The 143,254-nt window shown below is 51.5% G+C and overlaps 2 protein-coding genes across 6 annotated transcripts; one reads left to right on the top strand and one right to left on the bottom strand.

The window, feature by feature from the left end:
- Positions 1-78,874: 78,874 nt before the first annotated feature.
- On the top strand, positions 78,875-96,113 carry NAGK (N-acetylglucosamine kinase). 4 transcript variants are annotated; one of them, XM_073343028.1, is made up of 10 exons: positions 78,875-78,948; positions 87,589-87,673; positions 88,635-88,733; positions 89,181-89,322; positions 90,288-90,398; positions 91,720-91,832; positions 93,284-93,371; positions 94,263-94,360; positions 94,518-94,596; positions 95,687-95,958. In XM_073343028.1, the coding sequence occupies exons 1-10, from the start codon at positions 78,920-78,922 to the stop codon at positions 95,872-95,874; spliced, it is 1,032 nt and encodes a 343-aa protein (XP_073199129.1). In that variant the 5' UTR covers positions 78,875-78,919; the 3' UTR covers positions 95,875-95,958. The 4 variants fall into 4 exon arrangements, with proteins under 4 accessions (XP_073199129.1, XP_073199128.1, XP_073199130.1 ...); XM_073343027.1 differs by lacking the exon at positions 94,263-94,360 and having other exon boundaries at positions 95,687-96,113; XM_073343029.1 differs by lacking the exons at positions 78,875-78,948; positions 94,263-94,360 and adding an exon at positions 79,020-79,097 and having other exon boundaries at positions 95,687-96,113.
- A 9,240-nt stretch (positions 96,114-105,353) lies between these two features.
- Positions 105,354-126,612, bottom strand: PAIP2B (poly(A) binding protein interacting protein 2B). Of its 2 annotated transcripts, none has more exons than XM_073343031.1 (4): positions 125,405-126,612; positions 120,106-120,260; positions 109,032-109,208; positions 105,354-108,189 (listed from the first exon to the last, which is right to left on the bottom strand). In XM_073343031.1, the coding sequence occupies exons 2-4, from the start codon at positions 120,250-120,252 to the stop codon at positions 108,130-108,132; spliced, it is 384 nt and encodes a 127-aa protein (XP_073199132.1). In that variant the 5' UTR covers positions 120,253-120,260; positions 125,405-126,612; the 3' UTR covers positions 105,354-108,129. The 2 variants fall into 2 exon arrangements, with proteins under 2 accessions (XP_073199132.1, XP_073199133.1); XM_073343032.1 differs by having other exon boundaries at positions 105,354-108,415; positions 125,405-126,604.
- Between the last annotated feature and the right edge of the window lie 16,642 nt (positions 126,613-143,254).

Here is a 143,254-nt window from a genome sequence, read left to right as displayed (position 1 = left end):
CAACCCTGATATTCTATGATTCTAGGAGGGCTGATTTAGGCTACAGTGCAGCAAAACACATATGCGTGCGCTTGACCCTAAGCCAGGGAGCCAGGCCATTGCAGCCATGGGTTCCGGGCCTCGCTGGATCAGGGCCTTTGCCAACAAACGAATTCAGAACAGCCCATTTGATATTTGTTCTATGTCAGTGAACGCTCACAGCCAGGCAGAGTTCAGTCCAGGACCAGGTTTAAAGAAGCCCCCGGCTCTGCCATGTGGATAAAGGCTAGTGAAGGTAGCCGGGATCTCGCTGGCCCACATGATCCCAAAGCTGGGGAGCAGTTCGGACCTGGGGGTCTGGTTCAACCCACTGCAATCATGGGGCAGCTGCCAATTTCCCATTGGAATGTCATTTCGCACTTCCACCCTTCCCCCAAAATACAGAGCCAGGGTTCTTCCTCTGTAAAGATCAGGGGCGGTGCTCTTTTGGGGCCCAATCCTGCCTCCCCTCGATTGTCAAGCCATGCCTCTCTGTGGGCCGCATCCTGGCACCCTTACTCACACTGAGTAGTATCTTACTCCTCAAGGAATCAATCAGTGGGACTCTGAGGAGCAAGTGACCACGCTGTGCCAGGAGAGGGTGGCATGCTGGGACACTTCGTCAGTAATTGACCTTACTGATTTACACACAAAACACAGAAGCAGCTTTGGCACCTGCTTCAACGAGCTTAAATAAGGGGTCCGCCAAATCTAAACAGCTCACCCCAAGCCAGGCCCCTCACTCACTAGGGCACTGGAGCAGACGGCAGCTAGCCAGTTAGGGGCTCTGGGAATCACCCCAATCCCCCCCAGAACAATGATGGCATCCCAGCTGCTGGGTTTCCCAGGGCCACGTCGCCTTGTGTCCATGACGGCCGCGACTCGCTTGGCCAAGGGGCCGATACGAAATGCCAGCCATAGCACCACGCAACCTGATTGCTTAATAAAATCTGGGTGTCGGAGGCTAACGAGGGACACTCCACGGCCAAGGTTTCCTTCTCCCTCACCCACTTCTTCCAACAGCGCTGGAGGGTCAAGCCAGGGCCCCCTGGAGATCTGCACTGCAGTAATATACGGGACCCCCCCCACACACACAGCGCTTCCTCTGGATCTGATCCCCATTGCATGCCGCAGCCCGATGCCTCTACAGCCTCAGGCTGGATTCACTGGGGGGCTGCACCACGTAGGAGGCTCCAAGCAGCAAAGGCCAGTTTGCAGAGCAGCAGGGATCTAGCCCTCACTCCCTGCATTGTAGTGAGCTAGATTATCCCCAGTTCAGCACCTGCAGCCGCAGCCTCCCTTACGTCATCACTGAAAGCGTGCCAGGGTTACAACAAGGGCCTGGCCAGAAATTGGACATCCCAGCCCGGGGGAAAATCCACATTTTTGTAAAAGAAATTTCATCTTGACACAGGACGAACCATCCAACACGCCACGTTTCGCACCAGAAAATCTCCACTCGGGGTGAACCCAAACGGAACTTTGTAGCTGCCTGCCCCCGGCTCTCGTCAATTTCACGTGCTGCCAGCCCCCGCTGGCATAGCCCCTGCAGCTGGGGGGAGAATCAGAGGGGAGTGCCCAGGCTATCTGTATCTCCAGCTCCAGAACTGGGGGTGGACTGAGAGCCAGGGAGGCAGAGAGGCAAGGCACTCAGGCTCAGCAGCCCCCTGGGGAAGGTGTGTCCCATGAAATTGACAAGATCCTGCCAGGCAGGCAGCCAGGGAGCTGTCGTTTCGGTTTTCCGTTCCAGAAAAATCCAAAATTTGGGGCAAAACTGTCATTTTCTCCAGGGAAATGTCCATTTTGCAAAAGGCGTTTTTCATTGGAAAATCATTGCGCTGAAAAATTCCCGACCAGTTCTGCATAGGAGGCTGCACATTGAAGCACGAGCCCAAGGGCAGTGCAGAGAAAGTGTCCCCTTCTGCTCCCCCATCTAGTCCAGGGGAGATGTAGTTTGTGATTGCTTCACAGCAGCAAACCAATGACTTCACCTCTGCACGAGCCAGTTCGCCAAGGCCCCGTCCATTTCCCTACCCCTTTCCACTCACTCACCTGCTCCAAGGGGGGAGTAACAAACAAGCAGTAACCACTTACCAATCTGTGCCCAGAACCCAGGCCAAAGCAGCCCAAACAAGAGCACTGGAAGCAGGGGAGGGGGAGTTTCTTCACCTTCTTATGTCCCAGTGCAGTTGAAGGAACAATTAAGCCCTTAAAGGGAAAGAGCTAAAAATCATTTTAAAACCAGGAAAGTCTAAAGGGTTGCATGTCATATACATGCAAGATTCAGATGTGTTCAGACACATGGATGTGCAAGGTTGAAATCTGAAAATCTGCAGCTAGCAAGGGCTAATACTAGAATTGGTTGGCACGTTTTGAACAGAAAGCTTTGTGCTCTAAAAAGGCCTTCCCCCCACCCCACCCCACCAGCATGATGTTTTCTGCAAAAAAAATATTGTCAATGTTAGGAACTTTTCCATTTTTTTTGCAAAACAATTTAATCAACATTTTAATCAAAGCCATTATTGAAATTTCTACTTTGCTGAAAAGGGAAAAGGGAAAGGTCCCACCTAGGGTTTGAAAGGTGGATAAAACGTCTCGGTGAAAAAGTTGCAAAACGTGAACGAAACAAAAACGTTGATGCTTTGTAGTGGGACGTTTTCCCCCCGGTTTTCGTTACCGTTGCTGCTCAATGCGAAGAAGAAGCGAGACTGTTAAAAATTATTTTTAAAGACTCCAAAGAGGCTGTAGGGCTGAATATATAATAAGAAGCTGGCAAGGTTTACACACATATTTGAACTGAGATTAGGGATGCATATAGTAATAAAATGAAAGAAGTTAACATGAAAAGTGTCATCAGCAAATGCAAGTGTTAATTAGAAACAAAACCAGGGAAAAGTCAAATATTTTTTAAAATAGAGAAATAAAGGCAAGGGTTACAGTTATCTGGCAAACAAATAGGGTAGGGTTACACACACAAAGTAATAATAATCTTGCACGCAGACATGTAGGTAAGGGACTTTAATCTCCACTTATGACCATGCAAAACTTTAACACGTGAATAGCCCCGTCGACTTGCAGAAAGAACAGGTCAGGAGATGTATTTTGACCCTGCAAAAAAAATGTTGATGAGGAAAATAAAACCTGGTTTGTTTTATTTGAAATTTTTCTTCTAAAGTTTCCAGGTTTTCAGCAAAACCCCCCACTTTTGCAGGGGAGGGTTGGTCATTGGTTTTTTCTCAAGAGAAACCTGAGAAATTTCATCAAAGCTGGGCGTTTCCTGTGGGAACGTCTGTTTTGACAGCAGTGTAAATGGTCATCAACCAGTAGCAAGCAGTTCTACATGCCGAGGTAAAGTTAAACACGTGTGTGTGTGTAGGGGCGGGGCTGAATTCACGCACAGGGTGTGTTTATTCTGCAATCACAGGGTGCGATGCCAGCTTCCATAGACATCCCAGAGCTCACTCATGTACATCAGAAGTAAAGCTGCGTCCGGGCCTATTTCCACACGGGCTGTCCGAGCCCGCCTGGAGCCCTGGGTAATTAATCAGGTGGCTAGTCTGCACTGAAGCCCAAAGTGTCCTAGCTTCACTGCTCCTGGAACCTGAGCTAGTTAGATGAAAGCTAGCTCGGTATGTCCGCAGACGTCTCCATGGTGAGTAGCCCCGTTGCAATCAATGGGACCAACTCGTGAGCGTAAGGATTAGCGCGATCCAGCTTTAGCCTGTACGCTGTATCCTGGTTCCCCCTCCCTGCATCTGTCCTGGCCTTTCAGGCCCCAGCCCTGCAATCAGCTGGCCTGTGCCGAATCCGTCTCTCCTTCCAACCCACCTCTGCCGTGTTGTCGACAAAGCACTAGGCGGTGGGTCAGCAGCTGGTGCGCCCTTCTCATTGCTACCTTGTTGCCCCTGACAGTGCGTTGCATCCATCTGTTATCTTTTGTCTCCTGGTTAGACTGTGAGCTCTCTGGGGCAGGGCTGTTGTTTGATTGCCTGTGAGTACAATTGCCTGTGAGTCCTAGTACAATGGGGCCCCGATCCCTGGGCCCTACTGCTGTACAAACAGCACGGCTCCACCTCTGCCTGTAGGCCAGAGATGTGCTGACCGGACAGGGCACCAGTGTGCCCATGTCTAAAACAGGGATAATGGTGCTGATGTATCTTTGGATGGTGCTTTGAGATCCTCCAGATAATGCAATAGGATTAGGGTGACCAGACAGCAAGTGTGAACAAGTGGGACAGAGGGTGGGGGGTAATAGGAGCCTATATAAGAAAAAGACCCAAAAATCGGGACTGGCCCTATACAATCGGGACATCTGGTCACCCTAAATAGGATAGCGGCGTGGTGGGCTTTTTATCCTGATGGCGCCCCATGATTATGCATGGCTGATATGGAACCTGAATCCCTGGGATAGGCAGTTTTCCCTTCCTCATCAGGTTGTTTGCAAGAGTGAATATTGTGCCATTTAGCCGCCTGAGCGAGGGGGGCTGCTCATCGGCTCTGTCTTTGGGTGTGCAGTGTAGTTACACCTATGGCAGTGCCAGGATATTCGAGAGACAAAGCGGGGGAGGAAATAGCTGTTATGGACCAGATTGTGGTGGTGAGATAGATGAGCTTTGGAGCCACACGGAGCTCTTCCTCAGCTCTGGGGATGGCACTCCTGCAAATGCAAGGTGGGACGGATGATTTAGTATAAGTAGTTAGCACATAGTGTAAGGAACTGTGGTTTATTACAACCATCTGTAACTCACGAACCCCCTCTTCTTGTCCTGTGACTGCCAAGGTGTTCACAGGCCACTTTCCCTTGAATGGTCCCTTACGATATGTGCTCACCACATATGCTAAACCATCTGTCCCACCTTGCATTTTACTGTGACATGCTTAGTACCTGCCCCAGAGCAGAAGAAGAGCTCTGTGTGGCTCGAAAGCTTGTCTCTCTCATCAGCAGACGTTAGTCCAGGAAAAGATATTACCTCGCCCCCCTTGCCTCTCTTTCATTGGGTGACGGTTTCCAACCGAAGGCAGTAAATCCCAGGGAAGGTTGGCCCACACCCACCCATGCATCTCTGGCTCCAGGGAATGTCACACGTGATGTCACACGTGACAGTCATCTCACAGACATTTCCTAGGTGGCAGCCCTTCTGGAGACTGGTCCCAGGCAATGTTCCCTCTAATTTTTGACAGGCCGTGAGCGCAAAAAATTTCTTCTGTGCAAATTTTTGTGTGGGCAATGTTTCACTGTGTGTGCGGGGTTTCGGATATGTGAGCGTGTGCACACACGCACAGCTTAGAGGGAACAGGGGTCCCAGGACTCGGGGTGCAACCAGGCCGCTGCACCTCTTAAAGGGTCTGTGCTCTTCCACGGGGACAAAGGAGTCCCCATAAAGGAACAAAATTCTTCACTGTGGGCCAGGTTCCCTGCAGCTTCTTGCACAGATGGAGGAAACAACTCACCAGGCCCCTGCTGCGTTGCTGAAGCCCAAAGCTTAGTCTCAGAGCCCACAGGAGCACTTTAACCCCTTCCTGCCTGGTGGCAGGCTCTGCCCCGGCCCTTCTCCATTCAGCGCACTGCTCTCGGTCCCATGGGAGACACTGGATTTTTCAGGGTGGGTCTGCTCTCTCTCTCTCAATCTGTGAAGTGGATTGATTTAGTGCTGCTGTCAGGCGCCATCTTGACAGCTCTGAGACGAATGGCCTTGATTTCGCCACAGCGCATGCCCAATGGCCTGAACCCTGGCCTAGAGGGACTACCACTAGTCACCAAATAGGAGTTCACCCTTGGTGACCCATTCATGCCTTGCCCTCTCTGCTGCCCCTGCCAGTGAAAGGGCCAGAAAGTGACAGTTGTGAGGGTGGTTTCTGGTGATATGGACACACATGCTGAAATCCTGACTCCATTGCAGTCAGTGGTAAAACTCCCATGGCCCACAGGAATTGGACTGGTACCCACGTAACTCAGAAGAACATAAGAATGCCAGACGGGGTCAGACCAATGGTCCATTAGCCCAGTACCTTGTCTTCTGACAGTGGCTGGTGCCAGATTCTTCAGAGGGAATGAACAGAACAGGGCAATCGTTGAGTGATCCATCCCCTGTCATCCAGTTCCAGTTTCCGGCATTCGGAGGTTTAGAGACAGCCAGAGCATAAGGTTGCATCCTGATCACCTTGGCTAATAGCCATTGATGGACCTATCATCCATGAACTTATCTAGTTCTTTTTTGAACCCAGTTATGCTATTGACCTTCACAACCTCCTCTGGCAAGGAGTTCCACAGGTTGACTGTTGTGTAAAGAAATAGTTCCTTTTTTTTTTTGGTTATAAACCTCCTGCCTATTAATGTCATTGGGTGACCCCTGGTTCTTATGTTATGTGAAGGGGTAAATTACACTTCCATATTCTCCACACCAGGCACGATTTTATAGCCCTCTAGCATCTCCTCCCTTAGTTGCCTCTTTTCCAAGCTGAACAGTCCCAGTCTTTGTATGGAAGCTGGGCCAGATCCTTCATTATTTTTTTTTTTTGCCCTTCTCTGAACCTTTTCCAATTCTAATACATCTTTTTGAGATGGGGCGACCAGATCTGCACACAGTAGTCAAGATGTGGGCGTACCATGGATTTATATAGTGGCATTATGGTATTTTCTGTCTTATTCTCTATCCCTCTCCTAATGGCTCCTAACATTCTGTTCACTTTTTTGACTGCCGCTGCCCACTGAGCAGATGTTTCCAGAGCACTGTCCATGAAGATGCCAAGATCTCTCTCTTGAGTGGTAACAGCTAAGTTAGACCCCATCATTTTGTATACGTAGTTGGGATTATGTTTTCACTTCACATATAAGGAAATTTTCGACTCCTTGTACATATATTGCTCTATCTGAATCAGTGTCTTTCCATCCACTGGGCCAGTGTTCTCAGGTACACCAGGAGTAAATCCAGAGTCACCCCAGTGGAGTTAATGGAAATATCATCAGTTGAGGCTGGAAAGTGGCCTACAGATGATTCACCTCATTCATACCAAGGAACTCCTTCAGGAGTAGCTACTGCAACAAACACATGGTCTAAAATCCTGGCCCTGCTGAAGTCAATAGTAGCAAAATTCCCCTTGGCTTCTGTGGCACCAGACTTCACCCTACAGGCGTGAAGAATAGTTGGATCATAATTGTTCAGCTCTAGTAATCCACTCTTTTCTTCATCCCAAAATAAGGTGTTGGCAGGGTGGTCCAGTGAGTAGGGCACTCGTTTGGGCATTCTGAGAGCGGGGTTCTAATCCTGTTTCTACCACTTATCTGCTGTATGACCTGGGTAAGTCACTTGGCCTCTGCTTCTCCATTCATGACCTAGGGAGAATAATGAAAGCACCTTTGTAAGTGAGATTGTTGGCTCTCCAAGGAAGGAGCAGTGTCTGCTCCTGCATTCACGCAGGCAGGCCCCAATCCTGACAGATCCTAGACAGATGGAAAGGAGGATGTGTGATTGTTGTTACTGAAGCTGTGTGAAGGCTTCCCAGTGAATGATATATTCAAACACAGCAGGGGTTGTATGCTGCCGCCACAGATATCATCAAGAGCTGTTGCATGTGTAGACAAATTTCACCCTATGGATTGTACACATGCTAGTCTCTGAAAGTGTCCTTTGACTGGTCACCTAAGTGAGTGGTGTTGGTTCTCTCCTGATTGAATGACATCAGATCTTCGTGCCCATTCTTATGTGTCCGGTTAAACTATTATTGCACCAATAAAGTCAGTGGGAGTTTTGCATTTGGGGCCAGGGGCATGTGCATGTTTGAAAGAGCTTTTCAGAAATGCTAGGTGAGCACTCCCGAGAGAGACCTCAGGGATCATTCATTCCCTAGTCTCCAAGGAGATTTCGCTTTCTGCCAGTCTTCTTGAGAAAAACCTGTGTTCCCTCAAATATTCACCAAAAAAAGAGGGCTCAAATACTGAAGAAAAAAATGAGCAGGATTTAGGCACAAAAAGCTGACCAAAGCTTTGATTTTGGCTGTATGGGCCCAAGTCAATCCACCCATCCATCCATCCAACCATCCATCGTTTTCTATTCATCCATCCAACCAACCAACCAAAGTTCCATTTATCTCACTGTGCAGCGGCCGTCAAAAAAGTGAATAGAATGTTGGGAATCATTAGGAAAGGGATAGAGAATAAGACAGAAAATATCATCTTGCCCCTATATAAATCTATAGTACACCCCACCTTGAATATTACAGGTAGATCTGGTCGCCCCATCTCAAAAAAGATATATTGGAATTGGAAAAGGTTCAGAAAAGGGCAACAAAAATGATTAGGGGTATGGAACGGCTGCTGTATGAAAGAGACTAAGACTGGGACTTTTCACCTTGGAAAAGAGATGACTAAGGGGGGATATGATTGAGGTCTATAAAATCATGACTGGTGTGGAGAAAGTAAATAAGGAAGTGTTATTTACTCCCCATAACACAAGAACTAGGGGTCACTCACTGAAATGAATAGACAGCAGGTTTACAACAAACAAAAGGAAGTACTTTTTCATACAACGCACGGTCAACCTCTGGAGCTCCTTGCCAGAGGATGTTGTGAAGGGCAAGACTATAACAGGGTTAAAAAAAGAACTAGATAAGTTAATGGAGGATAGATCCATCAATGGCTATTAGCTGGGATGGGCAGGGATGGTGTCCCTAGCCTCTGTTTGCCAGAAGCTGGGAACAGGTGACAGGAGATGCATCACTTGATGATTACCACTTCTGTTCATTCCCTTTGGGGCACCTGGCATTGGCCACTGTTGGAAGACAGGATAACGGGCTAGATGGAAATTTGGTCTGACCCGCTTTGGCCGTTCTTATATGTTCTCATCCATACATCCATCCACTGTTTTCTATCCATCCGTCCATCCAACCAACCAACCGTCCATTGTTTCATATCAAGCCAGCCACCCAACCTTCCATCTGTCTCCATCCATCCATCCATGCATGCATTGTTTTCTATCCATGCTTGCATCCATCCATCCAACCAACCAACCTCCCATCGATCCAGGCACTTACCACCAAGAACAGGCTTAGGAGTTTTTTCACTTTTTTCTAACTGAATCTGTGAGAATGAGGATGCTATTGTGGAAAAGCCTGGAATCAAGAGGTGGGATGGCTCTGATCTTAGACTTGATCGTCCTCCTGAAACGTCTGAGCTGCAAAGAACTGTCTCACTGACGTTCCGAAACTCTGAGCTGATATGTCTGCTCAGGGCTGCCAACTGTTGCCCTGAACTCATTGAAGTAGCTAGAGTGAGACTGTAAGCGCCCACCCCATCCTACGGCAGGGACTCTCCTAGAAGAGAGAGGCATTTCTCAGGGGGCTCTCCCAGTGAGTGGCAGTTTAAATAAACAAATCCATCAGTAAACTCCTCTCTCATTGCACCAAATGACTGCCTGACAGGAGGGCTAAATCCAACGAGGGTGGACCGCATGGACTTCAGGAATGAATTTGATCAATCACATGAGTGAGGCACCTTCTGTGCAACTTCACAAAATGTGGAAGGTTCAGTCTAAGCAGCACCCTGTCTGCCTTGTGCTAAAACATAGGCTCGCTGCCCCAGGAAGCCAATGAAGGAGGCAGAGAATGGTTGCACTCAATTTTGCAGTGACAGAGCAGTCTGGCTGCAGCGCTCTGGATGCTCAGTGTTGTGGATCTGAGACAATGGTAGAAAAGGGAATTGAAACCATGCTGAGAAGTGAATAAAGATTTCAGGAAGGGCAGGGTGACGAAAGGGAATTTCATGGGTGAGGTGGTGGTAGAGGAGGGGACACTTAGATGTGGAAGTGATAGCAGGAGACTGAAAGTTCAGAAGCCAAGAATGGCTCCAAGATTTCTGGCTTTGCAAGTCAAATCAGAGAGGCAGGGAGGCTGGAAAACAGGGGATCAGAGAGCAAATAAAGTGAGCTTCAGTGGGTCAGAGCAGATGGAAAGAGACCAGAGGGAGAGTCAAGGGAGACACTGAGCTGGCTGTCACCTATGTGACTGCAGGAAGGAAGATACATGGAGAAGAAAAGAAGGTCAGGGATGGAGCTCTGAGGTGTCCACAGTAGGAGAGACAAGGGGAAGATAAAAATCTTCCACCAAGAACAGACCTAGTAGTATATTTCACTATTTCAAGCTATGACAGCCTTCTCTGCAGCTCCTGCCACTGGGAACAGACTGACTCCCTTGTTCATTTCAAATCTCAGCTGAAAGCCCTTGATTTCTCTTCCCCTCTGCTGGTATTTCAGTCGACAAAGGGACCTGAGATACAGCCTGTGTGAATGATGCTCTAAAAAGAAAGCAGTACTGGATTGTAGTCCTTGTTAAGCCCTTTCCATGTGGGGCTGGCCCCTCCAGCCTCTGGACTGCTCTGTTCTTCTTTCCCATTGGAAACACAGGTAGGAGGATGCCTGCAGATGAAAGGGAAGCTATAGAGAGGATTTAAACAAACATTTCATGCACCATGAGTTTCCCACGTCTTTGGAATAAAGCTGCAGCCTTTCATTCTCGGCCCGGAGGCAGTGGCATGTTCTAAGACATTGCTTCTCCATCACAGGAGTCTCTCTGCCGACAGGAATTGTCTTTGTTATCCCAAATGGCTTCTTATGCCTGTTTAGCTTTGCTGATTCGTGGAGCGGCTGCACCTAGTGGTTAGAGCAGGGCATTGGGAGTCAGGAATCCTGGGTTCCAATTCCAGCCCTGCCATTTACCTACTCTGGACCTCTGTGCAGAAGATCCATGCCCGGTGCACCGAGTATGCCAAGTGTGATTTAAAGACCATGTGCCGGCACTCTGTGACCTCAGGCAAGTCTGTAACCTTGCGGGGTGTCAGTTTACCCCTCCTGCCAATGGGGTTACAAGTGTCTTGAACTTCACTGCTCCCTTCAGCAGCACACCAGGGATACTAGAGTGATAGCTGGAATAGATCTCAGTTCCGGCTTCAAAAGACAGGTCCCCTATTACTTGAGCTAGTGGAGACCCACCACTGGCAGTACAGCACCTATGACACACAGTTAAGACATTCTGAGGCCATCCAGCAGAGGGCAGTGTTAACATGCAACTCAGCCAGTTCGTTACAATATTTACCTACCTCACGCGGGTGTTATTGTACATGAGCTTAGGCCCTGATTTAGGAGAGCATTTAAGTGTGTGCTTAAGTCTCAGTGAGTTCAAGTGCCATAAGCACAGATCTAAGTGCTGTCCTGAATAGAGATGCTGGTTGCTGTCATGAATCAGGGACTCCGTTTGCCAAGTGCTTGGAGATCCTCAGCTGGCAGCCACGAGAGCAGCACAAAATCTCTTGAAGCATGGATTTTTATGGGCAATGGGGGAGCTGGATCAGGAAGTTCAAGCCACAGTCTTGCATTGTGGGATTTGCTAAGCACCAAAGAGAACAAAGCAAAGTACCAAGACTAGAAAAGGGGTTGTGGGGAGGATATCAACAGAGAAATCAGCACAAAGAGTGGGTTTAATCGGTTTAGTGGGTGAAAGCAAGCAAACCCGTTTGCTCAGGAGGTTCAAGGCAAGTCACTTTCCCTCACAGTGCGCCAAATCGGTAATGAAGTGATGGGGAAATCAAAGCCAAGTGTGAACTTCTCTAGAACAACAGCACATTTCCATCTAAAGGTCTCCCATGCCAATAATTCCCCCCTCCCTGATTCAGCCCAACAAGGCTGAAAAGTTTTTCTCTGTATCTCACTGGGGACTTGGCTTCTAGCATTCGCACTCCTGGAGAACCCAAGTATGAGTAATGTGGCAATTCCATCAGAGAAAGGCTAACACGGTCATGCTTTCCCTTCCCGCCACCCCCCTTTTCCATTCAAGATCTTTATGTATTTGATGGATCTTTTTCCTCTTCTTCTTGTTGAATCCCCCTCCCGCTCAAGTTAAGCCCAGTGCTGGGATTTCAGGAAATGTTCGTCGCATGTCACAGGTAGCATGTTGTGCTCTGGCCCAAGGGGCAGTTTGTAGGGTTATGAGGGGTAGAGCAGGGTTTTGCCGTATGCAAATGTGTGTGTGTGTGTGTGTGTGTTCGCACACCCATCCGTCCGTGCGTCCTCTGCTAGCTGGAATCAGAACTTCACAACTGTGCGTCAGAGGCCTGTACAGTCAGCCGCCCAGGAACTGGATTGATTTCAGAGCAGCAGGGTCTCAATCCTACCCCAGCTGTTTCTGTAAAGTTCCCAGTGGCTTTGGTGAACAGCATCACAACAACCATGACGCGCTAAGAGACCACAGATTTGTTACATTATTTCGGAGCCCAAAATGGCCCAAGCTTTGAATCCAGAGTCGAACTTCCCCAACATTTGGGGTCCTTTGTGTCTGGGGTTCTGGGTTGGGTCCGGTTCTAAATGCCATCAAATTAACCGTCAAATGAGTCTCTGAAGCCTGCTATGGCCCTTAACATGCAAAGATAACGATCCCCAAAGGCAATAAAACACCTCGTGTACCTCACCCCACATCCAGCATGTGTGCGCACGCATACGTACCACCACACACCACACACACACACCCCAGGTACCACACACCACACACACACACACACACCCCAGGTACCACACACACCACACACACACACACACACCCCAGGTACCACACACCACACACCACACACACACACACCACGTACCACACACCACACACACACACACACACACCCCAGGTACCACACCCCACATCCAGCATGTGTGCGCACGCATACGTACCACCACACACCACACACACACCCCAGGTACCACACACACCACACACACACACACACCCCAGGTACCACACACACCCACACACACACACACACCCCAGGTACCACACACACCCACACACACACACACACCCCAGGTACCACACACACCACACACACACACATCCCACCACACACACACACACACACACACACACCAGGTACCACACACCACATCCATCACACATCCCACCACACACACACACACACACACCCCAGGTACCACACCCCACACACACACACACACCCCAGGTACCACACCCCACACACACACACACACAAACACACACCCCAGGTACCACACACCACATCCAGCATGTGTGCGCACGCATACGTACCACCACACACCACACACACACACCCCAGGTACCACACACACCACACACACACACACACCCCAGGTACCACACACACCCACACACACACACACACCCCAGGTACCACACACACCCACACACACACACACACCCCAGGTACCACACACACCACACACACACACATCCCACCACACACACACACACACACACACACACCAGGTACCACACACCACATCCATCACACATCCCACCACACACACACACACACACACCCCAGGTACCACACCCCACACACACACACACACCCCAGGTACCACACCCCACACACACACACACACAAACACACACCCCAGGTACCACACACCACATCCAGCATGTGTGCGCACGCATACGTACCACCACACACCACACACACACACCCCAGGTACCACACACACCACACACACACACACACACACCAGGTACCACACACCACAGACCACACACACACACACCACGTACCACACACCACACACACACACATCCCACCACACACACACCCCAGGTACCACACACACACACAAACACACACCCCAGGTACCACACACACACACACACACACACCAGGTACCACACACACCACACACACACACACACACACAAACACACACCCCATGTACCACACACCACATCCAGCATGTGTGCGCACGCATACGTACCACCACACACCACACACACACACCCCAGGTACCACACACCACACACCACACACACACACACCACGTACCACACACCACATCCATCACACATCCCACCACACACACACACACACCATGTACCTCACCCCACATCCAGCATGTGTGCGCACGCACACACACGTACCACCACACACCACACACACACACCCCAAGTACCAACACACACCCCATCCAGCATGCGCGTGTATGCACACCCCACAGGTACCACCACACAACACATCCAGCACACACCCCCCCTCCATGCGCCACCCCTCACATCCAGTGCGAGTACGTGCCCTCACCCCGCCCACAGGTACCACTGCACACCACGGCCAGCAGCCACACATGCACACCCAAAAACCTATCACTGCACACCACACACACACTCCCTAGACCACATACCACAGCCAGCTCAGACACGCACAGGTATGAGATACCACACACCAAATCCAGCACGCCCACGTCCCCCACGCGCCACACACCAAATCCAGCACGCCCACGTCCCCCCACGCGTCACACACCAAATCCAGCACGCCCACGTCCCCCACGTGTCACACACCAAATCCAGCACGCCCACGTCCCCCCACGCGTCACACACCAAATCCAGCACGCCCACGTCCCCCCACGCGTCACACACCAAATCCAGCACGCCCACGTCCCCCCACGCGTCACACACCAAATCCAGCACGCCCACGTCCCCCCACGCGTCACACACCAAATCCAGCACGCCCACGTCCCCCCACGCGTCACACACCAAATCCAGCACGCCCACGTCCCCCCACGCGTCACACACCAAATCCAGCACGCCCACGTCCCCCCACGCGTCACACACCAAATCCAGCACGCCCACGTCCCCCCACGCGTCACACACCAAATCCAGCACGCCCACGTCCCCCACGCGTCACACACCAAATCCAGCACGCCCACGTCCCCCACGCGTCACACACCAAATCCAGCACGCCCACGTCCCCCCACGCGTCACACACCAAATCCAGCACGCCCACGTCCCCCCACGCGTCACACACCAAATCCAGCACGCCCACGTCCCCCACGCGTCACACACCAAATCCAGCACGCCCACGTCCCCCCACGCGTCACACACCAAATCCAGCACGCCCACGTCCCCCCACGCGTCACACACCAAATCCAGCACGCCCACGTCCCCCCACGCGTCACACACCAAATCCAGCACGCCCACGTCCCCCCACGCGTCACACACCAAATCCAGCACGCCCACGTCCCCCCACGCGTCACACACCAAATCCAGCACGCCCACGTCCCCCACGCGTCACACACCAAATCCAGCACGCCCACGTCCCCCACGCGTCACACACCAAATCCAGCACGCCCACGTCCCCCACGCGTCACACACCAAATCCAGCACGCCCACGTCCCCCCACGCGTCACACACCAAATCCAGCACGCCCACGTCCCCCCACGCGTCACACACCAAATCCAGCACGCCCACGTCCCCCACGCGTCACACACCAAATCCAGCACGCCCACGTCCCCCACGCGTCACACACCAAATCCAGCACGCCCACGTCCCCCACGCGTCACACACCAAATCCAGCACGCCCACGTCCCCCCACGCGTCACACACCAAATCCAGCACGCCCACGTCCCCCCACGCGTCACACACCAAATCCAGCACGCCCACGTCCCCCACGCGTCACACACCAAATCCAGCACGCCCACGTCCCCCACGCGTCACACACCAAATCCAGCACGCCCACGTCCCCCCACGCGTCACACACCAAATCCAGCACGCCCACGTCCCCCCACGCGTCACACACCAAATCCAGCACGCCCACGTCCCCCCACGCGTCACACACCAAATCCAGCACGCCCACGTCCCCCCACGCGTCACACACCAAATCCAGCACGCCCACGTCCCCCCACGCGTCACACACCAAATCCAGCACGCCCACGTCCCCCACGCGTCACACACCAAATCCAGCACGCCCACGTCCCCCCACGCGTCACACACCAAATCCAGCACGCCCACGTCCCCCACGCGTCACACACCAAATCCAGCACGCCCACGTCCCCCCACGCGTCACACACCAAATCCAGCACGCCCACGTCCCCCCACGCGTCACACACCAAATCCAGCACGCCCACGTCCCCCACGCGTCACACACCAAATCCAGCACGCCCACGTCCCCCACGCGTCACACACCAAATCCAGCACGCCCACGTCCCCCCACGCGTCACACACCAAATCCAGCACGCCCACGTCCCCCCACGCGTCACACACCAAATCCAGCACGCCCACGTCCCCCACGCGTCACACACCAAATCCAGCACGCCCACGTCCCCCACGCGTCACACACCAAATCCAGCACGCCCACGTCCCCCACGCGTCACACACCAAATCCAGCACGCCCACGTCCCCCACGCGTCACACACCAAATCCAGCACGCCCACGTCCCCCACGCGTCACACACCAAATCCAGCACGCCCACGTCCCCCACGCGTCACACACCAAATCCAGCACGCCCACGTCCCCCACGCGTCACACACCAAATCCAGCACGCCCACGTCCCCCCACGCGTCACACACCAAATCCAGCACGCCCACGTCCCCCCACGCGTCACACACCAAATCCAGCACGCCCACGTCCCCCACGCGTCACACACCAAATCCAGCACGCCCACGTCCCCCCACGCGTCACACACCAAATCCAGCACGCCCACGTCCCCCCACGCGTCACACACCAAATCCAGCACGCCCACGTCCCCCCACGCGTCACACACCAAATCCAGCACGCCCACGTCCCCCCACGCGTCACACACCAAATCCAGCACGCCCACGTCCCCCCACGTGTCACACACCAAATCCAGCACGCCCACGTCCCCCCACGTGTCACACACCAAATCCAGCACGCCCACGTCCCCCACGTGTCACACACCAAATCCAGCACGCCCACGTCCCCCACGTGTCACACACCAAATCCAGCACGCCCACGTCCCCCCACGTGTCACACACCAAATCCAGCACGCCCACGTCCCCCCATGTGTCACACACCAAATCCAGCACGCCCACGTCCCCCCATGTGTCACACACCAAATCCAGTGTGCGTTCAGACACAGCATGTACCACCACATCTGGAACACGCACACACTCAAAAAAGAACTAGAGAAGTTCATGGAGGATCGGTCCATCCATGGCTATTAGCCAGGCTGGGCAGGGATGGTGTCCCCAGCCTCTGTCTGCCAGAAGCTGGGAATGGGCGACAGGGGATGGATCACTTGACGATTCCCTGTTCTGCTCGTTCCCTCTGGGGCACCTGGCCTTGGCCACAGTCGGCAGACAGGACACTGGGCTAGATGGACCCTTGGTCTGACCCCGTCTGGCCGTTCTCATGTTCTTAACACATGCAGTGTCTCTTGTACACATCCCATACCCCACCCTCCTTATGTACCACACACACGCTGTGTGTGCGCTCACCAACAAACCCAGCCCCCATAGTCACATCAACCCACACGTGCACCCAAACACAGGGGCACCTACCCCCATGCCCCACCCCCTGCTCGTAAACACCCCTCCCCCCCCCCACACACACAACTCACCGTCAACTTGGAGGAGGCCAAGAGCAAACTTCTGTGGCCATCCCAGAAAATGTGCAGAGCGCGGCCGGGGCTGCAATTCTTTATGCATCCCTGCTCTAACATGGCCTGACAGGCCAGTTCATTTGGTACCTCACACATAAGTGATCTGAACTGCCTGCTATTTTAGTTGATGATAATTTGCTCTGTGTTTGGCTATGGTTCACGGTCCGGTCAGCCTTGCCTGATACTATATTCCCGTTTGTTCCAGTAAAGGTTTTCCTGTCAGCTCCTCTTAAGCTTGATGTGCTTTCTGAACTGTGAATGCACCGCAGTCTGGGACTGGAACAATGTGAGCTTGCTGCCTTTTGCCAGGATTGCACTTGCTAGCACTAGGATGTGGACGGGAGGACCAGAAGGGACGGGGGAATACTTCCCCCGCCCCCTCTTCCCACCGTGCCATCTCCTAGCGGGGGGAAGAGAAAGCATCTGTGGAAAGGAAGCAATGCAATGGAGAGATTCTGTCCTATCAGGGTGATCCTGATCTCAATGCACTGGTGTAAATCCAGAGTAACCCACTGCCATGCAGATCAATACACGCCCAGTAAAATCAACACCACATCCATGGTTTTCCGTCCTGGCGCACGTCCACTCACCCCAAACTGGTTGCAAAATGAGACTTCTTTGGCAGGCCCATCGCATTCGAAGGAGCAAGGATCTCCCAAGACATGAAGATCTAAATAACATCCCAAGCTTTCAACTCAAAGCCAGAAAACCTTGGGGGCTCGTGGCGCGAGAGCTCGAAGATGCGGGGTTTCCCCCAGAAGATCAGTGGCAAGCCAGGCGGAAGGATGATAGCATCCCGAACAAACACCGAACCAAGGACGCAGCAGAAGAGGCCAGTGGCTTTTCATTCCCATAGGAAATGTGGCCCACTTTGAATAGGAGCTGCACATCAGTGTGCCCTTGTTGCCAAGAAGGCCAATGGCATTTTGGGATGTATAAGTAGGGGCATAGCGAGCAGATCGAGGGACGTGATCGTTCCCCTCTATTCGACATTGGTGAGGCCTCATCTGGAGTACTGTGTCCAGTTTTGGGCCCCACACTTCAAGAAGGATGTGGATAAATTGGAGAGAGTCCAGCGAAGGGCAACAAAAATGATTAGGGGACTGGAACACATGACTTATGAGGAGAGGCTGAGGGAGCTGGGATTGTTTAGCCTGCAGAAGAGAAGAATGAGGGGGGATTTGATAGCTGCTTTCAACTACCTGAAAGGGGGTTCCAAAGAGGATGGCTCTAGACTGTTCTCAATGGTAGCAGATGACAGAACGAGGAGTAATGGTCTCAAGTTGCAGTGGGGGAGGTTTAGATTGGATATTAGGAAAAACTTTTTCACTAAGAGGGTGGTGAAACACTGGAATGCGTTACCTAGGGAGGTGGTAGAATCTCCTTCCTTAGAGGTTTTTAAGGTCAGGCTTGACAAAGCCCTGGCTGGGATGATTTAACTGGGAATTGGTCCTGCTTCGAGCAGGGGGTTGGACTAGATGACCTTCTGGGGTCCCTTCCAACCCTGATATTCTATGATTCTATGATTCTATGATCACATAGCAGACACGCCTTCCTCCTCCGCCAATGGGGACCAAGGCACAGTCCTAGACGTGGCGGAGGAAATGGACTTCGTGCTTGGGAACACCTCACCAACCAGCGTCCCAAATGATTCCATCCTAATGGTAGCTCTGCCGTCCACTCTGCTCTACCTGAAGGAGCCAAATGGATCACCAGTCTAGACTTGGCCAGCTAAGGTTGTTTTTAAGCCACATGAAAGAAGAAGACCACTGCAGTTACTCCAGATTGACACCAGTTCACCATCTGGCCCGAAATCTTTCCTCCACATCCCCGGGTTACAGGAAACCTCCACATTTGATTGTTTCAGTGAACTGACTAACCCAAAGGGCAGAATGGAGTAACATCACTCGCTCCTGGTCCCTTCCAGTCACTCACCTCAAGGGGGCTTAATGAACATGAACAAACAAAGCCCCTTAGCGAGCAGGCAGGGTACATTTTAAAGAGGAAGCGACTTGACCAAGGTTACACCGAGTTAGTGGCAGAGGCAAGGAGAGAACTGAGGAGGCCTGGCTGTCAGTTCTCTGCCCTAACCACTAGAGCCCCACTTCCCTTCCACAGCCAGGAATAAACCCAGCCACCCAGTCTCCTCTGCTCTAATCACGATCCCCCAAGCTTTACTTTAGAGCTGGGACCAGAACCCAGGCAGAAGTCCTAAGACCCGGTTTTCTGCTTTAACCACTAAGCATTACTCCTCTTCCAGAGCCGGGAACAGAACCCATGAGTCCTGACCGCCAGTCCCCTCTTCTAGTCCACTGCATCACGCTCCTGCTGCATCATTTACTTTAAAAATACCCTTTCCTTGTTCCACTTTCACCTTCCCTGTCCTTGGGCGGCCACGCTTGCCCAGCATCCCAGAATGCACTAGTCGGGCCGTGTCGCTACCCAGAACCCCCGCTGGAGTGTGGCGCTGGGCCAGGCACATCCCTCCCCGGGGCAGTGCTTTGCAGCATGGCCTTTATCCCCGCCGATCCCAAGGAGCAGAGAATAACTGCTTTAGAAAATCAGACACAGCCCGACCATGTAGCCCCCAAACACCTGCCTCCCACCTGGCTCCCATCCCGCAGGCTGGCTCGGGGATGCATTAGGGGGTGGCCTCCAGAGAGCAAGGCTGCACTGTGTGGCTGTGGGAGAAGGAACCTGATTACAGCTGAAGCCAGTGACCCTGCAACAGCCGCCCTCACCCCTTGGAAAGGAGAGCGTTCAGCCACTGCACCGCTGGAGCAGTGCAGGCCCATCACAAGTTCCTTTCCCACCCCACCGCAGCATGGTGTGCTGGGAGCAGCTAATGCAGGGCGGGTGAGATGCAGCCCCGCTGCCTCCCTCGCTCCCCTGGGAGCCCGGGATTCCCAGAATCCCAGGGCCATTAAGAAGCTGAGGCACGGTGCTCATGCCGCTGGTACCTTTTGGCACAGCTTGCGTGGGAGGGGCAGGCCACTGCGAGGCCGGCACCCTGGTGGCTCCCATCCTGGCCTTGAGCTGGGGTGGCAGGGATTTCGAAGGGGCTGAACGGATTCCATCTCGCAGCGCTTGGCCTTTAGTCTCCTCCTGGTGTCGAGAGTAGAAAGCAGCTTTCCGAACTTTAGCTAGCAGCCTGGACGTGCTGGATTCCCAGCATCTTCCTGGTGAGTGACAACCCCAAACTTGAGAGCAACAGCACAGACAGACCCTCCCACAACCTGGGCTAAATGACACTCTCTAATAGCTGCAGGACATATAGGGTCCATGACACATAGTGAAGCAGTTTGACTTCCATCCTGCAGAGGGCAGTGAGACGCACACCCCAGCAAGGTCCTTACACTTGTCTAAGAGGTATATTTCAAATGGCATCCGGCTCCGTGGGACTGAGTTAGCTTCATGCTTGTCTGAGCCTGTAGGTTGAGTCCTGGCACTGATGTAGGTGAAGTAATACCCCATATTAAGCCCCCTCTGCCCCTCTGCTTGGCTTTGAAAACATTCAGCTGCAGTCTGGGGTGGGTGTATGTTAAAGGCCCCATGGCACTCCCTGTAAAGAGCAGGGGCTAACCCTGCCCTCTAGGAGCTACACGATGGGGCTGAGAATTAAGATCTTGTCTACACACAGAGAGTCGCACTGTTTCTACAAATGGTGGGAAAATAAACTAGCGCTGGCCTCTGTCTGGACGCTCTACCTTCGGCCCGAGCGTGGGTTCTTTCAGGTTAGCTGAATTAGGATCAAGAGCCGACTAAGCAGAAATCAGAGCATCCACCCAGGCAATTCCACTCGTTTAACTAGGCCGGGTGGGTCAGGCATGTGTGTGGACGAGGCCTGGGAGTTTGGAGCGCAACGCCCAACTCTGCCCCAGGCGCACTGCAAACCTCGGGCAAGTCACCGAACCGGGCCATGCCTCAGTTTCCCTGTCTAGGAAACAGGGATTAGCCTGCCCCAGGGGCTTGCTTGTAACATGAGAGTCCGCGCTGAGTGCGGGGCAGCGTGCAGCACACCAGGGAGCCGTGCCGGCCCCGAAGCCGATTAGGGCGGGATGGTGGCTCTGAAGTACCCCCACAAGTACAGAATCTGCTACCGGTCCCTTCTGCCCCAGCCGAGCACTGCGGGCCTGTGCATTGGGACGGTGGGGAGGAGCCACGGCTCTGCCCACTTCCAGCCCTTGCATATACCAAACCCACCCCCTGCAGCATCCAGACCCGCTCCATTGCTGGCTTCCTCTCCGCTCAGCACCTCCCAGGCACCGGCGTGCGCACGGGGTGTCCCAGGCACACCCGAATCAGGGCCGCCCCAAGCGCGGAAAAAAAGGGCAGCCGGACTGCTGGAGATGGGGGGGCAGGGGAGTCCGGGGTAGGGGGGCCCCGGCCTGGCCTCTTTTCTCTGCCCCCGCTTGCCCCTGCGGGGGCAGAAGCTTGGTGGGGCTGCGCGCCCCGGGCTTGGTCCTCCTGCTCCACGGCTGCCAGCAGCCAAGCCCCAGCCTCGTCCCCCAGCGCCCCGCGGACTCGCCCCTCCTCCGCTCCCTGCCCCCTGCCCACGGTGTGCCGGGCAGAGAGAGGGGGACGTGGAGAAGAGGCGGGGGCAGGGCCTTGGGAAAGGGGGTGGAATCGGGGTGTACCCCCTCCAGCCCCCTGCTGTGGACCACTCAGGGAAGGGGGCTGGGAGCACCCCCACGACCCCAGCCCACCTCCGCTGCCCTAACTCCTGCACCCCCCAACCCCAGCCCTGACCCCTGCACCCCTGCACACACCCTGCCCTGACTCCTGCACCCCCCTCACACACACCCAGACCTCTGCCCTGACTCCTGCACCCCCTCACACACCCCAGCTCTGACTCCTGCACCCCCAAACCCCAGCCCTGACTCCTGCACCCCCCACGACTCCAGCCCTGACTCCTGCACCTCTACACATACCCAGCCCCCCCACCCATTGTCCTGACTCCTGTACCCCCCACACATACACAGCTCCCCCTCCATACCCCATGCCCTGACTCCTGCACCCCCCCCCACATCCCCACCCCACCCTGAGCACCAAACGGGGAGCTCCTGCGCCCTCCCGCCCACATATTCACCTGCACCCCTCTCACCAAGTGGGAGCTGCCCCAGGTAATCACTCCACACCCCAACCTCCTGCCCCAACCCTGAGCCCCCTCCCTCATTCTAGCTCCTGGCCAGACCCTACACCCCAACCCCCAACCTGCTCCTGCACCCTAAATCCCTTCCAGACCCTGCATCCCCACCCTCAGCTCAGTGCAGCGAGAGACAAAGAGAATGGGCTAAAACCAGGGAGAAGGTAGGTACCTGCTCTATGTGGACAGGAGTGGGGGGGAGATCCTGTTTACCCCCTCCCCAGCCCTGCTGCACTTGCAGTTTACCCCAGCCCCTCCCTTGCTCCAAGGACCAACCCTAGCTCCCGCCCCGCTGTGCTTTTGCCTCCCAGCCCCTGCCTTGCTCCAGTCAGCAGGGACTAATCCTCCCCCCACGCTCCACTGTGCTCCTCTTGCCCCTGGCCCCTGCCTCACTCCAGCTGGTGACCAATCCCCCCCATACCCCACTGTGCTCTTGCCCCTGGCCCCTGCCCTGCTCCAGCTGGGGACCAATCCTTCCCCCTGTCACCACCATGCCCAGCTGTTAGGGTGGATAAAAATCAATGACTTTAAAAAAAAAAATATCGGATTTTTTAAATTTAAATTGGATTTTTAAGGAAAAAACATATCTAAAGATAGTTTTAATTAAGATACATTATATCTCATCATGGAATAGGGATTATACATTCTAATTCTATAGTATGAGACAATATATTCATGTAATGTTGAAGAAAAGTTTTGTCAATGAGTTCCAAAGTTCATAGATTAGGGACCCAATCTTATGGGGTCCAGGGGCTTCTGTATAGATTACTGAGGTTAATCTTTCTATCTACCCCATGGGACTCAGTGCTGAGTCTAGAAGATACCACCAGAAATGCTTAGTTTTGCAGTTGTATTATGTTGTATTATGCAATAAGCGCCAAATTGCGTAATCTAGATGTTGTAGAAATGTCTGGACAGCCCACGTTCGCTCGCAGCATGCGTCACCCCCTACTGCGGCACAGTATTACCATTGGTCCTCCCCTCCCCCCCTCGACTACTATTCTAGAAAATTCTTTGACCTATATAAGCAGCCGCGTCAGGCGTGCCCACCGCAGTGTCTACAGTGTTTGCAATCTTTGTCCCGTGTACTCTGCTGAAATAGCAGAACAAGCCCGTGGCTTTACGTTTTAATTCAATTGTCTGATACCCCCTTTTAATTATGAAATATGGATCGGTTCGTTGTTAAGATAAGAAAAGGAGCAGACCAACTGAATGATAATGAACGTGCTGATCGTAGTGCAAATACCTCGGACTCCTGGGTTAAGAACTTACATGAAGAGAATACCGCCACCAGTTCCAGTGCTGCACTAAACTGAGTAATGACCACCAGAAACAGACTTTGCCTCTTAGTTCAGGTCAGTGTAGCTCCTCTTCAAAGCCATCAAACATTCCATCTGATGGCCCGGTCTGAGATATTCCAAAAAATAGATTAGAACGCCAGTCTCAATTATCTAGAGGTCCTTATCAGCCTAGATTGAGCATGTTTCCTAGAAGTAAAATAGGGTATAAACAAAGAAGTTTTCAATCTGACTGGTAAGAAAAGTCTAGGTGGTTAGAATATAGCCCATCAAAGGACGCAGCATTTTGCTTTTATTGCCATTTCGTCTCCTCTAATGATGCAGCAAACAAAGGTCACGCTGATCCAGCATTTATTGATAAGGGATTCAGAAACTGGCGTAGGGCTAACAAATGTTTTAAAAACAACCAACTGTCAAAATCTCATGTGTTGAGATGTTCTTCATGGTCAAGTTTTAATGAAGGGAAACCTATTGATGTATCGTTGGATGAGGGCAAGCAGGCTTATCTGTCTAAACAAGAAGAACGGTGCCATAACCGAAGTGTAATGGAGCGACTGACTGACATTGTTCTGTGTTTGGTGAAAGGTGGAAGACCATTCAGGGGTCACAATGAAAAAGCTGACAGTTTTGAGAAAGGTTTATTTCTAAATCTTGTCAATATGCTCCAAAAATATGGTCCCGTAATGGCAAAGCACGTGCAACAATCTCCTCGAAACGCTACCTCTCTGAGTAATCGCATCCAAAATGATTGAATTGTGGGATTCTGTCTTCTCTAAATGGAAAAAATGGTCTCAATAATTGCCGACAACACTCCTGACTGTGGACACCATGAGCAGATGTCTATAGTGGTGCGGTATTTGGACAATGAAAAACATAGTCCGGCTGAACATTTTGTGTTTGTTCAGAGACTATTAACAGTTGATGCTCAGTCTATCTTTGACCAGTTAAATGACATCCTTGGCGTTCTTAAAATTGACGGGTCATCAGTGATGTCTGTCTGTTTTGATGGCGCATCTACTATGTCTGGATGTACTGCGGGAGTTCAAATGAAATGTAAAGAAAGGAACAGTGACATACTCGATGTACACTGCTATGCGCATTGTTTGAACCGCGTCCTAGAAGATGCATGCATTGCAAGTAAACAAAACAGAACTGTCTTTGATTTTTTTTGTGTTATTCAGACTCTTTATGCCTTCATGGAGGGGAGTCCTGTGTGACATGCAGTAATGGAGAAGATTTCACAGGAAGTAGGATCCCAGTTGAAGACTTTGAAGTCCCTGTCAAACACAAGATGGGCATGCAGAGCAGAAGCAGTGGCTACTGTAAAACAAAACTACTCCATTATTTTACAAGCTTTACAAGAGATTTTTGAAACAACTGGCCTTGCTGACGCTAAAATAAAAGCCAGGGGCCTTATCCATTAACTAAATTCATTCAAGTTCATCTTTGCCTTTCACATGGTGCACCCTATTCTCCAGATGGTGCAAGACTCTTCAAGCTCCAGATCTCAACTTACTGCAATGACAGGAGTGAAAAGCTTGTGTAACTCTTTGGCTGCAATGAGAAGTGGCCCAGAATATTTTCAAACTATTTTCAATGACAGTGTGAAAATGTATGTAGAGAATGATATATCGACTCCTCCAGTTAAGAAGAGAAAAATGTCCACTCGTACTGATGACATGTTTGAGTGCCGGCATCACTTTGATACAAAATAGGAGCAGGAGAGAATAACTTCATTTTCCCCACTCCTAGACTCAACGATTACCAGCACTGACCAGCGATTTGAACAGGAGACTTGTAAAATTGTGACTGCAATGGGAAAACTGCCGAGCTTAGACATTGGCAGGGACGATATGAGAATCATTGCCAACAAATTTAAAGTGTCCTTGGATGAGTTGGAAGCTGAAGTCGGATTGCTTCGGGGTTATGACGGATATGTTCCTAAAGGTAGCATTACGAACACCACCAGAGAGTGGCTTGATTGGCTAACGGAATAGGATTGGTCTTCCATGTTCCAGGCCTTTTACAAATCTATTCAATGCTTTGCAGTTTTACCTGTTACAAGCTGTTCATGTGAAAGAGCCTTTTCAAAACTGCACATGTAAAAAACAAACTAAGAAGTACAATGTCCCAACAGTGCCTCGACTCACTGATGATTTTGTACATTGAACAAAAATTGGCTTCGTCAGTTAATTACAATGATGTGATTGAGGAATTTAAGTCCATAACACCTGATGAGCAACGTCTCATTCTCTAGGACAGAAAGATGAAGAAACCTTAATCTGTATTGGTCAGTTTGGGTTAGCTCATTATCTGGTTAAAGATAAAGATCATGAAAATTGACTATATCTTTGTATACGCCTGGTTATCACTACAGCAAAAATTTGGTATTTTGTGTCTCATTTTTTAAGTTTATATTTTTTAAGTAAAGTTTAGTTGTTAATTTAAAAAAACATTAAGTTTAGTCAAGTTTTAGTTTCTTTACTTTGTTTGATGAATAAAAATAATGTCCTTTATGATGGAGTATTCAATAAATGTTCGCCTTTAAAAAAAATAAATAAATAAAATTCCCTGGGTGCACACCCTAATGCCATGTGCTGTGCACACCTGCCTGTCTCTGATTAGCTCTGCACCACTGCTGAGCTTTAGTACACTCCTGGCTCCCTTTCCCTGGCTCCCCTCGCACCCCCTCCTCTTCCTCTCTTTTCATTATCACTGATATTATCTCCCTTTTTCTTGTTAGACTCATTGTTTCCTATCCCTGGGTCATTAGCTTCCATTTCGCCAACACCGGGTTGCACAAACCACTTATCTGCCCATGTTCTCTGTTTGTTCAGCCCTCCTGCCTTCTCCTGTGTGTCGACTGCCCTCTAGTTTTCCACATCATGTCGCTAACGAGTGTTTTGTGCAAAGCCGGCTGCACCATGCCCAGGGCTCGCCGCCCACCCCCATCTGCCCCCCGGCTGAATGCTGCCTGGGTCAGAGGCCCACGTGGAGCTCTCGGAGGTGGGTCATGTGGGCTGCTGCTGAGAGAAAATGGTCAGTGGATCTAAATATCCTCAGCTCCAAAACATTGTCATGCACTCCATAAATTCCATTGCTGGGCAACAACAGACCTAGCACGCCTCTGGTTCACAGAGTCACCAATGTCAAAGCCAGAAGGGATCATTATGATCGTCCATTCTGACCGCCTGCATTACGCAAGTCAAAGGTGTCCAACCAGCGATTCCTGCCTCAAGCCCATACCTTGTGGGTGAGCTAGAGCTGCTAGATGATACTTTTCTAAGGAAATCCAATGTTGATTTGATGACAGAGGAGACTCCACCACAGACCAAGGTAAATTGTACTGGTGAAATATCCTCACTGTTAAAAATGTGAACATTTTTCCTAGACTGAATTTGTCTCGCTTCAATATCCAGCCATTGGATATTCTGCCTTTTGCTAAATTAAAGAGCCTTCTTCCATTTAAAATCATCTCCCCATACAGGTATTTATAGACAGGAAGCAAGTCACCCCTTAAACTTCTCTTGGGTAACCTAAACAGATCGGCTCTTTTGTCTCTCACCGTAAAGCAAGTTTTCCAGGTCCCAAATCATTCTTGGAGCCCTTTGCTGAATCCCTTCCAATTTTTCAACAAAAACCCACCATGTGCTCTGCAAATTCCTCCCATCTCTTCTCATTACAGAAACACTCCCAAGACCAAGCAGAAGCTTCACAGCAGCAGGGCAAGAACTCAGATCCTCCTGTTCTAAAAGCCACTTGCGTCAAAGGAGAATCGCCATGGTTAATTAGCTGTATAAGGCTCATGACATACAGCTGAGCCTTTTCTGATTCCATCCAGTAGAGGGCAGTGGTATAGGCTTACAGAATTAGGCATTCTCTTCTGTGAATGATGTGTTCAAAGAGCATCACCACCAAAGATTGCTCTGGGGTCAGGGAGGGAGTCATTCTGCCCTCTAGACAGCTGTCGGGAGGACTCACGTGAGCTGGGAATGACCCCTTCCGGGTGCAGTATAGACGAACCCTCAATGGAGCTGGGCAAAGGAAAATGCAGGAGGAAGATCAGGAGCTCCTTGCCAGGGAGAGGTGCTGGTGTATAGAATATGTAAGGGAAGCCGTTGGGACATTTCACACTTGATGGGACAGAGCCCTGGAGAATGGACTGTGGGGAAAACCCTGGCCCCTCAAGGGCAAACTAGGTCTGTGGTATGAAGATCTGTTCCAGTTCTCACTTCTGTGAAAGGCCCTAGGGAGCAGGCACCTTCCCCCATCCTGCTCAGACATGCTCCGCTCACTGCGTTTAGTCCAGACTCGCTCCCTTGCCTGGGCTTTCACTATTACAGAAATTAACAATGAGACAATATAAAGTCCAGCTCAGGTCTGATCTCCAGACAGGGCTGCTCCTAAGGGCTCCTCCTTCAAGGCTGCTCAGCCCACACCCTAGATCCTGTCTCCCTAGACAGCCCCTTCCACCTCCCTTATATTCAGGAGAGGTAACAAGCCGCCTACCTCAATGAGAGCAGAACTCCTTAGCCCTTTCCCCACAGGATCAGCACCTGCTAAGGTAACCCACTGGTCAGCGTGTGTTACACAACCCCCTCTGTGCCTGATCCCAAGAAGATGTGAGTCTGTTATAGAGCCCAGCTACATCATCTGGCTTTTTAGTTCAAATCACAGAGATTGATGCTTTTAGGTCTGGAGATCCCTGGTATCAGCCCTCACACACACAGACTCTGCCAGCCTGGTACCTCCCTCTACCTAGCGACTCTCCTGTCTACAAGAAGGAGAACTGCTTCTGTTGGAGGGACTGGCCCAGTGGTCACTGCCTGAGCTCTTGATCCCCACTGGTTTCCCAGAGCTCAGTCCCTTCGATTCCCTACAGATGCCTCAGGGAGACCTGACCCTCTAGACCATATGTCAGGGTTAGCACTGGTTTTCTCCCTCACTGTGCAGCTCAGCCCTGTGCTGTGAGGTCAGCACCCAACAAACTGACCTGGATGCCAGATTAGTTCTGTTTGACCCCAGATTAGGTTTGGTTTGGTTTTTAACTGGAAACTGGAAAACAAAGGATTGTGAGCAGTTTACACACACTCATGCTCTGCGCGCCAAACTCTGTCTTCGGCTGCTCCTGGTTTACACCCACGTCACGCTGTCATTGTGGTTGGGAATGACTCTACATCTGCATGGGAATGACAGAGTAAAATCCGGCCCCATGTGTGGATAGTATAACCCACTGTGCCTGTCGAGAGCTCTCTCTTTAAGGGATCTCTTGGGAGGGGGTAGGAATGAGTTGTGTCTGGGTCATTGTTGCTAGGCAGACACACCATTAGCACTCCACACCCAGAAATTTCTGGATTTTGGAATAGGGTGTGAAGAATTTGGACATGGAGGGCAAGTAGTCAGGGCAGCTGCTTTACAAAAGGCTGGAAGAAGCCGAGCTCGGGAGTGGAAAGCTGCCTGTTTTGTCTTGACTCTGGAGCATTTTGCAGCAGGGTTGGTTTTTTGTTTTAAATCTATTTACTTAACTGAGCGGTTGGTTAATTGGTCAGCTGACTGGCTGACTGAGTGATGTCAGCAGAGGAGGAGGAAGAGCCTGCCTGGATTCCAGGTGAACATTTCTACAAGTGGAGAGAAGATGTTGCTTTTGACTGTATCGATTTGGTGATCAAAGACTCTGAGACTCAGGTGAACTCAGCCGAAGCTCTTGGGAACTATTACGTTTCTTCTCACTGCCTTTCTGTGGGCACTGGCCTGTTTAGACTGAATTTGTTTTCTTTCTTTATGTTTAACTGTGAAGATAATGTCTGGTTTCAGAGGAGCAGCCGTGTCAGTCTGTATCCGCAAAAAGAACACGAGGACTTGTGGCACCTTAGAGACTAACGAAAGCTTAGGCTCAAATAAATTTGTTAGTCTCTAAGCTGCCACAAGTCCTCCTGGTTTTTTTTGAAGATAATGTCTGTGGCTTATGAATTAGCCTTGTTATGTTGTAAAAATTAAGTTGTGGTTGTTACTATTATTATTTATTATGTTTTTATCATAAGAGTTTATAAAGTTGGTATTTAAGAATTGAGTTCATTCCTTTTGGTTTTTTGGAACTTGAACGTGGGAAGGTTGACCCTGTGCGATCCTTGCTGCAAATCCTCAGGGACTGAATTCTAGGTCTCTGTTCTCTGGGTGTTGGGTTTTTAGGCACCGAAGACAGGCAATGAAGTGAACTCTAGCCCGCGACAGGTTACAATAGCACTGAGCCATTCAGCTTTCAGACAATGCTCATTCTAACTACTTTTTCCTATTGTTTCCCCACACACACCCCTCATAGGAAGAACAAAGGTAAAGCTACAGGACTGGTGACAGGGATGGTGTCCCTAGCCTCTGTTTGCCAGAAGCTGGGAACGGGCGACAGGGGATGGATCACTTGATGATTCCCTGTTCTGTTCATTCCCTCTGGGGCACCTGGCATTGGCCACTGTTGGAAGACAGGACACTGGGCTATATGGACCTTTAGTCTGACCCAGTCTGGCCGTTCTTATATTGACAGACTTCTGCCCTCGTATAAGTGAGCAAAATTCCTACTCAAATCAGTGGTGGGTGTGTGCATGAAGCGAAGGCACCATAAAATTTGCAGCCTGGTTCCCTGGTGATATTTAGTCCCCTTTGTGGCTCAATACAACCTGATGCATGGCACACTGTGGTCTGAATTCACGCAGAAGAAAAATGTGGGTGTTGTCTGAGTGAGTGAAGCCCCAGAGTGATAAGCTGGGTTGGTAGCTAAAATGAAGGGTTAGATAGCAGGACTCCTGGGTTCTATTTCTGGCCCTGCCTCAGTTTCTCCTCTCTAAAATGAGGACAGTAATACTTACCCATCTCCCAAGGGTGAGCATTGAGATTTGATTCACTATAATCTGCAAAGTGCCTTGCATGGAAGGTGCTAGGGCTGGATAACGAGTGTGAGCCCCAAGAGGTTGCCTTTAACAAACATGAAAGAAGGCAATTCTGGGGAGGAGACAAGAAGCCTGTTGTTGATGGTGGTACGATAAAGTGGAGATTATTTACAGCATCTCCAAAGAGCCCTCAGCATGCAACCATCTGACCTAAATGGATTCCCATGTGTGGTTTTTAGGATCATTCAGTACATTAATAATGCACAAACCCCTGGCTGCAATAGCATTTACCATGAACCTTTTCAGAAACTTTACTCTCAGAGAGAAGGGGGAAATCACACACACAAACACAAACACCCACACACAGAGAGCACAAAGAAAGCCAAAGCAAATCTCCTGTCTGCATGAGCAATTGCATTGCACAAAACAAAGCAACATGTAAGAGCAGGTTGGACAAACACCTGTCAAGGATGGTCTAGATAATCCTTAGTCCTGCCAGGATTGCAGGGGACAGGACTAGATGACCTCTCGAGCGCCCTTCCAGTCCTGTGATTCTATGATCTCACTCTTCAGTGAGCTACTCCATTCTCGGGGGGCTGGTAAATTAAACACACCACACTAAACTATTGGCATCAACTCTTGACATCCCAAAGTGAAAGGAAGAATCATAGAATCGTAGGACAGGAAGGGACCTCGAGAGGTCTTCTAGCCCAGTCCCCTGCACTCAAGGCAGGACGAAGGATCATAGAATCATAGAATATCAGGGTTGGAAGGGACCTCAGGAGGTCATCTAGTCCCACCCCCTGCTCAAAGCAGGACCAACATCAACTAAATCATCCCAGCCAGGGCTTTGTCAAGCTGGGCCTTAAAAACTTCAAAGGAAGGAGATTCCACCACCTCCCTAGGTAACGCATTCCAGTGCTTCACCACCTTCCTAGTGAAATAGTTTTTCCTAATATCCAACCTAGACCTCCCCCACGGCAACTTGAGACCATTGCTCCTTGTTCTATCATCTGCTACCACTGAGAACAGCTGAGCTCCATCCTCTTTGAAACCCCCTTTCAGGTAGTTGAAAGCAGCTATCAAATCCCCCCTCACTCTTCTCTTCTGCAGACTAAATAATCCCAGTTCCCTCAGCCTCTCCTCGTAAGTCATGTGCCCCAGCCCCCTGATCATTTTCATTGCTCTCTGCTGGACACTCTCCAATTTGTCCACATCCCTTCTGTAGTGGGGGGGCCAAAACTGGACACAATGCTCCAGGTGTGGCCTTACCAGTGCCGAATAGAGGGGAATAATCAGTTCCCTCGATCTTCTGGCAATGCTCCTACTAATACTGCCCAATATGCCATTAGTGCATGGTAGGCTAGCTAGTGCAGGGTAGATTTACACCCCAGCCTGTCGCGAACTAAATATTTGCATAGACAAACCGTTAGAAATATTGGGGATGTCAAGTCAGGGCTTCCCTGGTTTTGCTGGAAGTCTCAGGTGTGGACTGGCTGATCTCTCACATGTGCGTTGGAGGAGCCAGGGGGTTCTGATCTTTCACACAGACAGTTTTTCTCCCAGATGTTTATTCAGGCTTTTGAATTAAATAGGTGCTAACAAGGAAACTGGCAGTGTAAGTCACAAACCTTTCCCTCTCTGCTTTTGCCAGATTTCCCTGTTAGAATCCTCCAGTGGCCCACAGACAGCTGGACAGGACGAACAAGGCAGAGCTGACTTTCAAATGTAAAACACAAGGAGAAAACTTTGTGCATCAGGAAGAAGCAAAGAAGGGGACAGACACATTTTCCTCCCTTTGCAGGTCACCTTAAAGGGCAAAGTGGAAAGATACAAGGCTTGCTTCAGCCATCGTCCCAAAGGAACAGGAACATAAAAGCTCCTTGGCCAACCCAGCCATCTGCTCCAGATTCGTTCTTAAAGGATCACATCCCCCGGCCCTCCGGGAAACAACTGCCTGAGGCTTATGCCTCTCCCCTCCCCCAGGATGCCTGAGAGGGGGCGGGGGTCACCTCAGCGACTAATCCCTCTTAACACCTAGCTTAGCTGTCCAAGAGAGGGGCTTTAATTCCACTCCTACCATCATGTGGTTTTAATTCCACTCCTACCATCACTTGGTCCCCTGCCCCATAAAAGAACGTAACTAGCCATGTTTAAACCCTGCTCATACTGCTGGATAGTCTAACACAACCCACTGTACTAGATGGGAGTGAAGTCGGTGGCCAGCAGGCCGTGATGAATGGGACACACCTCTAGGAAGACCCCTGCCCTGTCGATGTGCCCGCCGGTGTCCGCAGAACTAGGACCTGCCTCTCTGCTGATTTGCTGTAGCAAAGGGAAGGAGCCCTGTCCAGTACCAACTCAGTCACAGCGACACGCGCTCTCCCTCCACCGCAAAGCACCGACGGACCTGGCCTCTGATCAATACACACTCCGCAGCTACACAGCACTGCTGCCAGTTTCCAGCAGCCCAAACCCTGAAACAAAGAATCCAGGGCTCAAGGCGCTAGCCGCTGCCCGGGGAAGAGCAGGCCCAGGGCAAAACCCAGGATCGCACCAGACTGAAGTAGAATCCTTTACTTGGAATCGGGAGCCTGGCAAACTGTGGCCAGCAAGTCCAGGCAGGAATGGCCGTGTGATCAATGCGACGTAGAAGATTAGAGATATTTTTTTTTACTCCATGTTACAAAATGCCAAGAAGTTTATGCAGGCTCTTAGCATCGTCCCCCAGGGATAGTGAAAGTAAAAGGCACAGGGCCTTTCTTGTTCCGTGTTTGTACAGCACCGAGCACAGTGCTGGGGTGCTGGCCCATGACCGGGGCGTCGAGGGGCTATCACAACACAAATAGAGAATAATGAAAGAAGAAAACCTGTGCTTGTGTCCTTAAGAGAAAAGAGCCGCCAGTAACAGCCTTCTTCAATGGCTCTGGGCCATTGCACAACAGACAAAGGGGATAAATGCCGTTTGAACAGGCTTGGAAAGCATACGAAGTGGCTGGTCCGCAGGGGGGATAACAGCCTACTACTGCTCACATGGTAGACATTGGGACTGTGGCGATGATGGACCTGAGTTTTATACCGTGCTTCTCATTGCAAGATCTCAAAGGAGGGCGGTATCATGATCCCCGTTTCACAGAAGGGGAAACTGAAGCACAGAGCGGCTAAGTGACTTGCCTAAGGCCCCCCTCCCCAGCAAGCCAAGTGGGTGGATGCTGAAGAAGAGAGGAAGGAATAGTCCATCTATCCAGGCAGCTCTATTTGAAATCCCCTTTGTAGGGGAAAGAGGAAAAAGAAAAGGAGGATGGGGAAGGCCAGCAATACCCTACGAACCCAGCTCCTTTGCAGCTCTGGCCATTCGGGGCAGCCTGCCCCACTCCCCCTCCTGTCAAAGCTCCTGTTACTCACACAGCTGAGCCGAGGACTTCCCTTACCCATGACCCTGCGCTCTCCACCCCACAGCCCCCTGCCTCACGGTTGTTATTTAACCTTTGAGGTCCATGGAGGAATCACAGCTCTCTGGAGACGTAAGGCCATTTCCAGCCAGATACGTGCCTTATTCTCCGCTCTGCTCAAACCCCGCTGGGTCCTGCTCTGTGCTTAGCTGGCAGAAGAGCAGCCTAAGTTTATTAACTCATTTTCAAGTCTGGCCTCGGGCAGGCTAGCAAACAGGCAAGCTACATAGGCCGGGCTGGCTCCTCCGCCTGTGAGCCAATGGAACAAGGTGGTGGCAAGACCCTGCGCTAATTACCATCCTGCCAGGCTGGGAGCGGGGCCTTGGGCCAGCCTCTGCCATGTGTCGCACTTCGGTTAGCAATTGTTTCCCCTCTTCGTGCTGCAAGAGGGAAAGGATCCACTCGAGACTGGACAGAGAGGAGCCAAGGCCCAGCCCAGAGCAGGGCTCCGGTCACACTCTGGCTCCAGGCTCTCAACGCAGGGCAGGTGTTTTGAAGGACTCACCTTCCCCACTGCCCTCAGATTGTCACCGCAGCCTGGGGAGTAGGGGGGGCTGCGTGCGTTGCTCCAGGGCAGCAAAAGGCACTTGCTCCCTCCCAGGACCAGCTGGAGTGTTATGCCCCCTCCTGTGGGGAACTGGGTGGCCACGGGGACCTCCAGGGGACGTCCACACAGTGTTGGAAACCCAGCTCTGTAGGACCCGGGCTTGTGGACTTGGCATTTCCGAGCATCCGCGCTGCATTGTAAGCGTGGGTTTACAATCGTTGGACCCAGGTCTCACAGCTGGGCTAAGGCAGCCATGCTGCCCAGCGCATACCTGACTCCGGTCTGCAGCCTGAATTGTGTCCATACTGCAGAATGGCAGGGCCTGGACCCGAGCTGCAGCAGGCTCTGACATCCCCCCACCCCTCCCAGGGAAGGGGCTCTTGGCCTCAAACTTGAGTTGGAGCCCAGGTTTAGTGTGCAGTGTGGACGTATCCCAGGCCTGAGAAACAGAGTTCCAGGCTATGGGAAAGCGCCAGAACCTAGCAGTTTGCAGCCCAACACAGGCCATGGCTCTGCACCAGCTTCCCAGTCAATACAGAGTCTGGATCAAGGTCTTTTTGCCTATGTAGGCCTCTGACTATAAAACTTGAGCACTCGCAGTCTTTAAGGCTCACACACCCCTGGGAGGCGGGGCACGGTTACCGCCCCATTGTACAGATGGGGAAGAGAGGCACAGAGAGACTAAGTGATTTGCCCAAGATCACCCAGGGAGTCTGTGGCAGAGCAAGGAATTCAACCTGCACCTCCAGAGCCCCAGGCTAGCACTCTAACCAATGGGCCCTCCTTCTCCTCACAGAGGTGGAAGGCTCTGTCTCCCATTGCCATCACTGCGCCACCTGACCTGCAGGGAAAATTGGTTTTGAACACGGCAGTACCATGCAGGTTACTGGGAGAAGGTCTGGCAGGTAAGACTGATACATTCATAGGTTCCAAGGCCAGACGGGACCATTGTGATCATGTAGTCTGACGTCCTGCATAACTCAGGCCAGTGATCTGCCCCACAATAATCCCTAGAGCAGAGCTTTTCAAAAAACATCCCCTCTTGATTTGACAATTGCTGGTGATGGCGAATCCACCATGACCCTGGATAAATTGTTCCGGTGATTAATTGGCCTCATTGTTAAAAATGCACGCCTTATTCCCAGTCTGAATTTGTCTAGCCTCAACATCCAGCCACTGGATCGTGTTAGACTTTTGTCTGCTAGACTGAAGACGTTATCAAATATTTGTTCCCCATGTAGGTCCTTATAGACTGTAATTGAGACACTCCTTAACCTTCTCTTTGCTAAGTTAAATAGATGGAGCTCCTTGAGTCTATAAGGCAGTTTGCTGATCCTTTAGTCATTCTTGTGGCTCTTCTCTGAACCCACTCCAATTTATGCACATCCTTCTTGAATTGTGGGCACCAGAACTAGACGCAGCATTCCAGCCGCGGTCGCACCAGTGCCAAATATAGAAATAAAATCACCTCTCTGCTCCTACCCGAGAGTCCCCTATTCATGCATCCAAGGATCGCATTAGCCCTTTTGATCACAGCGTCGCACTGGGAGCTCATGTTCAGCTGATTATCCGACAGGATGCCAACATCTTTTTTCAGAGTCCCAGGACAGAGTCCCCTGTAAGCACGGCTTTGGAGCGAAGACCGGAGCTGGAGCACAGAGCAGTGGAGCTGCAGGTTTTTGCCTGGAGCTGGAGCGGAGCCAGAGCACAGCTCCAAAGCCCTACCTGTAAGTCCCTGTAAGCATGGCCTACGTGCTCTGTTCCCAGATGTAGACAGTTACAGTTAGCCATGTTCAAACCTGTATCATTTGCTTGTGCGCAGTTTACCAAGCAATCCAGATTGCTCTGTATCAGTGACCTGTCTTTATTTCCCCCTCCCCCAATTTTTGTGTCATCCACAAACTGCATTAGTGATGATTTTAGGGTTTTCTCCAGGGCATTGATAAAAATGTTAAATAGCATAAGGTCAAGTAAAAATCCTGGCAGGACCCCACCTGAAACACCCCTTTACAATAACATTTTGTGACCTATGTTAGCCAGCTTTTAATCCGTTTAATGGTGCCATGTTAATTTTATATCATTCTAGTTTTTTAATAACTTTTTAAATTTGGGACCAAATTAAATGCCTTATAGAAGTCTAAGTATATTATGTCAACATTGTTACCTTTATCAGCCAAACTTGTCATTTAATCTAAAAAGGATATCAAATTAGTTTGACAGGATTTTCCATTTTCCATAAGCCCAAATTGATTGGCACTAATTATATTACTTTCTTTTAATTCTTTATAATCCAGTCCTGTATCAGCTGCTCCATTATCCTGTTCAGGATCTATGTCAAGCTGACAGGCCTATAATTGTCTGGGTCATCCTGTTTCCCCTTTTTAAATATTGGCACAACAGTAGCTTTCATCCAGTCTTCTGGAACTTCCCCAGTGCTCCAAGATGTATTGAAAATCAACATTAATGGTCCAGCAAGCTCCTCAGCCAGTTCTTTTGAAGCTCTTGGATCCAAGTTATTTGGACCTGCTGATTTGAAAATGTGTAACTTTAGTAGCTGCTGTTTAACATCCTTCTGAGATACTAGTGGCACAGAAAGTGTTATCACATTATATGACAACATCATCTGGTTTCTTTGCAAATACAGAACAGAAATATTTATTGAACACTTTTGCATTGTTACTGGTAACTCTTACTGTCTCCATCTAGTATGGTCCTGTCAGGTCCCAAGGACCTGTCTGCGTTGAACAGCCATTAGGGATCCCAGGGCACTTTCTTCAGGTTTAGGGTTCCCATGTGCCCTTCTCCCCAATTGCATGCCATGCTAATTGCCCTCCACCCTTCCCCTCACCCCAACCAGAGGTGGCTGCATCTCAGTGGGGCTGCAGCTGTATAATTTGTGGGGAATAAGTGTAAATCCTGGTATGTGACCTTGGGCATGTCACAGCCCGGCTCTGTGCCTCCATTTCCCCTGCTGTAGAAGGGGGACAGTGATCCCGCTCTCCTTTGAAAAGCGCTTTGAGATCGACCAATGAAGAGGTAGGTGGTATTATTAACTATTATCATTAAAAGATCCTTCATTAACTCCTCCTATTAATCATGAATACAATGTGGTCATGTGCAGTACTCAAGATAGCTTTAATTCCATGGACCAAGCTCTGCCTTGAACAGCAAAAAAAATTTTTTTTAAAAAATCAACCCCTGAACCGCCCTACAATAATTTTGATTACACATGCACAGATCACTTTTTAAGGAACCATGTCCTGAGAAGTTTAGCCGTAGCAAGGAATACATTTCCCCCCTGCCAGCATGGCTCTGTTAGTGGCCTCACTCCTGCAAAGTGACTCCATGGTGCTAATCCCCCTGGTCGCTGCTTCAAGCCTTTCATTCTCCCTTTCTAACCACCCCATTCCCCCTCCCTTGTAGCAAAAAGCTCCCCATTTGAGTTCCTTGGGAAAGAAGGAGGCTCTGTCAATGCTGTGCATGTGACTCCAGCATGCCTCTGCTAAGTGTGAGCGCCGGGTGTTGCTCCTAATGGAATGCGACCAGGGCTTGGGCGCCGCATGGGGCATTGGAGGGAGGTCAGGGAAGAGCAACAGGAACGATCCAGGGACTGACTTGCAAGGGAAAATGAGACGGCAGCCCCACTCCTTCAATGAGCTCCTGCTTGGGCTGGGCCCTGCAGGGAACCCCTTTGACCTTCAGTGGGGTCTGCATGGGCGCAGGGCTCCACCCACCCACAGCTCGTTACAGAAACAAGGCCCGGCTCTGTCTAGCTGAGGGAATGACCGCTATGGGGAGACCTGTGACACAGCTGGCTGCATGGATCTGATGGGGGTAAGCACCAAGGAGAGGGAGGGATTCTCTAGCCTCATAAAAGAGGGTACAGCAGGGATCGATGGGATGGGAAAGGCCTGTGGCAGCGTTAGGCACCTACAGCCCCTGGGACAAACACCGCCGCTGGGAAAGGAGAAGACCGAGGCTCAGTCTCCGTGGGGAGAATCACTGATGGAGAGATGTAATATGATTGCAAGACATCCAGGGACCCGAAGAGTCCGTGTCCCAAAATGCATATTGATTCATGACACCACACAACCTGTGGGTGTAATAAATCTGGCACGGCTCTCCCCGGTGTTGGGGAGCCGTAGAATTTGGGCGTAGAGCCAGTTAAAATGTTTCAACCCATTTTTTTTTTGCTGTCAACACGTGCGATTTCACCTAACTCCAAGTCCTTCGGCAAAACTTTCGATCCCTTGCGGGAAAGTTGACATTTCCGGCTGGGCTTGGAAACTTTCCATTGGACAGGAACATTCTAACTGTTCCAGAAGGACAGGCAGGGCAGAAAAGGTGGGGGAGTTGCACTGTATGTAAGGAAGCAGTATGACTGCTCACAGCTCCGGTATGAAACTGCAGAAAAACCTGAGAGTCTCTGGATTAAGTTTAGAAGCGTGAGCAACAAGGGTGATGTCGTGGTGGGAGTCTGCTATAGACCACCGGACCAGGGGGATGAGGTGGACGAGGCTTTCTTCCGGCAACTCATGGAAGTTACTAGATCGCAGGCCCTGGTTCTCATGGGAGACTTCAATCACCCTGATATCTGCTGGGAGAGCAATACAGCGGTACACAGAAGTTTTTGGAAAGTGTAGGGGACAATTTCCTGGTGCAAGTGCTGGAGGAACCAACTAGGGGCAGAGCTCTTCTTGACCTGCTGCTCACAAACCGGGAAGAATTGGTAGGGGAAGCAAAAATGGATGGAAACCTGGGGGGCAGTGACCATGAGATGGCCAAGTTCAGGATCCTGACACAGGGAAGAAAGGAGAGCAGCAGAATACAGACCCTAGACTTCAGAAAAGCAGACTTTGACAAACTCGGGATCTGATGGGCAGGATCCCCTGGGAGAATAACATGATGGGGAAAGGAGTCCAGGAGAGCTGGCTGTATTTTAAAGAATCCTTATTGAGGTTACAGGGACAAACCATCCCAATGTGTAGAAAGAATAATAAATTTGGCAGACGACCAGCTTGGCTTAACAGTGAAATCCTTGCTGATCTTAAATACAAAAGAGAAGCTTACAAGAAGTGGAAGATTGGACAAATGACCAGGGAAGAGTATAAAAATATTGCTCAGACATGCAGGAGTGAAATCAGGCAGGCCAAATCACACCTGGAGTTGCAGCTAGCAAGAGATGTTCAGAGTAACAAGAAGGGTTTCTTCAGGTATGTTAGCAACAAGAAGAAAGTCAAGGAAAGTGTGGACCCCTTACTGAATGAGGGAGGCAACCCAGTGACAGAGGATGTGGAAAAAGCTAATGTACTCAATGCTTTTTTTGCCTCTGTCTTCACGAACAAGGTCAGCTCCCAGACTGCTGCACTGGGCAGCACAGCATGGGGAGGAGGTGACCCGCCCTCTGTGAAGGAAGAAGTGATTTGGGACTATTTAGAAAAGCTGGACGAGCACAAGTCCATGGGGCCGGATTCGCTGCATCCGAGAGTGCTAAAGGAGTTGGCGGATGTGATTGCAGAGCCCTTGGCCATTAACTTTGAAAACTCATGGCGATCGGGGGAGGTCCCAGATGATTGGAAAAAGGCTAATGTAGTGCCCATCTTTAAAAAAGGGAAGGAGGAGGATCCTGGTAACTACAGGCCAGTCAGCCTCACCTCAGTCCCTGGAAAAATCATGGAGCAGGTCCTCAAGAAATCAATTCTGAAGCACTTAGAGGAGAGGAAAGTGATCAGGAACAGCCAGCATGGATTCACCAAGGGAAGGTCATGCCTGACTAATCTAATTGCCTTCTATGACGAGATAACTGGCTCTGTGGATGAGGGGAGAGCAGTGGACGTGTTATTCCTTGACTTTAGCAAAGCTTTTGATACGGTCTTCCACAGTATTCTTGCCAGTAAGTTAAAGAAGTATGGGCTGGATGAATGGACTATAAAGTGGATAGAAAGCTGGCTAGATTGTTGGGCTCAACGGGTAGTGATCAATGGCTCCATGTCTAGCTGGCAGCCAGTATCAAGCGGAGTGCCCCAAGGGTCAGTCCTGGGGCCAGTTTTGTTCAATATCTTCATAAATGATCTGGAGGATGGCATGGACTGCACCCCCCAGCAAGTTTGCAGATGACACTAAACTGGGAGGAGTGGTAGATACGCTGGAGGATAGGGATAGGATACAGAGGGACCTAGACAAATTAGAGGATTGGGCCAAAAGAAATCTGATGAGGTTCAACAAGGACAAGTGCAGAGTCCTGCACATAGGACGGAAGAATCCCATGCACCGCTACAGACTAGGGACCGAAAGGCTCGGCAGCAGTTCTGCAAAAAAGGACGTAGGGGTCACAGTGGACGAGAAGCTGGATATGAGTCAACAGTGCGCCCTTGTTGCCAAGAAGGCTAGCCGCATTTTGGGATGTATAAGTAGGGGCATAGCGAGCAGATCGAGAAACGTGATCGTTCCCCTCTATTCGACACTGGTGAGGCCTCATCTGGAGTACTGTGTCCAGTTTTGGGCCCCACACTACAAGAAGGATGTGGAAAAATTAGAAAGCGTCCAGGGGAGGGCAACAAAAATGATTAGGGGACTGGAACACATGACTTATGAGGAGAGGCTGAGGGAACTGGGATTGTTTAGTCTTGTTTAGATTGTTTAGCAGAAGAGAAGAATGAGGGGGGATTTGATAGCTGCTTTCAACTACCTGAAGGGGGGTTCCAAAGAGAATCATAGAATATCAGGGTTGGAAGGGACCCCAGAAGGTCATCTAGTCCAACCCCCTGCTCAAAGCAGGACCAATTCCCAGTTAAATCATCCCAGCCAGGGCTTTGTCAAGCCTGACCTTAAAAACCTCTAAGGAAGGAGATTCTACCACCTCCCTAGGTAACGCATTCCAGTGTTTCACCACCCTCTTAGTGAAAAAGTTTTTCCTAATATCCAATCTAAACCTCCCCCACTGCAACTTGAGACCATTACTCCTCGTTCTGTCATCTGCTACCATTGAGAACAGTCTAGAGCCATCCTCTTTGGAACCCCCTTTAAGGTAGTTGAAAGCAGCTATCAAATCCCCCCTCATTCTTCTCTTCTGCAGGCTAAACAATCCCAGCTCCCTCAGCCTCTCCTCATAACTCATGTGTTCCAGTCCCCTAATCATTTTTGTTGCCCTTCGCTGGACTCTCTCCAATTTATCCACATCCTTCTTGAAGTGTGGGGCCCAAAACTGGACACAGTACTCCAGATGAGGCCTCACCAATGTCGAATAGAGGGGAACGATCACGTCCCTCGATCTGCTCGCTATGCCCCTACTTATACAGCCCAAAATGCCATTGGCCTTCTTGGCAACAAGGGCACACTGCTGACTCATATCCAGCTTCTCGTCCACTGTCACCCCTAGGTCCTTTTCCGCAGAACTGCTGCCTAGCCATTCGGTCCCTAGTCTGTAGCTGTGCATTGGGTTCTTCCGTCCTAAGTGCAGGACCCTGCACTTATCCTTATTGAACCTCATCAGATTTCTTTTGGCCCAATCCTCCAATTTGTCTAGGTCTTTCTGTATCCTATCCCTCCCCTCCAGCGTATCTACCACTCCTCCCAGTTTAGTATCATCCGCAAATTTGCTGAGAGTGCAATCCACACCATCCTCCAGATCATTTATGAAGATATTGAACAAAACCGGCCCCAGGACCGACCCTTGGGGTACTCCACTTGATACCGGCTGCCAACTAGACATGGAGCCATTGATCACTACCCGTTGAGCCCGACAATCTAGCCAGCTTTCTACCCACCTTGTAGTGCATTCATCCAGCCCATACTTCCTTAACTTGCTGACAAGAATACTGTGGGAGACCGTGTCAAAAGCTTTGCTAAAGTCAAGAAACAATACATCCACTGCTTTCCCTTCATCCACAGAACCAGTAATCTCATCATAAAAGGCAATTAGATTAGTCAGGCATGACCTTCCCTTGGTGAATCCATGCTGGCTGTTCCTGATCACTTTCCTTTCATGCAAGTGCTTCAGGATTGATTCTTTGAGGACCTGCTCCATGATTTTTCCAGGGACTGAGGTGAGGCTGACTGGCCTGTAGTTCCCAGGATCCTCCCTCTTCCCTTTTTTAAAGATTGGCACTACATTAGCCTTTTTCCAGTCATCCGGGACTTCCCCGGTTCGCCACGAGTTTTCAAAGATAATGGCCAATGGCTCTGCAATCACAGCCGCCAATTCCTTCAGAGGATGGATCTAGACTGTTCTCAGTGGTAGCAGATGACAGAACGAGGAGTAATGGTTCTCAAGTTGCAGTGGGGGAGGTTTAGGTTAGATATTAGGAAAATCTTTTTTATTAGGAGGGTGGTGAAACACTGGAATGGGTTCCCTAGGGTGGTGGTAGAATCTCCTTCCTTTGAGGTTTTTAAGGTCAGGCTTGACAAAGCCCTGGCTGGGATGATTTAGTTGGGGATTGGTCCTGCTTTGAGCAGGGGGTTGGACTAGATGACCTCCTGAGGTCCCTTCCAACCCTGATATTCCATGATTCTATGATTTCCACCATTCCCGTGTTTGTCGTAAAATTGAATTTTTCTCTCCAAACATTGCAAAGGAAACTGTTCAGTTCAAACCCTGTTGCACCAATAAAAATGCAGCTTCCAACCAGCCTGGACTGCAAGACATAATTCTCTATGGCCTGCATTTTCAAAAGTGAGCTGGGGTGATTCCAGTTTTGGGGGCCCCACCTAAGACACTATGAAAGGCCGGGTGGTTCAGATGATGCTGAGAAACTGTCCTCTGAAAATCAAGTGGGGCTCTTATGAACTGAGATACCCAAAATCACTAGTCGCTTTGGAAAATGTCACCCTATGTGCTTTGAGATCATCAAGCAGAAGGGATCATTATTTATTTGTGCTGCTTAGCCCTCTTGTCCATGGGGCAGAGAGACCTCGCTATACCGTGATATTTGCAAAGGGACAGGCTTTGCCTCTGGCACAATCTGTCACCGCTCTGCATAAGCTCTCCCTCCCGCAGCCAGTTACTTAGCTTTCTTGACACCCCAGCTAACCATTCAGGGATCCCCACCCACGCTGTCAGCCAAAGAACCAAGTCTGGCTTGACTGATGAAAGCTTCCCATCTAGCGCACAGATGCTTCCCCCTCACATTCCCCAACGAGCCACACAAGTCATGTTCTGTATCTATTCTTCTCATCCAAGCAGACAAGAGACCACAAAGCAAAGGTCAATGGCTTGTGCCTCTGAGCACTAAACGTGACGGGGAGAGAAGCAGATGATTCTGATGCACAGTTAACCTTTCAGCTCAGTCCCTACCTGCCCCTTCCCCCTACCCGCCCCCCTCACCCGCCACTGTCCACTCTGTGCTCCCCACACCATGCACCAAACACCGCTCCAGAATAGGGTTGCCAATTTCGGTTGAACATATTCCTGGAGGGTTCATCAAGTGACAGACTTCAGGACAATTCTGGAGTGTTAGCAGCCCTATGCCCAGCAGGGAATGAGGATTTGTGACCTCACCAATGATACAGAGAGAGAAATTTGGGGTTTGAAGAACATTTTTCTCTCCTGTTTTCCAGGGAGATTCAGTTTGTAAGTGTGTTCAGTGTTTTGAGGGCAGGGAAACCCAGGGACAGGGTTGGCAGGATCCTCAGATGTCCCCACCTGCCTGGGATTTTCCTTGGGTGGGAAATGTGGACACTTCACTGTACCTTTCTGTTCCGAGTCATCGCACAACACTGGAATATCGAGATTTTACACAGAGTCAAAATACAGAGCGGTTCTTTTGCCAAATGAAAAAGTCCATGCAGTGGAAAGGTCTAAATAGAAAAAGTTGACATGTTTCATACAAATGATATGACTTGACACCTCACAACATTCTTCCTTTCGACTACCCCAACAGGAAAATTTTAACGAAGTTACTTGGCAGTTTCCCAGGGCAAATTTCAATGCTGGCAAAACCATGTTTTCTAAGACAACTTTTCATGCAAAACATTTCAGTGAGGATGGATTAAATATATAAAATACCACCAAAGGCACACAAAAAAACCCTTACATTTAAGCCTGGTCTACATTTAAAAGTTACATCGCTTAGGGCAGGGTGTGAGAGCCGTAATTTTGCTGACCTAACTTCCAGTGTAGATGCAACTATGAAGAATGCTTTCGTCAGCCTAGCTACTGCTGCTTGGGGAGGTGGATTACATTAAGGCAATAGAAAAACTCCTTCTGTTGCTGTAGAAAGTATCTACCCTATGGTGATCCAGCTGCATAACTACAGTGCCATAGCACCCATAGTGTAGACAAGCCCAAACTGAAATGAATTCCTCTAACTAGACCACAACTCCCTTCTCCTTTTTATGCCCTGCAGGGTTTCCCCATCATGCCTTGCTCTTAAAGAGGTACTCACGCCTTAGAGTTCCCCCAGCTTTCATCTTTGCAGAATCCCTGAAAAGGGACAAGATAGGAAAATTACCATAATATTGGCCAATGTTTTGATGCGGGGGGGAGGGGAACAGTGATTACTTTGCAGTGTAATCAGGAGGAAAACTCGTGCTCAAAGGGAACCCTGCATGAGCCTTTATTTTCTATTCTTCTCTATTCAGTTCTGTTATTTTAGGCACCTACCACCACAGTAGCTGATGAGGTTCTTGAAGCCTCATCAGGGGAAATGCTTTCCTCTCCAAATGTCAGTGGGTTGACATAGCTAGAACCAGGATTAGAACCCTAATCTCCTCGCTCCCAGTTGTACGTCTGGTCCAGTGGATCCCAGCACATCCCAGAGAAGTACCTCCCTACCAAAACGAACATAAGGACAGGTCTCTACTTCATGGGGCAGGGCCTAATTGGATGATGTTTGCAAAGTGCCATGGCCAAGATTTTAAAGATCAGGTTTCTAAAATTAGGCTCATAAACCAATATTTAGGCACCTAAATGAGTAGCTGGGTTTTCAAAGGTGCTAAGTACCCAGAAGCTCCCATTGACTTCACTGGTGTGTGTCCAGCACTTTTCAAAACTAGACCATTAATGAATGTGCCTAAATATGGGTTTCAGAGTAGAGCTGTGAGACTAACCCATTTGTCCATTTGCTGGCTGCACCAAAAAATAGTAACAGTAAAAAAAATCGCTGCAGGTCAACCTGAAATGAACATTTTTCAAATTTTTTGGCAAACTGAAAAAATGGGGAAAAATTGTTTTGGGCTGAATGTAACATTTCATTTCTCATTGGAGGGTTTTTTAAACCCTTTTTTGAAACGAAAAGTAATTTTGATTCAAAAAATCAAAATATTTGGGGACTTTTTTAAGGGTGGCTTTTTTCCTGACTGAAACAATTCAGTGAATTCGATTCATGAAATGTTTCAGTCAACCCAAATCTGCATTTTCAGACGAAAAAGTTTTGGCTGAAAAAATTTCTATTTGGGAGGCAAATTGTGGCCCTCCCAAAGTAGGAGGCATTTGAAACCCAACTCCCCATCCCAATCTAGATCCAAATTTTCCATATTACAAACCCCAAGAATTAAAAAGGCCTAAGTCAGGCTTCCCAAAAATCAAAAGATCGCCTTAAAAATCATGGTATTTTAAAAAGCATAAAGGTGAGGTTCTTTTTATTTGCCGTCGGGGCTTTTGAGTCTCTAGGTGTCCCATTTCTCAGCTTCTTTCTGCAACCAGGAGGGCTAAAAACCTTTTTAAACAAAAGCTGAGATTTTCACATAACAATGTGACTCCAGGAGCTGGAGCTTTAAAAGAAAGATCAACTATCTCGAGCTTGTGATAAAATCATGAGAGTTGGCAACAATTAATTTTGAAATTGACTCCTTAGGTTTAATAATGGGCCACACCAATCCCTCCCGCCCCCGCTCCCTGGAGTTCTGAACACCCTGAGCAAGTTTGGATCCTGGGATGAATTTTATGGCTTGGGTGCATCCCTCAGAAAACTTCCAGTTTCCCAAAATGTCCCGTTTCATTAACACTTTGGCACCAAGCTGTGTGGCTTAGCATGTCCTGCTGAAGCTGGAGTTGAGTTTGTAAGAGTGAGTGCATCTGTGTGCGTGTGTGAGTGATTGTATTTCACTGTGTGTGCCTGGGTGTCTGTGTGCGTGCGGGTTTGTCAGTGTAGCACCGAGTGTGCGTGTGTGACTGATTCCCTGTATGTGTCGGTACCTGTGTGTATCTGTGCGGCAGTGCGTGCTCACATGTGATTGTGTCTCTGTCACACACACGTGCAGGGACAGTGTGCCAGAGTGCATTTGAATGAGCATATCTAGACAGGCTAAATGTGTGTGGCTCTGCATGTGTGAGCATATCCATGGGGCTGTATGCACGACACCAGCTCTGATGCACTAACCACAATAAACTGTTGTTAGTGATCCTTAGTGGTATGCCAGAAGGATTCGAGCAGCCCAAAGCAGATGAGGCTGGTTGGAAAATCATTCCCAGAGAGTAGTTACCAGGGGTTCACAGTCATGCTGGAAGGGCATAATGAGTGGGGTTCCACAGGGATCAGTTCTGGGTCTGGTTCTGTTCAATATTTTCATCAATGATTTAGATAATGGCATAGAATACTCACTTATAAAGTTTGCGGGTGATACCGAGCTGGGAGGGGTTGCAAGCACTTTCATAGAATCATAGAATATCAGGGTTGGAAGGGACCTCAGGAGGTCATCTAGTCCAACCCCCTGCTCAAAGCAGTACCAATCTCCGATTTTTGCCCTAGATCCCTAAATGGCCCCCTCAAGGATTGAACTCACAACCCTGGGTTTAGCAGGCCAAAGCTCAAACCACTGAGCTATCCCTCCCCCCTAGGATAGGATTAAAAATCAAAATGATCTGGACAAACTGGAGAAATGGTCTTAAGTAAATAGGATGAAATTCAATAAGGACAAATGCAAAGTACTCCACTTAGGAAGGAACAATCAGTTGCACAGATACACAATGGGAAATGACTGCCTAGGAAGGAGTACTGCGGAAAAGGATCTGGGGGTCACAGTGGATCACAAGCTAATTATGAGTCAACGGTGTAACACGGTTGCAAGAAAAGTAAACAGGTATTAGCAGGAGTGTTGTAAGCAAGACATGAGAAGCAATTCTTCCGCTCTACTGCACACTGATTAGGCCTTCACTGGAGTACTGTGTCCAGTTCTGGGCGCCACATTTCAGGAAAGATGTGGAGAAAGTCCAGAGAAGAGCAACAAAAATGATGAAAGGTCTAGAAAACATGACCGAGGAAGATTGAAAAAATGGGTTTGTTTAGTCTGGAAAAGAGAAGAGTGAGAGGTGATATGATAACAGTTTTCAAGTACATAAAAGGTGGTTACAAGGAGGAGAGAGAAAAATTGTTTTTCTTAACCTCTGAGGATAGGACAAGAAGCAATGGGCTTGAATTGCAGCAAAGACGGTTTAGGTTGGACATTAGGAAAAACTTCCTAACTGTCAGGGTGGTTAAGCACTGGAATAAATTGCCCAGTGAGGTTGGGAATCTCCCTCATTGGAGATTTTTAAGAGAGGTTGGACAATCACCTGTCAGGGATGGTCTAGGTAATACTTAGTCCTGCCATGAGTACAGGAGACTGGACTAGATGACCTCTCGAGGTCCCTTCCAGTCTTACCATTCTATGAAGACCACTGAGGTGACCAGAAACCCTTTATGAACATTAACTGCACTAACAAGTGAGCTCCTGCTGCCCGGGGTTACATAGGACAGCCGCTTCCTCCTCAGACCACCACTGCCTCCCGGGGACGCTCCAAACTGACAGCACCCGAGGCCATTGAAATAATCTGTGAGAACTGAGACTGGCTAGGCAGTGCGGGGGTAGGGGGCGGGATGGGATCCTAGCACCCACACACCGCTCCAAAGCCCACTGAAGCCAGTAGAAGGGTTCCCATTGACTCCCGTCATCTCTGGCCAAGGCTATTAGTGCTGCCCTAGCAGGACCCAATGAGATAGATTTTTTTTTTTGGGTGAATAAGGGACATTTCCTGTTCATTGCTCAACCTCAGCCAAATAACAAACAGATCCAGGGCCCCACTCTGCCCCTATGGATGTTCGGCTGCCAGGGTCAATTGGAACAGGTCTGAGTCCCTGCAAATAGCAACTGATGAACCTCCGGGTTCTGTTCCCAGCTCTGACACAAGCGCGCCCTGTGTGATCTTGGGCAAGTGACTTAGCTGCTCTGTGCCTCAGTTTCCCCACCTGTAACATGGGGATAATGGCCCTCCCTCTCAGGGGGGTGGGCAAGGATAAATACATCAAAGAGTGTGAAAGGCTCAGATCCTACAGTCATGGGGGCCAGATAATACCATAGATCGGTAGAAGGGTCTCTTACATTCCAACCTGTCACCTAATGAGATCCCAACGCTGGCTTCCCTCAAACTTTTCATGCTCAGCTTGCCCCTGTCTACACCTTTGTTCTGCCCAAGGCAAGTGCCCAAACCATCCCTTTCAGTTCCATTCTGCGCCCGCTTTCCTTGATGCCCCCATGCCCGGAACCCCCACACTTCAAGCCTCTCTGCCTTCAAACATGCTTCTCCCGTGATCCCCTTACCACCAAAAAATGCTTCATACATCTCATTTCCTCCCCGATCCTGGGCCCCCATCCATGAATATGGTTTTATTTCTCTACTTTGCACTAGATTCTGCAAGGTGCTGAATGCCTCCAGGAGCTGCTGTGGGTAGAGCTTGGTGCATAACTGATTTTTCTCTCTGCTGGCCATTCCAAACATTCAGAAAAAAATTATTTTGGAGCCAAACCAGAACAAAATTTTTGGCAAATCAAACAGTTTAAAAAAAGCATTTTGGGTCAAACAAAACATTTCATTCAATCCCAAATTCAGAGATTCTAGGCTAGAAGGGTAATCATGTAATGCTGATCATCTATCTGACCTCCTGCATAACACAGGCCAGAGAGCGCCACCCCACTGTGAAAAAAACCTTTCCAGTTTGATTTTGAACCCTTTTTTAAACTCTTTTTTTAATGAAAGGCAACTTCAAAACAAAAAGTAATGGTTTTATTTAAAAAAATAATATATTTTCAGTTTTTCAGATTTTATTTAGGGTTTTTTTCTGACCCCCAAAATTTGGAGAACATAAGAACAGCCATACTGAGTCAGACCAATGGTCCATCTAACCCAGTATCATGTCTTCCAACAGTGGCCAATGCCAGGTGCCCCAGAGGGAATGAACAGAACAGGGAATCATCAAGTGATCCATTCTCTGTCGCCCATTCCCAGCTTCTGGCAAACAAAGGCTAGGGACACCATCCCTGCCCATCCTGGCTAATAGCCATTGATGGATCTATCCTCCATGAATTTATCTAGTTCTTTTTTGAGCCCTGTTATAGCTTTGGCCTTCACAACATCCTCTGACAAGGAGTTCCAGAGGTTGACCGTGCGTTGTATGAAAAAGTACTTCCTTTTGTTTGTTGTAAACCTGCTGTCTATTCATTTCAGTGAGTGACCCCTAGTTCTTGTGTTAGGGGGAGTAAATAACACTTCCTTATTTACTTTCTCCACACCAGTCATGATTTTATAGACCTCAGTCATCTCCCCCGTTATTCGTCTCTTTTCCAAGCTGAAAAGTCCCAGTCTTATTAATCTCTCCTCATACAGAAGCCATTCCATACCGCTAATCATTTTGTTGCCCTTTTCTGAACCTTTTCCAATTCCAATATATCTTTTTTGAGATGGGGCAACCACATCTGCAGGCAGCATTCAAGATGTGGGCGTACCATGGATTTATATAGAGGCAACATGATATTTTCTGTCTTCTTATCTCTCCCTTTCTTGATGATGCCCAACATTCTCTTAGCTCTTTTGACGGCCGCTGCCCACTGAGAGGGTGTTTTCAGAGAGCGAGCCACACTGACTCCATGAAAACGACACACATTTGCAGAATGTTTCGGTTTTGCCAAAAAAAAAAAAAAAAAAAGTTTTCAGTTGAAAAATGGTAGGTTTCAGAGGAACAGCCGTGTTAGTCTGTATTCGCAAAAAGAAAAGGAGTACTTGTGGCACCTTAGAGACTAACCAATTTATTTGAGCATGAGCTTTCGTGAGCTACAGCTCACTTCATCAGATGTTTACCGTGGAAACTGCAGCAGACTTTATATACACACAGAAATTTCTGTGTGTATATAAAGTCTGCTGCAGTTTCCACGGTAAACATCTGATGAAGTGAGCTGTAGCTCACGAAAGCTCATGCTCAAATAAATTGGTTAGTCTCTAAGGTGCCACAAGTACTCCTTTTCTTTTTTCAGTTGAAAAATGTGTCTCAGCTCCAGGATCCCGCCCTAGAGTCCTGGCCCTCTCCTTTTTCTCTACAGCACTGAGCATTTGCTGAATCATCAAACACCACATTTCTGTAGCATCGCTGAAGGATCCTGAAGTGCTTTATTAGCTGGAGGGGAGGCCCAGCTAAGTGCTGCAGAGAGGGAGCCACTTCTGGGGATGCCGTTCACTTGGTCAGATTGGACAGCAAATGACAAAGAAAGGTCACCACCATTCTCCGGGTGAATTCTGGACTATCCGTGGAGGGGGGAGGGATAGCTCAGTGGTTTGAACATTGGCTTGCTAAACCCAGGGTTGTGAGCTCAATCCTTGAGGGGGCCATTTAGGGATCTGGGGCAAAAATTCAGGATTAGTCCTGCTTTGATGACCTCCTAAAGTCCCTTCCAGCCCTGATATTCTATGATAATAGTGCAAAGCTGCCCTAGGCTGTTTGACACACTGCAACTGTTCAGGGCTTCACACCACCCCGCTGCCCACTTGGATCAGTAAAGAGATCACAATTCACAAGGAGCAAACTGAGCTGCATTTCCACATTCCTGGAAGCTCACCAGCCCAGTGCTTTTCAAGGGCACTCTCTTTTCCCGTGTTGGCAGGCACAAGGTTTTTACTCAAGCTGAAGAGTGAGGAGGAGATGGGCTGCCGCTGCATGCGAGCAGGGGTGAAAACCTGTGGGATTGCTGCCTACTGGGGCATTTCTGCTCAGCATTCAGGGCCAGTCTTAGGCCAGGCCTGACAACGGCAGGATCAGACCCCATAGAGCCTTTCTTAACTAAGCCACGGAGAAGCCCCGTTCCCTGATCCTCAAGACCCCGAGCCTCGGTAGCATGGGTCAATTCAGGTCAGAGATAAGCCCGCCGGGCAGGTTTGGATCTGCAGTTCAGGGCTGCTCAGAGCTGGGATTCCAGGCCCGATCCGCCCTGAACTCTTCTCCGCATATTCCACCACTCTGGTGCAAGGTCCATTCCCCTCAGGCACCTTCTCTGAAAACCTTCCAACGTCTTATCCCAGAAACACAGCAACGGAGGAGACCTGCTCCCTCCCAAGATAGCCAGATCCAGATCTGAGTCCAGTCACAAACATCCCAGAGTCTGGCCCTGGTTCTGATCCAGGATCTGGTGCCTGCTAGTCCATCTCCACCACACATCCAGACAATACAGGATTGTCCCCCTCGGTCTGGTACATTCTCCTTCCCTCGCCCTGTTCAAACCCGCAGCCCTTCAGCCAAAAAGCAGGCCAGCGCCTTTCCATTGCCGGCTGACGCCGTCCTTAATGGGGTCCTGCGCCTTGCTGTGAACCTCTTGCTTCCCTAGTGGGGAGTCAATTCCATCTCCGCGCCCACCTTCAAAAACCCAACCTGACCCTCCACCTCCGAACAAGCCAGTCTCTCAGGACAGCAGATTCCCCTGCAGGTTGGGCTGATCCAGATGCTCAGAAATTTCCATCCCCACAAGAAGAACTGTTTATATTTGCACTAGAATCTATTGTACAGTAAAACCAAATCAAATCTCACAGTCGACATGGGCCTGCACGCCCCCTTCCATTCCTGATTTATTTTATCATCAACACGTGCCATAAGCAGGGCCTGCCTTCTATGCTGATCAAATCGTTCTGCCCCTAGCATCCTTGTTATCCCACCAGCCAGCGGGATTCGGGCCGCCACCTCCCTGGGCTGGGTAGTGCCAATCGCAACGTCCCAGCAACACAGCGTCGGGCGAATCCCCCTGGAATTATCCAAGAAAGTCTTTCCCTCTTCTTCGGCATTTTGGCTTCCTCTTTGTTCATGAAATGGCGACTTTCTCAAGCAGTGGAATTACCCAAGAACAATGGCCTAAGACGATCAAAATTGATCGATCTGAGGGGTGGGAGTCGAGCTTGTGTTATTTCTGAATGTAAATTATTTGCTTCCTGAGGTTTGGTGCCAACAGGCATAGGATCTATTACCAGTCTCTATGTCTGTATTATCTGCATCTGTCTGTCGATCTACCTTCAGCATCTTAGTTCGGCTACAATTCTTTACAATATTATCGCTTGTACAACAGCATCTTTGGGGATGGGAGACACGAACTTTAATTACTAATCCCCAGCAACACACTGCCACTATTTTAAGAAAGTGGATCCCCAGTGTTATCCTTCACTAGCGGGCAGTGAACCCCATGTCTCAGGGGTGCTGCAGAGGGGACAGGAAGGGAGTGGGGAATCTATTTTCCCATGGAAATCGAATTGATTTCTTCTATCCACAGCTAGGGGAAGAGGCAGTCCTATGGCAAACAAACTTCTACCACAGGCAAGTGCTGGATTTGGTTCCGGAAAAATATGCCAAAGTGTAAGGATGGCAGCTCGTGTGACCTGAAATTGGGGTGGGAAGTCCATTCGGGTGAGTGAATGGGATGGGGCTTGAAGATCTTTCCCCAAGAAAAGCCATTTGAAAATACTCAACACCTTGCATGAATCAATCCATCCCAAAGGTTTGCTATTCAGGAGTATCCTCTGAGCCCTAGAATTAAGACAGCTTTGGCAGGGATGGGGTAGGAAAATCCAGAGACGGGATGATTCCCCTGAACGCCCCCTCCAGAACAACCTGTTTGGTAAATGCCATGTTCCAGAAAACTCCCTTCTCCCCGTGCTGTGGGTGATACAGAGTCTGTAATGGAAATAGCATCCTCCTGCCCTGCCCTGTCTATGAGACGATATTGGGGCTCCATAACTGTCCCCCACTTCAACTGCCCACAAGAACCAACAGACAGACAAGCACTCACCCTGAGCAGCTCCCAGCCCCGCTCGGCGTTGCCCTGCGAGCTCCTCTGAAACTTTGCCACAACTTCAGACAAAGGCAGAAGTTCCTTCTAGTCACCCCCTCCCACCCGCACCCCGCCCCATCCAACTGCTCAGGCTAAACCGGACAGACATGCTGGTGCCAGATTGCTCAGCGAGTTAATGAGGTGATGCGCTCTGGCGACTGTACTCCCCACCAGACACACACACACTCCCTCGAAAGAGGTTGCGGACTTAACCCTTCACACGCTGTTTCTTTCCTGTGCAACAGCAGGCTATCATACGTAGAATGGCGGAAGTGAAAAATAGCATGGCAATGGCTGATAGATAGATAGATCTGACAGATGACTGTTGCCTATGGCAGTGGCTCTCAACCTTTCCAGACAACTGTACCCCTTTCAGAAGTCTGATTTGTCTTGCGCATCCCCAAATTTCACCTCACTTAAAACCTACTTGCTTACAAAATCAGACATAAAAACACAAAAGTGTCCCAGCCCACTAGTCCTGACTTTCTCGTTTTTACCATATCATTATAAAATAAATCAGTTTAAGCAAGTCATTGTCTATATGAACTTTTAGTTTGTACGGACTTTGCTAGTGCTTTTTAAGTAGCTGGTTGTAAAACTAGACAAATATCTAGGTGAGTTGATGCAGCCCCTGGAAGACCTCTGCTCTGCGTACCCCCAGGGGATGCGTACCCCTGGTTGAGAACCACTGGTCTATGGGATATTCAAGTCTCCGTTTGTATCCTCAGTTGGGGAAACTTATTCTAGTGCAGGGATGCTCCATGGGGTGTTATTAACCAATAAAATCCACTAACACCCTTTCCCCTTCTACGATCCACTGATCAGTGTGATTGGAATCCTTGTCTTTTACAGCCTGAAATCCAGAAGGAAGGTTTCCATCTCTCCCAGGATTTCCCCCCACAACTTTTTATTAAATTTTCTAGAGGAAAAAAATCTACTGAAGAGGTAAGGAAATTGCATCCTGAAGAGGGTAAAATCTGGGACCAAATCCAGTGATGTCAATGTAAATCTGGAGTAACTGCACTGAAACCAGTGGTGGCCTCTGTAAACTACATTAAGCAAACAGCCTAATGGTCTGAACAGTAGACTAGAAACCAGGAACTTCTGAGTTCAATCCCTGTTTCCCTCACCGAATCGACTCACTGTGTGACCTTTGTCAAGTTGCTTCCCTGCTTTGTGCCTCGGTTTCCCCATCTGCCAAATGGGGATAACAAAATTTCCCGGCTGAACCATCTAAGCCTTGTAAAGGACATTGAAGCTGGTGGGCGATTTCCACACCATGACACCGGGACAGCTGCACTGAAATTGGTAAAGTTATTGCAGGTCTACAAGCTCTAACCAAGAGCAAGTCCCAGCTGGGATGGGGCAAAGCAGTGACATGAGCCTATTTAGGAAACCCAGCTGTCTGGCAAATAGCTATCTGCAGCCCCCAGGACCACAGTGCCTCCCAGTCATTGAAGTATTTATCCTCACCACACCCCTGTGGGGCAGAGCCCTGCTATTATCCCCATTGTACTGAGGGGAAACTGAGGTACAAACACCTGAAGGGCCTGGCCCACGGTCACCAAGGGAGGATACGGCAGAGCAGGGACTGGACACCAGGTCTCTCATGTCCTCATCGCCGGACCATCCTCCTCTCGCAGCAAGGATGACGGCGTCCACCCTCTAGGTCTGGGCAGCTCCTTCTTTGCTCTGGGGAGCTGAGTGCCACTGACCCTCCTGTCAGACCCTCCTCACCTCTCAAGCTCCCTAGTCCTCCTGCACAGCTCCCCTCCACCCCAGCCCCCTGCCTCTCCCTGCCTATCTGCCTCCTCACTGTGGTCTGCCCCAGATCCCCATGCCCTCCGCTCACCCGCCTCCTTCCAGCTTTTCCAGGCATGTCAGACCCAGAGCCAGGGGCGGGGGGGTGCAGGTTGCGGGGGCGGGGGAGGGGTGCAGGAAATGGGAACATGGAGGAGAGTAGGAGCTGCTCCAGGCTAGAAGTCCACCCCGCTGTGGCCAGTCCTCCCACAGCGGCACCCCAATCTCCGGTTCTTTGTTCCATCTCCAGCTTCTCTCCTCTTGTGCTCTACCCCCTGGGGCCGCATCATTCCTTTCACCACAGTGATCCCACCAGTGCTCTCCGCCTCCCTTCCTGCCACCCCTTCACAAAGGGTTGACCACCCAGGGGTGAAATCCACCTGCACGCACCCAGCTGGCAGGCCCCCAACGCCCGCTTTGGAGGGCTGACGTGGGTCTCAGGTCAGGGGTTGGTCTAGCACCGGCCTCAGGTGTAGCGATGAATGCCAGCCCTGGCTCGGGCTCCTGCCTCCTGCCTCGGCCATGTTAAGCAGAGATGGAACCGAGCGCCCCATCCATCTGCCCCCAAAGCCCATGAGCACTCCAACCCAGTGCGATGGTTCTGGCCCCGAATAGGGATCCAGATCCAAACTTGCCTGGCTTTGGGGGTATTTGGATCTGGCCTCCATCTCTCAGTCTGTCATCCTCCCCCATTCCCCGTCCTCGCTCAGACACCATCTCCTCCGCATTCCCTCCCATCTCGTATCCCACCTCCCTCGCCTGCCGTTCATGGTCTTGGAACAGAGGGTTAGGTCCCTGAATACCCCGTGAGGGCAGAATCCTGCCAGCTGAGTGGGCGCAGGACCATGGTTGTTAGAGCTGGAGCGGGTGGTGGTAAAAGAGACAGAAGGATTTGGGCTCAGACGGGCAGGCACATCTCTAAACTCATACCAGCTGTGGTGGCGACATATTGACAGCTCTCCCTACACCGCGGGACTCTGTCCTGGGGGCCCCTGAGAACTGGCCCTGGGTCTGTCCTGCAGCCAGAGGGCGAGGCAGTAAAGAGAGGAAAGTCTCCTGTATATACCGGAGATCACTGGGGAACTGCTCAGGGTCGTTGTCACGGGCAAAGCTCCCACCCCCATTTTATCACAATGCTTAACTCACTTTGCTGCTGAACACTCCAGGTATGACATCTGCAGTTAGGTGAGCTGCTGGTACAATGCACTGGCAGGGGATCTGTCGGATCCCCCTCTAGCAGCTTGTACATCACAGGACAACAGCCTACTACTGGCGCAGGTTCATGGAGTTGCTCCTTTCACTCAAGCTGTGGCGGTCAGGCCTGCAGTTCCCCAGTTCAAACCCCGCTGATGACCCAGGTGGGGGCAGGTTGGTCATTATCCTGGAATGCCCCATGTGCCAGGCAGGTCCATATAGAACAAAAATCATTTCTCCTTTCTGGGCATCACTGTTCCCAGCGACACTCAGCCACGGTGCCTGCTTTGAGCTCTCAGGAGGAAAAAACTGGACACAGGTGCAAAGTATTTATATCATTAATTAGTACAGGTATTATTGACGAGCTGCAGACAGGACCTCGACCCCAGATCTCCTGAGCGCTTTCAGTGGCTCCCTCTTTCTGTGCAGCAGCACCCCACCCAGCCAGCGCTCACTCCCGCTAGCAAGGAGGCCGAGCCAGAAGGGTGTGATGGAGATGAGTCTAAGCCGGGAGGCCATCTCCAGAGAACCAAGCTGTGACATGGGCCCTGCTGGCACTCTGGGAGAGAAGCCACCTGCCTCTGATTCCCTGGGAGATGGGAGCTCTGTGCCTCTCCCTGAGGAAACTGATGCCCTTCTCGATGTATGTGATAGCGCCCAGAGACCATGGGGATGGGCACCTTAGAAGCATATATAATGATGACGGGCTCAATCCTCTAGTCCTTATCAGGCAAAATCTCTAGGCACTGTGAGCAGGAGCAGCTCACGCAGGCTCCTTGGGGATCCCGGGGCTGCAGCAGGGAGCTGGGCTAAAACCAGAGGCCAAGTGTCTGCCCTGGATGGCATTGGGGTAACTCCAATGATGTCAGAGGAGTCACTCTGGATTTATACCACTGTGGCTGAGAGCAGCTTCTGGCCCCGAGCGCCCATCAGGGTGGAGAAGGTAAATGAATCCATTGGGTAGGGGGCTGAGGGCCTGTCTCGTGGTTGTGCGTCTGCACACACAACTGTGCGTGGGTTTGTGTCTATGTTTGTAGGGTTTTTGTCCATGCAACTGAGCGGGGAAGGGGGGGGGTGTTTCTGAGACTGTGTGTGTGTGTGTCTTTGTGGACCTGAGAATGTCCATGTGTCTGAGTGTCTCTGCATTTTGGGGACCCCGCGTCTCTTGGTGGCTCTCTGTGTGTTTATGCACCTTGTTTGTGACGATGGGTGTTGTGGGGTTGTGTGTTCGTGAGTGTGGCCATGTCAGCATATGTGTGAATACTGATATGTCTGTGCCTTTGTGTGTACACACAGTGCTGACCGGCTTACCCTGACCCTCTGTCCAATTCCCTTCCCATTCATCAGCAGGAAGTACGCTGAGTGCCTTGATAAGCTGTGAGCCTAGACTCCTGTGTGTCTGTCTACGGCCCTTCCAAACATGGCCCTCATGCTGATGGCCCACACCATCTGCCTTAGATGGAACAGCTACCTAGTTCTCCAGCTACCCACCCCATACATCTCCATCTCTCTCTCCAGCCGTCTTCATCCATCCTCTCCAACCCATCCATCCATCCCCAACTCTCACCAGCCAGCCAGCCCCATATCGCCTTCTCTCCCCATAGCAACCCATCTAGCTATAATCTCCATCCTCACCCCCGGCTGTAAGATCTCTGGGACTGTCTTTTTTGTTCTGCGTTTGTACAGGGCCTAGCGCCCTGCGGGCCTGGACGATGGGGGCTCCTGGACACTACAAATAATAACAGTAATTATCTGTCCTTCCATCCAACATCTCCAGACGTACCCCCTCCCCCCTCCTCTCTTTTCCAAGCGATGACCAAAATGCCACTGCAGAGCCTGGAGCGAAGAGGGCCGCTGCGGTGCCGAGTGCATCATCTCTCCCCTCCTTCCCCACCCGGGCGGCGAGCTCGGCCTTATTGCCGTTGACTAGGTGGTTTCATGCTAAAACCCCTCGGCATGCTCAGCCATTAAGTTGTCACAGGCATTTAAAGGGCTGATTGAAGTGTTTGTCCTGCAGGAGAGACGCAGCTGTAACCGGAATTCGCCGTCTGTCACTCTTGGGACAAAGCGGCGGATGGGAGCTGACAGGAAGCTAATAATGTTTAAAGCCAACACTATATTTTCATTTACATTCATTAGCAATGCCCTAATGGAAGGAAAATTGATACTCACGTAGCCAGGGATGGAATTAAAACCGTTCGAGAAAGCCCACTTTGCAGTGCAGGGAGGCGGGTTTGGGAAGGCAGAGCTCATGCCAGGAACATGTCTGGCCACGAGGAAAGCCATGTGCTATTTCGCAGTCTCGGATCTTGGGACCTTGATGCCATGGTGATGGGCTCCAGCACAGATTAGGCTTGGTCTAAAGCCCAGGTCAGATTTTCTCTTCTTTGGGGGTGGGGTTCCAACGTCCTGATCGGGAGCTGAGAGGGGAGAAAGTTATCTCCTCACACGCCCATCATTGTGGTATCTCTCCCTCCTCCAAGCTACTTCAGATTCTCAGGTTGGTGTGCACTTGTACAGGAGAGGAACACAGAGGGGGAAAGATCAGGCAAAGGGATGAGGGTAGTGTTGGGTTCTGAGTGCTGCGAGGTCCGTGGTCTTGTAGTTCTTGTGGCAGAGAGTTCCACTGTCTAGGCGCAGCACCCCTGGAAGTGTTCACCCTGCACTCATGAGTCTCAACCTCTTTGTATGAGTCAGCAGTGTGCTCTTGTTGCCAAGAAGGCCAATGGCATTTTGGGATGTATAAGTAGGGGCATTGCCAGCAGATCGAGGGACGTGATCGTCCCCCTCTATTCGACACTGGTGAGGCCTCATCTGGAGTACTGTGTCCAGTTTTGGGCCCCACACTTCAAGAAGGATGTGGATAAATTGGAGAGAGTCCAGCGAAGGGCAACAAAAATGATTAGGGGACTGGAACACATGAGTTATGAGGAGAGGCTGAGGGAACTGGGATTGTTTAGCCTGCAGAAGAGAAGAATGAGGGGGGATTTGATAGCTGCTTTCAACTACCTGAAAGGGGGTTCCAAAGAGGATGGCTCTAAACTGTTCTCAATGGTAGCAGATGACAGAACGAGGAGTAATGGTCTCAAGTTGCAGTGGGGGAGGTTTAGATTGGATATTAGGAAAAACTTTTTCACTAAGAGGGTGGTGAAACACTGGAATGCGTTACCTAGGGAGGTGGTAGAATCTCCTTCCTTAGAGGTTTTTAAGGTCAGGCTTGACAAAGCCCTGGCTGGGATGATTTAACTGGGAATTGGTCCTGCTTCGAGCAGGGGGTTGGACTAGATGACCTTCTGGGGTCCATTCCAACCCTGATATTCTATGATTCTATGTATCAGCGTCACTGTCCTGGTGGAAGGCAGCTGCCATGGGAGGTCACAGCAGCAGAAGGAAAGAGACATCCAGCTGGCCATCTGGGGTCTGACCAGAGGGAGCAAAGCCTTTGGGGCCATCCCAGCAGGCAGTCGGGGTTTGTCCAGTGCAGCCCGTACAGCAGCCCAGCCACAGAGGAAGGACGTGGCACGTTTTTCAGCAGAGAGGCCTTCTCGGTCTGGGTGAGACCAGGAGACACACCGGGCACGGGGTCTCGAGGAGAGAGAGCGCAGTGTGGGTGATTGGGGCTGTAACAGCCGCCCTCCCGAATGTCACTCACAGAGAGCACCCCCTGAGGACAGGCTGAAGGAGGGCGTCAATATTATTCTTAAAGGAGCAGTACACAGAAAACCCCCGTCTGGTGCCAGCACAGAGGATCGAAGCTGGAGAATCAGAAAACCCTGCCCAGCTGTGCCTCTGACTTGCTGACCTCCGACCCGTCACTGCCCTCCCCTGGGAAATCGGGGTGGTGAGAGACTCACCTGTCTTGCTGGGACTAACCCAGCCACGCTTGCAAAGAGGGTTGGGTCTGCACCTGCAGGAGGCCAGGGGATCGCTAGGACAGAAGCACTGCATCCGCTGAGCACCCCAACGGCGGAGCAGCCGTGAGGCAAGCACCCCAGCATTCACCGCCAGGGCCCCAGTTCAAATCCAGCCCCTGGCGCTGGGCAGAACAGGGATTCTCCCTCTGGGTCTTCAACCCTGCAGCTGGATGCTTGCAGTCGGCAGTGGGTGCAGCACCCTTTGGAGGCACTAGCAGGCGCTTGGGGAAGGGGGCAGGAGAGGATGAGTGGGGTGGAGCTGTTGCCTCCAACAGGGAATCCAGCTGGACCAGTCTAGCTCCTCTCTGCCTCCACCACCCTCCTCTTTCCCCGTCCTTTATCAACAAAACCCCTTGGCCCTGTGTCAAGGTTTCTTCCCCACTCTGAAATCTAGGGTACAGATGTTGGGACCTGCATGAAAAACCCCCTAAGCTTATTTTTACCAGCTTAGGTTAAAACTTCCCCAAGGTACAAACTATTTTACCTTTTGCCCCTGGACTTTATCGCTGCCACCACCAAGCGTCTAACAAATATATAACAGGGAAAGAGCCCGCTTGGAAACGTCTTTCCCCTCAAAATCCTCCCAAACCCTACACCCCCTTTCCTGGGGAAGTCTTGATAAAAATCCTCACCAATTTGCATAGGTGAACACAGACCCAAACCCTTGGATCTTAAGAACAATGAAAAAGCAATCAGGTTCTTAAAAGAAGAATTTTAATAGAAGAAAAAGTAAAAGAATCACCTCTGTAAAATCAGGATGGTAAATAGCTGACAGAGTAATCAGATTCAAAACACAGAGAATCCCTCTAAGCAAAATCTTAAGTTACAAAAAGACACAAAAACAGGAATATCCATTCCATTCAGCACAACTTATTTTATCAGCCATTTAAACAAAACAGAATCTAACACATATCTAACGAGATTGCTTATTAACCCTTTACAGGAGTTCTGACCTGCATTCCTGCTCTGGTCCCTGCAAAAACAACCCACAGACAGAGAGAACCCTTTGTCCCCCCGCAGCTTTGAAAGTATCTTGTCTCCTCATTGGTCATTTTGGTCAGGTGCCAGCGAGGTTATCTTTAGCTTCTTAACCCTTTACAGGTGAAAGGGTTTTTTCCTCTGGCCAGGAGGGATTTAAAGGTGGTTAGCCTTCCCTTTATATTTATGACACCCTGCCTTGGCCTGACTAATGCAACCGACTCATTGCAGGCCTCCTTGCTCCGACCTCCACTTCCCCAGCCGCTCAGCTCCAAACTCCCCTGCTATCCCACCCTAGGGCTGGGCTCGGCGTCATCCTCCACATGATTCAAGCTTCTCATCCCCCTGTGCATGGCTCCTGCCCAGGATCATGTCCCCCTCCAGTGGCTGTAACAGCCTGCTACCGCTGTGGAGCTCAGGGAGTTGCTCCTGCAGCAGGGTCAGGACTGGAGCTGCAGAGAGCAGAACCCAAGTCCAAAGCTCAGGAAGTGTCTAGCTCCGGGATTTTGTTTCCACTTGTTACGGCAGCAGGGCCAGCCATGTGATTCAGACTCATCATCTGTTTGACAGAAGGGGAAACCGAGACACAGAGCAGGGAAGTGACTTGCCCAAGGTCAGCCAGTGGAAAAGCAGCAGAGCCAGGATCAGAACCCAGATCTCCTGAGTCTTAGCCCAGCGTGCTGTCCACCAGATGCTTCGGTGCTCTCTGAAATCTAGACACTGTCCTCCTCAAAACGGGGCTTAAATGGGAGACCAGTGAGGCCTTTTCCTTGGGCTGGGGCCTTGCCCAGGGCCAGTCCCAGCCTTAGCACCCACAGCCGCTTCTGTCTGTGTTGGTGTCTGGGGGCCTGCCTCTTTCTGTCCCTCGTGTGGCCACCCCAGCCCCAGCACGTGAGCCCACGGCCTTGGGCAAGTTCTCCCCTGCTCCTGAGGCTATGCCTCTTCCCCACTCTGTGTGGAGTCCTGAGCTAGCCCGATAGCCACCAACGCTTGTGCCCCTTTGCTGGCTGCACGTGAAATGAGTTTGCAGGGTCTCAGCCTGCTCCCTAGCCAGACGGGTTCCCTCGTCGCAGAAACCACCAGTACGAGAGGCGCAGCACCAGAAACCCAGCACTCCAATCTCCGGGACGGCCGATCCGGCCTGGCGTGGATTCACCTCCGCCGGCAGCATGCCAGGGGTTTATGGTGGGTATCGTCCTTGCTCTGTTTAGATAAAAACAAACTCCTGGGTGCGCCTCCCATCGTTCATTGGCCCTCGCTTGGAAGCCGGCCTGCGGGGAGCTATTGCCCGGCCTGACAGATTAAGTGCAGCTTGTCACTCTGCACGCAATCAGCTGCTTCCCGCCGGCTTTGCCAGGGAATTAAGATGCACTAAGCTATGGCAGCTCAATAGGTAATCACCACGGCCTGCCCTGCCCCCTGCCACCCCCTTGCTGTCTACCACACCGAGAACAGAAACGGGGGCCAGCGGGGACACGGGGGACACATTTTAACGGGAGAAGGAAATAGCAACTCAGCTGAGCTGGCCTGCTCTCGTCTCCATCAGCCTGGCTGGAGGGTCCCTGTGGAGCTGAGATGGGGCCCTTGGCAGGGAGCCATGGGGGCGGTCGGTTGTCAGCCCAGCAGCACTGTCAGCGTGCCGGAGAGCCAGTGGTGGTCATTATTAACTATTCTGATTTAACATGTATGTCACTTCCTATGTCGGGATCATCTCTCTGACCTCCTGTACAACAGGCCAGAGATCTGCCCCACAACAATTGCCAGAAAACATCCCATCTTGATATAAAATTGTCAGTGAGGGAGAATCCACCGTGACCCTTGGCAAGAATCACTCTCACTGTTAAAAATGTACACCTTCTTTCCTGTCTGAATTTGTCCAGCTTCAATTTCCAGCCGTTGGATCGCGTTAGACCTTCCTCCGCTAGACTGAAGAGCCCGTTATCAAATATTTGTTCCCCGTGTTGATTCTTATAGACTGTGAGTCACCCTTTACCCTTCTCTTTGTGAGGCTAAAAATAGATTGAGCCCTTTGAGTCTATCGCTGGAAGACAGGTTTTCTAACCCTCTGATCATTCTCCTGGCTCTTCTCTGAACCCTCTCCAATTTATCAACATCCTTCTTGAATGGTGGGCGCCAGAACTGGGCCCAGGATTCCAGCCGCGGTTGCACCAGTGCCAAATACAGAGGTCAAACATCCTCTCTGCTCTGATTGGAGATTCCCGTGGTTAAGTGTCCCAGGATCACATTCGTTCTTTTGGCCACGGTGGCACCCTGAGAGCGGTAGTTTCAAAAGGCCATGACCAGATTGGGCCCCGTTGTGCTGGGTGCTGCACAGACATGCAATAAATGACAGGCCCTTCCCCAAAGAGCGTATGTTCAACACTCCCCAGAGGACCCTCTGGTAGTGCACTAAAACTCAGGGCAGACCCTATGATGGTGCGTCAGCACTCAGGACAGACCCTTGCAAGCAACCCTGTAGCACCATGGCTATGCACCTGAGACTGCCTATGATAACACCCCCGTGCACACAAGTCCCTACCACAACGGAGACGCTCGCAAGGGACCCTACAATCACCTGTTAGCCACCGTACAATAACACGATTTAGGCTGAACGATCCCCACGCAGGAGTCTTGTCGTTAAAACCCCACGCAGCCCTCGGTGCTGCACACATTCTCACAGTTCCCTGGCATTTAGGAGCAACCCTCCAGCCGCAGACTGGAACTCAGGAGCGATTCTGCCTGGCCCCTCTGGTTCTTCAGCAGCGAGGCCTGGAAATGCTCCCCGGGTCCAACTGCAGCTGCTGCGCAGGGCATGCTGGGTTATTGGGAAATCCCATCACTCCTGGAGATGGATCCCAATCAAAAGCCAGATTCTGGTGCCCCCGAACTGTGGAGCCACTGAGAGCCAGATCCAAGCGAGCAGTTCTGGCCTTTCTCCAACCCCCGGCTCATTAGGGCCCATTTCCATCTTCAACACCCGTGCCTGTGATCTCCCATCACCCTCCCAGCATGCAGCCAATCGACCAACAGACAATGACCCAGGCCAGTTCCTTCAGCTCTTGTTACATTTCACGCGCTCCCCTGGGATACGCTGCTGTTGTCCAGTCAATCATGCATTGTCGCACCAGTGCCACGGGGATGGTAAGACGTTTGCTCTCATTCTAGATCCATTAAACCTGGAGCCGCTCAAGAAAGAGAGATGCTGTCCCAGCCTGCACCCAGGCGGATGTGTTGGGACTCAGAGCTCTGAACGCGTAACTGGAAGAGACGTTTCCCCCACAGCGTCTCACCGAGGCCTGAGTGGCCGAGAGGGCTCTTCCCTTGCTCTCTAACCGAGCGCTGGGTCCAGCTTGCTCGCCCCGCCGTCTCCGCATGCTGCCAGCAAGCTGGCTCCTGTCCTGTATCGCTGCCAGCCCGACTCCCAGACTGAGAACTGGGGCAGGGCATGGGGGACATTTTAGAGGGCACACACACAATCCAAGGGGATGGACGGACAGATGATGTGGGCATAAGACAGGCAGAGAGACAGATGATGGCTTCCCCAGCTGGACCGGGGTACCTGATCCATTTGTTGCTCCCTGCACCTGGCCATTCTGATAAAAGCGGATGCTCAGTCATGCCTGTCGTTAGCCATGGTGAGTGGCAGGACTGCGTGGCCAGGGGAGGCTCGGGATCGCAGGATTTCTTTGCACGTAGGCAGTGAAGTGATGGGCCCGCTCAAAACACAACAGCTGGGTCCACAGCTAGGCATGGGGATGGATGAAGTTGAAAAATCATTCCGGTTTCTCCAGGCTGGGAACCTTCCCCTGCAGCTCAGCTGGGATTCCCAGAGACCCGCCTGTCCTTTGCAGTGCCCTGCCCACGCTCCAATGGAGAACGGGGGTTTGGGGCAGCTGGAGGGGAGACGGAGGCATGTGCTGAAGTGGAATGCCATGTGCCACGGTTCCCTCCCGCCTCCCATTGCCCCACGGTGCCTGTGGGTGGAAGAGGGACTGGCATGGGGCAGCAGCTGCTGCTCCACTTGTTCAGCCAGATGCCTCGGCCTGGAGCGGGACAAACACAGCAGCTGCCGGGGCGGGGAAGGGATGCCCTGGGTCTGGGCTTTGCTCGCAGTCCTTCCGGGAGGGTGAGGAAGAGGAATGGCGACTTTTCCTTCATCTGTGCAACCTGCCAACTCCTCAGTTCATCACCTGACGTGTGCAGTCACAGAGCCATAGACCTGGAGGGCTGGAAGGGACCTCGGGAGGTCAACAGGTCAGCCCCTGTGCTGAGCCCGGGCCAAGTAAACCTAGACCATCCCTGACAGGGGTCTGTCCAAACCGGTCTTAAAAACCTCCAGTCATGGAGATTCCACAACCTCCCTTGGAAACCTGTTCCAGAGCTTAACTCCCCTTAGAGTTAGAAAGCTTTTCCTGATATCTAACCTACATCTCCCTTCCTGCAGATTAAGCCCATGACTTCTTGTCCTACCTTCCGTGGACATGGAGAACCATTCATCACCGTCCTCTTTATACCAGCGCTTAACTTATGTAAAGATGCTCCTCAGGCCCCCCTCGGTCTTCTTTTCTCAAGTCTGAACAGGTTTTTAATCTTCCCTTAGAGGTCAGGGTTTCTAAATCTTGTGTCAGTTTTGTTGCTCTTCTCTGGACTCTCTCCAGTTTGTCCACCTCTTTCCTAAAGCATGCTATGCTGAACGGGACAAAGTGCTCTAGCTGAGGCCTCACCAGTGCCCAGTAGAGTGGGACAATTACTTCCCGCGTCTTACCTATAACACTCCTGTTAATAAACCCCAGAATGATATTAGCCTTTTTTGCAACCACATCACATTGTTGGCTCATATTCAGTTTGTGATTCACTATAACCCCCAGATCCTTTCCATCAGTAGTGCCGCCTAGCCAGTTATTCCCCAGGTTGTAGTTTTGCATTTGATTTTTTTTCCTTTCTAAGAACCTGACAATCACAGGACCACAATAATACAGCATAGATGGTTGGTTTTATTTCCTGTGCACTGAATAAGGCAGGGAAAAAATAGTACATAACTTAATCAAAGACTGTATCATAATGCATACACACAAGGGGGTGAATTAAGGTTACACCGGCATCCTTAATTCTGGTATTTCCTAACTTTCAAGTGCTCAACTTTGCAACCTTAATAATATTCTTTTAATGTAGTTTTTTGCATGAGCAATTTCCTAGGTTTTTTAAATAGCAAACAGAAAAAAACAGAAATGCCATCACCTGGCACCATACTGACACCCGCATAGGTCAGCATCAGGCTTGAAAACTTTAGATTCACCACACAGACCTCTGCGACTTGATCTAACAGAGTAACTTATAGCAATAGTAGGTTGTCATCCTCTATGAGGACCAGCCACTAGAGGGGTGAGATAAACACTTTACCAGTGGATTTCACAGGTATTTGCTGACAGCAGAGGAATGCTGAGTCTCACAAATGATGGTTCCATTCCAGGCTCCAGAGGGAAGTGTGCTCTAGGGGGCACAAACTCTTCTTTCCTTGTCCCCCCTGCCTTACTCCTAGCATGCACCCCTGCTGTCTGTCTCTGTCCCTCTGCTCTTGCAAGCTGTCTGTGCCCCAATACCTGCGCCATTTCCTCTACAGCCTGTCTCTGACTTCTTTCTGCCCCATCCCCCCATTTCTGCACCACTAACCCGCTTCTATCCCCCGGCACAGTTTTGTCACTGCTCCCCTGCTTACTGAATCCTCTGTCAGCTGCCTCCGCCTCCTCTTCACGCCGGGGCAGGGCAGCAGCACTAAAGGCATGGGGGAAAACAGTCTTCTTGCTCTTGGTTCTGGTGCCTGGAGCCTCAGTGTCCTCCCGCACCCTGCAAGCAGCAGGGGCAACTGCCGGGGAAATCCTGCTCAGCCCCCACAGCCCTGGGATGGAGCATGCCCCGTTGCTCCATGGGGCTGCATGCACAGTCTGGTCTCAAGTAGGAGCATGCCCAGTGCGCATGGAATCTTCAGAGAATTTAGCTGCCAAACTCAAACACATGTCTACTGGGCATGTACAAAATGAGATTTTTTTCCCCCCAAGGCTCGTAACTCGGCCAAATTGGAGGGTTTTCTCATGGGAACAGCAAAAGGCACCTCCCTGACCCCAGGGGGACACCCCCCCCCTTGTGAAATTTCAAGTCCCTTCTCCAATGCACGAGGGTGCTGGAGCATCTTAAAGAAACAGCAGCAAGATTCATTTTTTTGTGACATGGGCAAAACAACGGATTGTCCCCTAACCTCATTGTAAGAAATGGCGGAATTGTTTTTGCCGAAACTTCCCAAAATAGGCAGCCTGAGACAGACACCTGGCTTGGAAAATGTCAGCCCGAATAGGTAGCATTTGCAACACTATAAACAGCTGAAAACAGGGTCTTATAATAGGAAGTGTCAGGCCCCAGCTCCCCTTTAATTACAGCTGTGACCAGAGGCCCTGGTCAGGATCGGGGCCCTTTTGTGCTAGGTGTGCACAACAATATAGGAAAACATGGACGCTGCCCCAGAGAGCTCACAACCCACTGAGGAAAGAGACAGATGGTTGCTGACGGGAGGAGGGTATGAGCAAACGTTGTGTTTGCAGACAGGTTCATCCGTGATTACTAAATTACTATGAACAGACAAAGCAAGTGTCAGCGACCAGTCCCCACTGCCCCTCAACCCAGGCATCAGCAATCAGCTGACGGTGTGATTGCCTGGCCCCACCTCCCCTCCTACTGCCCCCTCACCCAGCCCCCCACTTCCCCTCTCCCTATTGTCCCCTCCCTCTCCCATTCCCCCTCACCTGGCCCCACCTCCCCTTCAGTTCCCCACATTGTCCATCTCCTGTCCCCCCACCCAGCCCCCCGCTTCCCCTCCTATTCACCCTGTTTGAGCCACTCATTCTAAGGCACATTATAGTCCTACAGTTTGCAGTGTGCAAATGGAGAGCTCCAGGCAGAGCTCTGCAGTGGCCCTAGTGAGGGCTCCCCCCCCAGGGACAGGCATTGGCTCCCGGCAGTGCTGCAGACTCCATCAGCAGGCGCGTCTGCATTTCTGGGGCATATGGTGCTATGAGGTCACATATCACCCGCCAGCTGCTGCTGGAGTCACCGCCGAGAGCCCCCACTGCGGGAATCCGCAGGCCCCCCGCCCCGTGCATCTCAGAAACAATCTCCGAATGCCAGGCACACAGCAAAGCCCCCGAGGGTTAGCGAGGCAGCAGCGAGATAACCGCGACATGCACCCTGCACGCCGAGAACGGGGCTTGTGGGAGGATGTCAAACACTGCCGGAGCCTGTCGCTCAATTCATTATTTGTAGGACAGGTTTCTGCAGCAGTTACGGGGCATCCGGCTGGGCCGGAACCTCAGAAACGCATGGGAGGACTGAACAGCCACAGATCCAGGAGCAAGTAGGTGGCTGAGTGGAGCTGGCTTGCCCCTTGCCTATCCCCAGATCCACAGCTCCAGCCCGGGCCCCATCCTGCCACTGCAGAATCTCCAGCACGGAGAGGCTAATGCTAGGCTCCTAGATACCCTTATTAAGGCACCTAAATGTAAGCTGGTCTAATTCTGCAGAGGTGCTCAGCCCCCACAAACCCCAGGGAAGTCAATGGGAGCTGCAGGTGCTCAGTGCCTGTGAACAGGGGAACAGAGAAGCGGAACATTGGGCCGGCAGGTTCGGAAATGCTGGCCCAGCGGCCCGGCCCGGCCTTCCTCTTGCACCGTTAGAGATGCACCGGGGCTGCCTTTCTCATTTGTGCTACACGCCAAAAGCAAACAATGCAGAGGGCACTGCAGGATTGGGCCCCCGTTCCAGTGGCGCTGAGCCAGCAAAGTGCTTTCCCCAGCGCTCGCTTGAGTGGCGAAACACACAGACGAAGCCTCGGATCCAATTAAGCCGGAAGCGTTCCCATCGTTCCCACATGCTGGGGCAGGCTGAGGAGCCGCCTGGCCTGCTCACTCGCTGCGATTAAGTCGTGCTGGGGGAGGGATGGGGAAGGCTTGGATTCTACTCTGGTTCTTATCCCACGCCCATCGCCGTGGTCTCTGAGCACCTCAAGCCCTGGTGTTTGCAGGGGGTTGCGTGGAGTTTGAGGCTCACCCTGCCCCCAACACACACAACTGGCACAGAAGACTCAGTTAATAATGCCAGCCGGCTGCCCATCTCTTGTTTTCAGGCTGAAATCATGGATGGGCCCACGAGGCAGCACGCCCGTCTGGCTGAGCCCAGGCTCGGATCTGGGTTCGAATGGCGCTGAGATCAGATCTGGTGGGATTCCAGCCACCTCAGGCTGAAAATTCAGCTGCTCTCATGAGACCGCAGCGGCATCTGAAAAACAGATCCCGTCCCGCCAGGTTTGGATCCACGCCAGAACCCACAGCCTGCCCAGGATCTAGACCCTCCAACAGCGCTGCACCCACTGAACATGGAGCCCGTGTGCTCACACCCAGAGACAGTCGCAGGCTTTTGGTCCCACTCCAATCTACAAAGCCCTCAGAATAGACCCTGCCTCCCTGAGAGACCCCCTGGAGCGTCACCAGAGCCAACGGGAACCAAGATGTTGGGGTCCTTGGAGAGGATGTACCCCCAATGCACTGAACCCCCGCAAAAACCCCAGGCTGATGCTGGGCGCCCTCACCCCTAAAGGGACAGGAACAAACCGTGACATGCGTGAGGAGGCAGGTCCTGGCTCTGCGTTGGGGACTTTTCGGGTGGGGGCTGCTGGGGCCAGCTTCCCTCCCCACCTTTGGAGACAGCAGCATCGGTGCTGGTTCCTTGTCTCCCTCCACACCTGGCCCCATCTGCTCAGCCAGAGAGGTCCCCTCCCACATTCAGAGCCCTGCCCATGTGGAGTCAACCTCTCGCACAGGCTCTCCCCCACCACCCCAAAAATCCCCACTCAAGGGAGGCCCTGTGAGATGGGGAGTTCGCTGGTTAGCCGCATCGTCCTGCCCTTTCTCTCAGGTCCCCACGTCCCAAAGGGAACACAGCAAAGCCCTGGGCATCCCTCCCTGCTCCAGCCCACCAGCTTCCAGCTTCCCTGTGAGTGGGGTATTTTGGTCTAGATGGGGATTGCTCCATGGGACCACCCTACCTGCTCCCTGCCATAGCCAGCTGAGGGCACGGCACACCTAGGCTGACCGCTTCTCTCTGGCCAGTCACAGAGGTTCAGGCCAGAAGGGACGACCAGACCATCCCGTCTGCCCTGCTGTATAGCCCAGGCCCCTGACCCAGCAACCGGAATGAGACCGAAGTATTGCAGCCTGCAGGGGTCTGGACTAGCATGTGCCCCAGAGAGGGAATCAGAGAGACTGCCCAAGGCCCCCACAGTGATGAGACATGTCCACATAATCCTGGGAAGCGCCCTGCACCCACACGCTGCAGAGGAAGGTGAACCCCCGCCCCCACGTCACTGCCCCTCTGACCTGGGGGAAATTCCTTCCAGACCCCACATGCGGTGATCAGTCAGACCCTGAGCACATGAGCGCCAGCCAGCCAGCCAAGCAGCTGAGAGAGAGCACATGTTCGGTGCCACCTCAGCGCCCTGCTCCCACCCAGTGTCCCATCTCCTGCCGTGCAGTCACCCCAACCCTTCAGAGGCAGGAGACGACCCGCACGCACCCAGAATACATTGGGTGGGGGACCCCTTCCCGATCTCCGCAGGCTGGCTGATAGCCTGAAGCATGAGCTTTAGGAACTTCCTGATGCTCCAGAAGAAGGCGAGAACTCCCTGCAGAGTTGTCCGGGTATGCATGCTGAACCTTCCTTCTCCTGTTTGCATTTGTGCCTTCCCACAGTGCTTCAGTCAGCACCCAACGCCTCAGGGCAGCCAGCCATGGCAACACCTGCTCTGGGGACATTGCATCCCTTCAGATTCCTTCTGCATGATGAGAGACCCAGCCTCAACGAGCCCTGGGCTCTGCAGCCCTGGATCCCATCTTCTCAGCTCTCCACTCTCTCTAGAAGGGCCTGAACCAAAATGCCCCGATCCAGACTTTGGATGTGTTCAGATTTCATTCCGAAAACTCACATGAGCCCGTCGTGGCCTGGATCACAATTCCCTGGCTGACATGCTGGGAGCTACCCGTCACCATCCCAGAACGCACCTAACGAAAAGATCCGGGGATTAGGGTGAGCTTTGAAGAACCACAACCATATCATAGAATCACGGAAGACCAGGGTTGGAAGGGACCTCAGGAGGTCACCTAGTCCAACCGCCTGCTCAAAGCAGGACCAATCCCCAACTAAATCATCCCAGCCAGGGCTTTGTCAAGCCAGGCCTTAAAAACCTCAAAGGAAGGAGATTCCACCACCTCCCTAGGTAACGCATTCCAGTGCTTCACCACCCTCCTAGTGAAAAAGTTTTTCCTAATATCCAACCTAAACCTCCCCCACTGCAACTTGAGACCATTACTCCTCGTTCTGTCATCTGCCACCACTGAGAACAGTCTAGATCCATCCTCTTTGGAACCCCCTTTCAGGTAGTTGAAAGCAGCTATCAAATCCCCCCTCATTCTTCTCTTCCGCAGACTAAACAATCCCAGTTCCCTCAGCCTCTCCTCGTAAGTCATGTGTTCCAGTCTCCTAATCATTTTTGTTGCCCTCCGCTGGACGCTTTCCAATTTTTCCCTTGTAGTGTGGGGCCCAAAACTGGACGCAGTGCTCCAGATGAGGCCTCACCAATGTCGAATAGAGGGGAACGATCACGTCCCTCAATCTACTGGCAATCTGTTGACCCAAGGCCTGACACCTTCTAACTCCAGGTCTGTTCTGGGGTCTCGTCCCCAGTCTATTCTGAAACTCTCCCCTAGCTGCTAGGTAGCCATGTTATCACCTCTTTGCTAGTACACCTCACCTCTGGTCTCCAAGGAGCCGAGAGGGCTTTGCAAACACTCCTTAGACAGGAACCACATCAGCAGCCACTGACATGCAGCTCCCTCTGGGGCGGAAGGCAGCAGCTGTTTAACGGTGCCCAGATTCAGCGACAGAACGATGCATGGCATTTCCCAGATCAGGGTCTCAAAGCGCATGCGAAAGGTGAACAAGCAGAAACCATCCAGGCAAGTGAGGCCGAGAGGGAAGTGAATTGACTTGCTCAGGGTTATGTCGCAACTAAGAAACAGGGCTGGGCTCTGAGCAACATCACCTCGCCCCTCGTTCCACGCTCCGCGCCTTGGGCCCCTCTACCCAACAAGTGAGAGTTCAGCCCGGGGCGAGGAGAAGAACGGTGCATGCGACTGACCCGACAGCTGGGATGTGAGGCGGGAGGGTGCAGTTAATACAACAGAAACGAGCAACACCCCTCTGCCTGGGCAAACGCCCTGGGATCCGTAATAACACAAGTAGGCTTGACTTTGGCTCTGCCTTATTACCAGCAGCACCTCAGGGCCCCTCCGTGCTAGGCGTCGCACAGACACCCTCCCTCCCCTGCTGCCTGCTGGGTGGGCAAGACACCCAAAGGAAAGGAGGGGAAGTCACTTGCCGAGGCGGGGGCAGAACCAGGGCTAGTACCCAGCTCACCTGACTTCCCAGGCCAAACCCCTTCCCACTAGCCCACACTGCCTCTTGTCCTCAGCCGGCCACGTCTAGCAGCACCACTCCCCCAGCCACACCACTCCAGGCCAGCAGCACTGACTCTGAGAGAACAGCGCCCCCTAATGAGTCACTAACCGCAGTGCCTGTAGGACCTTGTTGCTTTTTTTCCCCAGACACCCTCCTCCCGCTTAGCTTGGGAGCCGTGACACGCTCGCAGCCTGTGCCGGTGCTACAATAACAGTGCGTGTGATTTTCGATGCACTGCACAAACAGCTAATTAACCTCGTGCCCTGTGAGCTGGGTAAATATTATGATCCCTATTTTAAGATGGGGAAACTGAGGCTCCAATCATTGAAGTCACTTGCCTAAGCCAGTGGCATTACAGGGACTAGAATCCAGGTGGCCTGGCTCTGTGCTCAGTCCACTAGACCACCTGTAGGACCCCAAGCTCTTTCTTTCACGCCTCCGAGCCTAGCCTGAAGCAGGAGTTTTCCCTACGATTATCAAGGAGGTTTTGTAATTCTTCTCGTCCCAAAGTGCTGGGTGAGGCCACATAAACAAAGTGCAGGTTGGGGGAATTAGGAGATAAGGTGCATCCATCCTTCGGTGGTGTGGAGCACGTCAACGGGTAGTAAGAAGTTACAGGGTGAGAGGACATGCAAGCCCCACCCCTCCCATCAGAAATGCAGCCACCTCTGGGGCGGAACACAGCAACTGCCAACAGCACAACATAAGAGTCTAGGCCAGCAGCTTGGTAACATCTTAGCAGGCATGCAGTGGGCTCTGCAGGGCATTGCCAGCCCCAGCAGTCACCAGGCTGGGTTTGGGATGACTGGGGAATCCAAGCCCCCTCGCTCTCAGTGGTGGGAGGTTTAGACCAGGGAGCACCCGGAAAGGAATCAGATTGGGGTTCACAGCCACAGAGCTGGGATAAGAGCCCCAGCTTTCCTGGGGTTGTGGCACCCTCTCGGATGATCCCGTCTACCCCTGCGAGGGGCAGCAGGAGGCAGAGTTGGAAGCAACGTGGATTTATTACAAAGCCCAAAGGAAACCTCAGTCCTGCCCATCACCAGCCTCATCACCAGCCTTTCCTCTGCAAGCAGCATCCCAAGCTGGCAAAGCGCTGATTTACTGATCTCCAGTGTCCTCTGGTGGCAGCACTGCCGAACTGCTTGGGGCTCCCAGGGAGAGGCGAAATAAACAGAAGGGGGTCCCATCCAACTCAGTGCGGCTGGGCGGGCTTGAGGGCTGGGAAGGCAATGTGCCCCTTTGTGGGCTCAGTCACCCTATTGGTCCTGGAGGAGCAAGGGTCATCCATCCCCAACCCTCTGCATGAAGGTCATGTCCAGACCCTGCCGGGGTGGGTGTATTACACACTTTGGATAGGTGGGTGGATGGATATTATCTCCTTCTCTCTCACCAGGGTCTCTCTCTGCCCACCTCCTGATCTTCCCGTACCCCCATTCCTCTCCCCCCCCCGACTTTCCCTACCTCCCAGCCCTCCCCGTGTTCCTCTGCCGTAGTCCTCTTCTTTCCCAGGTTATCTCCCTCCCTGCGGGCCTCTGGCCTTCTCCCCCACTGCTTGTCCAACCCTTACCTGTCTTTCCTGCCCCCCTCCCAACACACCTGACTCTCATTGTCCCCCTTCCGCCCACAGGCCTTGAGTGCCATCAGCACATCCTGCTGGGCAGGAATGACAGAGGAATATTAAGGAGTCCAAGAGAGCCAGGAGGAGAAACAGCTTACAAGGACTCAAGAGGAAGGTCAGTCTTAGGGCCAAGGTGTTGGACGGAGACTCAGGAGACCGGGGTTATATTTCTGGCTCTGCCACTGGCCTGCTGGGTGACCTTGGGCAAGTCCCTGCTCTGTGTCTCAGTTTCGCCATCTGTAAAATGGGGACAATGCCACTGATTGCTTTGAGATCTACTGATGAAAAGCGCTATGAAGAGCCAGGTGTTATCATTTGGGGGAGGGATCAATGTCGGCCTCTCCATTCGTACAGCGCCCAGCACACCAGGGCTGTTGCCCTCACATCAATATGAAATAATAAATGAGGACACCGCCTTATATCCATGCCTATTTGGGGGCTACATCAAATCAGGAACCAGACAACAAACTGACCTCAGCCTTGTTCCCACCATCCTGGGTTTGGTGCATAATGCCAGCAGCCTGCTCACAGACTCCTGATCTACCCTCATCCGTGAGCACGGAGGGATAAACATTCCTGGAGACGCGAGGCTGAGCTAACCAGCAGACAATCTCGGCTTGGCTTTGGGACACACGCTGCTCCTGCGTTCTATTCCTTGCTCTGAATCACCTCACCGCTCTGTGCCTCTGTTTCCCCATCTGTAAAAAGGGGCTTCCTCTCTCTTTCCTATTTCATACAGGTGTGGGGAGGGTTAACTCATAGATTTCCAAGGGCAGAAGGGATCACGGCAATGATCTAATCTGACCTCCTGCATAAGTCAGAGAACTTCCCCACAATAGTCTTTGTTTGAACTAGTGCAGATCTCTTAGAAAAACACCCCATCTTGATTTTAAAATGAATGTTTGTCCAATGCCAGAAGATCCCTGGGTGAGAGGTGCTAGGAAAGTGCAGCTAATAAATAATCATAACAATACCCAGTTCTCACATATTGGCTTGGCAGAATTTGAGTTTTTTAAATATAATTTCAACCGAGAAAATAAATGTTTATTTTAAAGCATTTTTTTTTCAATTTTTATTCATTTATATTTTCACAGTTGTGCAAAATGACAAGGGTAAGCTGCGATCACAGGGTGTTGCAAAGATCCCCTACACCCTGCTCCAGCACTATCCTCACCCCAGCGCCTCCCCATTCCCAAAATTAGCATGGTAAAGCACGGGTGGAGGGGATGGAGGCAACTGCCCCCTCCACACACACACACACACACTTAAATAGCACCCCTGCTCCAATTCCACCAATGCCAACATTACAACATGTTTTATACACACCAAGGTGGGACTCAGAGCTCTCAAAAGTACCATTTCATAGGATCATAGACTATCAGGGTTGGAGGGGACCTCAGGAGGTCATCTAGTCCAACCCCTGCTCAAAGCAGGACCAAGCCCCAACTAAATCATCCCAGCCAGGGCTTTGTCAAGCCGGGCCTTAAAAACCTCTGAGGACGGAGATTCCACCACCTCCCTAGGTAACCCATTCCAGTGCTTCACCACCCTCCTAGTGAAATAGTGTTTCCTAATATCCAACCTAGACCTCCCCTCCCCGTTTGTCTTACTGTGCCCAGCTGTCACTTTCTGTTAGTATCGACGGAAATAATTTTGCCTTGGTTTGTGTGTGTGTATGCTGAAATCGACATTTACTGATAAAAAGCGAATCCTTCCAAGCCTACTCATCTCGCACTTCCCACCAATAGGTCTCAAAACGCTTTACAAGGGAGGCCAGTATCCTTATCCTCATTTCACAATGCGGAAACTGAGTCACAGAGCGGGGAAGTGACTAGACCGAGATCACATTCAAGGCCTTGCTCCTACACAGCCGATGAGCCAGAGTCTGCGCTCTGCAGAAACAGATCCCTCATTCTCGGGCGCGGTGCCACTTTTTCTGATGGTTGCCCTGTCGTACGGAAAGGGTGCTGAGAAACATGATAGTAAATTTAATCTGAAATGGTTCTAATTCTCATGAGGTCCAATCAAAGCTGGCCAGTGCTCCTCCTAGCCCTCTCCCTGCCGTCTCGCACTCAGGTGCCCCCGTACCCCACTGTCCATGCCCAGGAAGGTGCGCCTACGTGCCATAAAATACAAATAATAACCAACTGTGGAGACTTCCTCATCCAGTCTCGCTTCCTCTTGCTGACGGATACTGGCCTGTCTTTTGCAGGAGAGGACACTGAGGCTGGCTTTGAACTGAACTAAGGTAAAATGCTGCTTGTCCTTGCTGGGAGTAACAAGCAGGGGTGGCTGCCAGGGGTGAGCTAGCACTGCCGAGGGCTCGGGTCTGCCTGTGGCTCTAGACAGACATCTCTGTGCACAGATTCATGGATTCCAAGCCCAGAAGGGACCATTGTGATCACCTAGTCTGACCTCCTGTCAAACACCGGCCAGAGGCCTGCCCCACAATAATCCCTAGAGCCGAGCTTTTACAAAACCAGCCAACCTTGATTTGAAACTTGCCAGTGATGGAGAATCCACCACGCCCCTTGGTAGGTTGTTCTAATAGTTATTCACTCTCACCATTAAAAATGTACGCCTTATTTACGTCTGCATTTGTCTAGCTTCAAGTTCCAGCCAATTAGATTGTATTAGACCTTCCACTGCGGGACTGAAGAGTCCATCATTAAATATTTGTTTCCCAGGTAGGTACTTATAGACTGGGCTCAAGTCCCCACCCCCTTAGCCATCTCTGTGTTAAACTAAACAGATTGAGCTCCTGGAGTCTCTCGCTGTATGGCAGGTTTTCTAGTCGGTTATTCCTACTGAATCAATAAGCAATAATCATTCATGCTGTCACATCTGTGCCCATGCAGGGTCCCACTCACCCCACGGTCATGTGGAGCCACCTGGGCTGAACTCCCCTTCTGCTCCAGAGGCCCAGATTCCTCCCCTTTGTGCCAACAGGAGACTCGCCTTCAGCAGTGTGAGGCATATGACACGTAATTGAAGAGTCCTGAGTCCACATCACCCACTGCTGCGGAGGGCCAGGGGAGGAAGGTGCATGATGCTGTCTGCGTGGGCACAGGGGGTGCAGGGCGAAAGGGGCTGGTAGCTCTGGGCTGGGGGGAACACAGGGGTTTCCTGCTGGGGTGAAGGTACTGGCACCGGGGTTGGGGGAAGAGGACTATGCAGTCTGCTCCCTGCTGGGGAGGGGGTGCCAGGGGTTGCATGTTGGGAGGGGGTGCTGGGAGCTCCCCGCCTAGGGAGCAGGAATAGGAGTTTTGGGGTACCCCCAGCTGGGGAAGTTGCTAACAATGCCCTGCTGGGGGGGGCACGCTCCCAGCTGGCAGGGGGGGGGAGAGAAAGCTGCATGTCGCTTTCCTGGGGGGTCTCTCAGGGGTGGGGAGAGGAAGGTGCTGGCAGCTGGTGGGGGGCAGGGTCCCCTCTGGGGGGACTGAGGGTTCCCTGCTGGGGGAAGGGGCCGGGGTCTAGGCTCCTTCCTGGGGGAGCCAGGGGATACAATGGGGGGAAGGGGCTGGTGGGGGGGGTCTAGGCCCCTCCCGGGGGAGGGGTTCCTGCTGGGGGGGGCTGGGGATCCCTGCCGTGGGGCGGGGCTAGAGGCAGGCTCCACCGGGGGGCGGGGCTAGACTCGTCCCGCGGGGCGGGGCGTTCCCTGCCGGGGGCGGGGCTAGAGGCAGGCTCCACCGGGGGGCGGGGCTAGACACCTCCCGCGGGGCGGGGCGTTCCCTGCCGGGGGCGGGGCTAGAGGCTGGCTCCTCCGGGGGGCGGGGCTAGACTCCTCCCGGGGGCGGGGCGTTCCCTGCCGGGGGCGGGGCTAGAGGCAGGCTCCTCCGGGGGGCGGGGCTAGACTCCTCCCGCGGGGCGGGGCGTTCCCTGCCGGGGGCGGGGCTAGAGGCTGGCTCCTCCGGGGGGCGGGGCTAGACTCCTCCCGCGGGGCGGGGCGTTCCCTGCCGGGGGGCGGGGCTAGAGGCAGGCTCCTCCCAGGAAGGGGCGGGGCTGGGAGCGCGGGGCGGGGCGGGCGCGGGGTCAGCTGACGCGGGCGGGCCGGCGCCGGGGCGGGCGGAGGTCTATGGCTGCGCTGTTCGGCGGCGTGGAGGGGTGAGTGCGAGCCGGGGGTCGCGCTGGGTGGCGCCCTGGGCACCCGACTCCCTCCCCGCGCACCAGCCCGGGTCCTGGGGGCGGGCCCGAGGGCAGCCCCCTCCCCAGTGCTGGGGGCAGCCGCTCGCCTCTCTCCGGGGTCCCCCCCGGTAAGTGTGCGGGGCCCTGTCTCCATCTCGGGCCAAGATCATCCCCCCCCACAGCGTGCGAGCCCCCCCCCCGTGTGCAGTGCCTTGCACGCTTCTCGGGCTGAGTGTGCAACCCCCCCCATGTGCAGTGCCTTGCACGCTTCTCGGACTGAGTGTGCAGCCCCCCCATGTGCAGTGCCTTGCACGCTTCTCGGGCTGAGATCCCCCACCCCCCCATGTGCAGTGCCTTGCACGCTTCTCGGGCTGAGATCCCCCACCCCCCCATGTGCAGTGCCTTGCACGCTTCTCGGGCTGAGATCCCCCACCCCCCCATGTGCAGTGCCTTGCACGCTTCTCGGGCTGAGATCCCCCACCCCCCCATGTGCAGTGCCTTGCACGCTTCTCGGGCTGAGATCCCCCACCCCCCCATGTGCAGTGCCTTGCACGCTTCTCGGGCTGAGATCCCCCACCCCCCCATGTGCAGTGCCTTGCACGCTTCTCGGGCTGAGTGTGCAACCCCCCCCATGTGCAGTGCCTTGCATGCTTCTCGGGCTGAGATCCCCCCCCCATGTGCAGTGCCTTGCACACTGCTAGGCCTGAGTCCATTCATAGAATATCAGGGTTGGAAGGGACCTCAGGAGGTCATCTAGTCCAACCCCCTGCTCAGAGCAGGACCAATCCCCAACTAAATCATCCTCCCCCATATGCAATGCCTTACACACTTCTTAGGCTGAGAGTCCACTTTACACCCCCTCCCAACGTACGAAGCCGTTACACCCATGTGTACCTGAGGGGATGACTGGTACTGGTGTCTGGCATGTGATGCGGTATCTGGGATACCATGTTGCCCCCCAGGCTGCCCTAGCTTTGTGAAGACCCAAAGGATGGCTGAGAGATTTCTCCGTGTGATGCATGGGCCACAGGCTTGTTACCAACCCAGCCCTCTGCAGGACAGGTGCTTGTGCTCCCCAGCTGTCACTCTCAGGCTGGAAGAGGGTTTCCCCAGGCCCGCCTCCCTGGATTTTGGGGTAATTGAAATCCTGGTGTCAGACTCTGTGGCATCAGTGTCACAGCTGGGGAAGATTGTGCTGAGCCCAGCCCGTGGGGCAGTGGCCTTTTTTAAAGGCATTGCAGATCGCTTGTACCAGGGAAACTGGCTCTGGGTCAGGAGGGGTGTTGCAGGTGCCTGGATGAGTGTTATTTGGTGCGCCCAGCCCGGCACAAGTCCCACTATATGGCATGGTCCCTGCCCCGGGGTGAGTCTATAATCCAGTGACAAGTGTATGGAGGGGAAAACAGAACCATATTTACATGGGTGCAACCTTGCAGAATCAGCCCATGTGCAATAATCTACCCACTTGATGGGTAGGAAAAACCAAGGGTGATATCTGGCTTAATGAGAACACTGCACCTATCTAACCCACGGGCCTTGCCTACATGATAGATGCTTTGCTGGAATAGATACGCTGGCAGTAGGGTTGCCAACATCCTAATTGCACAAAACCAAACACTGTAGCTCCGCCTCTTCCCTGAGGCCCTGCCCCTTCTCCGAGGCCCCGCCCCTGCTCTCTCCATCCCCCCGCCCTCTGTCGCTCACTCTCCTCCACCCTCACTCACTTCCCCCAGGCTGAAGCAGGGGGTTGGGGTGCAGGAGGGGGGTGTGGGCTTGGGCTCTGGGGTGAGGCTGGGGATGAGGGGTTTGGGGTGTGGGAGAGGGCTCCGGGCTGGGGCAGAGGGTTGGAGTGCGGGGGGATATGGAGTCTGGGCTGGGGTTGTGGCTTCCAGGTGGGGCCAGAAATGAGGGGTTCAGGATGCGGGAGAGGGCACCAGGCTGGGGCAGGGGGTTGGGGTGTGGGGGGGGGTGAGGGCTCTGGGAGGGGGGATGAATGGGCTGGGGTGCAGGAGGGGTCTCTGGGCTGGGGCTCAGGGGTTTGGAGTGCAGGAGTGGGTGCGGGTTCCAGCTGGGAATGTGGGCTCTGGGGTGAGGCCAGGGATGAGGGGTTTGGGGTGCAGGAGAGGGCTGGGGCAGGGTATTGAGCGGGGGGTGCAGACTCCGGGAAGGAGTTTGGGTGCGGGAGGGGACTCCAGGCTGGGGCAGGGGGTTGGAGTGCGAGGTCCCAGCAGCACTTACTGCGGCTCCCAGGAAGCGGCTGCCAGGTCCCTGCAGCCCCTAGGTGCGTGGGCAGCCAGTAGGCTCTGCGCTCTCAGCTGCCTTCGCGTCTGCAGGCCGCAGCTCTCATTGGTCGCAGTTCCCAGCCAATGGGAGCTGCGGAGCTGGGACTCGGGGTGCGGGCAGCGCACAGATCCTCCCTGGCCACCCAAACATCCAGGGGCCGCAGGGAGCTAGCGGCTGCTTCTGGGACTGCGTGGACCTAGGGCAGGCAGGGAGTCTGCCTTAGCCCCAGCCCCCGCCGCGCCGCCAACCGGACTTTCACTGGCCCGGTCGGCGGTGGCCTTCCGGTCAAAAACCGAACACCTGGCAACCCTAGCTGGAGAGCCCCCGAGCACAGATGCAGCTTGTGCTGGCAGAAGGAGTTTTTCTGTCACCATAGAAACAGCACCTCCCCAAAGGACATTAGCTATGCCAACAGGAGTGCTCTCTGTCAGCACAGCTGCGTCTACACTAGCATTTGTAGCTTTGATGGCACGGCTGAGAGTGCTGCTAGGGTGGGTGTTTTTCACACACTCCCTGACCGACATCGCTCTGCTGGAAAACTTTGCAGTGTAGACCCGGCTAAGGTATGACTTGGGACAGATTTAGTTAAACCAGTGGCACCTCAGTGTGGACATGCTTGTGTTGGATTAAGCGTGGCTTCTTTCCGGTTAGCTCAAGCCAGCTCAGAACTGATTTGGTTTAAATGAAACTGAAAGAAAAAATGCTTTAAGCTAGACTGGTGTCGCTTTCCCATGTAGGCGGGCTTCCTTTGTCCCTCTGGAAGAGGAAAACCGCTTACCCTGGGTGATTAGACCTGGACAAGGCTGTTTTATTGGAAGTATGTTTTCCTTCCCAAACCATGTCTTGGAGCTGCTTGGGTTATCTTTGCTGTGTGTGCATAACCGGTCGGGAAGGCTATGATGTGGGTGTGATACCTGATTCAAAACTGCAAGGCGGATCTGTGGTCAAAGGTTTCTGCACAGTTCAGCTTCTGAAGTAGCTAACTTTCTCCAGCTCGGTGTTGAGCTACCTTTCGGATTTAGGACTTAAAGTCCATCTGAAATGACAAATCTGTTGTCGGGAGACTTGGTGATGGCTGAATTCAGGGGCACTGCTAGGCCTGCTGTCTGTTGTAACCGGGTTCCTGACATATTTAGCTTTGTGGTTTGAATGGACACAGGTCAGGTTAAAAATCATATTTTTTAAAAAGTCCTCTTCATTACTTCTGATTGGAAAAAGTTGGTTTTCTTTTCTCCACGCTTGATAACCCAGGGGAACAGACTGGCAAATTTCACTTTGAAATTCTACAAAAACAGCAACAACGAGGAGTCCTTGTGATGAAGTGGGTTCTAGCCCAGGAAAGCTTCTGCCCAAATAAATTTGTTAGTCTCTAAGGTGCCACAAGGACTCCTCATTGTTTTTGCTGATACAGACTAACACAGCTACCCCTCTGAAATTCTAGTCACCTTCACTTCCCTATCTCCACTGAAGTGCGGCAAGGAAATCCAGTGGAAGATGTCACGCTGCAAACTTTAATGTTTAAAATGTTTGTGCCTTTTAAAGTTTTGTTAAACTAGTGTTTAACTCTGAATTTTCAGGCCTAAACTGACGGTTCCCCCTTTTTATAAACCAGTGTTTGAAAAGAACCCGTTAGAAATTTGAAACTGAAAACTGCCTCTTCCAAAGTCTCCCTCCTCTCCCCCACCCGTGTGCAAGCTGTCTCCTGATTGCAGGGTTGTTCATGAGCTCTCACAGCGACTGAACATGGCAGATGCAAAGTGTTAGAAGTGTCTCTGTCACTGGAGACGGGGGTGGGGCGGTGGATCATACGGTGATTCCCTGTTCTGCTCATTCCCTCTGGGGCACCTGGCATTGGCCACTGTCGGAAGACAGGAGACTGGGCTAGATGGACCTTTGGTCTGACCCAGTCTGGCTGTTCTTATGAAGACTTCTTAATACTTTCATTTCTAAAAGGTGGGGGGGGGGACATGCGCAGATCTTACTGCGTTTAAAGGTGAATTGCACATCTAATGCCTGGTCTTCCCTCCAAAATTGTCTTGTATGTGTTAAAAATCTATTGAGCCAGATTCATGCATGGGGGGACAGGGTGCAACCCCATTAAAATCTATTTAATGCCTATTGTACTGTAATTTCCGAAGAGCTGCTAACATGTCCAGTCTGTAGAACTAAATAATACAGTCCTGTCCCAGAGAAGCTTGAAATAGCAGGAGCTACTATAACTATATAAAGGAAATCCTTACTTTACACAGCACACTCTTGGCCTGCGGAACTCATTGCCACAGGAAAATGATGGAGGCCAAGAGGTTTCAGAAAGGATTTCTTTGAGATTTAGATGGATCACAGAAAATCTATAGTCCAAATAAGATAAACTAGAGGGCTATAAATCATTCATTAGCGAATGGGTTAGGATGAAACTGCCCCTGTGAATGGGTTATTCTGTAGTTGTCCACTACAAAGACCTTGCATCTTCCCCTGAAGGCACTGGCCAGTAAGACAGGCAGGAGAGTGGACTAGATGGACCATTGATGTTGTTAATACCATAGGCACTTAGGGGGCGATTGAGATGAGCTCCGTTTGCTAGTGGCCACACAAATATAAAAGGCAGCTGCCGTGCCAGGAAGCTACGATCTACACTGACCAGACACGGGCTGGAAACGGCAGCAGAGGTGAAGTGGTCACATGTCCAAGGCCACCCGGCAAGTCCAGACTAGAACGCAGCCGTGCTGACTCACAGTCCGGTGCTCTCCCCACTAGACAGCGCTGCCTTGCTCTGTGGCCTGGCAATTCCTGTTCTGCTGGGAAGATGAGGGGGGGTCTCGCAGAAGACCACATCGCCCTGCCTGTGGGAAGGGGGAAGCTGAGCCCTCTTAACCCAGCCCTGGCCTTGGCCTGGTTAGTGGTGAGATTTAAGGTAATTTGAGACAACGCTGGCCTGGCTGAGACCCCCTCTGAGTGGGAGCGAGAGACTTCCTGGTTCTCTGAGCGATCCCTGCCCCATTCGTGCCACTCAAGCAAGGTGAATGCAGTTCAGCTGTGTACCTGCCCAGCCTTCTGCCCGAGGCTCAGAACAGGGGAGCTGGCAAGAGGATCTCCGGATCTGCTAGGTTGTTACTGTAATTGCACTTGTTGCCATGGCTGCATGTGTGAAAGGGGAAGATACCAAGATGAATCCGAGGAAGGCAGCTCCAAAGACCAAGCATGTGCCCATGCTGCAGTTCTCTGTACCCCGTCCTCGCCCAGGGTCTGGTTATTGTCCTCACTGTGCCCTCCAATGGTTTGCTTGTAATCTGGTTGAAGAGAAACTTGTCTGGGAGGAAGGGACCCCTTTCACATTGCTTTGTTCTCACGCACTGGGAAACGCCCATTGTGGAAGAGGAAGTGTGCCTGGTAAGTGTCTTGTGCAACAGTGTAGCCGTGCAGCAAGCACACCCCACTCTAATAAATCCAGATTACGAACCAAAAGTCTTCTGGACCCAGATCCTCCAAGGTATTCAGGCTTCTCATTTCCATCCTGATCCACAAAGATCCATTGATTTCTGTGGAAGTTAGGACCCTAAATACCTCGTGGATCTGGCCCCCTTGCTGATGCAGAGTCATAGACCAAGTGAGATTTTTTAGAAGTGCCTAAGGAAATTGAGCACCTGACTGTTGATGGCTTTCAGTGGGTGCCTAATTTCCTTAGGCACTAAAAGGATCACTCTGAGGTCCTGCATAAGTGGCTGGAGAATTGCACCATTCCTAGTCCCCATTCAGGCTGCTCTGCTGTCTGTCTGCAACACGTAGCAGAGGCTTTGCAGCTGACCTTTAGGAGCAGCTGAGCCCCGGGGATGCTTGTTGGGTGGCGCAGGCCTGTGGGGCACTGGGAGGTTTGCACACTTAGCCCCTGATCCTCTGCATGGAGCCCTACAGGTCTGGAGATTTGCCTGCACTGAGCTTGTCGTCACAGGATCGGGGCCTTATTCAACGAGGTAACACCGCACTGCCTCTTAAACCATAGACTGCATCCTTGGCATTTGAATTCAGGTCAAATGTACCCTGAACGTGGGTGGCATCACACCAGCCTTGCTGTGCTCTGCAGGACGCCTGGATTCATGTATGGTGGGGGGTTTCTCCTTTCAGTGGGCCGGGAAGGGACTCTGGCCTCATGTAAACGAAAACAGAAAAGCTTCACTGAGTCTCATGCTTCAGGACTTGAGTTGGTAACCTGCGAGTCTAGTGGAGATCTCCCCCTTCCTCCACTTCCCCCCAAGAGACGTTGCCCGCAGCATTGCACAGCTCGCTGGTCACGTTTGTCAGGGAAGGGCTGCCGTCTGCTGGGGCTGGAGCAGGATGGCGGAGTGAATGGGCCAGTGAGCTGTCCCCACAGAGCAATTTACGGCTCGTCCGTAGAAGGGGTCTGCGCTGGGGGTGTTACACTGAAGCCTGCCCCTGCTCCTCGCAGCCATGGTGGGCGGGTGTCCAGGTGGGCTTGCAGTGGTCTGCATTGGAAAGAGGGGACGGTGCTCTGCGGAGGTGGAATGTGATTGTAGTGCGGGATGACAGTCTCCTGCCTGCGGGGCAGGTACGGTGTGGATGGGGATGTGCTGCTCCCGGGCCTTCGCTATGCAATTCAGCCCTGACCTGGAGGGACCAACTGTAGGGGTTAGAGCTCCGTCTGCATGGCCCGTTTGGTGTGGGGTCTCTCTATGGTGTGGCCATCAATCTGCTGGGAACTGCACTAAGACCTTCCAAACTCATTTCATGTGCGGCGGGGATGGTTACTACGGACCTGAGGTGAAGTCCCACCAGCAACCTAGAGTTATAGAGTCATAGAGTATCAGGGTTGGAAGGGACCCCAGAAGGTCATCTAGTCCAACCCCCTGCTCGAAGCAGGACCAATTCCCAGTTAAACCATCCCAGCCAGGGCTTTGTCAAGCCTGACCTTAAAAACTTCTAAGGAAGGAGATTCTACCACCTCCCTAGGTAACGCATTCCAGTGTTTCACCACCCTCTTAGTGAAAAAGTTTTTCCTAATATCCAATCTAAACCTCCCCCACTGCAACTTGAGACCATTACTCCTCGTTCTGTCCTCTGCTACCATTGAGAACAGTCTAGAGCCATCCTCTTTGGAACCCCCTTTCAGGTAGTTGAAAGCAGCTATCAAATCCCCCCTCATTCTTCTCTTCTGCAGGCTAAACAATCCCAGCTCCCTCAGCCTCTCCTCATAACTCATGTGTTCCACACCCCTAATCATTTTTGTTGCCCTTCGCTGGACTCTCTCCAATTTATCCACATCCTTCTTGAAGTGTGGGGCCCAAAACTGGACACAGTACTCCAGATGAGGCCTCACCAATGTCGAATAGAGGGGGATGATCACGTCCCTCGATCTGCTCGCTATGCCCCTACTTATACATCCCAAAATGCCATTGGCCTTCTTGGCAACAAGGGCACACTGCTGACTCATATCCAGCTTCTCGTCCACTGTCACCCCTAGGTCTTTTTCCGCAGAAAAGGTGTAAGGTTCTCTCTGCCTTTAGCCAGAGCCAGCCAGTCCGTCCCCCACATGCGCCCTTCTAAGAGGATCATCTTCTATGTCTGGCTTCCAAAATAAACAGAACCCCAGGCCCAAAAGCATCCCATACGAATCGGTGTTCGGGCTGCATAGTGGAGAACAGAGCAAGGCAGACAGCTGGGTAAGGCTGGGCCAAACAGACACACAGGCTAGTTCTCCACCCACTCTCATCTGGCCCTGTAATTTCCCTGCTGGTGAAAGGAATGGGAGGGAGACAGCTGGTAATATTACAATAGCTCTAAATGGGGAAGGGGGAGGAAGAAAAATAAACTTCCTTGTGTATCGTGAATGTCAGTGTTGCCAGAAGTAGCCGGGTGCCTCAAGCTAACTGGAGATTTTGTTCTAACATTTTCACAACCCATTCCAATGTAGCTTGGGAGAAATCATTTGCATTTAAATATCATTCAGAGAGCATTTTCCATCCCAGCAAAGCCCTTTGTATTCCTAACGTGGAGCAAGCAAAAGATGCACGAAGGAAAAGCTAGTGTAGACAGAACAGGTATTTTGCGTGCGCCATGTCGTCCAGACATAAGCAGAGCTGCCTTCAAACTCGGTGGCTAAAGTACCTGAGCCCTAGTTCTGCTCCGTCATCCATGGGGAATCATGGTGACTTTCCCCAACCTAGAGGCACCCTGTAGAGATTTCTGAGTGGCTGAGGTGGTATTTCTCCCAGCACCTTCCTCGAACTTTGCCTCTGGAGCGGCTGCTCACCCAGCCTTACTGGAGGGGGGTTGCATGAGCCCATTTTACACTGAACTGGCATGTGTGTGCCCTTGATTCCTTAGCGGGGGGACCCACTCCAAGGTGGTGCTGATATCTGAAGATGGCAAGATCCTGGCAGAGACCGACGGGCCCTGCACTAACCATTGGGTAAGGACCACGCAGCACGTGGCAGGCGGTGCTGGGGCTAGAGGGATCCGGGATGTTGTTACCGGGTGAGGGTGCTGCTATAAGGGTGATTAGTGATAGCCGGGGGGGGGGGGGGGATTAATTTGCATGCTATTACCCAGAGTGCACTTCTTGTGGTCACTTTGTTACCTCTATTTTCCAAGCTCTGGGAAGAAACCAGTTGGCCCCCGCTAGGCCAGCAGAGAGCCCATGCGTTTAACCCCTGCTGTGCTGGTTGAGTTACAGCCGGATGGGGCGTGCAGACTCTTAGAACCAGTTAGGCAGACCGAGTTAGCTAACATCGCACCCTTGGTCCTCGGCCTGACACCCCACCAAGAAAGCGGGGGGCTAAAACCCAAGCCCCCAGGCTGCCTTGAGGTGTCCGAAGTCCAGATCTCAGTTCTGATGCTGGGGTCCCCGTCTTCGGAATGGGCCCAGCCCCAAGAAATCAACACGTTGAGATGTCTGAGTTCTGGATTCAGACTCAGCACCTGCCCTTGGACCGGGGCTATCCTACAGACTCTGCTGGCACAGGGGTGTGAAGAGGTGGGACCCCGACTGACAGAGTTGGGCTGGCAGAAGCCCCCAGCGTAGATGTAGCTATGCCAGAACACCCATGCTTTTGCCAGTGTTGCTTAGTATGCACGGGGAGGATGCTGGGGCCGGCCTGGAATAAGCTATCCCAGCGGAAGCACGGTTTGGCTGGTATAAGCTGCATCCACACTAGGCTCCTAGTGTGGACTGCTATGGTGATGGGTGTGGAACACCCCCCTCCTTCCAGAGATCACTGAGCCAAGCACTTCTGGGCGGGAAGGGGGGATGCCTGGCTCTAGTCTACATGTTAGTCCCAATCCTGGGGGGTTAGCACGGGAGCAGCTTGTCCACAGCAAAGCGGAAGGGTTTAATGAGAAATGTTTGTTGTCCTTCCCCCCTCCCTGGCTAGCTGGTCGGCTCGGACAAATGCCTGGAAAGGATCAATGAGATGGTCAGCGAGGCCAAAGGCAAGGCAGGCGCCAACCTGCAGGTTCCCCTCCGCTCGCTGGTGAGTTACCCGGGCGTCAGCACGAGCCCTGCCGGCTTTGCGACGTGGGCTGCTCAGGGGCGCAGTCAGATCAGAGGGGAGGGAGGCTGGTCCTGTGGCTAGAGCACAGGCCAGGAGATTGGGGCCCGGTTCTCAGACTGAGTCCTTGAGGTGTCGTTTCCCAGCCGCTCCCCAGTACTGCCGGGTAAGAGACCGGGGGCAGCAAGGGAAAACCTCCGCCCAGTGCTCAGAGAGGGTCAGGAAAGCGAATGGCAGGCGGGTCTGAGGAATGAGATGCAGAACAATGTGGGAAATGCTGTATGATCAACAGGACGCCCGGCCGGCTAGGAACGGCAGGATCCGCAGCTTGTGCTGGGCTGGGGCGGAGGGGGCCCGGGCTGCCCAGTGCTGGTGAGGAGGGGCGCGCAGCTCTCGTCTGTCGGACTCATGCGGCGTTTCTGGGCACAGGGGCTGTCTCTGAGTGGAGGGGAGCAGGAAGAGGCCATCAAGAAACTCATCGAGCAGCTGCAGACCCGCTTCCCACAGCTGAGCGAGAACTACTACATCACCACGGACGCCATCGGGGCCATGGCCACAGCTACCGACCACGGCAAGGACCACGCACGGCAGGCTGGGCGCGGGGCTGGGGGCGGGGCAGGAGGGTTCTGAGTGCTGGTCCTGCTGCGGTGCGGGGGGAAGCCAGGTGGAAACTGACACTATTATCCACCTCCTGTGTTTCTGAGGCTTGGTGGTGGTGTGGGAAGCTGCCCTAGTGGGGCTCTGAGCCCCGGCCTTCTGCCCCGAGGGGCTACGACAGGGATTCTCAAACGGGGGACCCTAGAGGAGTGAGGCGCTGCTGACCCTAGGGAAACGTGGGCCCTGTAAACTGGGTGGTGTGCCCTGCTAAGGGCCTGGGCCCAGCCAGCCCTGTCCCCTGAAGTGGTAGCTTGCCAGTGTCCGGTCACGCTGCCTGATGAGCGCCTGATTCCTACCAAGGCTGAAAGAGCCCCGCAGGGGCAGGGAGCTGCCGGGGACGGGGCCACGGGAGCGGTTTGTTGCAGGTTGTCGATGCAGCCAGTGTTGCCTTGCAGGAAGGGTCTGAACAGACCCTGGGCGCAGCGTTAACCCTTCTAGGGCTGGGGCGACCGGCCAGCAGCCGACCGGTCCGCTTGCACCTCCCACTCCGGCAAGTAACAAGCTCGCGCTCTGGCAGTACCACCACTAGGGGGAGCCCTCGTGGTCTCGCCGGTACTTGTGGGAGCATGGGGGAGAACCGGTCCGGCTGCAAGGGAAGCCCAGCGATCAGGCCCGCGCGCCCCTTGCTGGAGTCGCTCGCTGTGTGCGGAATAGCGTCGAAAGAGGGAATGACTGGCTCACGTGGCACTGGCCCAGGGTTGGCCCCCAGTGATGGGGGGTGGGGAGCTTGGAGAGGTAAGGGGACCCAGGGGCGGCGGGAGGGGTGCAGTGGGCCTGGGGGCAGCAAAATACAAGTTTGCCTAGAGTGCCATTTTTCCTAAGCCTGGCCCCGGTCACCTGTTGGCTTCAGGCCCGTAAGCCCTTCCCTCTCCCCCGTAGGTGGCGTGGTGCTGATCTCGGGAACCGGTTCCAACTGCAAACTCATCAATCCCGACGGGTCAGAGGTTAGCTGTGGAGGGTGGGGTCACATGATGGGAGACGAGGGGTCAGGTAAGCCATGGGGTGTGTCTCCTTGCCGAGGAGTTCTGGGGATGCTGGGGCTGGGCGGAGGGGGGCCTGGGCCAGCGGCTAGCTATGTCTGACTGATTCCTGAGCCTGTGGGTCTCTCATCCCACCCTGCTTGCTGCCCTGCTGAGCGAGCCAGAACAAGTCTGGGCCTCTCGCCCTGCCAGCGCCTTGGGGAGACTGTTCCTTGCCCAGCGGGGAACAGCAGGTGCTGCAGAGAGGCTGAAAGTCTCTCAGTGAGTCCCTGGCTCTCAGATGAGAGGTGGCCTGCAGCGTTGTCCTTCGGGGGAGCAGTGGCAGATCAGGAATTGAAGGGTAAAAGCTCTTACGGGAACATCGTTGTTATAATATATAATGCACGGGAAATCCAGAATTACGGTTACAAGGCACTCGGATGTAGGGAAACTAGCAGGTATGGGATCTGAATGTCCTTAATTCTGCCCCCCCCAAAGGGAGATGCCCAGAGAGAACCAGAAACTCAGGCTCCCTTTTCCATCCGTAACGATTTCCTCTTGCCAGTGATCTCACAAATGACAGTGTTCTCCGTGTAGCCGTTCCATGGTTGTGCTGGCCCCAGCCTCCTTTGTGCTCCGTGTTCCATGGAGACAAACCTGATCAGACAAATGGCCAGCAGATGGCCGCATCTGATTCTGTGGGGGTCTGTCGCTGGCAGTTCTTTGCAGCTTGCAGAATCGGGCCCTATAACGTCCCGTGATCTAAGACATGAGACATGGAACTAGCGTTTCTCCAGTGGAGACATAAAACCAGTTATAGACCATGGGGCATGTTTTCAATTCTCCGCCTGCAAAGCTGTCCAAGTGGGCTGCTGTTCGGAACTAAAGCCAGGGGCTGTGGATTTCCTAAAGCTCTTGATCTGAAAATAACACTTCTTAGGGCTTGTCTGCATGGGGAATCTATTCTGGAATAAGATAAATGTGAATTTAAAGGGCTGCCGCTATCCTGGTCAGTTTCCCCATGTAGATAAACCCTTAGGGTAGCTATGAAATGAGCAAAGGTGGGAGGCCGGTGTTGTGAAGGGGGCAGAGTTAAGGTTACCTGGGTACTTTCTCTACTTTCTAATGTTTGGGTTTCTTGTCAATTTTGCCTGTTAAATGCACAATTTCCTGGCTCTGTACTGGTGGCTTCTGGGTACCTCCAGCATCCTCGCAAGGGTATTTTACTGACCTGTCCTCTCCACCAAACCCAAGTCCATCACTGGCACTGCTGGATCCGTCCGGCAGCAGCTCAGCTCTGGATTAGTGAAGCCAAGCCTAACCGCCTGCCTCGTGTGGCCTCTGTTCTGCAGCTTTCTGGATCGCACACCAGGCTGTGAAGATTGTGTTCGACTGCCTGGACAACCTGGAAGTGCCGCCCCACGACATCGGCTACGTCAAGCAGGCCATGTTCGATTACTTCCAGGTACCTGGCCGAGTCACGCGGGTGCTGCCGGAAGAGGGCACGGCTCGAGGCGGGGAGATGGGACCAGGCTGGGTCTGGCGTCTCAGAGGGGTGGCGAGCCTGATGCTTTGCTGGGTGCTTGGCACCTCTTGTGATCAGGGCCCCGGGTCATAGCTGTTGGTCTCCTGCTTCTCCAGAGCCCTCTGAAGGGCGCTGCTGTGCGGCTTGCAGCATGGCATGCACCGGCTTCTCTCCTCGGCACGCTTGCCCGTGGGAACGCACGCAGCCTGGCCCCCTGGAGTGACCACGCCTGGGTTAAAGGACGTGGGGGCCCTGTGCCCCCCCACCTTCCATAACTAGATAGCAAAGCACCCCCACCCCATACATCCCCCACCTCCTCAGAGAGCCACATAAGCCCCTCACCCCACACACAGACCCCCGAATGCCCCCTCTCCATCAGCCCCCACTTGTCCTGACAGCCCCCCCATCCCAGCAGCCTACATCCCACTCACCACAGCCCCAAATACCTCAGTCCCATCCCCCGTGCCGTCCCACTCCCACCCGACATCTGCCACTGCCCCCCAACTTGCCACCAACATTCTCCACTCGCCCCAACTCCCTCCCCCCAAAGACTCCCCACTCACCCTGTGGCCCCTATCGACTTGTCCCAGCCCCTCACCCACCACCCTGGGACCTTCCTGGCCACTCTCTGGTGCCTCCCCCAGCGGTTTAGCACTTCATTCCCATCCTGGATTAACGTGGCTCCTCCCAATCCTGGCCACTTAGCCCCACGCCACTCAGGTTTGGCACGGCCGTCCCTCCGTGCCAGGGAGTAGGGGGCAGCCCCCAGCTTGGCAGCCATTGGTACGGGAGGGAGAGGGGTCTGGCTCGGGGAGCTGGGTCTGACTCACCCTTTCAGTCTTGCACTCTCCAGCCACCACCGTTCCCACGCGCCGCGTTGCCGTGGGTACCTGGAGCCGAGTGTGCCAGCAGACTGGGGGTGGCTGGGATGGGCAGTGGGGTGGGGACACTGGTTTCTTAATGGCAGCCCCCACAGTCTGAGGAAGGGGCCCCGAGCAGAGGGTCAGGCTGGGACCCTCCCTTCGCCGCTTCACACAGAGCAGGGCGGCCCCCTTCCACGCCTGAGCCACGGCCGAGGGGAGGCTCTTCCAGCCCTGCCCACGGTGCCCAGCTTGCGAGCGCCAGCAGCAGCCCCAGGGGACCCTGATCACGGGCCAACATGGCTGTGGCTTCGGCTTCCAGGTTACGCTCAGTGGCTCCCCTCCCATCGCCCCACAGTGGAGCTTTGCCACACCCGAGCCTGGCTGAGAAGGGGCGGCGAGAGGTTACTTTGTTAAGGGATTAGTTTTGCAGAGTCCAGCTAATGCAGCCCTCGGGCCCTTTCCCCTGCTCCAGTCTGCACTCCGGCTACAGCCACACGCATCATCCCTGCATATCTTGTGTCCCTCCAGGTCTCTGACAGGATGGGCCTCTTGACGCATCTCTACCGGACGTTCGAGAAATCCAAGTTTGCGGGATTCTGCCAAAAACTAGCCGAGGGTATTGGAGGGACTTTGTCCTGGGTGGTTTTGGTTACTTCTCCATTCCGGTTCTTGGGCGGCACCCATCCCCTGGGTGTCTGGGCACGTGGTAGGGCAGAGACAGCCTGACGGGAGACCTGGGCAGGACTTTGTTCAAAAGGCTGGAATCGCTGGGTAGTAGATTTCTGCTGCTGGCTGCCAGCACAAAGAGGGGGCAGCGTGTGGGAGCGGAGGGCCCAAACCTTGGGCCGTATCTGCAGAGCACACGTATTGCTCTGATCCCATCACGTACTACTTAACTCTGCCTGCTGGGATGGGGGAAATCTGTACACCTCCCATGCAATTTACAGTAAAGCTCCCTGGGGCAGCTCTGACGTGGCTGAATAGGCTGCATTGCAAACGGACATGGGGTGTGAACAGGCCACCCCCCTGAGCGACAGAGTTCTGTGACCAAACCCTGGTCTAGACAGGGCTATGGTGGGAGAGCTTCTCCCGGTGACAGCGGTATTGGCTCTCGCGGACAGGAGCAGCTCTCCTGGCCCCATGCTGGTGTCTTCACTAAAACCCTGCTGCAGTGGTGGACAGGTAGACGCGCCCTGGGTCTCCGCAGTGCAGGCTATAAATTAGCCTCCTCTATAATCCCCTTTTGGTCTCGGTCACTCAGCTTTGAGACTCTTCCCCTGCGGCGTGAAGTCTCCCCGGCACGTGCTCTGCCCTGTTCGTTAGAGAGTTCGAGTCAAATCCCTTTGGCCGCTTTTAAATTATCCGGGTGAAAACGTTCATTGTAAACCGGCTGCTGCCTCTCTCTCTGGATGGGAGCAAGCCCAGCAGCATTGTAACCGGAATCGCTCCCCCTAGTGCCCCTCTGTAGCCACCACGGCCCCTGCTTTCCTTCTCTTCTCCTGCTCAGGTGCCCAAGCGGGGGACCCTCTTTGCGGTCATGTTTTCAACAAGGCTGGGGAAGTCCTGGCTCGACACATTGTAGCCGTGCTGCCAAAAATTGACAAGGTAACGACCAGAGGGCCCGACTCCACTGGGCCTGAAACGCGGCCGGGAGAGCTTGCCAGCCTCAGGCCTCCTGCTCCGTCTGTGCTGTGCAGCATTTTGCCCTGATTCTCAGCAGCACGGGCTTGGGTTACAATCGGTAATTCTGCTTTCCCCCTAGAGCCTCTTCCGAGGCGAGCTGGGGCTGCCAATCCTGTGCGTGGGCTCCGTGTGGAACAGCTGGGAAATGATGAAAGAAGGTGAGCCAGAAAACCGGGCAGAGGGGGAGGCCTTGGGGTGAGGGTGCGGGAGTGGAAGGGATCTGGGTCCTATTCCTAGCTGTGCCCTTGGGCGAGTCACTGAGCCTCTGTGCCCCGATCCCTGCAAATTCTGAGTCTGCTGTCGTGTGTCGCCTGACCCAAAGTTGGGTAAATATAATTGTAACTTGAGGATTAACAGGTTCTTGTCCCAAGATCAGGCCCAGTTGGATTATTATAAAATCATCATATAATTGGGAACCCTGATGTGTACATGTGCAATACTCACACCATAGGAACTCTTTATATGTATTTATAAATATCTAATTTATTAATAATTTAGCAAAGTTATACACACAAACTCAACAAGGCAGATAGAGACAATACAGAAAGTACATTTGGACGACCACACATACACCCTTATCTATCTTAATCTACTTAACCATTATCTTTCTCATCACCGTCATTGTCCTCATCTTCCCCAGTGGCCATCATTCTGGCCTCTCCCAAGGGCTACATCTCTAAGCTTCCGCTGCCCTTGGGATGTTACTTTTATAGTAGGTGACAGTGCTGTGACCAATGCATATTCAATAGAGGTCCTTATTTGTATTTCCTCCCCTTGAGGTGTCCGTTTTCTATAGGTTAGTATATGTCTGGTGTTACCCTATTACCAGACACGTCCATTTGCTGTCATGGCACCTTTGCAATCGGATGTTCTGTCCAGGACCTTCCGGATGCTGGTGTCAGTTATGTTCTGTGAGTGGCTGAGGTTGGTATTCTGGACAAAATTCTGCCTCTTGCCTGCTACTTCCAGTTCCCTAGAACTTACGAGTTACTTAAGTTTATCTATGCCAAAGGTTATAGGCCTCAAGCCTCCCACTATCTACTAAAGCCAAATCGTACAGGATAAAAGCATTACTAACAACTCTCATAAAGCAGGATAAGAAAGCAATGAATAGAATACAGGTAAGCCGGCCCACTGGGCTACACGCGTCCTGGCTCCCTGCCCTTTCGCGCGTCCAGCCCACCCACTGCCCTTGAACGGCACCAGCTATATCGCAGCGTGGCCAGCTGATGCTCTCCCCTCTCTCAGGGTTCCTCAAAGTCCTGGACCAGGCCCGGCCGAAGGAGCTACACAGCATCTTCTCGAAGTTCACCCTCTTGAAGCTGAAACACTCGTCAGCGCTGGGCGGAGCCAGCCTGGGGGCCAAGCACATAGGCCAGGCACTGCCCCTGGACTACACTGCCAATGTGGATGTCTTCTACACACACTCCTTCTAGGGCCCCACGGGGGGACTCCTCTCCTCTCCCTCCCTGCCCTGGCCAGTGCGCTCTGCCTGGGCAGCATCCGGCCCCTTGGCCCGATTTTTAAAATAGTTTCTTGGTTTGTGTCTCTGTCGCAGCCTGGGGTGGGCGAATCTAGTTACATATCGGCGGGAATTACAGCTGGCTCTTGTATCAACATGTTTTATAATTTGTCAATAAAAGGTAGCAGACACAGCTGACTCCGTCTGTCTCCTGGGAGCAGAATCTGTTCCTTCTTGTAGGACCTACAGGCCAGAAGGTGGGCCCTGCTCTGAGCTCACAGGAACAACTGCAGACCCCCTGTAGACAAATCAGCTCTATGCATTCGATGGCAGCAGCTCTCCGAGGATGGGGTGGAGGGGTGCAGGGAGGTGAGTGGATGACAAGCGAACCATCAAGCTGGCTAAAATCCTCCCACTGAAGCGGCCGTGATGGCAAACTGACCGGGAACTTCTGTGGGCATCGTTTCCATTTTCTCAAACTTCTGCGCTCCCTTTTGGCCAGCTGAGAATGTTTTACTTGCCGAAAACTAAAACCACCTTCCTCGAACGAATTTCAGCCAACTTGAATTTTTGCTAAACCTTCTCATGAGGAGTCACTTGCTGATCAGCCCAAGTAGCCAAGGCTGGTGGAGTACAGGGAGCAGGAGGTCAGTTAAATGGTTGGAACAAGGGCCGGTTAGGCCACAGGACTCCTGGGTTCTCTCTCCAGTTCTGGACCCAGCTAGCTTTGGAGATCCACACCCGGAGTCCGGTCGGCTGTTGCGCTCCCAGCAGGGACCTCTGATGGCAGCCCAGATCAGAGTGGGGAGCCAGGACCCAAGGGGGCAGGAGGCTCCGCTGGGGAGTAGGGACCCCAGGTGCCGGCCTGAGCCAGGAGCTTGGGTAGCGTCCAGCTGGGAGTAATGACTAGGCAGCAACGGAATTGACAAGAACGACAGGCAACAGATGTAAGTAATGCACTGTCCAGAGGGACACTGTTGCCCTAACTACATCAACGAAAGCCCTGTGGCTCTCCTGGAGATGGAGTTATGTCATCGGTGTAGAAGGCCAGGGGTTCTCAACCTCTTTCTTTCTAAGTCCACCCCCCCCCCCAACAAGATATAAAAACTCCACAGCCCACCTATGCTACTGTTTTTCTGCATATACAAGCCAGGGCTGGCGTTAGGGGGTAGCAAGCAGGGCAACTGCCTGGGCCCCACGCCACAGGGTCCTCCGTGACGCTACGTTGCTCAGGCTTTGGCTTCAGCCCCAGGCACTGGGGCTCCAGCTTTCTGACCTGGGCCCTAGGAAGTCGAATGCCAGCCCTGCTTGGAGGGACCCCCTGAAACCTCGTCGTAGCCCCCCAGTGGGCCCCAGGCCCCTACTTGAGAACTGTTGCAGTAGGGCACTTACATGGATGGGAGCAAGGCTGTCGTGTAGACACTCTCAGAGCTGAGTCGGTGTAAGCTGCTTTACGTCAACCTGACGCTGTAGTACAGACCAGGCCTTCGTGGTACAACAGTCGGTTGGGGTTGGGGAACCCTCTGACCGAGTTATCAGCACAGCGCTCGTCTGCCCGTAGCTTTACTGGGAGGAAGGTGCCTTATAGCACTACCATTTGTTCCCCTTCCCCTCTGGGATTACGCTCGAGTGTTGGTTATCCATGAGGATAACTACACCGGTGTAGCTAAAGCAGCACACCTTGGGTGTAGGTGAGACACCTTTGCACACCTGCCATCTAGCTGCAGCGAGTACCCCGGTCTTACAGTTTTGGCTTAACCCCCCCTCTGCCCCCAAAAGTCAACTGAGTATAAAGACGGGCTAGAGCAGCCCTGAGCGATGGGCGGATGTTGCTGTGAAGCCGACACAACTTTGGAAGTCTAGCTTTAGTCCGAAACACTTCCCAGGAGAGGTTAAATAACTCCCCTACTTGCTGTAGGGAGTTATTGACTCGGTCCCTTGGGTAATCAACCGGGAGCTCCTGCGCAGGCAATGGGGCGGTTCCCCCACGCAGCATGCGCTTCGCACACTCGAAGGCGCCAGGAAGCTATTTGACAACTGGGGAAAGGTGATAGTAACTGGACAAGTGCAGCAGCTCACGCTACTTCTGCCACGTTTGGAACCTGGCTCTGTTACCAGCTGACTGTCCCAGCTTAAGTGGTAGGAAAAAAAATGTCCATGGTGAGTGTAGGTTAATGCACAGCGATTCGGGACCGCCTGCTGAAGGGCATAAACACCGCAGAAGCCACCTGGATGGATGGTGCCTCAACACTGGGAGTAACCATTCCACCCAGGAATGAAATCTAGCCCTTGATCAGCACAGAGCAGTGCTTCGCTCTGCCAACCGCTGAGCAAGCATTAGAGTCCTTTTCACTGCAAGGTTTTCTACCCCATGTCAATTGCCAAGAGTTGTAGCCTGGAGCCAGAGTAGGAGTGGCTAGAGTAACCTTTGCGAATCTGGTACCAACTGACTTAATCGGGACTTAAATCAGGGGCAAAATAGTTCTAACACCTGCACCAACCTCCCACAGTAGCCGGAACTTGTGCCTTGCTCCTCTCATCTTATGATGTTTAGTGTTTAAAGCCCCAGCTTCCACTGTCATGTGACTACCGGGGCTCTGCTTTCATTTTAATACAAACCCCAGCCACCAGCAGTGCTAGGCAGCAGTTCTGCAGAAAAGGACCTAGGGGTGACAGTGGACGAGAAGCTGGATATGAGTCAGCAGTGTGCCCTTGTTGCCAAGAAGGCCAATGGCATTTTGGGCTGTATAAGTAGGGGCATAGCGAGCAGATCGAGGGACGTGATCGTTCCCCTCTATTCGACATTGGTGAGGCCTCATCTGGAGTACTGTGTCCAGTTTTGGGCCCCACACTACAAGAAGGAAAAAATTGGAAAGCGTCCAGGGGAGGGCAACAAAAATGATTAGGGGACTGGAACACATGACTTATGAGGAGAGGCTGAGGGAACTGGGAATGTTTAGTCAATGGAAGAGAAGAATGAGGGGGGATTTGATAGCTGCTTTCAACTACCTGAAAAGGGGTTCCAAAGAGGATGGATCTAGACTATTCTCAGTGGTAGCAGATGACAGAACGAGGAGTAATAGTTTCAAGTTGCAGTGGGGGAGGTTTAGGTTGGATATTAGGAAAATCTTTTTCACTAGGAGGGTGGTGAAACACTGGAATGCGTTACCTAGGGAGGTGGTGGAATCTCCTTCCTTAGAAGTTTTTAAGGTCAGGCTTGACAAAGCCCTGGCTGGGATGATTTAATTGGGGATCGGTCATGCTTTGAGCAGGGGGTTGGTCTAGATGACCTCCTGAGGTTCCTTCCAACCCTGATATTCTATGATTCTATGCAGAGAAAAGCCTGAAAGCCCCAGGCCCAGCCAGCATGTTCAGCTCACGTTTTTGAACTCTTGTAATTGACACTGGTTATTTTATGTGGGGGACACAGCTGTGGGTGGCAGTTCAGGCCAACTGGTAAGAAAACCAGACTTGCTCTCAGAATTCTCCCCCCAGCTGAGGAAGACAGACAATCCTTGGTGGGGATTCATGACGCAGAAGAATCAAAAGAACATTCTGCAAGGGACAGGTGGACAACAGCAGAGTCAGGAGATGTCACTGCAATCAATGGACAGGAATCCAGTGGAGATGGTTAATATCAGCACTAACAGCACTGCATTGCTGGGTTTCCCAGGCAATAGGTGACTGCAGGGAATGCAGAAGCATGCTGAACAAGAAGGTCGAAGCCATCTTCTCCAAGATCCTTCCTGCCCCCTGAGTGAAGGAAGCCAGAAGCTAGGGGAGAAAAGGCTGCATAGATAAGGTGATCTCTGTTGCAGCAGAAAGGCAGCTAGTTCCCTCAGGGACAGGCCAGTTAAAGTAGGCAGGATGGGGGTTAAACTAACAAAAAATAGGAAGGTCACAAGAGGGAAGGTGGAGCACTCATTTAGCACAAAATCAAGATGTTGAGATGAAAATTCATCAAGGAACCCAAGGAGCTGAAGAGAAGAAATTAGGCTAGGAGCTTGGGTAACAAACAAGAGAAAGTGGAATTGCTCATTTATTAGCATAAAGTTGGCATCACTTAAACTTGGTGAGAGGACTCCCATGAGTGGAATGTTAAAATCACTGGTTAGAACTGGTATAGGATTGAGTCGGCAAAAGGGCAGGGGGAGGGCACTCTGTGTCAAAACTGGCATTACCTCTCTCCAAGTCACTGATAACTTGGAAGAAAATGATCTTGAATGCTTATGGGTCAACGCCCTAACAGGAAAAGCACAAGATGGGGGATTAAATGGGATCTTCTAGACACACCAAATCACCCTAGGGAACAGGCTGACTGGCTCCTTACACACGTATCTACAATGTGTAGGGGGAAAGCTGCATGATCATGTGGGACTTCAGTTTGAGTGAAGTATGCTGGTAGCCTCCCACTACCAGTCCTAAAACATCCTTGGGATTTCTAAACAGTAATTTCCCAACCCAGCAAGTGTTGTATCCAACACAGGGGAATTCTATATTCAGTCTCAGCTTGAGGTATAAAGATGAACTGAGCCCAGAACTAGAAGAAATTATGGTAATTTAGGTACAAGAGTTCATGACTTGATCACATAATTTGAAAGCAGAATAAAGTCCAGATTAGTAATATATACTCAATGCTTGAAAGGGGCCCATTTCACAAAGCTGAAAATTATTATGAGCTAAAATATCTAAGGAAAAAAGAGTGATAATGGAGAATGTTTAAGAACACTTTCCTGAAAAGCCACAAAATTGAGACACACAAAAAAATGATCTTGTTTAGAGGGAAAGTGAAGGCAACTATAAAAAATAATAAATACAAAATGTAACAAATGGAAGAAAGTGGAAGTTGGTAGTAATGAATATAAATTAGAAGCTAGAAATGGCAGAAAATTGATAGGGGAAGCAAAGGGACACAAGGAAAAAAATCTGTGGCCAGCAGAATTAAGGACAATCAGGAGTTTTTAACATATATTAGGAACAAAATGAATCCTAACACAGGTGTTGGTCTACTACTAGATGGAAATGGTAGAATTATCAATAATAATGCCAAAAAGGCAGAAGTGTTGAATAAATATCTATTCTGGATTTGCAAAAACAGATGTTGTATCATACAGTAACTCTTTCCATTCTGTGAGCATCTCAGGAGCATATTAAGCAGCAGCAGCTAATGTTATTTTTAAATCAGCAGGTCCAGATAACTTGCATCCAAGCATTTTAGAAGAGCTGGCTGAGGAGTTCAGTGGACTTTTAATGCTGATTTTCAGTAAGTTTTAAAACATTAGGGAAGTTCCAGAAGACTGGCAGAAAACTAATGCTGTGCCAATATTTAAAAAGGGTCAACAGGATGATCTGGGTAATAAAAGACCTGTCTGTCTGATACTGATCCTGGTCAAGATAATGGAGCAGCTGATATGGGACTCTGTTGATAAACAATTAAAGGAGGGTGATATAATTAATGCCAATCAACATGAGTTAATGGAAAACCAATCCTGTCAAACTAACTTGATACCTTTTTGTATTGAGATTACAAGGGTGGTTGATGAAGGTAACCGTGGTCAGGGATATAGAATTCTGCAAGGCAGCCGACTTGGTACTACCCAACAGGTTCCTTGGAGAACTAGAATAATAGAAAATGAACATGGCACACATTAAATGGATTAAAACCTGGCTAATTAATAGGTCTCAAAATGTAACTGTATCAGAGAATCATCATTGAATGGGTGCATTTCTAATGGGGTCCTACAGGGATCGCTTCTTGGCCCTACTCTATTAAACATTATCAATGACCTGGAAGGAAACAAAATCATCGCTGATAAAGATGGCAGATGACAAAAAGCGGGGAGTGGTGATTTGTGAAGAGGGTGGGGCACTGACACAGAACCATCTGGATCGCTTGGTAAGCTAGGCCCAAGCAAACAATATGTTTTAATACAGCTAAATGCAGATGTATTCATCTACAACCAAAGAATGCAGGCCATTTTTACATGATGGGAGACTCTATCCTGGGAAGCAGGGACTCTGAGGAAGGTTTGGGGTCATGGTGAATAACCAGCAATTTCCCAATGTGATGCTAAAGGGGCTAATCCGAACCTCGGATACACAAACTGGAATCTTGAGGAGCAAAGAGGTTATTTGACCTCCGTATCTGGCACTGGTGCAGCCACGCTTGGAATCCTGGGCCCAGTTCTGGGGTCCACAATTAAAGGGTGTTGATACATTGGGGAGGGCTCAGAGAAGAGCCACGAGAATGACTAAAAGATTAGAAAACCTACCCTATCGTGATAGACGCAAGGAGCTCAATCAGTTTAGCTTTACAAATAGAAGGTTATGGGGTGATACTTCCAATTGATAAGGACCTACACAGGGAACAAATACTTGACAATGGGCTCTTCAATCTAGCAGAGAAAGGTCTAACATGGTCCAGGGGCTGGATGTTGAAGCTAGACAGACTAGAAATAAGGCATACATTTTTAAAGGCAGGAGTAATTAACCATTGCAACAATACCAAGGGTTGCGGTAGATTCTCCATCACTGGCGATTTTTAAATCAATATGGAATTTTTTTCAAAAGGTCTATTCTAGGGATCATTGTGGGGCTGGTCTCTGGCCTGTGCTGTACTGGAGGCCAGCCTAGATGCTCACAATGGATCCTTCTGGCCTTGGAATCTAGGAATCTTCCCTTTCCTTCCGCACAGCAGAAACCACCCGCCACAGCTCTAGGCACTGGGCAGACAGGCAAAGCTTCCTCCGGGAGCATGGCTTGGCGCTGCTGTTTATTCAACAGTTTCCTCTGGCCCCCCGTTTTGCAAATGGAAGAAATGGATAAAGAAAACAGGGCAGGTTTTTCTCATTCATCTTCCTGGGATGGTGAACTGCCAGCAGCGTTGAAGCTTTTCCAGTTCTTATATAGAAAGGAGGTGCAACAGCTCTCTTCTCTTAATTGGTTGTACCGTATTTGAATTAAATGTGTCCCCAACAACCCCCAGACTTGAGAAAAGATCATTTCCCTTTGCAGTAGATCAGGACTTACTTGGTACTGGGGACATCATCTAGCTGCCTAAAGACACAAAAAAAGAATTTTTAACAGTGTTCTCCCCCCCCGTTTTAAAAATATAAAACTTCCCTTTAGCCACTGTAAGGCAAAGAAAACCCATTTTCTTCCCTTTCCAGATCACCTTTAAAATCTAGACCTGCCCAGGGTCCGTTTCTGTTAGGGACCCAGGACGCGGAGGGACGACTTCCTAGTCAGACTTCCTGCTTGAGCCTGCTCTAGCGAACACCCATGTGGTTGTGATAGGGCCACAACTCCGGCCCCCCTGAGCGCAAAGATCAGTGTTTAAGACCCAGAAAATGCATCCACGACCGGGCTCAGGAGGCGCAACCATGATAAACAGGAAATCCCAACAAGTCGCTGCAGCCGCTCGCTTTCCCTTCCCAACGGCCCGGCGTTGATGTCGACAGGCCTGCAGGGAACTAGCCTCACTGCATCCACATCTGGATTTGCACAAGTGGCCCCCCAGAACAGACTTCCTAAAGCTGCACCCCAGGTAGTAGGTCTTCATTCTGCAGACCAGCTTTGAGCCGAGCACCTGAAAGGCATGGAAGCACAGGGGTGACTTTAAGCATGTGACTTCGGTGGGACCCCGCGTGAAGTACTTGGCGGAATTAAGGCCTCTGGGCGTAATGCCACCTCTGTCCTGGTGAGGGTGCACAGTGCCGGCACTCCCGTGACTCCTGCAGTGCGGCTCTTCCCTCCAGCGAGGCTCCCCAGCTCTCAGCATCTCCTCGTTCTTAAAATAATTGCAACCCTTACCTTGATCATCATTAAGTAAATTATGAGTAATACTCAGGGCTGGTGTGGGGGGCTCCAGCAAAGCTAAGTTACATGCTTCAGCCCAAGCCCTGCTGTGGGTGGGGTGGGGGGGAAGGGAGACACTGAAGCCCAAGCCCTGCAGTGCGGGGAGAGAACAGAGGGACTGAAGCATCTAACTTCGCTATGGCGGGCCCCCGGGGAATTGCCCTGTGCGCCACTCCCTAATGCCGGCCCTGCAGTTGTGATGCCCCTAAACCCAGCCCGCGATCCTCCCCCGATTAAGTAACCACCTGCTTTACCGAGCAGTGGGGGGCGGGGGGGAGATTAGGGAAACAGGCCCGTGGCAGCGTGCTGCTGAAAAGCCAGCGGATAGGATAGAGTGGGCAGACACGACATCCTGCTGCTGGTGTGTCGAGTCACAGCAGCCCCGTTTGGAAATCCCCACCAGGCTGTAACAATGTTCAGAGAACTCTGAACGCTCTGCTTGAATCTGCAAGGCCCAGGTGCAGGTCCACAGACACTGGGCGGGGCCGTGGCGATCAGACCCACGAACTCCCCCATGGACAGCGCAAGCCTCAACCACGTGAGCCAACAGGGAAAGGCCCAGCTACCCCTCAGAACTTGTTACACACAACAGGAGAACGGCCAGACTGGGTCAGACCAAACGTCCATCTAGCCCCATCTCCTGTCTTCCGACAGTGGCCGACACCAGGTGCCCCTGTGGGAATGAACAGAACAGGGAATCAAGTGATCCATCCCCTGTTGCTCATTCCCAGCTTCTGGCAAACAGAGGCTAGTGACACCATCCCTGCCCAGCCTGGCTAATAGCCATAGATGGACCTATCCTCCATGAACTTATCTAGGTCTTTTTTGAACCCTGTTAGAGTCTTGGCCTTCACAACATCCTCTGGCAAAGAGTTCCACAGGTTGACTGTGCGTTGTGTGAAGAAATACTTCCTTTCGTGTTTTAAACCTGCTGCCTATTCATTTAATTTGGTGACCCCTAGTTCCTGTGTTATGAGGAGTAAATAACACTTCCTTATTTACTTGCTCTACACCAGTCATGATTTTATAGACTTCAGTCATATCCCCCCTTAGTCACCTCTTTTCCAAACTGAAAGGTGCCAGTCTTATTAATTGCTCCTCCTAGGGAAGCTGTTCCATACCCCTAATCCCTTTTCTGAACCTTTTCCAATTCTAATATATCTTTTTTGAGATGGGGCAACCACATCTGCACGCAGTATTCGAGATGTGGGCGTACCATGGATTTATATAGAGGCAATAGACTATTTTGCCTACCCCTTTCCTAATGATTCCCAACATTCTGCTTGCTTTTTTGACAGCCGCTGCACATTGAGTGGATGTTTTCAGAGAACTCTCCACAATGACTCCAAGGTCTCTTTCTTGAGTGGTAGCAACTAATTTAGACCCCGTCATTTTATACATATAGTTGGGATTATGCTTTCCAATGTGCATTACTTTACATTTATTAACACTGAATTATGGGTGTCTTTTCCATAACGAGGACTTGTGAAAGAACAAGTTGACACAAGGCATCCTACTGGGATCTTGATGTTTGTGGGAGTTGCCCATGGATTAGGAGCTTACCCGGCCCTTAGAAAGATCTATGAACTGCACTGCACAACTCCAAAAAGATTTATTTTTAATAATGCGTATCTTAAAAATGTACAGCACGTCATCAGAAAGTGTTTTCAAAAGTCAGAAAGAAGCCAGAGCAAGGTGGTGGTGGGGAATTGAGAACTCAACCAGTGATACAAAAGAAGTTTGACCTGTATGCCCACCCTTACCACTCCCGCACAGTCACGTGGACATTATTCTCTCATGGCAGTGGAATCCACGCTGACCCAGAAGACTGGGCTGTTCCAAAGGGCAGCTGGGATTTGAACATTTTTGTTCCCGTGCCACAGTCCATTCATAGCTAGATGCGTAGCAAGGCGTGCGCTCTGGCTCCAGATAATGGAAAAAACCCTTTTAGATGGGGCAACAGAAAGTAGGCACTAAAGGCAACGGTTGTACCCAAGAACAGGAGGACACAACACAACCAGGCCCAATCCTGCCACTATGTAGCAATATTCATACAGGTACCTGCAGACTTCAGTAAGACTCCAGTTTGAGCCACTTCCGATCCTGGGTGAAGTTTGCAAGGGAGTTTAGTGCTGGTTGAAGGCGTCAGCCCGACAGCCACGGAGATTGGATCTCTCAGTTTAATCCCAAAGCAGGTCCCATACAGAGAGCAACAATGCCATGTGCTTCGACTATGCCGTAAGGGGTAGTCATGCTCCATGGATCCTTCTTCTAAGATTGTCAACAGGCGCGATGGGGTTTGCCAGGTCAGTGGGAACCAGCCTGAGAACCTCACTCACTTCACATAGGCCAGTGGGCAGCTCTCTGATGTCATTAAATTTCCAGCCCAGGTGAGATCTGAAAGGACTCCAGAATCCCCATTGCCAATCTAATGAAAAAGTTCCAAGGGACGATATAAAAAGCTGCAGCAGGGAGAGGAGATTAAAAACCTGGTCGCACTCTGAAGCTGGGTGTTTGTGGCCTGTGTTGTACATGGACAAAGCAGAGAACCCCAGTCTACTTCACCAAGGCCAGATGTAGTAAAAAAAGCAAGCGTCAGCCAAGGCAACCTCACTGAGAGACAGCTGGGTCCACCTGGCGCGGAGGTTGCAGACCTTGGTTCCCAGAAGGAGGAAGCCACCAACCTCCCAGAAGATGGTTTAAAACCCAAAGAGGCTGGGGCTCTGCTTTGGGGAAGCTGAAGCCTGGATCCTGGCCTCCTGCTGCAAGAGGAGATGGCTCCGGCTTGGCACAGAGGAGAGGGAAGCTGTGAGCGTGTCTGTTACAAATGGAGCTGGGCCTGCGGTTTACCAGCTCATGTGAAAATTCCTGGTATCTGCTTCTAGAGAGAGCTTGATCCTGCAGGCCCTCCGTCAGCCCAAGGACAAGGTGGTGGGCAATGCCTCCTAAAAGCTGCTCCCTCACCTTTATGCTGAAGGTTCCCCAGCCTTCCATACGGCCCCAGCAAGTCCATCTGACAGCTCACAGGGGACTTGCTCTTCCCACTCCTCCAGACTAGTCTGAGGCTGGAAATCCCTTCCTGTTACAGGAGGTTCCTGTGTTTCCCAGACCATGTGTCTAACCGTGGCTTGGAGGGCTTCAGAAGTGACATCAACTCCTGCAACCCAGGATGCTTTTAATCTCTAAATACCTGGATGCCTAAATTCTGAGGGGACCGTACCACTGCTGAGACACTCCCCCAAGCCCAATGGTTAAATCCCGAACCATGGGACCATTCAGAAACACTGGTTGACAATATGGGCAGAGTGTCCTGCTCCCAGCTGGTTCCCACAGGTGTCCTGGAGTCTCTGGTTTGTTTGCCAACAATTCTCATCAGCTCAAAGCATTCGTTATCAAAAGCCAAATTTGCCTCCACACCCACCGAGCATCTCACATGGCAAGAGGCAAATTGTGGGGCACAAGTCAGGACATCAAGCCAGGCCCTTCCTGTCTGGGGAAGGTGATGACCAGCAGCCCCAATGCTTCTCTCAAGCCAGGGAAGCATTCTCATGAGACACTCGGGCATGCCCAGGGAGCAGACAGACCACACTCCAAATAGCCAGGGCCTGATCTTACAAGCTGCTGAGTATCTTCTTCTAAGGGGAGCACTGCACCGTACAGGATGGGGCCCATAAGGAGCGCACCAGACGTGGATGGATCGTTCTCCTCTCCAAGGAGGGTTTGCCATGTGAGCTGGAACACAACTCCCCATAGAGCCGTTCAGCAGCATGCTGGGGAGTGGGGAGCATTTTAGTTCCCTTTGGGTTTGTTTTTTGTTTACGCCAAAAGGTGGGTCACTTTGCCTAGTGATTTGTAAACAGCAGATGCTGGAGGTTTCAGAGGGGCAGCCTGCAGCACTGAATAAGCCCAAGAACAGAAACAAAAAGCCAAGGCGAATGGACATTCTGTAGAAGGAGCCATTTCCCCAGTGGTCGCTTGGCCTCTTGCCAATCTGATCTCCCTGGCTTGAGAACTTCCACCAACAAGAAAAGCAGGCCGGACTTCTCTCCTGGTCTGCAGAGAGTTACCCAGTCTAGGGGTCGGTGCACGCAAAGGAAGGGCGTTTGTTGTGCTTCCAGAGGAAAGCTGGGAAATCCAGCAAGCTGGAAGGATTTGCATCGCAGCCTCATTACGCTTCAGCTTTTCTGAAATCCCTGCTGAATGGAAATATGAAGCGTACCCAATCCGGATCCTTCCCCAAGCCCCACCCTTCCCCACAGCATTTCCTGGCATGCTGTGGATGGGAAGGAGAGCAGGAAACCTGCTTTCAAAAATGGCCTCTGCTAGCTGGTTTGAAGCACACACCTGGACTTGGCTGTCGATGGAGTAGCAGTCACAAGATAAGCCCGCAGGGCTCCGAGTCCCAGAAAGCCGCCTGCCCAAACAAGAGATGCTATAAAGGAAAAACAAAAAGGTACCCGATAAGCTTATAGAGCAAGATTTCCCTGCATCGCGGCGACTCCATTCACGTGCCGAGTTCAACTCTAGCCTGGATCCTATCCCACCCCCCTCTCCCACTCCAAAAGCCAGGGACACAGTCTGTTCAAAGTTTGCCTGAAGGTTCAGTACTTCACTCCAGGAACAAACTCCTTGGCGTCGGGGTTCAAGTTGCTTTTGCTCTGAAATGGAGAAAAGGGAGATGGATCATTCCTCTCACCGTGCATTTCTCTCCACCTCACCCCCCTCTCCTCCTCTCTACCCAGAGATCTGGCTACTTAAGATGCCATGTAATGGGAACTGATGCAGAGCATCTCCCCTGCCCCCAGTCTGTGCTGCAGGATGATAACACCCACAGGCCCCTGCAAGGCCCCACAATCAGCAGTGTTTTCCAGATCAGGAAATCCCAGTACAGATCATCTCAGATGCCTGGGGTTACCCAAGTGATGGGCATAGCTCATTGGTATGACAACCAGCCACCCCGCCTCCTGCAGACCCAGGGGAAGCCCTGCAGAACGTAACCCCTCAGACATACCAAGCTGGGATGGTTACTCCTGGCCTGTGGGACCGTCATGGAAGGAAATGGGGACTCATCAACCCTGAGGGGGGTGTATCCTCACCATGCAGTGCATGCGAATCCCACCAGTGCTAGTGAGGATTACACAATGGCTCAGTAAACCCCACCAGCGAGAAGTGCTCTGCCCTCATTGGTGCTCCCCACCCTGAGACAGGGCCCTGCTGAGGGTAGGGAAATCCCCAGGGACCACTACCGCACACAACCTGCTCCCAGATCTTTACCAAAATATCCTCTGAACTGCAACTGTCGCCCACCGAGAGGCCATTCAGCTGCTGCTGCAGCTGCCCGATGCCCTGGGGCAGGTCGCGTGATGGAATGAACCAGTCCTGGTCCTCTTCATCCAGCATCTCCTGGAAACAGCGGTCAAGGAAGTCCTGCTCCTGCAGCTCCTCCTCCACCTGGCCAGGAAGGGGAAAGAACCATCAGGGCTGAGGGTCGAACGCCACCTGCCTGAGTGCACCCAGCATGCTCAGCACAGTATGTGCTCCCGGGGAGGGGTCAGACGAGATGATCACAGTGGTCCCTTCTGGCCTGGAAATCTATGAATGAGAGTACATCTCCCTATGCCCTGGAGAAAAGCTGTGGGATGGACACTTTAGGAACATAGGTGTGGCAAAGCCATGCCACGCTGAGACATGCTTTTACCATGCCGGAGCCACGGTTTAATCCTGGACTAAGATCTGGCCGTGCCGGAGGCAGGTTCTTAACACCTTTGAAAATTAAACTTGGGGGCTTACGTAGCTGGCCTGAAAGTGACTGGCCCAAAGCCCACCCAACAGGTGGGTGATAGAGCCAGAAACAGAACCCAGGAGTCCTGGTGGCGAGGCAAAGCCATGTGTAAACATGGCCCTTAGGGTGCACCGACCGTGTCAGAGGGACCGTGAACGGCAAGCAGCAGTCAGTTCAGAAGGGAGCACTACAACTTTGGGTCCATCTACACGCCCCACCTAAACTTGCCAGCACGGCACTCCCTGCCACAGCCACGGTGCACATGTTCAAGCAGAGCTTGCTCATCGCATGCGTCGAATTGGGCATCCAAGCCAATTAGAGGACTGTGACAGTGGAGGTTAGGGTGTAATGTGGATGGGGCTCAAAGCAGGAACCCCAACCTTTGCAAGGCATTAGCCCTGGGAAGGCAATAGGATTCTACAGCTTTGCCTTCAATTGCTTGTTTGCTTCAGTCTGCACCGGCCTATTATTAACACGCACTACAAGACGGAGCGTTTTGGACAATTACTGTAGAACGCTGGGAGGGAGTGTGCTCTAGTGGCAAGAGTAGCTGCCAAGGAGCCAGGACTCCTGGGTTCCATCTTTGGCTCTGCCACCAACCTGTCGGGTGGGCTTTGGTCAAGTCACAGGTTTCAAAGCTGGGGACCTAAGCAGTTGGCCTGAGTCTCAAAAGGCACTAAGGACCCGCAGCTCAGTGGAGTATAGGCTGCCGCTCCAGTCTCCTATCTGTGCCTCAGTGAAGTCCACATGGACCACTCATGGGACCAGTGGCTCTTCACGAGAACGAGGGCCCAACTGGCTCACGACGACCCTGTGGGCGACACCTGGGAGCACTCAAGTGCTCCAAGTGGCAGCCCTGTAGCTAATTGGCAATGGAGCAGCTGAGCTAGATAGAGGCTGCTCAAGCTGTATAAAGAGGGGCACAAAGGATCTCTCTAGAGAGACCCAGCAGCTGCTGCAGGCTGGAAGGAGCCCACAGGAGACAGAGCAGGCCTCTGTGAATGAGGGCTCAGAGTGCAGGGTGAGACCCAGAGAGAACTGCCAGGGTCCCCCAGGAAGGGGGACAGTGGCACGGCTCCTGTCATCAGGTTCTGGGGGGAGGAGAGGGCACTGGCCTACAGCATCCTAGAGGGGGAAACCGGCTTCTGGGAAGGGAAAGGAAGGAGAGGTCAAGTGAGAAGAAATCCATGGGGAGCTGAGTAGACTCCTATGGGGGAAGTCCTGAAACAGGGCTCCTACGGGGGAGCAGGGCGACCCCAGGGCAAACTGCCAGAGACCCTGCAGATAGCAGGCAGCATGGGCAATCCGGCTGCAGAAGTAGCTATTAGTTTGGCCCACAAGGGGCAGAGGAAAAACTACTTGGATTTGTTAGGATTTTCACTTGGACCTTTCTGTTACTCCGGAAGGGGACTGAACTTTTGACTTGGCTGGACGGCTGACACCTGGAAGACCCGGCGAGAGGCAGGCGGTCAGCATGAGGTGCCGGAGAGCAGTGCTCTTAGCAGCTTCGCACCTGGACACAAGGGGCACACTATGGGTGGAGGGTACACTACCTTTCAGGCCCCTTTCTGTCTCTAGCGCAGCTCAGCTCCAGGGTTCAGTGGAACATTAGATTTGCACAGAAGTGACAAAACCCACTGCAGAAGTAGCTCAGCCTGTCACTTTTGGTGTCATCCCACAGGGCAGCTCAGATAAACATTCCCACTCTGTGTGCAGGGAATAAGAAGTGAGACTCTTGGAGTTTGCTCTGGGAGCGGTCCATCAAAGAACACATAATCATTCGTTAAACCACACCAGCAGTGTGTTTATGCCGACACGTGGTGGCAGGCTACTCCTACGGAGTGCACGCTGGAGAAGAGGGAACTCCTCCACTGGGGCTCAAGCTCTCCAACACAGCCAGATGGTGGAGGTTCACTGGTGGTCTAGAGCAGAGATCCACCAGCCACAGCAGGAATTGAGGACAAAAAACGTAACTGCAGATATTCAAAATCAGGAGGTAGAAGGATTGAAACACAGAGGATGTTTTCAGAGAACTATCCACCATGACTCCAAGGTCTCTTTCTTGAGTGGAAACAGCTAATTTAGACCCCATCATTTTATATGTATAGTTGGGATTATGTTTTCCAAGGTGCATTACTTTCCATTTATCACCATTGAATTTCACCTGCCACTTGGTAGCCCAACCACCCAGTTTTGGGAGATCCCTTTGCTACTCTTCACTGTCAGCTTTGGACTTAACTATCTTAAGTAATTTTGTAATATCAGCAGATTTTGCCAGCTCACAGTTTACACCCCTTTTTCCAGATCATACTGGGTTTTCTGTTTTCCCAGCCTCTCTGATCACCCCCACGCTCCTGGTCAGGGGGTCGGTAGTATATTCCTACTGCTATGTTCTTATTGTTTAAGCATGGAATTTCTATCCTTAGAGATTCCATGGTACAGTTTGATTTATTTAAGATTTTTACTGTATTTGACTCTGATTTCTTTCACATACAATGCCACTCCCCCACCAGCACGACCTACTCTGTTATTCCTATATATTTTGTACTTTGGTATGACTGTGTCCCATTGATTACCACTGTTTCACCAAGTTTCTGTGATGCCTATTATATCAATATCCTCATTTAACACCAAGCACTCAAGTTCACCTGTCTTAATATTTAATCTTATTACATTTGTATATAAGCACTTATAAATTTGTCAATACTTAGTTGTCTGCCTTGATGTGATATAAGTGAGTGGGACTCTTTTTTGGTCTGACTGTTTTTCTTCAGCTCCTACCTTATCAACTTCTATCCTCCCTCTTTACTAGGATGTAGTACTTCCCACCCCAAAGGAAGTCTATGTCCAAACTGCATGCTCCTCTGTACCTGTTGGCTTTCCCCTAGCCCTTAGTTTAAAGACTCCTCAATGACCTTTTCAATTTTACATGCCACAACTTGATTCCATTTTGGTTTAGGTGGAGCCCATCCTTCCTGTGTAAGCTCCCCCTTTCCCAAAAGGCCCCCCAGTTCCTAATAAACCTAAAACCCTCCTCCCTACACCAATGTCTCTCATCCATGCAGTGAGATACTGCAGTTCTACTCTAGAACTGGAAGCATTTCAGAGACTGCTACCATGGAGGTCCTGGACTTTCATCTCTTACCTAGCAGCCTAAATTTAGCCTCCCATGACCTCTCTACCACCTTTCCCTATGTCATGGATACCTACGTGTACCATAAGAACATAAGAATGGCCCTACTGGGTCAGACTAAAGGTCCATCTAGCCCAGTATCTTGTCTTCCGACAGCGGCCAATGCCAGGTGCCCCAGAGGGAACAAACAGAACAGGGAATCATCAAGTGATCCATCCCGTCGCTCATTCCCAGCTTCTGGCAAACAGAGGCTAGGGACACCATCTCTGCCCATCCTGGCTAATAGCCATTGATGGACCTATCCTCCATGAATTTACCTAGTTCTTTTTTTAACCCTGTTATGGTCTTGGCCATGACAAGTGGCTCCTCCCCAGCACTGCACACAAGTATGTTTAGATGTCTTAAGAGGTCTGCAACCTTCACACCTGGCAGGCAATTCACCACTTGGTTCTCCTGGCCTTCACAAACCCAGCTATCTATGTTTCTAATAACCAAAGCCCTCATGACTATTACCTGTCTCTTCCCAATAACTGGAGTCCCCTCCTCTGGAGGGATATCCTCAATGCGAGGACACGGTGACACCATCTGAAAGGAGGGTCCTAACTATGAGATTGTTTTCCTCCATTCCAGCTTAATGTTCTCCTTCTGAGACATTCATCCTTCTCAACAGCCCAGCGGTTGTCAGAGTGGGGATGGGGCTGCTCTGCCATGTCCCTAAAAGTCTCCTCTGTGCACCTCACTGTCTCCCATCGCTCCTCCAGTTCAGCCACTCTGGTCTCCAGAGCCCATAGTTGGTCTCTGAAGGCCAGGAGCTACCTGCACTGAATGCACACGTATGCCACAATCGCGCATGCAGCATTCAGCGCAATAAACCGGATATCCTCCCCTGCCCACACTCTGCTGCTGGACTTCTGCCGGCATTCTTTTTACTCTGCTCCTTGAGGTCTTCAAACTACAATTTGAGGACTTCAATAGCACAGATATAGGTGTGAGGTCTTTTTTAGGAGTGGTGGGTGAAATTCTGTGGCCTGCATTGTGCAGGAGGTCAGACTAGATGATCATAATGGTCCCTTCTGACCTAAATATCTATGAATCTATGAATCTACTCTTGTAGGACTTTTTTGTTTTTGTTCTTCAGTAGGGGTGAGAAGTGACATCGGTCTAAGTTTAGAGAATGTTTGTTAGGTGCCTCTCGCACACACACACACACACACACACCCTCAAACTCCTGCGCAAAAGTCTCCTGTTTGCTAGCTCCTCTCGTTGCTTAGGAGCTGGTTTCTTAAACCCCTCTTCTCCCTGAGCAGCCCCATCCCCGGCAAGGGATCCTAAACAGATCAGGGATCTAAGGACAGCAGGCTAGAGCCTCCTTAGGAGCTCTCAGCCTTAGGTAGCAGGCCCCCACGCTCAGCACACAGTCCCCTCAAGCAGACCACACTCCAGCGAGGCACAGCAAGCGAGCAATAGAATCCCTCTGCTCTGCTCCACACCACAGCTTGCATCTTCTCCTGCCGTCCACCCATACATGGAAAGGCTTCGTGGTCCCAGTACTCCTGGCTCCCCACCCCCAATCGAATCCCTCCTAAAGACTTGCTGCTTCCACATGGCCCAAAGGGACTAACCACCCCCAGTCAGCCAGAGGCCTTCTCCATCACAACGCTGCATCACAGAACAAGGCATCGGAAGTGCCACCTTCCTTCCACCTCCCAGTGCATCTTGTCTTATCTGACTAAGCCCTTCAGGGCAGGCACTGTGGTTTTTGGCTCGCATAGCCATCAGGGCATAAGCAATGCATTTTAAACGCCCAATAGCCCATTTCACAGATGGATAAACTGAGCCATAGCAAGAGAGCGCATCCTGACCATGACCACATAGGACACTGGTGACAGAGCTGGGATACTGTGTGTTCTGTTCCCAGCTCTTAGTCCCATGCCTTAAACACAAAGCCACCCTTACTTCTGCACCACCACTGGAGGGGGGAGTCTGACCTGGCCCTGGGAGCGGCCCGTGCAGGGGAAGAGGAAGTCCCATCCCTCCGCAGCCCAGCCAGGACTAGCAGCTAGAGCCTGGCGCAGGGTCGGCGCCCCCGGCCAAGACATCCCCAGCCCTGCTCCTCCCCAGCACTCAGGGGTTATAGGGGCCTTGGGCTGGCTGTATGTCGATGGGTAACCACAGCACCTCTCTGTCCACGGTGCCCTGGGCAGTCATCCACGTCGCTCACCCACAAGGCTGGCCCTGCCCCTCCCCAAAAGTGAGGGTACCTCCCCAGACCAGGCCACCCTTACTTCTGCGCTGCTCCTGACCGAGGCTCTGCCTTCAGAGCTGGGTGCCCAGCCAGCAGCCACCGCTCTCCGGCTGCCCAGCTCTGAAGGCAGCGCAGAAAGAAGGGTGGCAATACCGCACCCCCACAATAGCCAGATTTCACAGAGGAGATCAGATTTCACAGGCCATTGTGTGTTTTTCACGGCCGTGAATTTGTAGGGCCCTACTTATAACCTACTGCACCAAGCAGGCAATTCATCAGGGAAGCAAATGTGCCACAGGGTCTTTAGCTGGACTCCAGCCACACCCTAGCTACTTCAGAGCCACATGGCCAATTTAGTTACAAAGTTCTTCTTAAAAAGCCTCAGGCTATTCCCCATCCAACAGAGGCTTGGCAAAGATTATGAAGGCAGGGGGAAGCGCTCACCTCTCTGCCCCAGTAGAAACCCTGACTCACTGCAGGCCACAGGGGAGCAGGGTCTGCTGTGTCCGGAAAGAGCCATTCCTTGACCTTGCAATCGCAATAGCATTTAGCAAGCCCTTGTGAAACTGCAAGCCAGAGGCCTGCGTTGGAAGCATCTGTCAGGAGACAGAGCCAAGCCCAGCCTAAGCCTGGAGCAAAAAAAAAAAACAAACCCAACACTTCAATATGTGATCTGGCCTGAAATCCTACAGACCAGCTCCTCCTGTCAGCTCAGGACTGAGTTAAGTTTCCCCACAGTACAGGGCCCTTCAGCTGTAACAGCTGATCAGAGACTTCTCTGATCTGAAGGTTATTCTACAGCAGGGGTAGGCAACCTACGGCACGCGTGCCAAAGGCGGCACGCTAGCTGATTTTCAGTGGCACTTACGCTGCCCGGGGGGCTCTGCATTTTAATTTAATTTTAAATGAAGCTTCTTAAACATTTTAAAAACCCTTATTTACTTGACATACAATAGTTTAGTTATATATTAACGACTTATAGAAAGAGACCTTCTAAAAATGTTAAAATGTATGACTGGCACGCGAAACCTTAAATTAGCGTGAATAAACGAAGACTCGGCACACCACTTCTGAAAGGTTGTTGACCCCTGTTCTACAGCAATGCAGGCTAAAACCAAGTCTCCGCATTAGCCTTGTAAGCCAACTCTGGGACACCTCCCCTGGGGGCAGGTCATTCCCTAGCTGTCTCCTCAGGGTTTCTAGAAGCTTACTCTGCAACATCTAGTGGTACAGGCCCCTAGAGTCAGGATACAGAACTAGGTAGGTCCTGGTCTAACAGGGTCTGGCCATCCCTATATTGCTGTATTCTGCAAGAAGTTTATTGCAGATTGTCTGACGAATGTTAACTTAGACTTATTTCAGCAGTGACTGATTGCCACAGAGCTCCCCCAGTATGCACAGGACTGGCATCTGCTGCTGCAGCTGTCTGATAGATGAATATCATCAGATCCAGATTAGTCCCCCAAATCAGCTGGTTAAACAACTGGACTGCACAGAGGCTGCGAAAGAGCGCAGTGTGGGCTCCCTCCAGGTCCTTGAGACTAGTGAGGAGAAACAGAGGTGAGGAGAAACAATGAGGAGGAGGAGGAGGAGGTTCCATGATTGCCAAACTCCCCGCTCCCAAACGAGCTGACTCTGCTCCAGTACATCCCACCTCGTGCATTTTTATTCCTAGAGCAGCCTTCTTGCTTCCTCTTTCCTGTCATTTAAATACCCATCAGTGTAACCCTGCCACCCCACGCCTGCTGGTTGCTTTATGCAGGCGCTCAGAGCCTTCCTTGCACGTCAAGCCCCGCTCTGGATCCCACCCTCCTGAGGATGCGCAGATGAATGCACGGTACTGGGTCTCAGACTGGCCACAGTAGGTAGAACCCCGCCTTAACCCAGTCTGAGCTACAGATCCAGGCAGGAGCATGGCCCCCGAAGGCTGAGCCAACTGCACCTCCAGCTACCGCGCAGATTCATTCAGGGCTTTGCATTTTTGCTGTGGATACTGGAACGATGCAGCTGAGCTGTGGAACAGACACAGTCGAGTTGGTCATGGAGATGCCAGTGCTTTCTCCCGAGCTACACAGGGGGGTTGGTTGCCTGGTGGGAGGGAGACACTTATGGAGTACAGTACTTCACCTTGCTGGGAGCAACGGTGCTGGGCACCCTTGCAGGTGCTTACGTGTAGAGGCGGGGGGGGGGAGGGGTATTACAAGGAAACCAGCAAAACCTGGGGCTGACAACGCCCAGATGTGCAAGGGAATAGCCACACTAGCAGAATCCGTACCTGTAGCCAGCAGATGTCCTGGTGCTAAGCCAGGAGTGTAGACAAGGCTCGCACGATTACACTATCCGGTCAGGACAGTCTGAGCTCGGAGACTCACAGGCTCTAAGGGGATCGCTGTTAATCCTAGCCTGCCCTCCCGCGTGACACATTCATTCCTGTATGAACTGGAGCGGATTTTTTAGAAAATCATCCAATCCTGATTTAAAGATTGCCAGCGATGGAGAATCCACCATAGGCCGTGGGAAGTTGTTCCGGTGGTTAACTGCCCTCACTGTTAAAAATGTGCCTTATTTGAGGGGCTCTTAAAATCTCCTTCGCACCTTCCCCCAAGCATTACAACTCCACCGACTCCCCTCACTGCTTGTTCTAGCTTCCTCCGGTATCGAACCTGCGTTTTCTCCATTACAACCAGAGCCCATTGCTTCCTGTTCTTCCCCCTGTGATGTGCAGGCTCTCTGGGTCAGGAGCCTTCCTTCCGTGGGAAAAGGCCCATTGCTGGAACAAATAAGGGAGGAGCATGGCAAGGAGCCTGGGGGCTTGTGAAGACACCCAGACACTTCTCTGTTTGGCTAGCACTGTGTGGAGGAAACAAACACTCCAGAAAACTGGCAGGGAACAGGGAGAAAGTGAATCTGGGAAGGATTCAACCCCAAGTCTAGGGACAAGTCACCCAGTTGGGACTGGCCACAAGTCAGGTCTGTCTTGTCGCTGCCTGGACCTCCAACCCCCACAGGGATTGAGGAGGGTGGGGGGAAGGGGATGGTCTCTTAACACAGCCTTTTGAAGGGATGAAACTATCAGTGGGAAACAGAGCCAAGCCCAACTCAGGCTAATTCCACTCACTGCAGTGGCATGACCCACAGTGATGGGCTGAGAGTTACCTCTGCCTCGGATGACATAGGTTCCCATCTCTATGGTTCACCTGAGTCTGTGACCCAATCCAGTGCTGTCCCCCTGGAGGGCTCTCCCCGAGAAGCATCAGGATTAGAAACCGTTCAGCGAAACCTCAGACTGTCCCGAAAAAGCTGGCTGAGCTTCTTATGCCCCTGGGACCAGTTTCTACTCTCCACGGGTGCATCAAGCCCCCTGCAGGCTGGAATACACACTCCCAGGGACAGAAGCCTGACCTCGCCATCGTCAAGGCTGTAACGCAGATGGTCCCATCTAAAATGGGCAACACCTGGCAGCTCTGCAAATCCTGGTCCTTCCCTGTGCCTTGAGGTGCTCCTGCAATACAAGTTATATGGTCTGGCTGCCATAATCCCACGCATGCATCTCCCGTCCAGTTTAGATCATTGGGATAGCTCCAGATTCAAAGCCTGTCTAGTCGAAGAGCTGAGGCTGGCAAAGCAGGCGAATGCAGGAAGGCACAGACTGGTTTCCCTTTGCAATCTCACTGAAGAGTCCCAAGCAATTGGACCCCATTCCACAGTCAAACAGATCCCCAGCATTCACCCTGGAGTTTCATTCCTCACCCCATGACTCCTATCTATTGCCCCTTAGCACCCCCCATCCACCTCCATCCACAGTATGCTCCCTTCAGGGGAAAAAAGACAAACTGAATTCAATATAACACGGCTTATGAGCGCTTCCATGGGGCTTCCAGCAGCTGAGCACTTTGCAAACATTCTCTCTAATTAGTCTAACACAGTCCCGCCCGTGCAGCTGCTCGTGGGCGGCTGCTGTGTCTAGTTGCAATTTTAAAAAACAAAACAAAAAAACACGTGAACCATAGTTCAGTAACGACTGTTGCATAATTGGCGTGACAGGACTACGGCTCTGCGCTGAAGGGTTAATGTGAGCCCTGGAGGCTGGGGTTTGCTCCCATGGGAACAAGCTTAAACATTCCCAGATGGAGATTTTCTGCTGAGAACATTAAAGACTGAGGAAGTTCCCCTTTTGGGGCATTGGGGGAGGGGAGGGAAGCATGGCCTCCATCCAATCGCTCCTGCCCTCAGCTGGAACAATCCCCCACCACACAGGTACACTGAGGATACCGAGTGAGTGGGGAACTTCAGGAAAGCAGCAGGCCTTTGTCCGCTCTCTCCAGCAGGAAAGTTTCAGGTTTCCTGCCCATAGCAGGCGCTTGCTCAGCCAATGGAACGGCCAGCGGCAGGCGAGCTCATTCCCCACCCAGCTCAAGCAGAGTCTAAGTTTCCTCCAGCTAGAGGCGTGTGCTGTTCCCTTCTGCAGAGCTCCGGCAAGCTTTCCCCTGCCACATCGCACAGGCTTGGCAGCGGGACGAAATCTATGCGAGGCCAGGGGAGAAGCAAGGGGATAAGACTGTGTGTTGGGAATGGGGAGACTGCCTAAAAACCAAGCCCTGCAGTGCTCCCACCTCATCATCATCCAAGTCACAAGCTTCGAAGCAACATGTTACAAGCTTCTCATGGGACAGGAGAGTCACGCAAAGTTTGGATCATCATTTATCAAGTATTTTGCAGACCATTAACTCTCTCCTACCACGGTTTCCTCTGCTCAGATGCCATTTGCTCAAATTCAGAGCAAACAGCTTCTAAGGTTATTGCAACAACACTGTGACCCTCTCCAGTCCACCTATTGGCAAGCACCTCCCGCTCAAGTCATTAACCCCTTCCCTATGCACGATGCTGTTGGAAGTGACCTGTGATTTGGGGCACGTCCATTTTTGGATGCCCAACTCAGGCCTGATTTTTCCAAACTGGGCAGGCAGGAACTGACTTGCTTAAAATTCAGAGCAAAGTCTGGGGGAAGGGCATGTCCTTTCTGTCACCGTGGCCAGATGTTATTGGAGGATGGGAGGGTGGGGAGAACAGGAGCAGGTTGTCCCTCCTCCACTCGTCCCCCGGCCCGTTTGCACACCCTGTTGGAAGTGTGATTTGGTTCAGGAATGAGGGCTGCAGAGAGATATGGAGCCAGCTGCCTCCCTCTCACCTGTCTGTTGAAATCCTCTTCATTCTCCATCCACATGTACTCTGCGAAAGGGTTGTTCTCCTTCTCATCGTGCCCGTTTACAACCTGCTCGTCTTTGGATTTCGTGTTGGACGTCGTCGTATTGGCAACGTTGGAACCATTCATCATTACTGGTTCTGTGGGGAGGGGAAAACAGGGAGCATCAGAAGGAGGGAAGCGACAGACCACGAATAGAATCGTAGAATATCAGGGTTGGAAGGGACCTCAGGAGGTCATCTAGTCCAACCCCCTGCTCAAAGAAGGACCAATCCCCAACTAAATCATCCCAGCCAGGGATTTGTCAAGCCTGACCTTTAAAACCTTTAAGGAAGGAGATTCCACCAGCTCCCTAGGTAACCCATTCCAGGGCTTGACCACCATCCTAGTGAAAAAGTTTTTCCTAATATCCAACCTAAACCTCCCCCACTGCAACTTGAAACCATTGCTCCTCGTTCTGCCACCTGCCACCACCGAGAACAGTCTAGATCCATCCTCTTTGGAACCCCCTTTCAGGGAGTTCAGGACTTCCACACCATCGCATGACTCAACCCCAGAGCAAGAAAGGAGGTACGTGTGCCGTGCTTGGGTCTCGCCCCACCAGGCGGAAAACCTGCCCAGCATATTGAGGATGATCTGTGTTGTCCGATCTCACAAGATGAGAGCTTCCAAGGTGTACAGCACCTGTCACTTGTCTCATTACTCCAGCACGCACTGCTCTCCTTGGGGATGGATGTGCAGTGCCCAGGAGATCCTTAGGGATCTATCAGCATTTACACTCAGTTAATTGAGGCTTCATCTTTCGGTCAAAGTACCTCATGTGGCAGCAGCACATGCTGCCCGCAGGGGAAGTTCTGCTAGCCCGGTAACCGCCCCTCCCCGAGCAGCAGCAGCGATGCTGACCAAAGCTCTCGTCTGCACAGCTACGTGTACGCTGGGGCTTTGCCAGCTTAGCGTGTCACCGGGGAGTGTGGTTTTACACACCTGACCGACATAGCTCCACTGACAACTTTGTAGCGTAGCCCTGACTTTAGTGACTCGCCTAGGGCCACACAGAGTCAGCAACAGGGCTTGGAACAGAAGCCAGCTCTCAGATTCCCAGCCCTGGGCTTTCCCACCCCATCCTCTTTAGCCGACTTAGAAAGTAAAAACTAAATATGCTCTTTGAACATTTAAACGCAGGAACGCTCAGGAGTTCAGGTTTCAAATTCTCTTCATGTTAACTCCTCCACGTTGCCCCACATCTGATCCCTACTTAACCAGTTCACCATGCAGGAGGTATGACAGACGCAGGCTAACATCGCATGGCGAACCTTAAGGGGGCAAACACACCAAACTTAACCTTCTTGCCTTTACTACTGAAATGGATTCCATGGGGCAGTCCTGGCCTCTCCCCTGACTGGAAAGGGGAGGTTACATGACTGAATAGGTGAGTTCATTTCTAACGTCCAGGATGGTTGCAAACCGGCTCATTTACAGGCCCATCCCTAGAATCAATATCGCCAGCCCACACACTTAACAAAAAAACCCACCAACAGCAAAAACCAGGACTCAGGCCTGCAGAAATTCTGAGAGTAACTTAGAAGTCATGAGACTTTTTAAAATAGGTGGTTTTCTTCCCCTCAACGTTCTGGTTTCTCAGCCTGTCAGGATGCACCTGGGTTAGATTTTTAAGCCGTCTCCTATAACCAGTGATGAGCTGCCAAAATCTTAACAACGGGTTCCCTCCTCACCCCACGAGGGGGTTGTTGCCCACCCCCGCCCCCCGGGACTCCTGCCCCATCCAACTCCCCCGCGTTCCTTGATGCCCTCCCTCCCAGGACCCCTGCCCCATCCACCCCCCTCCCCTGTCCCCTGACTGCCCCCAGAACTGGGCAGGACAGTCTCATAGGCCACCGTAGTGGGTGCCCACCACACCCCTAAGAGCCAGAGGCACCTGCCAGGGGGCGAGGTGGGGAGTCCTGGCGGTGCTTACCTAGGGCAGCTTCCAGGAAGCATTCGGCAGGTCCCTCTGGCTCCTAGGGGTGGGGGAGTGTAGCTGGGGGGGAACAGGAGGAACGGCCGCTCACCCACTGATCACATCAGAAGTGGTGCCTTAGGTGCTGACTCCCTGGGTGCTCCGGGGCTGGAGCACCCACAGGGAAAACTGGTGGGGTGCAGAGCACCCACCGGCAGCTCCCCACCCCGCGCCCGGCCCCAGCTCACCTCTGCTCCGCCTCCTCCCCTGAACGCGCCGCCCCGCTCTGCTTCTCCGCCTCCCACAAATCAGCTGTTCACACGGGAAGCCGGGGAGGGCTGAGAAGTAGGCAGCGGCTTCCTGCTCAGGCCGAGGGTGGCAGAGGTGAGCTGGGGCGGGGAGTGGTTCCTCTGCGCCCCCCCCCACATCCCCCCGGGTTACCTGCTGCGGCGCGGGCGGCCCTCCTCGCGCCACCCCGCCCCAGCTCACCTCTGCTCTGCCTCCCTGGGCCTGAGTGGGAAGCTGCCGCCTGCTTCTCAGCCTGCTCCAGCTTCCCGCACGAACAGCTGATTCGTGGGAAGCGGGGGGGGGGGGGGGGGCACAGAGAAGCAAAGCGGGGCGGTGCATTCAGGGGAGGAGGTGGAGGCGAAGTGGAGGTGAGCTGGGGCTGGGAGCTGCCAGTGGGTGCTCTGCACCCACCAAATTTTCCCCTTGGGTGCTCCAGGGCTGGACCACCCCTGGAGTCGGTGCCTAAGGCGCCACTTTTGGCCAGTTAAATTTAGAAGCCCCTTTAGAACCGGTTGTCCCTCGCAGAACAACTGGTTCTAAAAAGGCTTCTAAATTTAACAACTGGTTCTAGCAAACTCGTGCAAACTGGCTCCAGCTCACCACTGCCTATAACCATGAGAGCTAGAAACTTTTTACACAAAAGCTGAGACACACATTCCCATGACTTCAGAAGCTGGAGCTTTAATAACTACAAATATCATGAGACACACTAAAATTGCATGAGGCGAAACATCTATCTAAATTCCTACTGTGAATGGAGGGGAAAACCATGGAAAGAGAGGAATGTGAGATGTAGCAGGCTATATAATGTAAAATACTATTAAAAATCAAACCCCACAAATTAGTTACAATGTGTCTGTGGATGTTTAGTCTTCCCTGGGGTTTTGGGTAGCTCCAACTCTGACAGATGCCATCTTGCAAGGCAGAGGAAAAGTGGGATGAGTCTTATTTGACTCAGCCCCATGCACTTTTCTGGCCACATCCAAAACAGGTCTCATTCCATAGCACCCTGTCCCCGCCCACAACCATGCTGAAATGTTCTCTCCTCTTAGAATCTGGATCACAGCTGGCTTCAGATCTGGACTCTGGGCAGCAGACTGACACAGTCTTCCTCCCCACCCCACGCTTCCCACAGCAGCTGGAATTCTGCAATACTCATTTAGCACATGTACTATGGGGGAGGAGGAGAAGCAGCCACATTTCCTGTAGGAGAACAAGGCCTGAAATACTTACCCATCATCATTTATTTGCCAGAGAACTAGACCCACTAGACAGAGGTGGATCCAAAGCATAAGGCTGTGTGGGGGCTGAGAAGCCCAGCTCCCCTGCTGCTGGGATTTCTACCCTAGATCCTGACTGGTTATTCCATCAGCCTCTGGCTTGTAGAGGACTCTGATGTGAAGCTCCACACCCACGTTTTAGCTTCAGGAAATAAGGATCTTTCCTCTTTCACCTCCCTCTACCACAGCCGCCTGGTATGTGGGGGAGAGGCCAACCCCTCCTCCACGAATACCTCTGCTGCTGTTCCAGTTGTCCCCAAGCAGTAGCAGGAATCAGCTTGTCCGGCTGCTGTCTACAGGGTTCTCGACAGTAGCAGAAACTGACCAGAATCTTAATGTTGCATCTGTAGGGCAGAATAGCAGGAGCAGGGGCCCTGGAACTGTCTGTCTGCAGACTCTGGAAGACCGCACCAGGTCCCATTTGGAAGGTTTAGCACAACCAGAAAAGCTGAAGATGTTTTTGTTTTTAAAATGACTGGTTAAATGCTGCAAAAGTTAATAGGGTGGGGTCCTCTTCCTTGCTAGGGCAAGCTTCCCAACCAGGCATCACTCAAAGCCTGGGGGGGAAGGTGGTGGAGAAGGCAGGAAAAGAGTTGTGGAGCAGAGGGTCGAGGGGAAGATTACAGAGGCAGGGTGGGGGCAAGAGGATGCTGAAGTTTTAGAACACAATAGAGTTTTTCCTCCCCTTTAAGAAATCCAATCCAGTCTCCCCTTATTTCTTTGCTCCGCTGAGAAAACAAGATGTTTACACAGGCAAAGCCAACCCCTCATGCAGGGTTAAAGAACTGGCAGGGATTACCGTTCCTTAACACTATCCAGAGTAAACCCTTCTATGCAAACACAGGGATGTGGCAGGGACACTGATCTTAGCACCAGGTGTGAGCCAGGAGGAGCTGTACCAGTAACTGCAGAGATTGGGGCAGTTAAAGTGGCAGCACAAAAATCAAGTGCCCCAAAAATAAAAACAAACAACAAAAGGCAGCTTCTGCCATCCACCCACACCTGACAGCGTTGATCAGCTGTGCTAGGTGTAATCCCAGGCCTGTTCCCTCAGTGCAGCTCGACCCACGCCGAGCAGAGCTTTGCAGCAGTTTCCCAGCGGCAAAAGGATTCCTCCATCGCTTTGCCAGGCACTTGAGAACCAAATGTGAGCTCCCCACCACGTGACAGGGCCCGCTATCTGCATCATCACTCCCTCCAGCAATGGGGAAAGGAGTGCTACCCTGCTGAGCAACACCACCAGTAGGCAGGAAGAAACAACTGTCTACAAAGAAATCGAGGGAAAACACTGAGCCCTGATGAGGTACACCGTGGAAGGGACACACACCAGGCCAGGAGCTCAGAGGCTCAGCAAAGGCCGGGAACTTTGAATTGGAGAAAAGCAAGATGTAGCCAGAGAGACAACTAGGGCTGGATTAATCTTTTGTGGGCCCCACGCACCATGCTTCGCCTGTGCTCCACCCTGAGGCCCTGCCCCCACTTTCACTCCACCCAATACTCTACCCTGAGCCCCTGCCCGTGCTCAACCTCGTCTCCCCAAGGGTGGAGGGAAGGGCGGAGAGGAGTGAGCGGGACCTCAGGGGGAAGAGACCGAGTAGGGGTGGGGCCGAGCGGGGCCATGGTCCAGGTGCCGGGGCCTCTTCTGAGTTTGGGCCTGGACCCATGATGTCATTTTAAACCTGATACCGGAGACAGCTAGTTACTGAGTTATGGGGTCATGCCCCACAGCACACCCCGGCTGTCTCCCTTTCTCACATACCTTGACGGCTGTGCTTCTCTTTTCCTTCCCACCATGCCGGAGTCACTCAAGAGGGCATCTCAACACCAGGCTACAGATGCAGACCATACAGGCCAGATGGAAGAAGACAGCTGTTTGTTTGTAAAGGTGACCTGCAGCAGGAGGCAGAAAGTGAGCCTATACCCTTCTTCATGACCTGCTTGGTCATTCCACTTTGGAAATCCAGGTCCCTAGCTAGGGACATTCTGTGATGATTGCCAGGATCCTGTTTCACTAGTTCTCTAAGCACTGAATGCCATGAGATAAAGTCCTCCCAGCCAATGGCTCATTTTCCTAGCTCGTCGCTTTGACCACGTCACCTCTCTCTTCACAGTCCTCCACTGGCTCCCCCTGCTTGAGCACAAACAAACAAACTGCTGGTCTTCACTTTCAAGGCCCTTCACAGCCAGTCCCCACCCTACCTATCTCATTTGCTACCAAGCTGTTGATCCTCACTCACAATCAGCCCACAATAGCAGTCTCCAGCACCCATTTGTCAAATTTTCACACACCCTCATGCTTTCTCCAAGACTGCCCCTCATGCGGGAAGGAGCTCCCCATGAACATCTGCAAAACTAATGTATCGTCCTCCTTCAAACTGTCCTCTGCCACGATGCTTGCACAAAACTGACAATGGTTAAACTGCTGCCGTGCTCGACCACCACCACCTGACCATGCTGATCATTGTTTCCTTCTGCTCATGTCTGTCTCCCATCTCTTGTCTTATGTTGAAACTAAGTCCCCTGGGGCAGGGGCTCGGTTTTATTTTGTTTCGTTTCTAACCAAGAAGTACTGTAGCTAAGCATCACCACGTTACAGGTGGGACGACGAGATAGACTGGCCAAGGCCACACGGAAAGTCAGTGGCGGAGTTAGGGTTGCAGCTAAAACAAGACAGCAGCCACCACACTACACTCAGACTCCCATCCTTGCTGTTATTAGATTTTGCGGAGAAACTCAGTGCAGACACACTTAACCATAGAGAAGTGCACTGTTCACATGCCAACAGAGCTCAGGGTAAGCTCTTTAGGCATGCAGTAGTTCTCCAAAACGGGCCAGATTTTTGGAGCTTAAACGTGCCCACCCTCTGCACACCAACATCATAGATCATTTGAAAACTTATACTATGCGTATTTAGATGAGGTCTGACATGGAGCTGTCAAATGTCGCCATCAGCCTGCAGGCAAGACAAAATAATGGTACCCAAAAGGAGAGCCATTTTTTGCACAGTTCCAGAAACAAGACAACATGACTACAGTGGTTCATTTCAACAACTTACTGCCGTGGGTTACTGGTCAACGCAACCAAACGATAATGTATGAAAAGACTGTTATTGGTTTTGCGTGGACAAGTTCCGCCCCCGCCCCAAAACAATGGGGCTGTTTAGCCTGTGGCAAAAATGGCGACTATCAACATTTTGCAATATCCTAACACGAAGTGTTTTCATGTCGCATATTCTTAATTGTCAGATATCTCACAAATCATTTTCTATATTTTCAGTTGAAGTTCACTGACCAGATGAATCTCACACTGAAGGCTGTGCACTAGCCACAGTAGATGCCGTACCTACAGATTGTACTGCATAGCAGGTATATGTAAAGTATGGGAATTCTTAACGTGATGCTTCTCCATTGGTAAACTTTTGTATGTACATTGTAGCATCCAGTCTGCCTGGTAGAAGGTTTTAATTTGCAATCACCTACATGTGCTGTACTAGCCTTTGAATTAAAAAGTTAATTTCTAGAATATGTCAGACACACTTATGCACAGGTCAGTATTAGCGTTAGACATGACCATACACAGCTTCATGTTATGAATATGCAAACGCTATGACCTAACAAGAAGCAAGGAGGACAAAGGCAACAAACAAGTCCTTGTCTCTACATTGAAGAAGATGAAGATCATGTTACAGCTCTCACCGACCATATCATTGATAAGACAAACCCATTTGGCCCTGAATCACATCCAGAGGTGCTTACCAACATATCTACTAGTCTGCATGTAACATCAGATGTATCAAGTCTCCACAGACAACAGCAGATGTTGGTGAAGAACAAATGGAGAGATCTGAGAGACGTGCATTTGATTCTGATAAGTCATCTAGCTTCAGCTCCATCAAGAAATCTGGCATCTAGACATTTGCTGACGTGGCCAGACCATCACATTTAAGTCTGAAAAGGGAGGGACAATCACAGCAGCTGTCGGTCCAGAAATTGTTTTTTCTGCACAGCCCTGTTCTTTGCAAAATGCCTAGATGATGTTTCAATGGGAACTGGGCTTAGTCACCCAGTAAGATTGGTGTATCGTCCCTCTTGCTTGCTGATGGAACTATGAGAAGACCAGACAAAGCTGAATTAGACATCAGCTGGAAGCTCAAGTGAAGGAATCCTGGAGCTAAGAGCATGCCACAAAGAAACCACAGTGTACACCAGAGCTGCCCTGGCTGTCTCACAGGATGGCTGGAGACTAATGCCACGCATTCGATGATTTGGCTGCTGGGTACTTGAGGCAGGCCTGAAAAGGGTATGACAAAGCTAATTCTGTAATCCAAGTCTGACAGACAGGACAACAGTACCCTTTGAAAGCTGCAGAAAGACAGTGCCAGATAGGATCTAGGGTTGGATGCAGGAAACACCAGGTGGCTGATGGACACCCTGTGCCTCCATGAGAAAAGTTTCCAAAACTGAGGTCCAACAAGTAGTCCTTCTGAGATATATGGTTCAAAATCCACCTGAGCATGTAGGAGCACACCCACCACAAACACTCCTCCTAGCCGGATGCTTTCCAACGGTGTAGCACATCCATCACCAGTGGCGGTGTTGTAGAAGCCCAAGGCCTGTACAGTATCAAGCACACAAGGATACTTCCTCGCACTGTACGTGCCACTACGGCTTTTGGCTCCTTGGAGTCAAAGGAAGCATAGTAATTAAGTCACGTGACACAGATGTTTTGGTCCTGGCTGTTCACTAGCTTCCAAAACTGGAACACACAGACACCGTGTGGATTGAAACAAGAACTATTACCAGCACAGCTGACAAGCATCACTCATACCTGTGCCAGCAACTGGGGACGCACCTCACTCCCGACTTCTGCAGTGAATCTCCTCCTGCTGTACACATGTGAACAGGAGGTGACTGTGTCATCCCTACTGGGTGTGCGTAGCAAGGCGACCAAATCAGTGGGGCCTGCCACTCGCCTGCTGTCAGCGTCATACACTTCCGCTTGTGCGCCGCCAGCCCCCAGCCAACTTCTCCTGGAGCACTTGGAATGTTGCACGGCCCAACAGCTGGATCGAACATGTCCCCTTCGGACGCTAGCCAGGCCCAGCCCTTGGGCCTTGGCCACAGCAGTTTTCTGCACAGGGGGAGTGAGAGATGCTGTGAGCTAGCATGGTGCTGGATACCAGCCAGGCTGTTCTGACTGCACAGGATTTCACTGAGCTAGAGCCAAGGCCCCGAAAGCCAGGAAAGCACTAAGGAACGGTCACTGGCTGACACGGGCCTTTGCCGTTAGATCTGCAGGCAGGCTGCTGCTCACACAAGCAGCAGGAACTGTACAGAACATGAGTGGACTGCATCCTTCAGCAAGCTTATTGCTAACATGTACCACAGTGATGGGCATCAAAAAAATACCTGCACAGATAGCCAGAAGGGAAAGAGTTATGTGCAGGAGTCAGAGCCACTGGTCCTGCACCGACTGTTTTAGCTTTGCAGGTCACCTTTCACCACGCTATCCACTGACTTCATTGTAACACAGCTGTGTCAGTTAGCGGGGTACAACTCAAAATTGGCCTGTATGTATCTCTCAGAGCAGGGAACTGGGAAGCAGGGGTGAAACCCTGGTTTCACTGAGGTCAGTGGCAAAACTCCCATTGGCTTCATCGGGGCCAAGATTTCACCTCAGGACTCCAAGGTTCTTTCCCAATGCTAGCTACACAACAAAAGGCAAAGTCACTTAGCTGCCCATGGTCTCTCTCCTGGAAGAAGAAAGTAAGAATTCTGACTTACGTCTGCAACGTTACAACCACTAGTTAACATTTGTCTGACAGCTTGTGATTCTCAATATCCACGGAATTTACCTCAGAGTTCACTTTTAGGCCATCCTTCATAGTACAATTCTCCAGCATGTAAGATTTTAATTTAAGAAAACACATTTCTAGGCCTCACATGGTTCCAGGGACATCTCTGAAAACAAGAGCAAATATAAAATGATGCAGTCCTGCCTGCCTGAATCTGCAGACAGTCTGAAACAATGGCTCTAAGAGGGGTGAATCGCCCCATTCATCTCAACAGGATGTTAATCCTGAAATCTAAAGATGGCACTTAAATGTTAACATTCTGATTCTTTCGCAACAGATCTTTTTCGTCAAACACTTCCCCCGCATGCAGCGAGTGTGCTTATGACACAATCCCAAACTTCTTTCCCCTATATGCTGAAAGCCCAGTTGTGCCCTGTGTAGATAAAAAGTCCACCAGCTTCCCACCCTCTTGACAATCGCTACAACGCAGTGACACTTGGTCAGTACAAAAGCGAGCACTGTCTTAAAAAATGTAGGATCAGCACAAAATCAAACTAAACACAGGGACGACAGTACAGAATGGATTATTTATTTTCATTCCGAATTCTTAAAAAAAAAAACACACACACACACAAAAACCCCTCCATTTACTCTAAATGAGCATGTCTCAAAATTGCCATTCTGCAGTGTATGGAAGAGTCCAGCAATCCTGCGGCAGAATAAAGGTCCTGTTCACAGCTGCATTTGCCCTGCGGCGCCCTGCACAAAGGTCTCTTTGCATCTTCACAGTATTTTACTATAAAAATCTATCCGGCCACATACTGGTCTGAAGTCACACTGGTGTAAATCTGGAGCAACTTCATTTAACCATTACTCCATATGCATTCTGGCATAACCCAGGCCAGAATCTGGCCCAATGGTTTCATAACACCCCCCATCAGACTTAAGATGCAATCACACATCAGGCAGCTTTGCTCACATTGTTCACCAAGTATAGCCACTCGTACTGCAGCGTTTCAGAGCTCTACCTCACAGTCCTCTTGCTGTCCTTATCACATGGCACTCCAGCTCCAGGTTTCAGCCAGAAGGCGCCTCAGAGCTCGAATGCCAGAGCTTTTTAATGCTCATCAACAGTTTGATCTTCTGGCATCCGCGTCCCCTCAAAACCCAGATTTCCAGCTCCAGCCAACTCTTGCCATTTCAGCAGCTCTGCTTCTTGCAAGGGGCTTGCCTATGGTCACACCAAGGTGGATTCTTTTCCTTGGGGTTTCAATGCCAGGTCATGCTTGCTCAAGCTGCTTCCCAGTGAGCACAGCTGAATTCAGCCAGGTTGCACAGTATGGTCTGACTTGATTTCAGAGAGAGCCCAGCACACCAAGAAGGTCCATCTGAAGACAGCAAAGCTCCTGCCTGCTTCGTGCTTCTAGAAGAGGTCTCCTTCATGCCAACGCTGATATAAAACGGAACCCAGATTGGGGCCTAGCACTCTTCAGTGAGATCTGCATTCAGCCCTGCATGGCAGGTATGTCACACACTCAGTTCTGAGAGAGAGAAGAAAGCACCATTAGGGTCCATCAGAGCACAGCATTTAGTGGCTTCATGCAGCACTTTGCTGATATAAGAAAAACGAGAGCAATCTTCTGGAAAGGAAAGCAGGCAGCCCCTTCTCCACAACACCAAGTCTGTGAGACTTGTTCCACGCAAAGCTCTAATACTATTGGCCTGGTGATGCCATGGGCTGAGTCCAACATCTGTGCCTTCCCTTACCCAGGCTGCTTGGGACTCTTGCCCAACCCCTCACCCCATCCCTGGCAGTTCTGAAGAGCTCACCACTGTCGTCTGAGGTGCTAATAATGCTTTGCACTTGGAAAGCACTTATCACCCAAGGATCTCAAAGCCCTTTGCAAAATATTAGGGCCGAATCCTGGTCTCACTGAAGACAGCAGGATTTTTACAAGTTAGCATTATTCCCGTTTTACAGATGGAGGAATGGAGACAAGGAGAGACTAAGGGTACATCTGCACTGCTATTCAATATCCACGGCTGGCCTGTGCCAGATGACTTTTGCTAAGGGGCTGTTTAACTGCGGTGTAGACGTCCGGGTTTGAGCTGCAGCCTGCGCTCTGGGACCCTCCCACCTTAAGAACATTTACTCCACAATTAAACAGTCCCTTTGCCCAAGCCCGGCCAGCAGGGTCTTAATTGCAGTGTAGACATACTCAGCATGTCTGTGGCACAGCCGGGAATAGAAGCCAGCTGTCCCAGCAGGCCCCAGTGCTGTGCTGTCCTGTCCTGTCACCCCAAGGCCATCCCATCAGAAGGGCACTCAGAATATGCCCCACATCCGATTCAGGATGGACAAAAGTTAACTTAAGGGTCTGCGAGAGGACTTTGTCCCATACAAAAGCCCAGTGACAGTGTGACGGAGGCTAGCTCGCACCCATCGTCTGGGTAGCCGCATACCACCTGTTCCTCCTCCGAGGAAAAAAGTCGTATGGGGCAAGAAAAAGAAGAGATGATGGGAGGAATGGAGTGCTAACACTTTCTACCTTTCAGTCCAACGGCTGCAGGTTTCTTGATGCAGGTGTGTTCTTCTTGCTCCTCCTCCATCCCTTCATCCTTCCCTGGATTCCGATTGTCTTGCTAGGCAAGATTTCCAAAGCAATTCTTCTCCTCCTCTTCCACCCCTGCATGGCCTGAGTACTATTGCTTCAACAGACTGCGCCAGGAGCCTGCAGAGCTGCTTCTCTGCGGGATTTGCCCCGCCGCCAACCTGGATCGCTTCCCAGGTCAGCGTTTCACTCTCAATGATCCACAGCCCAACCCTCTCCCCCTCCTCCACTTCACTGAGTCCCAAGCACCAACCGCTGCAGGTTCTGTTCTAGACAGGGGCAGGTTTCGAGCATTTGTTCAGCTTTGGAGAAGCACTTCCAAGATTTATGTATCTATTTTTAGTCTCCACGCTACGCCAGGTTAAATGTGAGCTCTGCCCCATGTGTTATTTATCTGACAGTCCAGAGCAGAACTGCAACCGCTGGGTCTGTTGAAACTCTGCCACTGCGTTCTCACCTCCTGACGGCATTGCAAAGACATTGCATGGCAATCTCTCTGGTTTAAGCAGCGACTGTCACAGATCCTAGCGAGCACCCTTTTCTCACTAGGAGGGGGAATCCATGCCTGGATTCCCAGGAGTGTTTCAAGCTCCTGGAGCCTGAATGGAGTCCAGCCACTGCCCCGATCTTGGTCCCTAGGTGCTCTCTCAGACCACAGACCTATCTGACAACCCTCAGTGTTGGAACCTGCTGTCCAGCCACCTAGGCCCCCTGGGTGCAACGCTGACCCTTCAGACCCTCTCCCCTGATTCTAAATGCACCCCTCTCCCAGAACTCCACTCAATAGATGTGAAGCTTCTGGCTTACAGCTGAACTCTCGCTCAGAAATGCCCTAGCTGAGAAGCAGTCAGCACACACATGCTTTGACACTCTTCCAACTTCATGCTCTTTTATATTTAATCATGTAAAGGCCTGTAGAGTACAGATCACACAAAACCAGGGAACAGCCTAATCGCAATATCCCCCACTAGGTCACCCTTCCCTTGGGGGATCATCTGTGGTCCATCAGGAGGGTTCTCCGCCTACTGGCCTACAGTGCCCCTGCCACCGCCTCCCTCATCTTAATCTGATTCCGTTTATAGACGCTGCTGGGGACACCTGCCTCTAGGTGAGCAGCTGCAACATCCTTCATGCCCACGGGGAGACGAAGCACAATGACCCACACGGTACAAGGAGAGCTGTCAGTTTCCATGATCAAACCAGTTCCATTTCACAGAGCCTGAAAGGCAGGGTGCAAAAGGCATGGGACACTGCATGCTCCAAACAAGTGGAAGGGAGTCTAGGGAAAAGCAACAAAAAGGATCAGGAGGGACTGATCTGTGAGCAAAGCCTGCCTGCTAAACACCTACAAGGATTGGGTGCAACAAGTGTCCACAATGCTACTAATGACATTCGAGAAGATGTCAAACCAAACAAGGAACAGACTTGAGAAGCTGCTGTGTTTGCATACTGATGGGCCAAGGTGTCAGCGTTTTGGCATGGAAAGACCCAAGACATTCCTCATCTGATTCATGACACTGCACACAATCTTGAGACAGCACTTTGAGAGGCCATGCGGACTACCTATGTGAAAACCCAACTGTAAGGACGCCCTGATTGAGTCTGCGGGATTTGAACTCAGGACCTTTGGATCTAAGAGCACAAGTCTCTATTGCCTGAGCTATCTGCCACTCGCCTACTGTCAGCATTATGCAGGTCTGCTCGTGCACCAACGCCAGCGCCCAGCCAACCTGTCCTGGAGCACTTTGAACATTGCACGACCCAACAGCTAGCCTGAAGGATCTAAAAGAAGCAGGTCCATCAGCTCAGAGGCAGTCGCTGACTCAAACCTTTGTAAGCGGTCTCGCCGCTAGAGGGCGACCGAGCCATGAACAGCGGGTTACACAATGAACAATGCTGATACAAGTATCATTGGCTTCAGCTGCTGCTGTAGCTTTGGCAAGTGATAACATCTAAGGTTCAGCTTATCTGGGTACTTTAGCCAGCCGGGAGCTGTAACGTGAATGTGAGAAGACACTGTGTTGATTGGTGTCTCTGGAAAATGCTGCTGCAGATGTCAGCAGAAGCTACAGGTTAATTAAAGAGCACAAAAGTGTACATTTTATGGAAACAATTATTGGCTTGATGGGAGACACAACAGTGGTGTCAGATGTTTTAAAAAGAGACGAAAGTTGCCAAACAGAGCTCTGCTGTGTACTGAGAGGCACGTATGTGTTTAGGACTTACTCACCAGCCAGATCCCCACCTACACGCCATCGGTAATTGGTACAACGAAGAAAGCTTTAAAGAGGTTTAAACCGGTCTGGGAAAGACGGAGGGAGAAAAGGAACTGGAAAAAACTGCCTGGAAGACATTTCAGAGCCCTGCACCAGACACCGCAGCCATTCAGTGTCTGACTTACGCCGGCTTCACAGGTCCAAAAAACACAAACGGGGGGTGGGGAGGGGGTGTGTGTGTGTGTGTGTAAGACTGTAAATCACTTCTGTCGCAGTTGTCCCAACCATGATCAGGGCCCAATTGTGCTAGGTGCTATATAGACATGGAGGGACACTGTCCTTGCTTTGGAGATTTTACAACCTCAACAGACAGCAGGAGAATTAAGAATTATTACTCCTGTTTACAGATGGGAAAACTGAGGCACAGGGTAGATTAAGTGACTTGTTGAAGGTCAGACAGGGAGTCTCTAGCAGCGCAGGTCCCAAGTCCCCCTAGTCCCAGTCCAGCACCTCAACCAGAAGGCCACCCTTTATCAAAATACTGTGGGGGTCAGGGGATCCTTTACATGCAAACATAGGAAAATCCCAAAAGGTAAAGATACACTTCAAGAAACTAAACACAGATGTTGTATGAAGATGCTGCAGTCTCCTTCCTCTGAAGTATTAGCAATGGCCACAGGACACCAACTGGGGTAGGCCAGTGCTCTCAGGTGGCACCGAACTCTCTCTGTCCCTCCTGAGGGCTTGGCTGGTTCCTGCTCACATGCGCAGATACTGATCAGTATCTGTGGGGCTGGGAAGGAATCCTCACCAGGGCAGATTGGCAGGGATCTCGGGAATATTCCACCTTCTCCTGCAGTGTGGCGTGCAGATCACTTGCTGGGATTATCTGGGTATCCGCCACTGCAGGGGCCTTGATGCCCCTTGGTCCATCCAATTCTCTGTCTGTAGCACAGAACGGTGGAGTCTCCTGGGGGCTGTAATTCTTTGGTCTAATTCCTGTTGTTGAGTTAGTCTGAAGGTGGCGTGGGTGCCCTGTGCCATACAGGAGGTCAGACTACATGATCTTGTGAGCCCTTCTAGCCCCAAACTCTACGACTCCCAGGTACATGTCTCCATCCAGTCCTACTTGACCACAAAGACTAACCCAGGATCAGGGGAGGACAGCCTCCGGCTGAGCAGTGGGGCGAGGGGGGCAGCGGTACCGCACATAGAGGAAAGAGGGCTTTTCCACTGTCAAGATGATCAGCGTGCAGCCGTATGCATGTTCCATGATTTGAGTGGGGAGAAGAGGCCAGAATGAAAGTGGAAGGAACTGGGGAACAAGCAAAGGGCCAAGAGGCAGGAGAGGCTGAATTCTACCCTGTTACCTTTTGCTTCAGTTTCCTCACCCGTTTCACATGGGTATCATGGGAATCAACTATAGTTAATAGCTCCACAGTGCTTCTAATACTTAAGTCACTGTATAAAAGCCCAGTTAAAGCTATCTGACGGGCTAGCACTGCATTTCCACTGCACTTAGAATCATAAGATAGAATATCAGGGTTGGAAGGGACCTCAGGAGATCATTTAGTCCAACCCCCTGCTCAAAGCAGGACCAAGCCCCAATTTTTGCCCCAGATCCCAAATGGCCCCCTCAAGGATTGAACTCACAACCCTGGGTTTAGCAAGCCAATGCTCAAACCACTGAGCTATCCCTCCCCCCCACTTCCCCAGGCTTGTGTGCTTTCTTGTGTCTTCATTAAAATGCAACCAGGACTTGGCGCACTCTGACTTCCATGCTTGCTTTTTAAAAAATCACAATTGTGTATTAAAGATTCCTGCCCCTGGTTAAGCTGTTTACGATCTTAACCCTACCACCTTCAGCGGCATGCAGAAAAATTTGGGCTTGTGCCATTTTTGATTCTTTGCAACAGATACAAAGGCTTGAGCAGTTTTTCTGGGCTGCTCCAGGTGACACTTCATTCCCATTTTGTTAGCCAAGTTGCCTCTTCGCAACTGATTATCACAGAACCATCAAATTCAGCTTAACACAATGTATTCTCTGTGCTCGCCACGGCGCCAGATCATAGCTCTCGTCCCTACAACCCAACAGGTCACGGAGCATTTCCAGCCTTTTCAATTAAGGTGCGAACGCTTACAATACAGCTCCTCCAAGACCCCCAAAAGTCCTCCAGCAAAATAAGGGAAAAGCAGAACCAGACCTCCTGAGAATTCGAAGGTTCAGACAGAAGCCAGAAAAAGCACTTAGAAACAGGCCTTCCGTGTCCATCTTAATTAACAATCAAGTGCAAAGGGCCAATTTCATTGGCCGAGCAAAGCAAGGTCCTACACAACTTGATGGCATCTGTCTCTAAGGGGATAACTTTTGAACACTGCGTCCAATCAATTCCAGGGAAAGCTCTAGGCAACGATGGGCAAAACCCTGTTGAGTCTGGTGAAAAAAAAAAAAATCAGAAAAACAGAAGGGGGAAATGAGGGCCACATGGAGCCCCTGGCTCCTGGTCAGCAGAGCTAGCAGCTACAGCCACCTCTGTAATAGGCTACAGATCAAAGAACCAGCCAAGGACAGCCACTAATACCTTCTAGCTAACAGCCCCGATCTCAGCTCTGCCCATCCTCCCAAGAAGTATCTAAAATATTGACCACTCCCCACCAGAATGACTTACCTCTCAGCAAGAAAAAATACTGATGCAGAGCCCCTGACACAGGGAGGGGGGTTGTAGGGAGTGCCTGACAGAATGGGCTGGGAGGGGAACACCGAAGGAGCTTGTCGGGGGAGTGGAAAGACGCTCAGAGCCCCCAGTGGGTGCAACGCGTGAGACCCTCTAGTTCCCTTTGTAGCTGCCCTTTACCTGCGGAGGGGCTCTTGCGACACGGGAGAACGAAGTTTCCCAGCTCAGTCAGCTACTTCACTTCCTTGGTAATCAGTGACTAAGATGGAAAATATATTGAAGTCTGCTTGCCGCTACCTGCTCAGAGCGAAGGCACAACATACCCACGAGCGTCCCGCTGTTGGCGCAATCCCCTCTGCCTGCGAGAGAGGCTTTAAACGCTCCGTTCTTGCTCCGTGCACCAAGACCGAACTCATGAGAACAAGCAAAAGTGACTCCACCCTGATGAATCTTAGCCACACTTGGCACGCAGGGAAGCTGGAGACTCTGAGCCAAGAGATGATGAAGGACACGCACTACAAAACCCATCCCTCCACTGCGGCCTAACTAGAAGCCAGCCCTGGGCATGGAGTAGGGATTCCCACCCACCCCCATCCCCGGTGTTGCAAAGTTCTTGCTCCAGCAGGTTATGCTGTGCACGGCATATCAGTGCATCTGTGGGATGGGGAGTCTTTTGCCCCTTCCCGAGAACCAAATGAAAGAAAGGCGGCACCGAATGTGGTGCAAATTCAATGTGGGTTCTAGGCTTGGCTTTGCCACTTTGTGTGACCTTGCTGCCTTACTTCTCATCTCAGATTCCACCTCTGTACAATGCAGCTAGAACATGGACCCCACAGAAGGGTCACAAGGCCTAATTCATTGGGGTTTTAAACACCAAAGGGGGCGCTCACATTCTACAGCCTACAGAAACTGGTCTAGGGCCATTCAGTGGGGAATGTCAAGGATTATGCACCAGGGGCTAGTAGGTGAGCTAGGGATCCCACCACTGAACTCTATAAAGAGCGCTGGGAATCCTTGTGTTTGCACACTGGCTGATCATTTACTAAAGGACACTCTGCTTAGACACAGAAAACCAGCTCTCCTCTCTTTGGATACTCGCATAGCTCTCCACCTCTAAGAGCAAAGGTTTTCTAGGCCAGTACATACCACCCCAGCTGTACAACATATTTCAGGCTTCAAACCCTCACATTTTAGCTGGAAAAGTCACATCCAAAAAAGTCCATTACATCTCACTCGCCCAAGCCCCTACCATCACTGCAGAAGGGCTCTCTAGAGTACAGTATTAAAGTTTCTCAAGCAAGGGGCTCCTCCATGTTTCCTAGGAGTCTATTCCACACCATCTGACTCCCTGCAGAGCTATGTTCACCTGGACATCCCCCCACTCAGCTTAATCAAATTTCTACCGACCCAGACTGTGGCTATGCTGGATGTTTCTTAAGATCATTATTAGCCTGGTGCAGCCGCACTACCAGTAGCCACAGCTGGAGAGTGAGTGTAGACAGCCACCAGCATTTGAACCGTGGGTTCATCTAGCTGTGCCCCCAATATGGGCCCAGACGATACCATGGTGTATCTACATCGGCAGATGTTTATTCCAAACAAATTGGGAGCTTTGGGGGGGGGGGGGGAAGGGGAGAGAAAAACCAGCCACGTCACAGGTTGACTTCGCTCAAATCCTTCCCAAGTTTTAGTCTGCCTCAGTTTTTGATGCAGCAGCGTATTGTAGAATCCAGGTACAATCAGACAAAGCGTAGTCAGGGCTCACAATGGTTTCAGGATCGGAGCCATGAAACGAGTGACAACAAGCATGCAACTCCACACTAACAGTCTTCAGGGGTTAGGCTAACCCTAACCCTGCTGGTCTGCCATTCCTCAGGCACAAAAATCCCTGTCTCTGCAAGGCAAACCCAGCTACGGGTCTAGAACATCCCTTTGCTCCCCTTCTATGGGTCACCACTTTGGTTTAGGACCAAGAGATTACAGGCCTAAGTGAGGGCACCTGGATCTGGGCTCCTATCCACTGCTAACACAGGAGCACAAGTAACATAATAGTTTGTTTACATCACCTCATGCAAATGACTAGAATTCCTATACTCATCTCCAGTAACTACACCGGTGGGAGTTATATATACATGCTTGACTCATAAGAAGAAATATTTTATCTCCCCGCCACGCTCTCCCCCACACACAAATAAAGACCCCTTTTGGGCCGAGACTAAGCATGGACGTTTTTTAGGCTTGGTAGAATTCAGTTTTTACTGTTTATAATTTCGACCAGTAATATCAATGTTTATTTTGAAGTATTTTTTACTTTTGTCGAGTTAAATGTGCACAGCTGTGGAAAATTATGGAGGGATCAGACATTAATTGCTTAATGACAGCAAATGTTGCGATTCAAAAGTGAAAGCTTTCGAACCATTAAAACACAAACTGTCAATATCACATGTCAAAATATACAAAATAAACATCCTTAACTCAAATGCTAATTAGTTCTCAAGCAGCATTTTTCTTACTTTGCCTCTCTGTATGTTTTGATCATGTATGGCAATTTTTTTCATCAGTGTGCATGTACACAATGAAATCGACATTCACCGACATTTGCCGATAACAATCGAACCCTTCCAAGTCTAGACATTCTCAACCCAGGATATATATAAAGTTCCAAGCAGCTGAGTGAACACAGAGGGAAGATTTCATGCAACCTGAACTATGGCATTTGCTGTCATGAGAGCAACAGGACCGAATGCCAGCATGCACCAGATTCACTTGGCCATCCCAATCACTTGACCAGCAAGGAGGCACAAGGTCCAGCCAGAGAGAAAAGTCGTGTGTGACTGGCCATGATGTTCTCATACCAATATACAACTTGTCGCTGCACGTTACAGTGGAACCTGAAAAACCTGCATGTAACAAATACCTGAAACATGCAAGGCAGGGAAGGAGCTAAGCAGCATAGAGCCTGGTCAGTCCCCTTGTTCTTCCCCCAGTAAGACAGACATGATTCTGGAGACAGTGGTGCTGGCAGTTCAGCAGGAAGCGCTCTGCTCTCTGACTCAATTCCAGAACCTCTGGCCAGCAAGTGGCAAGGGTCCCTGTGGTGGGGGGCAGGCTGTCTTTTGGGTGAAGATTAAAACAGCCACTGGTGATCACTGAAGACCCCATGTCCCGAGATGAAAAGCTGTTAGCCCCAGCGTCCAGGCCCCTTTCCAATGTGGGATAATTATGTTAATGAGGCACCAAGACTATTGTGTCCCATTCAGAATTTTAGGCAGCTTTAATTACACTCTGCAGCATCTTCCACCACAGAATCTCAGAGCCCTGTGTGAATTAATGCTTTTACACTGTGGGGGCTGTGGAAGCCTACCCCCACTACCGAAAGTGAGCAGATCTGATTCTGGCTCTGCATAGAGGGGATCAGGCAGCATGGAGAAACACTGGAAACTTAGTTTCCTTTGCTTTGTTTTGTAGTAGATTGAGGTGCATCAGCGGGGCAGGACATAGAGAGCAGGAAAGCTGCAGGTCAGGACTGAGGTGTAACGGCAAATTTGTGGATGGGAGCCAAGGGATGGAATAGCAGGGAGTGCTGTGGGTCAGGATTGAGGGGACAAGGGGCTGGCACACTGAGGTTTGCAACCAAGATTAGCTGGGATATGGAGAGACTGGGAAGGGGGTGGGGGGGGAAGAAGAGTGTGATATTTGCACAATACCTGCCCACAGACCGTGCATCATTCCTCATGAGTACTGCTTCCACCCCCAATAAAAGTTCATTGGTCTTTCTGCCCTTTGAGCCTCTCCGTGATTTCCTTGGAAGACACAAACAGACAAAACGAAGGAGAAACCCACAAAAGGAAGTTCTGGCACGAGAGATGCACCAAGGTATTTCAAAACTAATGGCTGTCTGGTAACCTGTCTGGTAAGCTTGCAGCTGCACGGTATTTACTGAGATGGCTCCTCCATCAGGTGCACACCCGCTTGTTATGGTACCATTTCCACAAGAGGCAGCGTGGATGCTGGCTCAATAAAGCCCTCCAAAGCCTTCAGCTGGAAGCCAGGAGTTCCCAGACAAGGAACTCCACAGAGCAGACAGAGGGGTGGGTGATATTTTCAGCTGATACCACCAATTCTGACACCGTCCCGATGAACATGCTAACTCACTGCAAGTAGGCCTGGCAGGACACGTGGCTCTGAGCCTCTACTATAGGCAACGGCTGCCTCGTCAGGCACTCTGCGAGGCACCTTTTCGTTAGGTTGTGTGCAGCTCTCATAACAGGAAGGAATCCTCATGGGTGAAGAGGTTCATTTCCTTCTGCAGATGTAAGCCATCCTAGCAGGCTTGCTGGTCTTTAACGTCTGACCTACACGAGTCATTACGCTGCACACCACAGGTCAGTGCAAGGATGGCAATGGGGATGCAACCCCGAACTCCTTGCTCCAACAGCGATGGTTCCATTTAGGGCTGTTGAGGAATCGCAATTAACTCACAACTATTAATCGTGCTGTTAAACAAGAAAACACCAATAACAATTTATTAAATATTTTGGATGTTTTTCTATATTTTCACATATATCTTGTATTCTGTGTTGTAACTGAAATCAATATATTTAAAAACATAGAAAACATTCAAAAATATTTAAATAAATGGTATTCTATTATTGTTTAATCACGTGATTAATTTTTGTAGTCACCTGACAGCCCTAGTTACATTAGCTGTTAACACTGTAGGGTCTAGGACATGTGGTAGTCCAGTTGCAATTCCATCCAGGAGGGGACAGTGGTTTGTGCATGCACACACTGCCTACTTCCTTACAGTATATTACTACACACATCAGCTGTGCTCTGCAGTTCTCACACAGCAATATTCACACTACCCCAGGTAAACCGGACAGAGTCTTAAGACGATAAACACTGAGGATCTTAGTTTTTCCAGTGCTGCAACCTTGCTCAGTGTCTATCTAGTTTTCTTAATGTGAGCCAGTGCATATGGCAGCGGTTGGACTAGAAAGTGCTAGTACTCCAGATCCCCTCAGAGGTTGCTGCTGAAGTTACTACCAGTGTAATAGTTAACGTTGACATTTAAGTGTCAAACGGGGGCACGACATACCTTGCAGGGCTGTTGTTTCCAACTGCCTGCAGACATGGGCAGACAGCCCTGCAACAGGTCCCATTTGTGGGTCTCTTTTCACCCAGAAAGCCTAGGACATTTTTAATGAAAGCTTGTGGCACCTTAGAGACTAACCAATTTATCTGAGCATAAGCTGAGCTGTAGCTCACAAAAGCTCATGCTCAAATAAATGGGTTAGTCTCTAAGGTGCCACAAGTCCTCCTTTTCTTTTTGCGAATACAGACTAACACGGCTGCTACTCTGAAACCTGTCATTAATGAAAGCTGTGATTCTGCAACTCTGAGATAGCGCGGTTAAGAAATACTGGTGCGGGGAAACTGAGCGGTAACACCTCAGTCCATCTCCACATACGCCAGCAGACAGTGCAGCGACAAGCTTATCTTCCAGGGTTCTGCCCGAAGCATGCTCTCAGCCGGTGTCACATGAGAAGACAGGCCGAAGCAGGGCTACAGGGCTCTCAGATATACCCCCAAAACTGGACTAAATAAAGGATTTCCATTTAGCACATATAAAACCAGCAATGCCAGAGCCAGTTCAACTTCTCTTCCGAGACTCTATGGCCATCCTTAGGCCCAAGGCTACAGAGCAAGTGCCTTGCAAACATTACCCTCTATGGCTGAGCAAGGGGTGATACCAAGAGGCTCTGGAAGGAGCAGTGTCCACAGGGACCATGATCAGGGCACAGCCGGGCTGAAGGAATAAGACAGTAACATTCTTTGGGGAAGGGAAAGCAAATCTCAAGAGCTCCAAGTGCCTCCTGAGAAGAGGGTGGAGAAAGCCCTTTTACAGGGGGAGCACATCCCTATCAATTCATCAGACCACTGCTAGCTCAGCATAGGGCTGGGTGACAAGTATATTACTTCACTTCTGGGCCTCCCAGAATCAGCACTGGGGAACTTGCGTTATGCGAGAAGCAGCAGGTTACAAACAGATGGCTGCCCAGCAGCCCAGAGAGGATGATCGGGAGCAGTAGTATTTCCCACCTCCACCCCTGAGTCTGTTAGTCCTGCCCCCAAAAGGCTCAAACTGCAGGGAGATTAAGATTTGGAGGAACCTTCAAGGTGGTTAAAAAGGGATCAAATCATCCTAGAAGATCCATATCCCAGATTGCGAGTTCAAAGGCAGGACTGTCCCTCCTCTCTCCTCCACCAAGAAGGGAGGACACATAACTGCCATGACAGTGCGTCATC

Source organism: Lepidochelys kempii, chromosome 4 (assembly GCF_965140265.1).
Source record: "Lepidochelys kempii isolate rLepKem1 chromosome 4, rLepKem1.hap2, whole genome shotgun sequence".
Taxonomy (NCBI): domain Eukaryota; kingdom Metazoa; phylum Chordata; order Testudines; family Cheloniidae; genus Lepidochelys; species Lepidochelys kempii.
Note: the sequence above shows the minus strand (reverse complement) of the source record. Positions and strands in the feature narration are given on the sequence as shown.

What these genes read in the sequence shown, in the direction of transcription:
- NAGK (XM_073343027.1), top strand. Translation starts at nt 78,920, where the DNA reads ATGGCTGCGCTGTTCGGCGGCGTGGAGGG. An exon ending in CTGTTCGGCGGCGTGGAGGG is followed by an intron (nt 78,949 to 87,588) that starts GTGAGTGCGAGC and finishes TTGATTCCTTAG; the next exon opens with CGGGGGGACCCACTCCAAGG. An exon ending in AGGTTCCCCTCCGCTCGCTG is followed by an intron (nt 88,734 to 89,180) that starts GTGAGTTACCCG and finishes TTCTGGGCACAG; the next exon opens with GGGCTGTCTCTGAGTGGAGG.
- PAIP2B (XM_073343031.1), bottom strand. Translation starts at nt 120,252, where the DNA reads ATGATGAATGGTTCCAACGTTGCCAATACGACGACGTCCAACACGAAA. An exon ending in AAGAGGATTTCAACAGACAG is followed by an intron (nt 109,209 to 120,105) that starts GTGAGAGGGAGG and finishes CTTCCTGGCCAG; the next exon opens with GTGGAGGAGGAGCTGCAGGA. An exon ending in GCAGTTCAGAGGATATTTTG is followed by an intron (nt 108,190 to 109,031) that starts GTAAAGATCTGG and finishes TTTCCTTTATAG; the next exon opens with CATCTCTTGTTTGGGCAGGC.